Source organism: Ptiloglossa arizonensis, chromosome 12 (assembly GCF_051014685.1).
Source record: "Ptiloglossa arizonensis isolate GNS036 chromosome 12, iyPtiAriz1_principal, whole genome shotgun sequence".
NCBI classification, from domain to species: Eukaryota; Metazoa; Arthropoda; class Insecta; order Hymenoptera; family Colletidae; genus Ptiloglossa; species Ptiloglossa arizonensis.
The window spans coordinates 9,735,053-9,879,231 of NC_135059.1; the positions used below are offsets into that span (position 1 = coordinate 9,735,053).

Below are 144,179 nucleotides of genomic sequence, written 5' to 3' on the forward strand. Positions count from 1 at the left end.
ATGTTTCAGGTTTTGATCATCGCGATTGTTTCAAACCTTTTTCATGTTCAGACATATTTTGTGCAATGTGGATCTTTTTTTCAACACAATTTTTTCTTAATCTTTTTAATTGAAAACGTGATTTAAAAATCAGCCTTAATAGTGTACGTAATTTTGAGTAAAAACAGTCTCGGCATGTATCCACAGAATTTGAGCCAATTCATAAATTGAGAGCTTCCGTTAATTACAAAACACCATTAATTGGAGGAACTCATCGGGCGCACTGCAAACTCGTATGTTTCGTTCATTATTTGCACATAAAGCGCGTTAAAATCACTCATTAGCGAATGAGACGCAATTTTCCAAATAGTGGAATTCGTGCATCCATTGTTATGTAACGTTATTGAAAAAAAAAAATTAGTTAAAATAATTTGGAAATATATTAGAAAGCAAACCTACCGCGTCTGCAAAAGTAGCTGTAGCTTTCTCATTTTTAAAATTGTCTTACTTTCTATTGATCGACAAAACATTCTAGCAAGAACAATTGTAGCTTATTTATCGTTATAAAAAACTTTTTCTCCTTTTTTTCCCTCGATCTTACATTGAATAAATTAGAAACTAAAAATATCTCTTTCACTTTATCGCGAGTTTCTATACCAAAACAAACAATTTATAACTTAACTGTCTCTATCGTTATAATTATTCATGCAATTTCGCAAATTCTTCTCAATATTAATTTCTTCGGAAAATTTAAAGACTTATTCAATATTCGAACGAATTTCCATTCATTTATTCTCCGACCTTTCACCGTAAATTCACATTGATTCGTTCGTTTTCAATACGGCAATTATTTCCTCTTATCGGTGTCTCACTTGCTTTCTCCAATGGTAAATCGATTAACGCCATTTATCCCAAAACCGTAGTCAAAACGTTTACACGTTATTATCGTGCGTAAATAATACACTAGTACCGGTATCAATTATTAAAAAATTTTATCTGTCGATGCTAGGAGCGAGCACGATTCCACCTTTACCCGACAAAATAGTAATTCAATACTCGGCATTGAATATTTCAAACGCGATCGAAGAGACGATTCGAAGAACCTCCTCGATGAATATTTCCGCAGTTCCACTAATGGAACGCAAGTGTCCCGGTTAACTGCAAATAAACCTGGCATTTCTGGATTAACCGGTGTGAATTGGACGATTCTGTCTTCGAAGGCGTCAATTTCAATGTCCGCGTCTCCTGGTGTCTCTGAATGCGCCGTAAATTCGGTTCAATCCGTTCTATTCGATCAACTAGGCCAAAGTGTGAACCAATTAAACTGTAAATTGGGCACGGAGCTGCCGGACTAAATTAAAAACTGGCGTATTCAGGGTAGAATGTACCTCGCAGTGGTTGGTAAAAAAGTGAAAATTTCTTGAGCCGTGGTAGGATGTTGCGGACGCATGGACCGACAACATATTGCCGTGCCATGAATACAGGTTTGATTGGACGTCCTATGTCCAATAACGTTGTTGACGTTTGCGCACCGTTGTCAGATTGTGTTGGTGCCGCTGTAGAATGATGTTCATTCAGTGATACCAGGACATACGACCGCCAATAGGAGTCCATCCTCCAGGTGAAGGGAAATCAATTTGTCCGATCAACGGCTTGCGGTGCGCGAATTTAGACGCGGATATCCGGATTAAGGGGTCCGGATCGAATTTAACTTTGGCCTTATAAATATACTCTAATACCGGGGACATAAATATTCCAATATGGTCGTTACGATAGGGTCCGCCCGAGACCCGAGGCCAGTTCAACGTCTACGTTCCTTTTCGTAGGTAGAACCGTCATTGTTTCCGGGCGAGATGACTTACTTGTCTCCCTGACGAGTTCCGATCGGTTGGAAATAATATCCAGAAATGAATGTATCCAATGAATAATATCCAAATGGAATCAAGGAGATTCCATGGCTTAGAATAAGGCAGAAATATGGAGTAACAGAATTTGTGCATCGTTTTTGAGAAAAATGCATTCGGATCCACTGCAGATGCACCTGACTGTGTACGTATACATCGTGGAGCAAAATACGTGGCACAGATGTGAACAGGGGGATTCTACGGTTCGAAATAAGAGTGTGAAATAACAAAACTGCATCCGGAGGCTTCAATTTTGCCATAAATGCGTTCAAAGATCAATCTGGTACGCGGGCACTTAACGGATCACCGTCTTTGAGGGTTTCACTGCTGTGAATTGTGCGGTTCAGACGATCATGAAGGGACCAAGCGTGGGTCTGAACTGACCCGTAACTTCACCTCGCTCGCACAAGTATTTCGAACGAACGTTCGACTACTTTACCATACCTTTATGAATTTCTACGGAAAGTCGACGGTACAATTGAGCAAAAGTCTAACTGGGTCCGAAAAGACCCACGCGCTGCACAACGAGGATTAAGGCTAGCGGCGACGAAACGTGCTAAACGATATTAGGTTGTTCGGAGAGTCATTTCGTTTTGTTTTTTTTTTTGGTGAAAACGAAACACGATTTTTTTAGAGCGTATAAAAATTTTATTAAATTATATATTCTCCATTTTGGAGAAATGACTATCCAAACAAGCCAATAGAAATGGATCAAAGTGCACCAGGCACACCCGAGAAACTGTGTTTCTTTCGCGTGGAACGTCAAGAGGATTAACCTAAGGACTCGGCGTGGCTTCTCTTTTTATTTTCTAACCTGACCACTCGTCCCGCGACTATCCAAACCGGCGATATGTAAACGCGGCTTTAACGTGGAATGGAAATAACCTACTCGACGTTCGTACATTTTCGCTGAGGCGTACTGTTTTCGACCGATCATGGACTGTTTTCTCCGACAACAAATTGCTCCGCCATTTTACGCCGCGTTCGATACCACCGAGACCTCATCACTGGAAGGGACACGATAAAACGTTTAAAGTACTTCCGTGTTGAAACACTATAAAAGCGTACAATTCCATCCGACCGTTTGCTGTTTCTGCGAATGCTACTCCATCGAAGTAAAGAAAGAACCCGATGAAAAGATTCTCGACAAAGAACCGAAAGCTGGCGAACTCCTCGAATTGATAGACCACGCACAATTTGACTGGCTCGAGATAAGCGCGAGTTCTTGTACTTTTCAAGTTCTCTCGAACAGTCTCGAGGACCCCCACTACAATGATCTGTCACGAAACTCTTTCGAAAGAGTTTTCGAAGTGAGGATTTTTTAAAAGCTCCACTGAATCTTCTCTGAGAAACATTGACGTTCAAGTCAAAGTCTCGAGGATTTTTGAAAAGCTCCACTGAAGCTTCTCTGAGAAACATTGACGTTCAAGTCAAAGTCTCGAGGATTTTTTAAAAGCTCCAGTGAAGCTTCTCTGAGAAACATTGACGTTCAATTCAAAGTCTCAAAGATTTTTGAAAAGCTCCACTGAAGCTTCTCTGAAAAACATTGACGTTCAAGTCAAAGTCTCGAGGATTTTTTAAAAGTTCCACTGAAGCTTCTCTGAGAAACATTGACGTTCAAGTCAAAGTCTCAAAGATTTTTTAAAAGCTCCAATAAAGCTTCTCTGAAGAACATTGACGTTCAAGTCAAAGTCTCAAAGATTTTTGAAAAGCTCCACCACTCTGAAAAACATTAACGTTCTTGAAAAAATCACGATCCCATCTTACCAATACAAAGACTATCGAAATCTCTCTGCTACGTGAGACCAAGGATCCCAAAGTAACCTTTGGTCGAGAAAAGGCCCTTTGAAAGTCGTCGAGTGTCCCGAAAGAACGAAGAACGTTCGAAAAGTGACATGTCGACTTTAAAGTGAACGTTTCACGCACGGTTGGAGTTCCGAGCAGGAGTGAAAAGGTTCCAAAAGGTTCGATTCTTCTCTGGACCTTCCGGCATTACGGTTGCGTGCACATTTTTGCATTTTATCCTTCTCTCCACTTTGCTCTTTCCGGAAACAATTAGAGTGCAGCGATCGACCATCCACGTTAAACGGTGACTCGAACGACATTCTCAAAGTTTAATTAAAAAATTATCTAAAACTCATTCGGGACTACTCAGTTAAATCGAAACCGATAATCGTCGAATTCAACGCGTTCTTTTTAATTATCGATCGAAACGACGTAAAACGGGTTCTGTTCCAAGCTTACAGAAACCTGCCGTATCATCGACTCGTACAGATCCGATGACTCATTCGTGAAACGAACTTATCGGTCCGTTCAACGAATAGTTCTCAGTCCGTTGCAATTATACCGACAGCCAGTAACTGGCACTCGGTACGAATGATTTAAATCCACGATTACGATGCGCTTGTCGGATGACAACCTGCCTCACTGTTCTGTTCCAAATTGTTACCCTGCCTCTCGAAAGATTACTTCGACTTGAGCAGGTATTTTCAACGATCATTTTCGTAACGGTTTTTGGGAATTAAACGGAAAGAAAGTATCGCAACAAACCACGAAGGTTCAATGGAAACGTTTACACGCGTTTCAATGGTAGAAATGGTCAATTGTCTTCGATATTCCGCGAGATAGAGACCGCCACGTACATCGTGTTTCGAAATATCGGTTCGAGGAAGATACGGTGGTAATCCCTAATTTTCTCACAGTTCTTTTAATTAATATTTCCCTATCGCGTGTACTTATTACCGTATCGATAATTAATGGCGATTAACAACTACTTCCAGCCCTACTGGAGCTAATTCAGCAGTTTAATACTTTCAAGAAGTTAAACGACCCTCTATTCTTCGCACTTCCTGTTCATGCGCGAACAATTATCCTTCTTTAGAAAATTCCACGTTCAACGACCCCATCATCCTCTCCCACTTTCACGCGTGCATTATTTCCCCAATTTGTTTCGTTCGTTGCGCGATTCCATCGTAAATGAGACAAGGATGCGACAAGGTAATTAGTATTATTCGAGTAAGGGGTGCAAAATTCTTTTATCGCTGTATTTATACATGAAAAATAATTACCTCTCTATATAACGCCAGATCCAAAATTCAACCATTTTCGCTAGTATATTCGAAACAATCGCGAATATCAAAATAAAAAATATTAAATACATATATAAAAGAAACAAATGTTTGTTAATTCTTCCATAAATCGGAGCACCTGTCCTCTCGTCTTGTTTGATTGCGTTACTGTAAAGAAACATTCGTTAGCGGAAATAACGGTGCAAAACCTTCGGAAACATTGATCGGGAAATCGTTATCAGAATATATTTCGCTTAATTGTTTCATGAATTTTTTCAATGGCAGCTGCCGGTCCGCGACAATTCACGGTATACAATGCGTTCAATTATTCGTAAACACGCACCGTACACATATCGTCGCTGTACACGAAAAATCCTACTCGATACGCAGGACACCAGCCGATTTCTTCGACTATTTAGGACTCCTCGTCGATACCACACTTAACATCGTTCGTTTCGCGAATCGTCGAAACGCGATCGCTTTACTTTCACGATCGAACGTCCATCGAAATTTTCGGATTCGAATTTCAACGGATCGAACGATTCGAATCGCTCCCGTTCGGTTGCGTCAAGTTAATTTATCTATTTATCTATCTCTTTTTTTTGTGTTTTCTTTTCCATTTTATGTAAAACCAGCGTTCGTTTGCTCGGTAAGGCACAACAAATTGCGTCCAGGGATCGAAAGCAATTACGATATCGGTTTCGATTTACGAAACTGTTACGAGAATTGAACAGATTTTATTTTCTGTCTCGTTTCGATCTCGTTAACGAGTTTTCAGAATTGATATCAGATCGGTTCCGTAACTGTTTTGCAACGTTTGTACAAATTTAACGAAAAGTGAGATTTTTCATGAATTTTGATTGAAGAATGTGTTAGTAGTGTGTGTAATTGAACTATTCGACGATACAAAATTGAAAAGTAATAGTTGTGCAATATTTGTACATATTTAATAGAAAGTGAGAATTGTAATTAATTGAATAGAAGAATGTACTAATATTTACTGAGAACGTAGTATTGTTTAGAATTGATGTGTTATCGATACAGAATTGAAAAGTAACAGTTATCGAACCGATATTACACTGGTTCTGTAACTGTTCTGTAACATTCACATAAATTCGATAAAAAGTGAAAATTATATTATGATAGATTTATTTAGGATTCCTATTTATATTAAAATAGAAGAATGTACTAATATCATGTAAGATTGAACTGTTATCGATACGGAACTGAAAGATAACAATTATGGAACCGATATAATATCGATAATCGAAATCGATACAAGTTGAAACCGATATTTCCGTAACAGTTACATTCTTTTGGTTTTCATGACTGTCTCGATTAGAACCTTGATACAACAGTTTGAAACAATTATTTTCGAAATTGTTCAAGCCCTGGTTACACCACATGGATCGATCGATTTTGCTCGATGTGATTTTTTCCCATTAAATGTTCAAATCCTCAATGGTGTGCTCGGAGTAGAAATCTGGTTCGGGCCATTTCCATTTTGTGCGTTTTGGTTTCGATTTCTCTTGAGCAAATTGTCGTTCGTTGCGAACAGTTCCCTAAACGCTACGTAAAAAGTTTCGTGATTCGAGATCCCTAGGATCATAATCATCGAACGATCGCGAACAATCGTTCGAATTGAAGCGAACCGTTTTGGTTCGCTCGTGTGCGGTAATTCCTGCCATTTAGTTACACGAACCTAAAAGTATACAATTACGTTTATTTGTATAAATTTCTTACAAAAAAAAAGAAAAAAAAACAATAGACAAATCGAGTGACGCATTCAATGGTAAATGGAACGCATCGTGTATACAGCTCGAGGTACAAATGTAACAAATGTGCGCAGCTGTTCAGAAGTCTTAGGACACTTGCTATATTTCGCGAGAAAAATTATGCAACCGTTGAATAATTTAGCGGAATATTAATCTCGTTTAACATTCGCTAGGATAAAGGAACTGCATGATACGTTTGTATATTTTAGACGGTTCGTAAAAAAATAAAACCTATATCTTTCTTTCTTTATCAATTTTAGTACACTTGCCAAAGATATACTTTTTTATTGTTGTAATATCGTCTCGTTTCCTTTGGTACACAATTTACCAAATTTCCGTAATTCTTAACGAATTGAAACAATTTGGAATATATTGTTAACCAATTACGGTAATCGAACGATTAAATTCGATCGTCACCTTGTCAAATAAGTAACATTAAACGTGTACTTATAATTAGATGAGAGTTGCTCTAAGTGAATTTTAAAATTCTAGTCTGAAATTAGGCTTGGTCCATATTTTTTTAGTTATTTGGTAAAATTATTGTTAGACAGTATTAACCTGTTTTGATTCGTAATACTAGCGATTCCCTCATTTCAATATGGCTGCTCTGGTTGTGGTCGATTTGTTTTCAATACCTAACCTTTCGTGCCTGACACGTGCGCAATTTACTACGATAAATATTGTATATTGGATCTCATTGTGTCGTCCATAAAAATATCCTGATACCCACTAAATATAATGATTGTCTAGTTCGGACGAAAACCTGTTACCTGCAGATGAACGATCGAACATAATTCGAATATTTGATGCACTAATCAAGTATCTGGATATTCGTAATATTCGAATAATGTGATGTGGACTAGAAATCAAATTCTTCAAATTCGTCGTTCTTTTTTCAACTTTATTTCCATTTCAGATATTCGAATAATCAAATATTCGAAGTACATTTGAGATATTCGAATATTCGAAGTTCGTTTAAGATATTCGAATACTCGATATTCGAAGTTCGTTTAAGATATTCGAATACTCGATATTCGAAGTTCGTTTAAGATATTCGAATACTCGATATTCGAAGTTCGTTTAAGGTATTCGAATACTCGATATTCGAAGATCGTTTCAGATATTCGAATACTCAAACATTCGAAGTACATTTTAGATATTCGAATATTCGAATTTTCGAAATTGGTTTAAAATATTCGAATACTCGATATTCGAAGTTCGTTTAAGATATTCGAATACTCGATATTCGAAGATCGTTTCAGATATTCGAATAGTCAAACATTCGAAGTACATTTTAGATATTCGAATATTCGAAGTTGGTTTAAAACATTCGAATACTCAAATATTTGAAGGTCGTTTGAGATATTCGAATACTCGAATATTCGAAGATCGTTTCAGATATTCGAATAGTCAAACATTCGAAGTACATTTTAGATATTCGAATATTCGAATTTTCGAAGTTGGTTTAAAATATTCGAATACTCGATATTCGAAGTTCGTTTAAGGTATTCGAATACTCGAATATTCGAAGTTTATTCGTAAAAATTCGAGTACCTGTAAAGTATTCGAACATTACATTATTCGAATAGTTTCAATTCGAGTTCAATTTCGGAAACTTCCTTCTATAGCAGGTAATAAATGAAAATTAAATTCTCAATCTAATCCAAATACCCGAGTTTCGTTAAAAATAGCAGGTGTCTTAAGACTTTTGATCGGCGGTGTACACGGGTATGTTATCGCTAATTGCATCGTTTGTAAAAACATCACTCTGTGTTCTCACTCATCGTCCCTTATTAAACCAGTTCTCCACGTCTTTTCACAAATTACTGAAGTCTCTTTCCATAAATTACATAAATATCAGTAAGAGCGACGATCACTCGCAGAGAAGACTTCAAAGATAAATGAAAAACATATTAAAAGTGGATGAGGAATGGAATGAGTCTTAAAGCGAACTAACAAAGAGAGGAAAAGGATGAAAGGATTAGTAACTAGCGAGAAAGAACTACGTTCTAACAAGGAACATCGCCCAAGGAATATCCGACTTTTACGAAACTTGCCACACAGTGTTGAAAAATATTACATCCGCTTTCTTTTTATATTAATTGATAAATCTACGTGTCCAAGGAATGAAATCTTTTCCCTAAAAATTGTAATTACAAAAGAACGGTCTGTGATCGGCAATCGTGTCTGAATAAAATTCTAGTAAGTCGTAGATGGCGCCACTGATCGGATTACCATTTCGTAAATATCCGACTGGCTACAGTGGCGCCACCTACGTTTTTTCCTCTACTGTTATTAATTTCTCAAGTAATTTAACTAACAATAATTGAAAAGATTTCTTGCTCGAATTCACGACCAGAAGTTTTCCTCGAGTTTCCAAGTACACAAACAGATCGAAAAACAGCAGCTACGATTTTCAAACATGACAAAGGTGACAACTTTGAGATTTCACGAGTCGCGAGAAGGAATCTGCAACGTGGAGATGTCACTAATTCCAAAAGCAATGCACAACTTTGAGATTTCGTGAGTGACTGTCTCGCGCAACTACGAAACAGTTGTCACCCTCTCGAACAGTCGAGTATCGTCCACTTGCAAAAAGAAATACGGGTTCGTAATTTCTCCAGGTGCCAAGTGTCCTGGAAATCGGTGATCACCGATCGGACGATCGTTCCTCGCAAGTCGTACGCTCACGTTTCGTGAAAAGAACAGCGGAAAACCGATTTGGGGTCGGCCAATTTCGCGGCTGTGTCGAAGAACACACACTCACGGTGTGCACGCCACGAGCGCGCGAGGCTCGTGCTCGTCGAGCACATATCCTAAACATTCTACGTTCGTCGCGTGCTAGAAAAAAAAACAATCTCGTCCCAGGAAACGCATCTCGCGCGCACTTGGTTAAAAATATGAGAAAAAACATGTCCCACCCCCCGATCGACCGACGTTCTCACTGGTCGTTTTGTGTTCCTTCATCGGCGACCGAGGTTCGTTTCACTGTCCTCGGACGGGGATTCGCCTACGCGCGAGTGATCTCCGCGGCTTGGGATCCGCTTACGAAGTTTCGATGGCCGCGGTGACACCGCGCGGAACTTGGTACCGGAGATTCGGCGTTCTCCACGGTGTACTCGTGGTCGTCGTCGGTGTCCTGACACGTATACACCGATCCCTCACCAATAGCGGCGTTCCACGGATCCGTATGCGAGTCAAATCCAACGAAAGTTTCCGTTCTCGGTCAGCGGTACCGTGGTATACCGGGTAGCGTCGAACTCGGATCCCAATCTCGAACCAAGAGAGAAGAAAACGATCAGGAAACTTGATACCTTTCTCTCTGCACCGTGGAGGTCTGCAGGCTGCATCCGTGTACCGCGCGCAGTCGAACGTCATCCTTAGGGATACCGAGGATCGGTCAGGTACCTCGACGAGTGATGGAGGTTGTGATACAACTTACTTCTCCTGTGGTCTCTGTGGAGCTGATTGGCCGACTGGTAAGCGGGATACGGGCCGACGTAAGGCCCATTGGTGTAGTCCGGCGGCGGTGGCAATGGTTGCGCGGCCGTTTGGAACTGCGAGACGCCGTAAAGCACACCGATGAACCGTCTCCATACGTCGTGACGCCTGTGATTCTCCTGCTCGAGCTGGCCCTCGCGTCGCCTGCTCTGCGAGGAGCCACTCTCCGTCGAGTTGCTGTCCTCGCTGGTCCCCAGACCGGGATCTCTCTCCTCGAACGCGGCCAAACTGGTCGCCGGACTACCCTGGAGACTCTTCGCGGTCCCTGTGGGATGGTAATACGAGAGACTCGGATGAGGGATCACGTAGGGCTGCTGGAGCTTGCCGGCCAGGTCGTTATCCGGCATCGTTTGTTTCCCCTGTTGCGTCTTCTCCGTGTCGTCTTCCTCGGTGTAGGCAGGTCCGAACAGCGACAACAGAACAGGGAGCAGGAGCATACCGTGCATGGCTCCGATGAAGATCACCAGGAAGACCATTTTGAAGAACACCATGAATATGTAAGTGCCGGCGAGCACCAGAGCGATCAGACCAAGAATCGTCGACGTGGCACCTTGGACTATCGGTAGTCCCAGACTGTAGAGGCATTCCTTTACCCTATCGTCCGGTGTTTTCTGTTTGGAGCTCATATAGGCGTAACAGATGTGGGCAGTGAAGTCCACGCTGAACCCTATGCACATTATCAGATTGATCATGGATATGCTGTCCAGGTTGACGTCCCAAAGTGCCATGTATCCAGCGACCCCTAGCTCGATGGAGATGATACAGAACGCCACCCAGAGGCAACAGAGCACGTTTGGTATGAAGATGAAGCTGATCAGCATCATGATCAACGCCCCGAACACCATGCACTGGATACTGGTCGGTTTCACCAGCTCGAACTGATCGAAGAAGACGAAATAGGGATGAAAGACGCTGGCGTTCAACGGTGAATCGGTGCAGATGCGGCGCAGCTCCTTCACCATGTCCTTCTCCTGATTGGTGCCGCTCACGTTCACCGCCTGGATCACGAATCTGCTCGCCACGATGTGTTCTTCCGTTTCGTCGAACCTCACGTCCAACGAGAAGCTACTCTCCGGCGACAGCCAGGTCTTCAATGCTGTCACGAAACTCTTCTCGTCGGTGATGTTCGACTCCAGTTGGTAGTAGTTCATGTAGTTGAGGAAATTTCGTAGCCAGCTCTCCGTGAAGATCGAGTGGCTACTGATGTAGCTGCTCGACTCAAGGGACTTCGTTAGGTTCTCCATTTGTTGCTGGATAACCGGGTCGCTGTAGTTGTACTCGCCGCTTACCACCACCTGGAACACACCACGAAAGAGAAACGTGAGGCAGATGTCCTACGAACGTTACTGTCTATCCCTTGCCACGTGCGTGACAACTATCCAAAGAAAGCATTCCCTCGGGACGTAACGTGCAACTACGCCTTCTTGTTTCCGGTCTGTCCGTCGTGTTTTCCGCGTACGAATTTCAACAGACCGGAGTCGTCTCTTTTGGAAACTATGGCAACCGATTCCCTGCGCGAATTAATAATTCCTTCGACGAGAAGAAACAGTTTGGTCGAAACGTGCTTTCCCTGACGCGAGGGAAGGTCAAGATCGGGACAAGGTCTTTTTAAACGATATCGAGATTGATGTACAGAACGAGTACAAAATAAATGCTACAAGATTAATCGATGAACACACGAGTGCAAATAAACGCTACAAGATTAATCGATGACCGGACGAGTTACAAATAAATATTACAAGATTAGTCGATTTTGCAAAAAGCAACGTTGAATGTTACAATTTGGAAATCGACTTCGTTTTTTTTCTAAATTGTCGAGCTCGAAGAAAAGGAAGCTGTTCTTGTTCTGGATTCGATAGTTTACCCACGGAATTTTGATATTAAATTCATCGTTTTGTTTCGAATTTTATTTTTATTTAAAATATTCTACTAACGATATTTTATAGACTGTTTCCATTTTGATTAAAAAAAAAAGCAGGCACTGGGTTTCAGATTATAGGAAAGTTTCAGCGGAAGAAAGTGTAACAGGAATACGTTTGTGAACCAATTTGTTAATTTTGTCACGGAAGGATAGAATTCGTTCTCGTTTAATTTCCATCGTTTCGAAGAATTCTCAGTGCGTTAAAATGGTAATATTCGAGTAACGATGAAATTTAAAGTTCGTTCGAAGTATTTGAATACTTGTAGAATATTTTAATATCGAATTACACTCGTAGAAGTTCGAGTTAACTTCGTTGTTACGCTTCTGAGCACTATATGCGACTCTGAGCTTCCTCTCGAGATAAAAATCGCTACGTACCGCATTTTCGAGCGAAGTGGCAGTTCTGATTTTGTTGCTCGAAAGCTGGAATTACTGTAAATACACGTCGTTGAGGCAAGGATCTTGTAAACAAGGTAGAGACGAAGAACGCATCTGTTCCACATGTTCAGCCAAGCGGGATGTTGAAACGGAGAAGTTATATGATCTAATTTACGAGAACCGTAGAGAAAACGGAGACACGAACTTTGGATGCGTTGAATAAGAGGCGATATCCGAGAAGAAAGACGGGAACTATAAACCGCATCGCAATAATCGTTGAGTGAGTTGAGAAAACAGGACGAGAGGAAAACGCGAGCGTGAAAATATACATTACGATCGAAATACCGAGATGGATCGAACGTTGCAGCAATATTCTTAGGGAAGATTTTTAGGAAAAAAGTGCACTGTGAGAAAAATCGAATCGAGTGAGAATTTGAAATAATCTTCTTTAATTTATCTAAGCTACGTGGGAGAAAATCTTTTATGTAGAAAAGAACCTTTCTTTAATTTATTTAAGTTACGTAGGAGAGAGAGAGAGGGTCCAAGACTCTAAGTTTGAATGTTTGAATGTTTGAAAGTTTGAGTCTTTGAATGTTTGAAAGTTTGTTAATTAAATTGGTTAAAAATTCCAAAAAGCTTATTTAGAAAACAGTGACCAGATCGATTGATACTCCACAGGATATAATAATCGAATGGTATATCTAATAACCTACGAAGTGAGTACAACCTTAAACCCAGAATTAAAAACAAACAAAAATTCCTAAATTCGAAACTAATTGGTAACTATAGACAACACGAGTGTTATATTTTCGACGCGTTGAAATTGGTTTCACGAACCGACACGTGTCATTATGTAATGGAAAATCACGCAATACTCGGGAAGGTCGATAGGAAGTACGATCGAAATACGGTAAAAGTTGAATAACTGCAAGAAACGACCTACCGCATAACTGCCTGTTGTTCATCCCCACCACTCAGGGGCAAGCTCGCGAAGCTCGACGACCGGCCGATCTAACTCGAACTTTAATATACATGAAACAACACTAATGTAACGATGAAATTTTTTCTAGTTAAAATGAAATTAAATACGATAGAATCTGAATTGTATTTACTTATTTAATAAATGATACGAGAAAGTTTCGTACGAAAAGAACCAAAAATAAGAAAGTTTCATCATTGCATATTCATAATTTATATCATCGATATCTTTTTCTTCCTTGTCTCAGTTCTCGGACTTCTTTCTTTCGTTTATCTTTTTCCACGTCCGACACAAACAAAGGCGAATTTCAAAGGACGGTTCGACATAAACTGAATCTTATGTGTAAAAAGTGGGGGGCAGGCAGAATGGGCAGAGTGAGAAAAGTAACGGGTGTACGTATCGTATCGGTATACCAGATATAAGGTATAACGGTATACCTAACTACAATATAATAGAAACTGAATCCTCCGTGTAAGGAGTGGGAGAAAGCAGTATATTATTATAACGGTATACCAATACCTATTATAACTTATACCTAGTATGTCAGTGTAGCAATAGGTACACCCGATAATTCCCCCACTCCACCCACACTGCCTTTCCTTACTCCCTACACATGGTATTCGACTTACTTTTCTGGAGTTTAAAAATCAATATCTCTGATGGACAAGTGCCCAAACCGTGTCCTTATTTTTACGCAGTTATCTAACTTTGACTGTAATTCGATTTGAAGATGGAAAACGGCCACCGCTTTGAATAGATCGTTGGACACCTAGAACACTGTCTATAGAACACTCCTCTAGCTCATCCGGATGTCGATCAAGTCCATCTAACAGAACCCCGTTAAAGCGTAGAATGCGGTACTCGCAACGGTACCCGGACGTCCGAGCGAACGATCTTCTCCGATCGTGGCGCAAAAATCGCGAAAGTACCGTCTGATGCAACAAGACCCGTCACTTTTCCTCAATTCTGAGCCAGCTGTAGCCGCAGCGCCCGGAGAAAGTTGTTTGCGCGGATGTATCGAGCGGGGCAACGTGACATAATTGCGAGTGTCGGATCATGCGTCACGGCGCGCCGTAACGCGTTCTCCGGAGATTGGTCTCGGTTCCTGGTCGAACACCTCGCGAGACGAAAGGCTTTCCCTATTCTACAGGGTGATTCTCACGCCAATGGACTCAGAAACAGTGCTTGACCACCCCGATGATAATTGTAAGTTTTCAGTTCACAGACGTTAGTAACACAACTGACTTCGGTGCAGCAGTCGTCGTCGATCAGTTGCTAATCGGACCTACTTTATCTCTATACTGTGTGGTAGTCCATCTAAATTACTTGAAAACTGTTTGTTATGCGAAGAAATATTCCAAATAAACGGTGCTTGAGCACCCCGGCGATGATTGTAAGTTTTCAGTTCACAGACTTAGTAACACAACTGACTTTGGTGCAGCAGTCGTCGTCGATCAGTTGCTAATCGGAGCATCGGCTAGTTTATCGCTATACCGTGTGGTGGTCAATATAAATTACTTGAAAACCGTTTGTTATGCAAAAAAATATTCCAAATAAATAGTGCTTGACCACCCCGATGATAATTGTAAGTTTTCAGTTCACAGACGTTATTAAATAATTATCCTCAATAATTGTTTAAGATGGTATTTTAAGCATAAAGGTAACAAGTAACAACGTCACTTGTAACACAATTATCCTCGATAATTGTATCAGATCGTATTTTAAACGGAACTGTAACAAATAACGTGACTGACCTGTATCCGGTACGGGTATTCCCGGAAATAGTAATCCTGACGATCGTAGAAGATGATCGAATAGGAATCGTTCTTCGAGAGTTTACGACGATCCAAGCCTTCCTCGAGAGTCGTCAATCCGTACAGTGCACCGGCTAAGTAACAAGCAAATATTAAAATGATGATGATCTTGATCGGTCGACAGTTGAGCGCAGCAGCTAAGTAATCGCGGAACCAGCTCATGCATCCGTGTTCAGGATTATCGATCGGATTGTACGGATCATTGGGATCCATTCCTCCAGTGCAGAGCGCTCTGTACAGCCAAGATCGTTCCGCTGAAAAGTGAAAAATGTCCACGATTATTCGTTAATTACTTCGTCACTGTGGAGAGTCTGCGTCAAACGTTGAATTTGTCACAGAAATGTTCGTCATTGTTCGACCGGAAACAGCGTCCATGGACACTCCATAACGAGTCAAAACCAAAACTATTCCGAGAAGAAACAAAATCGATGAAATCATCTTTCACCGAGAATAAAGGTATTAACGCGCGATTGTTCGTACAATGTCACGCGCCAGACGACAATGTTAATTGCATTGCAACTCGCGTCACGTATTGCTACTGACTGAGTCGAAGGGGCGATCGTGCTCGAGGAGTTTCCAAGATGACCGTACCTTTGAACCTGATCGAAGACTTAAAGGAGTATGCTGGTCTGGAGAGACGAGATTATCGTTTCTCTTATTATTTTATTTTCTTCGCTCGAATTACCTCGAAAATGTGCCCTGGAAATACAATGGCGTAGAAATTTGCCGAGTTTTCGGAGATATTGAAATTTTTCGAGATTTTGCAGTTGTACGATTGTATACAGAGGTTTATTTTTAATCTTGTTATGTTTTCTATGATTCTGTTTTATTATATAATATTTCTTTATGTTATATTTTGCAATAAGATGTTAATATAAACAAGGTAAACCCAACACTTAACGTGTTAACTATATTTTGCTGCTTTTTATTCGCTCTGATCATTACACACTCTTTTGCACCGAGTCGCATTTATCGAGGGAGAATAATGACGATAAAATTTTGCCTACCGGTTCTCCGAAATGATAGAAACTCGGACCTAGTGCCAGTTCGAGGAACACTACTGTACTACGTAAGACGTTAAAATTTATTTTTCGTTTCACTCGTAAGTCTACAATTTCGTCGCTTCTTTCAACCGCGACGAAGTCGAAGACGTTGCGTAAATCGTTCCTCGGATTCTAACGACGACGTTGCTCGCAGCAACGTCGACGTATCGTTGACAAATGCTCGAAGCTCGGAGAAAGCGTCCCCGTTGCGCAATACGTTATGATCTAACGAATTAACAACAGTCGAACGTAACCAGGCTTTTCTGACGTAACGTCGACCAACTATAGAGAGATCTCGAAACTTGCTTTTTCGTTCGATCGAATCGCAACGATTGAAAACATGTCTCGAGTGATATCACGAGTCGGAGAAAATTACTTCGACCATTCAAAATGATCCAGATCGTACGATTTTTTCTACCAATACGTTGTTCATCGACAATCAACGTCTAAGGATCTTCCATTCGATCGAGAATTACGCTACTGTTTCTATTCGTCGTGTATCTGAACTTACACTCATGTTTAAATACCCCAAAATCTACCAACGGCCCCATCAGTTTGACCTATACGCATTTTTACATCGTATTACGATATATTCTCGATAAATGTGAAAGCCTTGGGATCGAAATTCACACTTATAATGTACCGTGTTTAAAACTTTACAGTTGATACGGAATATTCTCGATAAATGTGAAAGCCTTGAGATCGAAATTCACATTTATAAAGTACCGTGTTTAAAACTTTACAGCTGATACGGAATATTCTCGATAAATGTGAAAGCCTTGGGATCGAGATTCACACTTATAAAGTACCGTGTTTAAACTTTACAGCTCATACGGCATATGATCTCGATAAATGTGAAAGCCTTGGGAACGAAATTCACACTTGATCGTTTAGAATATTAATACAATCACACTTTTTTAATTTTTGTTTCTTTTTTCGCGAAATCTTTATCAACATATTTGTTTATACATTTATAAAACTCAAATAATATCAAATACTTTTTGATTGTTTCAGAATATTGTACCAATAATATTATCTCTATATTATTCTCTGTTACGCAAACAATTTTCACTCCAATTCAAACTTTTCGTCTCTAATAACTTTCACGAAGCAAATTTCTCGAATCGATTAATTAATTTTATATCCGTCGTATCTATTTTGCAATATTCAATGTTAAATTTAACGTCTGAGCTACTCTTGACTTCGCGCAAACATTTTTGCTCTGCGATGGTTGTGTCCCGTGACTAAACAAACAAATAAATAATCGATCGACGAAGAGACACTATATTGCGTTTCAAGCGTGTAACGAACATTTTTTATACCAACGTTGACGTCAGAAACGAAGCGAAAAACGTACCGGAATAAAAACTACTTCGTTAAATCAATTCTTAACGTATTTTCGTTTGCTAGATACCCCCGGCACGCGTCACGGTAACAATAGGAAATAAAGCCGAAAATAAGTCGCAAGGAATTGACGCGCGAAACGCGTGACACGATTCGATAAACAGCGGATGTCGACCGCGATGATAAATTTCCTGATGTAACAAGACATGAAATTACGATCTATAAATCGTCCAGGATTGCTCAATGGCAACGACCCGCCAACTTTGCCCGGATCTTCCGGTGTTTCTCCATTGAAACACGTAACAAGCTTAAAAGTCGAATTCTCTGAACATTCTCCCCGACGTGAGTTCCCTTTCACGAAATACGAACGATTCGAAGAGCCAAAGGACACAGATCGATTCGTTTCGCATTCGATAATATTCACTTCTCGATTTAACCATTTTGGTAAACGACAGCAGGCCTTTGTCATTAGACAACGATTTCTATCAATGAATTCTTCGATGAATGCGGAGAGAATTTTTTACGAATTTCCGTGGTGATAAAATGTACAAATATCGTGTAGAATTTTAATTCTGATCTGAAATTTTAATAAAAGTGAAATTAATATGTGAGAGTGCAATAGTCTCGGTAAAACTTTTTCATAATTAAGAATTTGGAAGAATATATTTATATATAATAATATATTATTATATATAATATAATATAATAATAATATGTATATATTTATAATTCACATCGAACATCTACTATAACAAGAACACTTCCTTAACAACTCAATTCCTGTTTATATTTAATCTATCGCAAAGAAACTCACTTACGATGTGGAATGTTCATAAATAAGAAAAATTAATTTTACGTCAAGAGAATTGATCGTAGGACCTACGTTGTTTGAATATTTATTGTACATCTCGAGGAGTACTTAGAAGCCTTCGAAATCTTCAACTCTTTTCTCTTATCACCCTTTATATAAATGAAAAAGTAATTTTGTCCGCGACTAAGTGATTTCGACTTAAACGTATACTTTATAGAATATCTGGACCGAACGTATCCGTGGGATAACCCAATTTCACGAGAGCAAAATTTCTGGGGACCTCGTGAAAATAGCTGTATACCTTGCACGAAATTGCTTTTGTAACAAAAAGGTATATAACTAAAGTTGTTGTAAATCAAGTTTGGGAACACTTATATACTATACAAATTTCCGATGAAATTGTTCATAAACGAAATATCAGTCCTCATTCTTCCTACTTTTAATACAGTCCTATAAAGAGTTCAAATATACTTTAAATTTATTCACCTAAATTCGATATAATTACCAATTTAAATCTACAAACTAGACCGAAAAATCATTGTACATCGATTATTAAAATTTCACGTTCGTGTACAATTAATGATATAGAATAATATTGGTATAAACGATGTTAAAATGTCACGTTTGTGTACAATTAATAATATAGAATAATGTTGGTATAAACAGTATTAAAATTTCACGTTCGCGTACAATTAATAATATAGAATAATATTGGTATAAACGATATTAAAATTTCACGTTCGTGTACAATTAATAATATAAAATAATGTCGGATGTAAACAATATTAAAATTTCACGTTCGTGTACAATTAATAATATAAAATAATGTCGAATATAAACGATATTAAAATTTCACGTTTGTGTACAATTAATAATATAGAATAATGTTGATATAAACGATATTAAAATTTCACGTTCGTGTACAATTAATAATATAGAATAATGTTGGTATAAACGATATTAAAATTTCAAGTTTGTGTACAATTAATAATATAAAATAATATTGATACAAACGATATTAAAATTTCACGTTCGTGTACAATTAATAATATAAAATAATATTGGTACAAAAATGTTTCTTCTCCGAGTATAAAAAATGGACATTTTCGAACGTTGTCCACAACGAGAAAAAGAAAACGGAAACAAGGAAACGCTTCGACCTGATGATAGTACGACCACTGAAGACTTCGAGGCCTAGTCGTTTAATGTAGAAAGTATCGTGGCACGGAAAATAAATGAAAGTTCAAATAAAAACGCCAGCGAATGATACGTTCGAGGCAGTGGAGCCCGTGAAAGTATTCCGGGTAACGTCTTCCTCGGCCCGTTTATAATACTCACGGTTCTTGCCTGCCTGTGTGAACGTCGTTATGCGTACGTATACACGTAAATACGATGATTACATCGGATGCAGTAATCCACCGAAATGACTCGCTCGATTGCCAGACTCTTACTTTTACCGGCTGTGAAAATTCCTGGATTGTTACGCAATGAAGAAATGCGTACGTAACAACTTCCAGGCTAATTTTCAATTTGGTTCTTAATCGCTATTGTCTATTACGAACGTAATTCTGGCAAAATTTACAGATGCGTTGAAGATGTAAACGAACGAGAAATTACGTACTATATGTACGATAATTATCTGTAGAGAAAAACCTTCGAAAATAAAAAATATTTCACGAGTAACGGTAGTACCGTTAATTTAGTAAATAAATATCACGAGCAAGAAAATTCACGAATTGTTCTCAGTGAATTTTGTTTCGCCAGTAACTGGTAATTATATAGGATAAATTGTATAAATTTTGTAAAGTCGAATCAGCGTTATCGTAACCATTTAATTAGATTTAATAAAATTATTTACTTATATATATAGGCAATGACAAGAATTTATCGCTTGCATTAATCGTCTAATCCTTCTATGCACGTATTTTTTGCAACTGGCACAGAACTGGTTTCACGCCCGATAAATTACATTTTATTCTTTTATATACTGTTACACGTTTGTCAGACAAGTTCAAGCTTCTGTCGTCGATTGTCTCGATAATTAATTCATTACCTACCTTTGGTAACGAAATTCGATTAATAGAACAAACATACTTTATCAATATTTAACCTATCCACCGTATGTATTTATAATTTCGTAGTAATATTTATAATTGATTATAAATATATCGAAACTTTGCTAGGATTTTATATGACTCAAAATAAAACGAAAATGTTATACGTTTCGTTAAACATTCGTCGAACTCTTATCTTCAAATGGCAATTAAACCTTCATTTAAACGAAAATGTTAAACTCGAGATCTTTTTATTTATGTTTGAAACGAAAAATATCAAACAGCAAATACTTTGAATAAAAAAATATTTAATTTATTTCCGAATAACCCGAATGAAACTAACCGATTGAAATATTGTGTCAAACAGTTGTATCTAATTCTTTAAAGAAAATCGACGTAAACAATACTTACTGGACTTGGAGAGGGGTTGGACCTTGCAGCACACAATACTGTGAAGATTCTTCTGCTCGCAGTAACCACTGATGGCCAGACATCCGGTGAAGAACGTCAAATGGAAAACGAAAGTGAAAACCACCGCGAATCCTGAACAAACAGAGCAAAACTTGTCGATTATTGTGATTGAAATCGATGCAAAAATTGCCTTTGATTTTCCAATTCTACACGCTGTCGCTCTCGACTTTCACTTGAAATCGGAACACACCGTTGAATTTTTCGCGAAAAATACACGTTTCGCGTAAATCATCGATCTTATCGTCGATAACGTTGTTGAGCGAATAATTTTTCACACAAGTTCGCTTTTCAACACTCCGCCCCGTGATTACCAGAAACTTACCCGAATAGATGCAAAAGATCTGGACCGATGGGAAAGGTGAGAGGATCCCAATGAAAAACGATATCATATCGGTCAATGAGGTGATCGTAATCGAGACAGCAGCCTCGCTGAGTGTCATAGCCATTCTTTCAGGTACTGGTTTCGTAATACTAGTCCGTCTCCAAGCTGCCAACATCACGAACGTGTCATCGATTCCAATTCCTACCAACAAACATTCATCTCGATTAGACACGAAACTATTGGAATACTTTATAGGTTACTCGAATACTACGAATAAACTTCGAATGTTTGACTATTCGAATGTCACGAATACATTTCGAATATTTGAGTATTCGAATACCACGAATAGATTTCGAATATTGGAGCATTCGAATGCAACGAACAAAATTCGAATACTTGAGTATTCGAATACAACGAATACACTTCGAATATTTGAGCATTCGAGTACCACGAATAGATTTCGAATATTTGAGTATTCGAATACAACAAATACACTTCGAATATTTAAGCATTCGAGTACCACGAATAGATTTCGAATATTTAAGCATTCGAATGTCACGAATACATTTCGAATATTTGAGCATTCGAATACCACGAATAGATTTTGAATATTTGACCATTCGAATGTCACGAATACATTTGGAATATTTGAGCATTCGAATACCACGAATACATTTCGAATATTTATATATTCGAATATTAGGAATAAATCTCTAATCTTTAAGTATTCGAATGCTACGAGCAAAAGTCGAATATTTGAATATTCGAATACCATTATTTGAATGCTACAACTTCGACGATCGAACACAGCACGAATCCCACAAAACAATAGAAATAAAATAAGGTTAAGAAGTTTTCTTTCGTTGTAAAATTATCGAAATGTTTTTTAAACAATCCTATTATTTCTTCTCTCGACTCTTCAGTCGATTCTGTAATACCGAAAATACAAAGAGTGCACGAAGAAAGTTCGTACGACCGAAAAATGTAAAACGCATTAGTTTTTCTTGATCGAAATCAAAAGATCACGGAATATAATTTATAAAATATTTTAAACCAAGACCAAGTTTAAACGAGAACTCGATCGTAAGTAAATTTGTGTACTTGAATGGTACTCGAATTAGATTCATCAAATATTTGAATCATCGACGCGTTCCGGTACTCGAATAGAGAAAAATTCAACGAATAGTCCCTACCCTCATCTATATTCAATTCTCGGTTCTTTCGTGTAAACGTTTAATTTGATCAGTATTTAGTTTAAATTAGGACCCATTTCTGTATTACAAATTCTCCAAGGCAGTGTTCTCCAATTTTTCTGACCACGGTCCACTCGGACAAAACACTTAACTCAGTAGGTCCACAAGTCCCTCCCACAAATTCCGCCCCGAAGTGTAAAATTGTCGACTAATGGGCTTTGCAGTTATTGACAGCCCTGAACTAATTCCACCTAAAAATGATGTCTGCAGAGAAAATTGACTCCAATCGCGAGTCCAATGTTATCGTTTATCCGGCGTCCCTTGAATCATGTCCAGACAGAAACAACCATAGAACACAGTGAAAATTTTCTTGAAAATTAACCCATCGTTCAAGAAAAACAATTCTTCACCAATGTCGTCACTGATGAAAATTACAAACCTCATTTTCTTTCATTTCTATCGATTTTTAGGTAACCCTTGTGCCGATCCAGAGTGGTTCCACACAATTGACCATAACTTTTGCAGAAAGTAAAATTCTTGAATAAAATCCATCGAATTGGCAGTTCAATGCTTGTACGTGTAGAAAACGGTGCAAATATTTAATAAAATTAACCACGCGTCTTCCAAAAAAATGTCAAAGTGATACACAAGTACCTTGTACTAACCCCTTGACGAGAAGCACTCGTAAAATGTGAATTCGACATTGAACGATTTACTGGAAAATTGGGAAATGGAACTAGTGGAAAAACATCGACTCTTTTCTGATATTTTTTCAAAGAAACCTTAAGACTTTTCGATACGGGATTTCCACGCTTGTGTTTGTCATGTTTACGCTAGGTTCGTGGTTTTTTATGGATGAAAATAATGAAGATTACAAGAGACGTAGAATTTTGTTTGAAAATGAAAATTGTGCATTTGGCGGGATTATTGGTAAATAAGAGCTCTCGTTCGAGAAAAAATAAGCAATCGTGTTGGGTGTCGAACGATTTGTCACCGCTCGTCCCTTATTAGAAAAACGACAGCCGTGCCATTATCGCGATAACGAGGCGGCAGTTAGCGCACGTAGAGTGAATCAGAATGGCTGGTTTATTCGTGATTCACCCTGTCGACCGTCCGTCTACATTTCGACGGCGATTTATAGCTACTAATAAACCCAGGGCGTCGTTTATTCAATGTCCAACAAGGACGAACGCGATCTTCGCGATGGAAACCTTTCTCGCGTCGCGGTCGGACTGAATCGAATTTATTAAAAAAATTACGGAACCAGATACGAGGAACTAGGTGTCAACAACGTGTATCATATACAGGGACGATCCACGCAATTGGAGCGAGCTGTATCTTCGAAACATTCGGGGATAGAAGAAAATACCGCGAAGCGAATTTGCAAACTGAAATTAATTCTAATCTGATCACTTTCGTCGTTTCTGATCCAATCGACACGATGGTTGATTTATTATTTTTCATTTAAAATTGACCACTTAATAATTTGTCTACTTTTGACAATGGGAAAAAATGCATCGGGTAGATCTTGTTTGATTTAATAGGAGACGAAATCTGATATGGATGAAAGTTTCTTTTTAAGTGGAACAATCTGTTTTCTTTTTTTTATTATTTACCTTTTAGTAAATTGTTTCAAGAGGATATTTATTCTAGAGAAACATCGACTCTTTTCTGATATTTTTCCAAAGAAACATAAGACTTTTCGATATGGGATTTCTCCGCTTGTGTTCGTCCATGTTTACGCTAGGTTCGTGATTTTTTATGGATGAAAATAATGAAGATTACAAGAGACGTACAATTTTGTACGAGACCTATTTTCCGAAATGAAAGAACCAAACAGCATTTTAATCAGTGTAAAAGTGACTATGGGACGAATCACGGGGAAAAGCAATCTCGAAAATTAAAAAATAGGAGCTTTTCGAGTTGCATTTTTTCGTGTCTTTAGCGTGGTAGAAAAAAATTTAAAAAAAAACCTCAAATTTCGCAATTCGTAACTCGTGGTTGCCATGATTTCAGCTGTTCTATTCGTTTAAAACAAAAAAAAAACGAAAAATATTCTTAATTAGGATACAATATTGCCTCAATCAATACATAGGATACTTTGTATTGCCTCAATCAAAACCATACTTACACCTAATCCACCAACCCAGAATTATTACCTTCGTTAAAGATACTGACAATCAAATATGTTGAACCCTCAATCCAGATACTAACAACCAAATATGTTGTTCGACAATGAATGTTGAACTCTCAGACACATTTGTAATGATCAATCTTCCCATGATAAATTCTCGTAAATTGTTTTCATAATTTTTGTAACTTTATCACTAAGAGGCCCTTATTTGCTTTCTTCACGTTTCGAAATCTAATGCCTATTCATTTTTCCACACGACCTACGATGCTCATATTTTTCAACAGTAATTTCTTCACCATATGGATACCCAAAATACCTTTGCACGTTTTACTATCCCCATTTCCAATACATGTAGTGTATTCAACACGAGACAGTTTCTCTGATCTGACGAACATCCTCTTCACGAGATCAATCTCCATTTTGACTGCATACCGGTATGGTGTATAGTCCAGATAGTCCTTTCCATATCAGCTGTCGTACTCGTCAACTGCTTCATCTTTCTTTCCTTTCCACATACCGCACGTTTGACACAAGCTAAATTCCACTCCACTATCGATTACTATTTCGCTGTACCCTCTACTCAATGTTCTAACACCGAACAACGAACCGAATAGCTCGAAATAATTCGTGAAACTTTGTTAATTTCATCTTTCAAGTATCTTCATCATCTTTACATCTTTCAAGAAAATGTCAAAAAAAAGAAGTCAAGTGTTTCAGCTTACAGAAGAAAACCCCCTTGTGGAGAACGAAATCTAATACCAATATATTTCGAGAAGAATGGAGGTCTATAAGAACAATCGACTTTTTCATACACGTTTTCTCCGAATGAAACTTTTCAAGTTGCGTAAAATCAGGTTACAGTGGAAAGACGTTCGATAATACGTGAAACTTTGTTAATTTTACGAGTTTGGTAACACACTTTGCGCACATATATTTCCAAGACTACATCTTTCGAGAAAATGTCAAAAGAAAAGAAGTCAAATGTTTTAACTTACAGAAGAAAACCCCCTTGTGGAGAACGAAATCTAATACCAATATATTTCGAGAAGAATGGAGATCTATAAGAACAATCGACTTTTTCATACACGTTTTCTCCGAATGAAACTTTTCAAGTTGCGCAAAATCAGGTTACAGTGGAAAGACAATTGAAGGTCGTCGTAGGTCGCGAGAGAAATTAATTTACTCGGAGGTGCCGATCGAGCACGCTTCCAGTCCGGAAGGCGTCGTTTCAACTTAACTTTGTTAGGTTAATTCGGTAAGTAGCACGGTAACGGAACCAATTACGTTTTCCAAACTCTCCGCGAGTCGGTACGATGTGACGGTAATACCTTCCGTTCTGCATCAAATTGCTCCTTTTATCGACATTGAACGAGGATCGCGAGTGTCGGTGAAATCGGCCACGCAACGCTCGTTTACGAAATCCTTGCGCCATTGTTTTCCAAACACTTGATCGCGACTCGATCGAACGACCACCGAACGGATCATCGAACGAACGTCGCTGTGATACGTACACACGAGAAGGCTGGTAATTTGCGTGAAAAGCGGAAGTCCCCTTGCGCGGATTTTCCCTTTCGTCGTCACGCCGGTCTGCGTCCAACAATGATCAAAGTCGCTTGATTACCAACGATTATTGCACTGGTAGACGTTCGACCGGATCGTTACGAAATCGTTCCCTCGGTTCTTTCTCCACGGGCTGACGCTTTCGATTGGAATTGTATCGCGCACTACGCGAAGACACCGACACCGGAGATTACCAACCGGTCGAGGCGACTGATCGTAACCGCTTTTATGGAGAAATTTGTTTTCAATTTCATGGCGTGTGTTTTCGAAAGACGTGAATGAAAACTTTTACTATTCAACGCGTTCGATCAATTTCGTATGTTTCTCTGTTTCTTCGATCATCGATTTTCCTGAGATACATGTGTAGAAATTTACATGTAGAACTTTACATGTGGAAGTTTACATGTGGAAGTTTACATATGGAACTCTACATGTGGAACTTTACATGTGGAACTTTACATGTGGAAGTTTACATGTGGAACTTTACATGTAGAACTTTACATGTGGAACTTTACATATAGAACTTTACATGTGGAACTTTACACGTAGAACTTTACATGTGGAACTTTACATATAGAACTTTACACGTAGAACTTTACACGTAGAACTTTACATGTAGAACTTTACATGTGGAACTTTACATGTGGAACTTTACATATAGAACTTTACATGTGGAACTTTACACGTAGAACTTTACATGTGGAACTTTACATATAGAACTTTACACGTAGAACTTTACACGTAGAACTTTACACGTAGAACTTTACATGTAGAACTTTACATGTGGAACTTTACATGTGGAACTTTACACGTGAAACTTTACACGTGGAACTTTACACGTGGAACTTTACACGTGGAACTTTACACGTGGAACTTTACACGTGGAACTTTACACGTGGAACTTCACACGTGGAACTTTACACGTGGAACTTTACACGTGGAACTTTACATGTAGAACCTTGCATTTAGAACTTTACATGTAGAACCTTATACGTATCCTTACATGTAGAACCTTATATGTATCCTTACATGTACATATGTAGAAACCTTAATATACCAGAATCTATAGGTTGTTTTAACGTTAAGTAGACTGTGAAGACTGAATGTATTCGTAAAATAAGTGTATACATTATCAAACATGCACTTTCGCGAGTATTTACCGTGATAAAATACTTTTGTAAATGCAATCGAATCGAAAAGAATAAAAGTGATAGACGAAAAGCGAGAATCGATACGAACGATTCGTACTCGTTTCTTTCGTAATGAAAATTTTTCAAAATACGAAATACATTGCAAATAAAAATCAAAATTTGTCAAATTCGTATACAATTGAAAAATTGAATCGAATTCGATTCGAAAGGAGACAATTCAAGGCGCTTGTGTCGTATCGTCGAAAATTACGTTACCTTGATCACGAGTGACCTTGAAATACCCTTAAAATACCCTTAAAATACCCTTGAAATACCCTTGAAATACTCGAGACCAGCACCAAACGACCTGGATCCCACGGAAATTTTGTTTAACTCTCGTAAAACGATAGAGCCAATTCCAGACTGAAGAACTCAAAAGACGAACCAGAGGAGAAGAGAACTGGTTAACGAAACCACGAATATTCACGTTGTGTGTCCATGAATAATGGCGCCCGTGGAAACATGCGAGACACATTCGGTTGTGGTTTTGTCCAGGTTTTACCCTGCTCGGTTTTCACGGAATTCATGTAACAGTATTTCATTATTCATCTCGCGGAAGGAAAGAAACTCACGTATCCACCTCTCAGATTATTGGAAAAGATGCAAATTCTGACCAACAACGAGGTGTATTTTCCAACACCTGACTATCTGAAAAGCATCTCTTCCGACTCAGACGCGACGATATTTATGCATGCAGGATGCGTACAAAACAAATGTTAACACTTGCACGGTAGAAACTGTCTTGGAGAAATAGAACCGATAACACGACACATAGCATTAAAAAATGTTTGACGTGCACGTCGGGGTAACTTAATTTTTTTAATTCTCGACAACTTCAATTTTATTTCTTCAACTTGAACGCGTTGATTTCATTCGTACGAACGATATTCGTTAAAGTTCTTACGATTTCGTGCGAGCGATAGTGCAAATAATCATTACAAACTGTTAAATGCAAATATTATGTACATAATCCTTGAAGTCATAAACTCTTTTCGTTACCATCCTGTATATATACCTTAATAATAAATTTAAGCAAATATCGTTCAATGGCTTTATTGGCTATATTTAATGATTATTAAATGCAAACTAATAAATGCAAACATTATGTTCATAATCCTTGAAGTCATACACCCTTTTCGTTGCCACCCTGTATATATACCTTAATAATACATTTAAGCAAATATTGTTTAATGGCTTTATTGGCTATATTTAATGACTAATAGTATATATATGTAATGAATCTATTAATGTATTTACAGAGTGTTCAGCAACAAGTGTTCGAAACTTGAAATGAAGGAGTGATTCCACGAACGACAAAACTTATTAAACAACCTAGTAAGTCCTTCACTTTAGGTACTTTTTACCTTCACTGATTATCAATTCGAATACGAATTATTTCGTCATTTTTAATTTTTGTTTTATTTTGTCACGTGGAATACTACAATACTACATTGAACATTAGTGTTCAATAAGTTTCATCGAACGACAAAACTTGTTAAACAACCTAGTAAGTCCTTCACTTCAAAAACTCTTTACCTTCACTAATTACCAATTCGAACACGAAGCTTCAAACGCAATTTCGTCGTTCTTGATTTTTGTTTTATTCTGTTACGTGGAATACTACAATACTACGTTGAACATTAGTGTTCAGTAAGTTTCATCGAACAATCTACTATACTACTGTCAGTTTGTGGACGTCAGCTGTTTGAAGGCAGTGACCAGCAGGGTCGTAGCCATTTAAAAGGACCCACTTACCCCGTACGTGACGCAATAATTTACAGCATCACGCGATGCTACGATGCGTTTCCTTTTCTTATTAGCTTCGTTGAATGATACCGCTACACAGAATGAACGTTTTAAGAACAACAGAGAAAACACGACCGAACTCCAATTGCTATTGCGCGCAGGATATTGTGTCAAACAAGGTCGAACGCGGAACGATTGTATAAATAAATAACATTGTCCGAACGAAAGTATTCCCGTACCGTTCCATGTTGAAATGTATAATGTCACTCAGCCTTTAAATCCGATTCTCACTTAAGATTCTAACACGTAAGGGGTTATGTACGACAAGACAGCAAAAGAATGTCTACGTCTCCACTCTGATTTACTGTCTACCTAACTACAGTCCACTACTCTCTACATAGTTCATGTAGCTACAGTCCATTACTCTCTATATAGTCCAAAACGAGTATCTACGTCTCCACTCTAATTTACCATCTACCTAACTACAACCCACTACTCTCTACATAGTCTACCTAGCTACAGTCCATTACTCCCTGCATAGTCTATCTAGCCTACAGTCCACTGCCTTCTATATAGTCTTCCTGGTTACAATAGCGAACTGGTAGGACGTGAACCAGAGTAAACACTCGTTAGCCTTCTTCTCGCGGACTGATAATACATTCCGTTTAATCCAAGTGACATTTTTCTAGCTCCCCATAGTACACTGGATGGCGCAAAACTTGTCACAAGACTGAACACTGCGTCATGAGATACGAGGGTAATTATCGATTCTAACGAAATTCTCTCAGTCCCTTCCAAAGACTCGAAATAAATCTCTCTAATATCTGACCACTGGATTATTTTGCGTTGTTGTTGCACAGAGAACAAAATTATCCAATAAGTTATTATTATCGTATCAGCATCCATACTGCAGAAAATATTTTATGGAAATAGACTATTAATTAGACGCAGCTACTCTAGTGTCCCTAGCCCTGTCATAAATTCTGTTACAAGTATCAAGTATTATAAAAATATTAGAAACATAATTTTCGATTCGTTAAAATTTACTTCCACCCCTTATACGATAATACAAAAGATACAGCGTTCAAAAAATAACCACTTACAGCTATTTTTCTGTCGTCGTCATCCGTACAACGATATTCTAGTTAATTAAAAATGACGTGCTTCTTCTTTGTTTCATAGAGACTCAAAATACTGGTAGTAGAAGTTACCGAGACTAGATAGTAGGTCTAGGTAAGACTAGATAGAGCACTCGTGTCTACAACAATCTCGCAATTTTTTCCATCGAGCGTCCAACAATGTTAAATATTTTTTTGCACAACCTCGATGCAGCTCCTGATTCTCTCCTTTTTTTTTCAATCGTTTTTTCTCCGACATCCGATCCTCGTCCATACTCCCCAGGTATTACGCAAACCGGCGCGTCACAGAATCCGTTTAACCTGCATCGAATGCATCGCTCAATGGAAGAAAGGGATCGCATGCAATGACATCCGACAGACAGCCAGAGGTGGGATATTCTTCGTGTGAAGTTCGTTTGAAATGAGACTCGTGCAATGCACCGCTATTAAAAGTCTTTAAGAGACACTTGTAAGCGAATTTACGCTCAAAGAATACTGATGGAATCGCTCTAGGTCGTGTGAGAATTGAAGAGTCACGGTACGGACCGGTACCTGGCGATGAAAGAAAAATCATTCGCAATGGAATATTGCACTGGGGAAAACTGAATGCACTTCGAACACGTATTAAGATAAAGGGCGAGTTTTTACGCTCAATTTTCATCTACCTTACGACATCGCGATGTTACAAAACAATACTATTACTGTTGTATAGTGTTCTATATAAAAAATACTATTACTATTATATAGTGTACTATATAAAAAATACTATTACTATTGTATAGTGCACTATATAAACAATTAAATAGTGTAATTTATTAATAGTATACTATATAAACTATTATATAGTGTACTATACAAACAATAAAAAATAAAGTTAAAGATTTCACGTCTAACGCAAATGTAAACAGCGCTATCGGTGTGTATCGTTGATCGTTGACTCCACTGAGTCTAAAATGACCCATTGGATCAGGAGGGTTAAGCAATAACCGAGAAATCGATAAAGTACGATTTACATAACGTATTAGGCGCCTATCTACCCACTTATCCCTTCGAATACTGAATACTCTCGACAGAAGCAATCCGCGTGGACGTCGAGCGATTAGCGGTCGTAATTGCTGGGGATGGAATATTTTATTGCTAGTGTGAACTCTGTCGATTGAATGTTCGAGGTACGACTAATTGTATATTACACTTAACTCTGATTCTTTTACACGAGATTACATAATACGAAAAAATTGTTTTCGACGTATACGCGTCTGTAATTCGACTGATAGCTTTCTCAAACAAATTCGTTGTTTTATTTTTCGAAAGATGGTACCACTGTTTGATGAACATCAATCGACTCATTTGTATATGTACAGTTGTTCAAAGTTGAAGTGTCATAGTATTCTTTTACAATATTTATTGAACAATCTAGTGTTATTTCAACAACTAGGTTATTTCAAGTTATTCAACAATCTACTGTTATTTCAAAAACTAAGTTATTTCAGCTTATTCAACAACCTACTGTTGTTTCAACTTATTCAACAACCTACTCTTGTTTCAACAACTAGGTTGTTTCAACTTATTCAACAACCTACTCTTGTTTCAACAACTAGGGTGTTTCAACTTATTCAACAACCTACTCTTGTTTCAACAACTAGGGTGTTTCAACTTATTCAACAACCTACTATTATTTTAAAAACTAAGTTATTTCAGCTTATTCAACAACCTACTGTTGTTTCAACTTATTCAACAACCTACTGTTGTTTCAACTTATTCAACAACCTACTGTTGTTTCAACAACTAGGTTGTTTCAACTTATTCAACAACCTACTGTTGTTTTAACAACTAGGGTGTTTCAACTTATTCAACAACCTACTCTTTTTAAACAACTAGGGTGTTTCAACTTATTCAACAACCTACTATTATTTCAAAAACTAAGTTATTTCAGCTTATTCAACAACCTACTGTTGTTTCAACTTACTCAACAACCTAGCACGCGTCCATAACACTAAAAGGATTTATTCGTATATGTTTAGCACTCGACTCACCGATCATGAGAAACGGAGCAGCCAAATTGAGCCCGATGAAGTCGACACCTAGGTAAATGCATAGACCAAATGCAGCGACCGTGGCCATCGCAGCTGAAACATTGCCGAACAGTCCCAACCAAGGTTTGCTCCGCACCCAATCGGTCATCATGCAAGTCACCACGGAAAAGACAGCCATGAGGATGAACGTGCTCGAGAAATAGGGCACGATGGTCTTTGTGTTCTCCTCCAGCTCCAGCTCGAGGGTCCTGGAGGCGAACCTCGCGGTAGCGATGTGCTTGAAGACACCCTCTTCCTCGACTTTCCTAACAGCCTCGAGGAACGCTTCTTCCCACGCTGCTCCACTGTTTCGAGAGCAAAAGAAATCCAGTTGGACGTAAAACCTACAACGCCTTCGAACTCGTTCGGCGATGAAGGTGTTTGAAATTTACTATATACAGCTACACGAAGTGTCGCTTGATAACTTAAAAACAAACAAGAGTACCCTGGTCCATCTCCCGAAGAACCTCCGCGAAACAATTAACACTGATTTTTATGAAATTTTTCAAACTTTTCAAATAGCGAATAACAGAAGATTGGTAAATCCTTTTACGATAAAACTAATCTATAAATGTTCAACTATCGAATATACTCGTGCAAGTAAATTCTTGGGAAAATTCTAACCTAATTTCTGTCCAAAAATAACGAAATGTACGTTATCGATAAAAGAATCGGTAAGAAAGTCGTAAAATCGCTATTATCGTATTTGTTCTCAATAATTTTCAAAAGACGAGACAGTGATCTCCTGAACTGTGAACACAGTGACAATTAAAAATCCAAGAACATTGATGAACATTCTAAGATAATATCAACGCTTTCTTTTATTATTTCTTTTTAATTTTTCTTTCCACCTGTGCGAAAAATGTTTAAAGCAAAATGGCTGATAAAGTTTCAGTATTAGAACGTGCAAGAGTTCGATTCGGAGTCTCGTAGCTACCCGTAGCAAAAATTTCAAGAAAGTGTACAAAGATTCCTTCAGAATTCAAGACTGCCCTTTGCACGCTACTGTAGTTATGCGACTCGACGCACCTGACCTCATCGTTCACCCTAAACCTACTCCCTCGAGGATCTTTTCCAAGTTGTCGAGCGATACCGCGAAAAAAAAGAAACGAACAACGATGGTAGGTTGAAAATGGTGAAAAATTGGTATGGAATTTTGTTTGTTTGTCATTCGATCGACTCACATCGCATCTTGTCGCGGGCTGTCAGCGGAGAGGAAGTACGCCAGTTGCACAGAGGGCACGGACTCGACTATTCGGTCCTCGTTGATCACACTTCTACCGAAATAGACCCACAGGAAATGGAACTCCCAAGAAAACGGATGCAACATCACCGGGAACGTCAGATTGAGCTCCCTGTTCTCCACATCCCTGAAAAATGCTACCGACTACTTACACCCGAAGATATGCAAACGTAACAACATCGTAAACGCGTCTTTCTCAAGTTGATCTCGCGAGGGAAATGTACCAAAATGTGGATCTCCCTTCTCGACGAATTCTATGCTCAACTGCCACGAGTACGATGTGAAAGTATACCAATACTCACTCTATGATGTCGGTAAATTTTAAAATGTCGTTGGTGAAACACTTGTCCAACCATTTGGCGCATATCTGCTCGTAGGTGAACACCTCGCCCTCGTACGTCGCTTTCGCTGTTCGGATCACTTTGTCCAATTGCACCAACTCGTCGAATACAACTGTCCTCAGCAAATTGTCGTTCCCATCCTTCGACGTTACAATCACGTGACCGAACCGACCTGAAACAATCCGGTGAATCACCGAAAAATCGTTAAGAGATCTTTTGAGCAGTGTTGATCTTTGACGAAAGAACAAGACCGTATCGACAAGACGTTTCTAGTAGATGATCAATTAAGAATGATACAATAAGTTCTATCGTGTTTTGGTAGAAAGTATCTCTTGGTATCTTTGGTAAAAGATACTCTTTCAATTTGCGTGGTCAGATGTTGGGAATAACGGTTGATAAAATCAAAGGGAATCAGGCCTTCGTTTCTCGATAAAATAGTGAAATAGCAAAAATCAAACATCGTATGCTTCTCTCGATGGAGAAGAATTTTGATTTCAAACATGTTTTCTGCGACCACTTGCGAATAAATTGGAGATCGAACCGAGGTTGAATTATCGAGAGGATAATCGTTAAGGGATCTCTTACGTAATTTAAAAAGATCAACGAAAGTGGACTCTATCAATTGTTTTCGTTCGAGGGTCAATTAGCAATGACCCAATGAAACGAGAAAGTTTGCTCGGTCGCGTATCGTTAATAACAAGGTTAATTTGTAGGAGCTTGGAACCGTAAAAAATTACACCGCAGACAATGCAAACAAGGAAGCGAACGACTAAGGCCGTTGCCAGGGAACTCTGTGCACTTTCTCCTTGAACTTTAACAACGTGACTCGGTCGAGTTTACATAAAGCCCAATCTTTCAACTGAACGATCTTGATAACATTCCGTCGTGCTACCGCCACCGATACACGTTAAATCCCCTACCACGTAACTGGAACACAACGTCACGACGGAACACGAAAGCTTTCGGTAAATTCCCATTAGGGATCGGAAGTGTGTAACCATTTATCGTACAATAAATTACACAACCACCGACACGAATATCTGTACGAAAATAAAAATACGTGTAGAAAATTCCAAATTTCGAAATTATACACTTTCAATTTCCATGGTCGAATGTTGTCCATTACGATTTAAAAAAATTGAAACGACCTTTGTGTATCTTCAGACAGAAGTAAACCAGTGAAAAATTAATTGATTGAAGTAACAAAGATATTGAAAGTGAGTGTAGAAACTTCGAGTTTCGACCATCTCTAAAATCATACTCTTTCAATTTCCATGGTCAACTGTTGTCCATTACGAATTAAAAAAATTGAAACGACTATTCGAACGAAATTAAAAATACGTGTAGAAAATTTCAAATTTCGAAATTATACACTTTCAATTTCCATGGTCGAATGTTGTCCATTACGAATTAAAAAAATTAAAACGACTATTCGAATGAAATTAAAAATACGTGTAGAAAATTTCAAATTTCAAAATTATACACTTTCAATTTCCATGGTCACATGTTGCAGATTATGGTTGAAAAAAAATTAAGACGACCTTCGTACATCTTGATACAGAAGCAAACCAGTGAAAAATTAATTGATTGAAGTAACGAAAATATTGAAAGAGAGTGTACAAACTTCAAATTTCGACCATCTCCAAAATCATACTCTTTCAATTTTGAACAACTTTGACATCAAACACCGTTTTACAAATCCATAAATTACGAGTAAATTCCGGTAATACGTTGAAAAAAATTCATCCTGCATAATGTTTCATTCCCTCGTTTAACAAGAGACTGTCACTGAAATATATTCAAATGTTACGTTATAGTGCAGTACACTTTCCACTTATCCTAGATTCCAGCAGTCGTTTGAGACTGTGGGAAAAACGATGCACGAAAGATGACACTGTTCGAAACTTGCGGGCGTAAGTGCGTCATCTGACTCCTTGTTGGGATGCTGGTGAAACATTGGAGTAGCTTCCCCAGAAGATGCAGCTTCTACACGGAAGCGTCGAACGGTATCATTTGTAAGAACACGGAACCGAGAGAGTCTAAAAAATCGGAAGATGTACACTCGGTTCGAACAGTTCCATCAGTGCTGTCAGAAATCGAACGGAAGCCGTAAAACTTCCGACCGATGAAATTAAATTGATGACGCACATGGTATCAATCGGTAGTAGGAACGCGTTTCGCGCCTTACGTGCAACCAGGGCCTCTCGAAGATTAAGAGAGAGAAACCTAAGCTACTTACCGTTTCGAGGTCTTCGTAAGAATGTTTTTTAGAGATCCTCGGCATGTTAAAAACCTTTTCTGTGTAATAAGTGGTAAGAGCAATATTGTTTGGTAGCAAGAATAGTATTACTCGTGGCAAGGTACATGGTTAACAGATCCTACTTTAGAAATGACATTTCAAACAAATTGTGTATTAGTAAAATATCTATTAGATGGATACTGTTGTAACAATTGATAACGTTAAGTTTAATACAGAATTTTCTATACTAGATAGATAAAATTTAATACTTTTGGTGTTTGTGCAACAGTAGTAACAGATCCTACTTTAGAAATGACATTTCAAACAAATTGTGTATTAGTAAAATATCCATTAGATGAGTACTCTTGTAACAATTGATAACGTTAAGTTTAATACAGAATTTTCTATACTAGATAGATAAAATTTAATACTTTTGGTGTTTGTGCAACAGTAGTAACAGATTCTACTTTAGAAGTGACATTTCGAACAAATTGTGTATTAGTAAAATATCCATTAGATGGATACTGTTGTAACAATTGATAACGTTAAGTTTAATACAGAATTTTCTATACTAGATAAATTAAACGTAAATACCTTTGGTGTTTGTGCAATAGTGCTAACAGATCCTACTATAAAAGTGACATTTCAAACTAATTATATTTTGATAAAGTATCCATTAGGTGGATACTGTTGTAACAATTGATGACGTTAAGTTTAATAAAGAATTTTCTATACGAGATAAATTAAATGTAAATATCTTTGGTGTTTGTGCAATAGTGCTAACAGATCCTACTATAAAAGTGACATTTCAAATTAATTATGTATTGATAAAGTATCCATTAGATGAATATCGTTATAACAATCAATGACGTTACGTTCACTGCGGAATCTTCTATACGAGATAAATAAAACGTAAATATCATTGGTGTTTGTGCAACAGAGGAAGAAGATAAACTTTATCGATAAATCGAACAGATCCGGGATCAAACGCAACGATATTGCCCTTTGTACCAAAAACATTACTGTTTGTTACAAAATTATGAACCGATTATAGGAGCATAAACATTTCTTAATCGCACGTGTTGTGTAAATTCGTGGCCTCTGTGAGCATTAGGCCTGAATGAAACCGCTGGAATCGAGTCTACGATTATTATTGTACTTTGTCGTGTTCACTCGGCTCATAATAAATTATTATAACTGTGGCTCTCTATTACAGTTAATCCTAATAAGTTCTTCGATAAAACGTATCTCCAATGTATGAAACTTGCATTTTTAACCTTACTGTACAGTGAAACGAGTCAGAAAAAAAAAGATTAAATTGCACATATGCAGTGATCACATTATTCAGAATACTTTGAAACTACTACCTACTTAATTGAAATTTGATCAAGAATGAAACTAAAAATACACATAACTCGTAGCAACCGTCTTACAACTATTTTAAAGCTTTCGTAATAAAAAAAAATATATATATCTATACTTGATCACTCCATACTACTATAATTTCCCAAACACTTCTCTGTACACTTATGATTATTTTTCTGACAGTGTTCCGAACAACCGATCGAAATGACTTTTCTGTCTCGTTTTCTAAATTTCGAAAAAACAACAACGACAAAAATGATTTCCACAGAATTATATCAACACGAGCTTACGTCTATTAATTTCATTCCGATTCAATTATTCGTTGGTAAAACGACAAAGAATCCTCGATTCTCGATCCAAAATACCAAACCGTCCCCTAGCAAGTTGCTCTTGCTAGAGCTCTCCTATTCAAGGCAAAACCCACCTGGCCTAGTAATGCGACCGAGGTTGAAATGGTGGCTGTAATTGACCTTGAAGTACTGCTCGACGATCGCCCTGTCCGTTTTGCTCGGACCATTGGTCGGCGAGAAGAGGTACTCCGGGTCGATCTCGTAATGGATCCTCTGGTAGCCGGTGAAGCAGATGCAGGCCAACAGAACCGGAATTACCACGAAGTAGCCGGGATGACGACCCACCACGAGGCCCAATTTGTAAAAGGCACGGTTCAAGAAATTGTCCACGCAGGTTAGATTGCTCCACACCTGAAAACAACAAGGGCGAAACGTTTTCCAGTGTCTGTGGATTTGAAGTTCCGCGGTTGTCGACGAACGAAACCAGTTCTCGAGACCGGAACGAATAGAAAAAAAATGTAGCAACATTGTGTCGAAAGTCATGCCGGGCTGCCGTGATCTTAACGAGGCGCTGATGTGAAAAGCAGATTTGCGAGAAAAAAGAAGTGAACCGACCGCTCGAGCGCGATGCATTTTCATAGGATTAGAAATTGAATCCTGAGCAACGCTCGGTATTCAACGCAACGTGGAACCGAGAAATTGAAATCCACACGAGCGAAATACGTGGGATCGTTCTCTAATATTTTCCGTTTCGGCTCGCCGACTACCGCGAACGTCTCGTTTACGAGCAATAAATTAGAGTTACGAGCAATGACTGACACGATTCGTCGCTGGTTCGTTTAAAACGGAGACAAAATCGTTCGGAGAGACGGTTTCCATGGATCGGTCGCCGGATTTCCAATCAATATCTGGTTTGTAAATAGATACGTAACACGAGTACCGGTATTCGGGGTATTCGAATCGATCGAACGGTGTACTAAGTGTTCAAATACTTCTCGAATTTGTAGTGTTCGTGTATTCGAATCGATCGAACGGTGTACAAAGTGTTCGAATACCTCTCGAATTTGTAGTGTTCGTGTATTCGAATCGATCGAACGGTGAACAAAGTGTTCGAATACTTTTCGAATTTGTAGTGTTCGTGTATTCGAATCGATCGAACGGTGTACAAAGTGTTCGAATACCTCTCGAATTTGTAGTGTTTGTGTATTCGAATCGATCGAACGGTGTACAGAGTGTTCGAATACTTTTCGAATTTGTAGTGTTCGTGTATTCGAATCGATCGAACGGTGTACAAAGTGTTCGAATACCTCTCGAATTTGTAGTGTTTGTGTATTCGAATCGATCGAACGGTGTACAGAGTGTTCGAATACTTCTCGAATTTGTAGCGTTTGTGTATTCGAATAGTTTACGAATTCTTTCACCGAATATTCGGATCATCGAGTATTCGAATACAGAAAAATTCGACTGAATGATCTTGCACTGATTTAGATTCGTTTTCTGTAGATTGATATTCTAGACAGAAAGAGAGAAAGTCAAAGAGAGAGGAAGAGGGAGAGAGAGAGAGAGAATCCAGGCGTGGAAAGCCTCGCACGCGACTACGACTTAAGGCCAATTACCGTTTCATTTTGCAAAACGACCACAGCGCTGGTAAATCGAGAACACTTCCTTGTTGCGATAGAATCGAGAACAGAACTGATTGAAACGCGGACGACGAAACTCTGAACCATTGGGTTGCGGCTCCAACTTGCAACTTTCAATACCACCCAAATTCATCGGTTTTTGTTCTCGAAGATTTACATAATTTCCTCACCTTCGTTTCGAAATGCGTTACGTGTATTTCGCGAACCATTGATACACATACGTATATTAGTTTAACCGAAGAGAATCGGTTACTTTCTATTCAATTGCGACGTAAACGTATGAAATACATCGCACAGTTCGTTTGGCGCGTAACGAAAAATCGTTGAATTTATCGCATTTTCTTGGCTACTTATGTAAAACAACGTTCCACCGTAGAACGTGCAAAACCTAACATGCGATCGAGCATATTCTAATTGCATTGTCGAAAGTATGAAAACGAAAGACAAGGAACAATTTTCGGATCAGAAATCAACCGTAAAGAAATTATTAATTACATCGAATAATGGTTTCGTAAAAAAGGTAAAAAGGGACACACAGATATCGAGTTTTTAACACAAATTAGAAGGAAGGAAGAAAACAATTGTATAAATTATTTAAATACTGGAATATTTGGAGTTCACTCGTAACATTCGAATACTCGAAGATTCGAAATTTACTCGTAGCATTCGAATACTCAAGTATTTGAAGTTTACTCGTGAAATTAGAATACTCAACTATTCGAAATTTACTCGCAGAATTTAATTACTCAAATATTCGAAATTTACTCGTAGCATTCGAATACTCGAATATTCGAAGTTTACTCGTAGCATTCGAATACTCAACTATTCTAAATTTACTCGCAGCATTCAATTACTCAAATATTCTAAATTTACTCGAAGCATTCGAATACTCAACTATTCTAAATTTACTCGCAGCATTCAATTACTCAAATATTCTAAATTTACTCAAAGCATTCGAATACTCAACGATTCAAAATTTACTCGCAGCATTCAATTACTCAAATATTCTAAATTTACTCGAAGCATTCGAATACTCAACTATTCGAAATTTACTCGCGGCGTTCGAGTACCTACAAAGTATTCTAATATAGTATCGTACGAATAGTCCCAGACCCGGAACCTCGTCGTCTCGACCAAAAATGGCAAGGATTCGTAACGATTGCGAAACACGAAACGGGAAACCAGTGAACGTAACGAACGCACACGTGTCCACGAAAAAAAAAAAAAAAAAAAAAGAATTCGTATACCGGCAGCGGTTACGAGGACACCATTGTATCTGGCCTAAATGGTACAACTCACGCACTTTACTCATGGAAAAGCACACTTAGTTTAATAACCCAGACATCCGTCCCTCTTCTTAAGTAACGAGTGTACCGTCTCGACAGAAAACCGCGTTCAATTTTAACGATGGGAATCGCAGACATCCGTCCCATTGAGCCCGGCTCACCGTAATCCTTCCTTCTAAGGAGAATGAACGGTCCTCGTGAAACTCGAGAGAAGAATACGAAGTTTCGGTGCTCGCTGTGAAACTCTACCTCCATCTTGTACCCGAATTTCAACGTAAAGACCAAGCTTTCGGGACTCGATCGACGTTCGAACGGGGCGCAAGTGGGTTAAGCGAACTCGAAGACGAAATAATTCGGATGAACGTCATTGAAGAACGCTTGTAAAAGCGAGGCTCGGACTTGACCCGAATCGCGCGCAACAATACGCGTTTAGCATACCGAAATCACGACGAGATCATCGTTGACTATTAATTCGGGCCTCGGATTCGAGCCGGGATTGCGAGAACACCTCGCTTATCGGCCACCGTGAGAAACAAGTGTCTCGAAATAAATAAACAAAACGAGGAAAACAAAGGATAAATATCTTTAAAAGTCGGCAAACGTCTGCAACTACTTCTACGATGGATTGATACGATTAAAAATTGTCAAACGTTTACACCGTTTTCTCGAAGGATTAAAAACATTGTTAAATGTCTGTACCATGTTTTTCGATGAATTAAAAAATTGATGGTAAATTTCCAATGGGGACAAAAAAATGAAAGAAACTTGTAGCTACTCTGTGAACTGAGTAGAAGTAAATTTCGTGAATTTGTGAAGCAAAAGAGACCGAAACAATCGCAACGAGATTGTGGTTGACTGTTCGAGTTCGGCGTTAGATTTCGAGAACTCGAGGACTAACGGGAGCAATAAATATTGCGATTCGTTGAGTGATAGGAAACGTGTCGACTAGCGTTTCACTGGAAATTGCAAACATTCGATAAAAGGAGGAGCGACGACCTGCGAGGGAAACTGGAACGAAGCAAAGGGTGAACGTTTTGTCAAAGAACAAAGAAGGATCGAATAACTGAAAGAACCACGGGGTAGTTCTCGATTAAAGACCGTGGCTCTCCTGTTTCATTTTTCGGATCGATACCCGTGGCATTGTCTCGTCACAAAGGAGCTCTTCCTTTCGAGATCATAACGCCCGCATCCAGGATCGCCTAACCACCCGGCTGCGCTGAATCAATCCTTGACTGTACTCTTTCCTTTTTTTTTTCTTTCAGGATCTCATCCGCACGGTACTCCGTAAACTGGATCTCAAAGAGAAGATTTCACAAAATATCTACCGTTGGTTGTTATTCGTCGGGCTGCCATAATCCTAGGTGTGTCATTGGTCCTTGGACGCGTTTCTAAAAGCTATAATGACAGTGCGAGTGATTTCACGCGGACTGGAATCGAAACTACGCGAATAATTTAATATAATATTCGAATATCATTGTTCGAATACCATTGTTCGTATACCATTGTTCGAATACCATTATTCGAATACCATTGTTCGAATACCGTTGTTCGAATACCATTATTCGAATACCATTATTCGAATACCATTATTCGAATACCATTATTCGAATATCATTATTCGAATACCATTGTTTGAATACCATTATTCGAATATCATTATTCGAATACCATTATTCGAATATTATTATCAGAAATAAGAAAATATTCGTACAGTTGCGCTGTTTGAGCGATGCAAAATACAACGATGGTACTATTGAATACAATGTGGACCTCCTAGAAGAATGGAAATTAATTAAGAAATTTTCATCAGCGACAAAATTAACAAAAATACGTTTGAAATATTCTAGCCACTTTATTTCTCATTGACAGAGTATTTTTTTCGGCTGATAAATACATCTGAAATATTGTATGTATTAACAACGCTTCGAACACCGAGCAGTTTCTAATCTCAGTCTAAAAAAAAAACCAGAGGAAGCGTCGATCTCCATTTCACCCCCATAAAAAACATGTTCGTTTAATCGGTGAGACTTCGATATTTATCTTTTACTACACAAATTAAGAAACAAAAGCGTATCGCAAAATCGATCGAAAAACAATGCCTAGCACATGATACTCTACTCTACTCTACATCACCATACACTACACCAACCAACCAATACTTTCGCATACCCCCTAATACAAATCACTGGCTGTCGTCGAGATCGTTCCCGCTGTAACCTCAACCTAACACTGAAAATCGTTCCAGGTGCCTCGGAAAGGTGAAGGTGACCATTCGATTTTCGTCGTCCTCACGGAGCATCGGTAAAAGGAACAGGGTCGCAGGATTCGATCGAACATCTCGAGCCACGGTGGTCTCCGTGGCACGAACGGAAGGACATTGGCTCCGGACACGGATTCGAGCGTGAACGACTTTCTAAAACCACTTGCACTCGATTCCAGCTGGTTTTTCCACACCTGGCCGAGGTTGATCGTAACCGACCCGGTAGAAGGATGACGTCGGATCATTTCGCGAAGTTCAGAGGCCAATCGACGCGGCAAACGTGTTCGACGATCTTTCTCCATCGCAGGGAAAGTAACCAGCCGCGTTGGGTAACGGTCGCCATGCTCTTGCGCGCTCCTTTATTGGATCTCCGCGATTGAATAACGTTCGCGTAACGATCGACTCTTTTGTTCCACGACGACGAAATACCAACTTGAGTAATCTATTCTAACGATCCTCGTTAGCGAACGGGCAACGACCATTGCGCACACACGTGAAAACGAAGGAAGAAAGAACAACTGAATCGTTAGAGATCATCCTCGATATCGGCAAGTGCTCGGTATCGAACACGTACACGAACTTGGAAAAGATGTCTTGAAGTAGTGTTAACGATTCGAAACATCGTTGGAATTTTACTTCACGATTTTGCAACGATTGATTCGCTATATTTCGATATATGTACTTTGTACTTTCTTTAAATTTTTATTAAATGAACATCGCTGCTCTGTATCGGTAACCTAACGAGCTATATGGGAATACCTTCAAAAGGTGTCTAAACTATCTCGGAACTTTCTTAATCTCTGAGCCGCCTTCCGGTCGAACAAATCGAATTTAACACTAAATTTACCAACCAGTCGAAATAACTCTTCCAACTGCTTTCATGATAAAATTTACTTCAAATTCTATGGCATGTTTTCTGAAGACGATTTTTCTATTCTACTCTTCTCTTCTATAAATTCTTATTTCTTCTCATCGATTGATTTTCTTTTAGATGTACACAAGGTATACCTTAATATTACGAAATCTATCGGTTAAGATTCCGTGTTAATTCTAACGTCAGCCGATTCGAACGTTAAAGAGCCATTAATTGGCAGTTTGGTGATCGATTCGGCCACGGTTCGAACTCGGTGTACCTTCGCGTTGCGTAATCGTTTTTCGCCAAAGTGTTCCCGTTTAGAAACATTGTTAGACATCTGCTGGACGATTTACGACCGCTATAAACACGCAGCAATCGCACAATCGGTAAGTGAGTCCCGGTTGAGCAACCGGATCGAATGAATATTCCTTATCAGGCTGGTGAGATTGAATAATAAGCGGTGGCTTCGACCTTGTTGGACTAAATCGCAATGTCGACACCAGGGAAAAGGTACTTGACACGATTGAATTTCACGCGACTTTCCAGACGTTTCTGTCACTTCGTACGGGGAAAACTTGGCGAAAGCGTTCGCACGATTCCGTGCTGCGGAGCATCGATCGAAATAGATTACACATAGAAATTGATGTTTCGTTCGAGTTCTGTAAACTCGTTCTTGAGGGTTCACTCGATGTACCTTGCTTCGAACGCGACCAGAATCTCTACAGGTGATATTCGATCGAACGTGGCCGGTTCCAAAAGTCAATTCTTAACACCACCGTTTGCAATATCGAGGCTCGTAGGGAAATCGAACCGAACGTAACGACCACGAGTCTTGTACGAATATATTTTCTTAAAAATGTTAGAGAGAAACCTTTGTATAGTGTAACCTTTAAAAAGAAAATTGATACTTGTGTACTATGTTACCCTTTAGAAACTCAGTGTTCACAAGGACAGTAAGAGTTCTGACGGACCTTGTTGATTATGACGAACGAAACTTACTTTGTGTAGAAGAGAAGAATTGAGAGTTGACGAGGAATATGAAAATTTGTGAAAAAAGAGAGAAATCGAGTGTCGAAAAGTGCAAACTCGACGAAATATCTCCAACGATCCTATCGTTCGATTCTCCGAAACGATCGAATCATTCTACTGACCCCGAGATCTGATTCTTGAGGGAGCAGTTCGATTTGGACGAGGAGTGTCGAAATTTTTGGAAAGAAAAAATCTGAAAGTTGACGAGGTGTATGAAAATTTGTGAGAAAATAGAGAAACTAAGAGTTGATAATCGCAAACTCGACGAGAAGTCTCCAACGATCGATCCTGATCTCTTGGTTCGAACCATCAGCCTACTGACCCCAGGATGACCAATCAACGACAGTATTTACGTGCACTTCGATCCTTGATTGTAACGATGCAATTAGAACAGTTCAACGAGAGCGACACTTGAGATAAATATTCGCTAAATGGCCCCCTCCACTCGCTCATTTTATTTATATTAATATTTTCTCTTTCTCTCTAACGATAGTAACTCAAATTTAAAAAATGCAACTCTGATATAACCACCTCTTGGTGTTATCTTAAATACAATTCGAGATACCAGAATTATCATAGTTTCGTAAACAAATTCTCCATATTGACAATTAAGAATGTAAAATGTTCAATTATAGAAATCTTTATCAAACGATAACGACAGTCAATACGTAAAGCTACATAAGTAATTCGTAAGTGATTTCTGTACACTTTTATCAATTTTTCTGCAATTTCTTATTTTCCACAATAAAGTCCCTTGAAGACAATTTATGTCTTACATATAATCCTTTCGAAGACAACATTGAAAGGCTGAGTCTTCAAGGATTGGTCACACTCTTTAAACCTGTATTAACATTGACGAACAAAAATTTATACACGTAGATTATTATTAACCTCTGTGCAAGCTTACAAAGTTTTTTTATATTTCTAATTGACACTGACTAATTATAGAAATCTTTATCGAACGTTAACGACAGTCAACACGTAAAGTTACATAAATAATTCATAAGTGATTTCTGTACACTTTTATCAATTTTTCTGCAATTTCTTATTTTCCACAATAAAGTCCCTTGAAGACAATTTATGTCTTACATATAATCCTTTCGAAGACAACATTGAAAGGCTGAGTCTTCAAGGATTGGTCACACTCTTTAAACCTGTATTAACATTGACGAACAAAAATTTATACACGTAGATTATTATTAACCTCTGTGCAAGCTTACAAAGTTTTTTCTTATTTCTAATTGACACTGACTAATTATAGAAATCTTTATCGAACGTTAACGACAGTCAACACGTAAAGTTACATAAATAATTCATAAGTGATTTCTGTACACTTTTATCAATTTTTCTGCAATTTCTTATTTTCCACAATAAAGTCCCTTGAAGACAATTTATGTCTTACATATAATCCTTTCGAAGACAACATTGAAAAGCTGAGTCTTCAAGGATTGGTCACACTCTTTAAATCTGTATTAACATTGACGAACAAAAATTTATACGCGATTATTTTTAGCCTCTGTACAAGCTTACAAAGTTTTTTTATATTTCTAATTGACACTGACTAATTATAAAAATCTTTATCGAACGTTAACGACAGTCAACACGTAAAGTTACATAAATAATTCATAAGTGATTTCTGTACACTTTTATCAATTTTTCTGCAATTTCTTATTTTCTGCAATAAAGTCCCTTGAAGACAATTTATGTCTTACATATAATCCTTTCGAAGACAACATTGAAAGGCTGAGTCTTCAAGGATTGGTCACACTCTTTAAACCTGTATTAACATTGACGAACAAAAATTTATACGCGATTATTTTTAGCCTCTGTACAAGCTTACAAAGTTTTATCAAAGTCGGAGGGGCGGGACAATTTGCGGATGTTCCTTGTTAGAAGCACGGTAAGCTTCTCTAGCCTTAACTTAGCCTCTAATTCGTCGATCGACGATAGAACGATCAGAAACTCTGGTCACGAGTTCGTGCATCCACCGGTAAGAATATCAACTGTTTAATTTCACTCGAGGATATCCCTGTTCCGTAATTCGTCGCACCCGAAGTCCCTTAGGTGGTGCAGACTGCCCTTCTTTGTCGAAACTTGGTTCCAACGCAAAGTCCCTAGATACAACGCGGACTTTCCAACCGATTCCCACATAGAAACGAAATGCGTCAAATGAACCGTGACAGTAGTCAGAGTGGAGAATAATTCGCGAGCTACAACCACTTTATATCTCATTTGCAAATGTAAAACGGAGTTTGGAAGCGACCTGCTCGTTCGAGCGACTTTTTCTTACATTTTCGCGAAGATTCGAGCGTTGAACGCGTTATACGAGATCGAGGAGAAATTTTTCAAATGTGTAACGTTACAGGCAGAACCGTGACGAGGAAAGATCAGTAGGGACACGTGAAAAGTAACACGATTGAATCGACTATTATTATTCATGTCTACTCTGATCTTTTACCAACAATTCGAGATTACTCAAATATTCGTTTATCGTTCAAATTAAAATTCTACCAAAGCTAGACACTTACTTTTCCACTTGTAGAAACTCTAAAACAATAAAATTTTTCCCCTTTGTGGAAACCATAAAGTTTCCAAGTTTTTTTATTTATTTTGATTTAATGGATAGCTACATTTGTGCAGAGTAGTGAATGTTTTCGAGTTTTGAGTTTAAAATTACCAGAATGAGAATTATCGTGTGGATAAATGGACAATAATTTAATATTAAATATATATATATTTTTTAAAATCATTTTTATTCTAATAATACAGTTATATTCTAATCATATAGTTAAAACCTTTATAAATTACGTACAAATGGAAAAGTTTAAAATCCACTGAAGCCTCGAAGCTAGTTATATTGATAATATAACTCGAACCAAAATGATCGATAATTTGTCAGAACTGATCGTCAAATAATTCCACAGTCTCAATTATTTTTTCGATGCATTAAAAAAAAAAATTGTTAAGTGTCTGTAACGTTTCTTCAATGGATTGAAAAATTGTTCAGAGTTTGTACTGTTTCTTCCGTGTATTAAAAAATTCTCGGATCACTGTGCAAAATCCCATAAAAAACTCAACGTTACGCTCGAGAACCTTCTGTGAAAACAGAATAACCGCGGGTTCCTTTCTAAGACAAAAAATAAATAAACAAAAAAAATACCATCACGCTTCGTGTGAGATAAATGGAAATAAATTTCGTGAATTTTTCCAACGAACGAAACCGAAGGAAAATGTTTCGCGACAGTGATCTGTCCGGAGGAGAATTAAAATATTCTTGTTACGACAACAATAACGTATAAACTCAATCAAGTTATCATCGTGTCCGGCATGACAGTCGCAATGAGAAAATTGCGACGCACGCCCAAGCTCCTCGTTTCTCATCAAAGCAAATATCGGAATAATTGCATTTCTCGATGACATTGTTTACAATTTCACTTCGTTTCGTGTGCAAAACGCCACGCAAGAGACGTTACAAACGAATCCTGAATTTGTACACGCAAGTTTCGAATTCGTAATCAATTTTCCAATGTATTTCGAACAGCAACGAAAGGAGGGTATTAACAAAATGATCAATTTTGACATCGCCTTGAAATGAAAAATTCATACGAGGGAAGAACAACTCCTGAGAAATAAAAAAATTTTAATTTCTCAAAAAACAATGGGAAAGTTGTTAAAAATGAGAGCAAAATATAAATGTAACAATGATTGAATCGAAATTAATGCTAATTTTCTCTCGAGGGGAAGAAAAAGTGTCTGTATCATTTTTTCAAAAAATAATGAGAGAGTTTTTAAAAATGAGACCAAAATATAAATATGATAACGATCTGACCCGAATTAGTGGTAATTTTCTCTCGAGAGAAACAAGAAGTGTCTTTATCATTTTTTAAGTTGTTAAAAATAAGTCCAAGATATAAATATGATAGTGGTCGAACCCAAAGCATCATTTTTTCATTATCTCATTTTTCAGATATTGAACCGTCTTTAGAATAATTAACGGGAAAACCAACAGGGAAATAAACCGAAGATTGCAATCGAACAAATCTGAAGTACCTGAACTAATCGTTGTTACATGGAAACAACAACCAACAATATATTTACTGCTTTGAAAACTGTGACGAATACGTTTACTCGGTGTACGTTTGATAACTCGATACCATTTTCTCCAAAAATAGTTGAAACAATATAAAATACGTACAAAATAACGAGAAATTGTCAAAAATCAAAGTAAAGAGATATTCAATACAATCTAACACCATTTTACTGAAAACGAAACACCATTCACGATATTCGAACAGTTCAAAATACTCGTACGCATTAACGAATAAGAAACACACATATGAATTAATCGACGAAAGTAAAACTTCATTAGAAGCCACATTTGCACACTCGTGTGACTGCAAAGTTGAAAAACGCGTTGTTGTTACCATTCAGTAATTATTGTATACGCTACTTCGAATTTGTTCGATATAAACCTCGATTCGATTTTGATTTTCTCGTCGATTATTTCATCGATATTCGAAAAAAACGACGAAACGTAAAATAATTCCCACCACGTGAAAATTATTCATATATTCGATTCATTTTCGACAATTTCTCCCTCGTTTCTCAGGAAAATAAACACACTTTTGATCCCTTGGGGAACACTCTGATGGATCTTGATACGTAAATGTTTCATTTCGAAAAATGGGCAATTCTCCCTCGACGAGAGAAAAAAAGAAAATTTTCTTCGTCAAACGTAACTTTAATGTCGAACTGGATGGTTTCGAAAAGGCAGAAGCGCCGCTACGAGCCAGGTGCTTGGCACGCGTCCAAGAAGAACGAAAGCAACGCTTATAAATAATAAAATGGAAAATTCTCTGTGCTCGGTCACGGGTATGCTTTCACGTCGACACGGTGCAGTTGCTTGCGCTTAAAGTAAATCAACTGCTTGCGCGTGAACTACGTAGTGCCAGCCGTTCCAAATTACAAAGCTGATCCGTACACGGTTGTATCATAACACGTAGGCGTGACTTCTGGGGATGAATTCCGCGGGCAGGAATAATGAAACAACGATTAAAGTAATTGCTCGCTTGTAGAAAGTTATGAAAACTCATTACGGTTTATCTCACTCGGCCGGCGATACTTCGCGAAACAAAACGTTTTCGATCGCGATTCTTCCTCGCTGAATTAATAATCAACGTATAAATTTCCTCCCCTTTGCACACCAGAACTGAAACGTAATTTGAACAAATTCACAGATTTACGAGCCAAATTCTTTGTCTTTCCCATTTGGTTAACAGTCTCGAAATTTGTCGTAGATTGAAGATTTTTGTAAACGTCAGCCCCGATTTATTCGTTTCCCGTTTTATTTATTCGTAACCCGATATAAAATTGCATATTCACGGTATATTTATGCATACACTGTATTTTTCAAATCTTGAGATTTTCAACATAAATTGAGAATCTGTTTTTGCAGATATTCCAGAACTTTCGACGAATTGTTACGATTGCAATGAAAAATAATTTCTGCGTTTGATAATATTTTTTCGTCAATTATAAAATATAATTGAATATATAGGGTTTCTAGAAAACTACTAAGAATTATGCAATAGAATTCTTTTCACGAGAAATAATTATTCTTTATCGAAGTTCAAAGTTACGATAGTATTCCTCAATCGACAAAAACGATTGTAAATGGGATGAAATTGATTCTTAACGAAATTTCGTGTACTCGATTTCCGAAATGTCATTTCGTTCCTTTCGTCGTATTTTTATATTTTTATCGTTTTCCTCGATTCGAGAGGGAAATAAGAGTTAACGATCGGTGTAAATGACAATTGGTGAACCTTCGTTAAGGAAAACGAAGCACGAAGTTTTGCCTCGGACGAGGAACGAGGAAAATAATGCGGGTTTTTAAATGTCAACGAGGATCGCGCGGAAAAAGCGGCTCGTTTCCTCGTGGAACGTTGTTTACCGCGTTTCAAGATTTTTTTCCTGCGAGAGACGCAAAGAAAAGCAACAACACCGTACGACCCTTGCGAAATCACCGTGCACAACGTCGTCGTTGTCGTTTTTTAACCCCTCGCGGTCAAACGAGCCTCGACTGGCCATAAACAATCTCCCGGGAACGTCAATTTTTAACATAACCGCGGTCGTTTCCATGATTGACTTCGCGGTGGCCGCGTCAACGGTCTAACCCTGTGTCAGAGATAAATAAAATTTGATTGGAATGAAAGTAACGAACAAAATCCACGTACATCGATTTATGTATATTTATTCGCGACGTTCGCTAAATTGAAACGAATCCACTTCGTTAGATTGGAGCGTTGAATTTTTATTCGCTGCTTGTACTATACTAGATTTCATTGTATAATAAAAATTCTAATTTTCAATCAACGAGTTACCAACAAGATGTTACTACCTCGTTACAGTGGAGAGTTAAATTTTGGAAAATTTCTTTGAAATGTAGAATATTTTATTGTGCGATTAAAATTTGTATTCAACGAGTAACGAACAAAATGTTATATATCTTTCGTTCGTTATTCGGATTTTTTACAATACAAATTTATATTTCATTTTTATCTAGAAACGTGAGTCACTTATGAACCGCGAGTCATTCAACACACTGTCTATTATTGTACGATCTGCAACGTGAGAATAATTTTTAAATAAGTTTCATAGCAGAATCGTGCATTGCTATTTTAGCCTTTATAGATTAATAATGATAAAAGTGAGATGAATTTAATATTGAGATGAATTTCATCAAATCAATTTTACCATTCAACACTATTCATTTAAATGAGAAAACATTCTCAGGTATCGAGTAGACGAAATTTCGTTAAGAATCAATTTTATCCAATTTACAATCAATTTTGTCGATTGAGGAACACTAATTTTGAACTTCGATGAAGAATAATTATTTCTCGTGAAAAGAATTCTATTGCACAATTCTTAGTAATTTTCTAGAAACCCTATATTCAATTATATTTGATGATTAACGAAAAAATTGTATTAATTCAATCTCCATCTTTAAGTACATTGATAATTTCCTCGATATTGTTTTCACTCTTCGTAATACGCTCATTTTGCGGAAATTTCGCACAACACCGAAACAACTTAGGATCGTTCAATTACTGTAACAAAATAGGCCTTTCGTTACACAAGAAGTATTATCAAACACACCTAAAATATTTCCAAATGCATCCTTCCCTTAAACCGATGCATCGGTTAATTGATTTTACCAACGCAACTGCAATCCGATTTCAATTCTTCTACGAGATGTTCAACGACAATACACATTCATCGTAATTGGTGTACGTGCAAGAAATGCGGAAAAACGCAAAGGAGTAAAATTACTCCTTCAGTGTGTTTTCAAATACGCGCGAGTTGTACAACGTGCCAAAATTAAAACGCCACGAGAGAAAGGGTCGAATCCGTGAAAAAGTCGCGCAATTCTTCGAGCGTCTACGCATACCAACGACTCGTGCCTTGTTCGAACACCTGAAGAGCTAATTTCCATGAATTTCCCCGAGATTGCTCGCCATCGGGTAATTGGTGGCTAGACGTGCTCGTGGAAGTCTCCGTTTGAACACCACTGAACGACGACGAAAGCAATTGGCCAGAATTACTTAATCGTCCGTGTGTACGGTTTTACGGGAGTCGATAAAAACGTAGCTTGCTTCGATTTTACCATACACTGCTATTAACTGTCGCCCGTTTTCATAGCCAAATAATCGCCCGCCAACCGCCGTTTCATGGCGCCAGGATCGTTGAGGCGCGTAGAATCGGCATTGGAAAACACACCGGTCGATTCTTCGTGAAAAAACGCACGAGAAACGCGTAATGAAGTTTTTTCGCACGAGTGCTCGTTCTCGCGGAAATCGACTTCGAATATTATTGAGCGCGCGTCGTCGAAGTGTCGCACACATGTGCGACAAATGTGCAAGACGAAATTTATAACCTCCAAATTTGTCGATTTTAGATTCGATACTCCCTGATACTTTTTCGATGAAAATACAAATTTGTATCTGTTCGTAAAATACATATTGTTTCGATAAAAAAGTTGATTATCCGTTGAAAGATTGTCCATTAAAAAAATTGATTACCCGATGGAAAGTTGTTTTACTCTATCGAGGGAATTGTACGTTCGAAGATTCGCGACAGTTCCAAGGAAACGGAGAACACGAGTCTAGAAACGACTTCACCGGCGTAACATTTGCGTCACGTATCCAGTTTTCACAGGGATGAATGCGGACTCGGTCGTTAATTGACCGCAAGAGTATTAACACAATTTCAGGTGAATTTCACGCGGTGTGCATAGATGAACGTTACGTGGTGAAACCAAAGTAAATGGTAGCTAGTTGCTCAATGATTTCTACGCGCACAAGACGCAATTTCGTCGAAGAAACGAATGACGAAACATCATCGACACGCACCTACCCTGCTCGTTCGTTTCGAACGAAAAAAAAAAAAAAGAAACAGAAAAACAGCTTTCCACCGTGACGCAGACGTTATTGAGTAAGTTATTTTTATGTTTATATTATTCAATGTACTTACAGGAGGATATGTGCTTATAAAAACGAGGAAAAGAGAATGTACCCAAGTGCGTGAGACACGAGGTGCAGATTGAACACCGCTGTTGCAACCCAATCTCGCGAGTAGCACCGCCCAATGGACGATGTACGATTCGAACGAAACTTGGCACACGTTGAAAATTATTCGAAACGTTTAATATTCGAGGGATGGAAAATGAGGGTGCATTGAGGGCAATGTTGTGCGTTGAATACTCATTTGATTAAACGTCTGTGTAAAATATCTATTTAATTAAACGATTCAAAAGTTAATAGAAACGAGGGAAAATATCGAACGTGGAGAAAATTTGTTCTCGAGGAGCAATCACAAGGATCGGGATATAAATTTTGCCGAGTTGTACGTGACGCTAGTCCAGCCAATCGGATCAATTTTATGGTTACATACGCCACTATACAGCAACGCCACTTACAAGACATAAAATTTAATTCGATCTTTACGATGACACCGACCGAACGTTCCGATCATTGGATTGAAATGTAATATTTACGTAAAGAAAAATGATGTTCGAGGAATTTGTTTATCCTATCGAATACCTCGAACGTAAAACGTACATCGAACTCTCCAGCTGTGAACACCCAGATGATCGTGTTCTCGTCAAGAATGTCCCGTGTACACTCTTCGTACGATTCAGGGACAGTAAACCTAATAGCAGCCAACATTTTGATTTATTAATGAAAGCTGCGCCACGAAACGCTCTCACACACCTAATTCAGAAGCCGGTTCGCGTTAAACAAAAAGATTCGTGAAAGGTGCAGCTTCGTTTTCTCGTGTTTTCACCGGTCGTCGAAAAAACTTTGTAACCCCTTTGGTCGCTCTTGTCTTCGCGTAGAGTAATTATCTGTTGCCTCTGTACGAAAAAAAGAAAGATGAAAATTTCGTGTCCCACCATTTTGTTCCTGAATGTATCGTCGGGAGGCGTTGCACGTGTGCCGAGGAAAATGTAAATGAAGACGTAGACCCGAACAGGGTCCAGGAAGATGGATGTTTCGCTACGAAATGTGAAACGTTTCCCCGGGTACGATGGCCGGGCAATTTTCGTGAAAACGATTGACCTGGACTCAGGTAGAATCCCCTTTTGGATTCTGGGAGGAATCTTGCTACTCGTAAACAAGTCGAACGTCAACGTGGCACCTTCTCGACCATCGAATAAATAAATTCCCGCATATTTCAATACCATGAATCTCCATATTTATTAATACCGTGAATTTCCATTCGTTACACGAACCGTGACTTTCAATACCGTTTCTGAACAAATAAAATATTCTCACGGCAAATTTAACGTTCTCCGCCGCATCGTTATTGCATTTTACTTTGAAATGGTAACATTTATTGTACCTCACTTTGAAATGGTAAAATTTATCATACTTTACTTCAAAATGGTAAAATTTATCATACTTTACTTTAAAATGGCGAAATTTATTATATTTTACTTTAAAATAATCAAAATTCATAGGTGTGTCTTCTACCCTAAGGAATAAAACACAATACAAGTGAAATGATAAAAACGAAGCAACTATAGGACACAGAGATTATACTACGTGCTACTGAGGTTAAATAAATGAAGAAAGACTCGACGAATCACGGATTTATCTCAAGAAAGTGTAGAGTTTAGAATAAAATGTGTTTCTAATAAATTTGCTTTTTAAAAACATAAAAATAATATATAAACGAACTCGTATCGAAATTCTCATTATTAAGGGACTTACAGCTCGTTAGCGCAAGCGGTGCACTCGGTTGGTTATTGCATTATGAAACTGTAAACGTGTTTAACCTGAAACACCGTTTATTAAAACAATGTACAGGGTAACCGCGAAACGACTTTGTTGATCATCATCAAACTCGGTAGGAACATTGTTTAAAACATTTCTAAAGCTCCAAAGTTCGTTTCAGCTCTTATATTCGCGATCAAGATTTTGTTACACGTCCAACGTGTTGAAACAATTTTAAATCAACGACTCAAACTCACGTTCTTTCACTGTTAAATTCTGAACATTGTTAAAAAATACAATAATCTTGTATTTTTTTTTTTTTTATTTAACGACTCAAACTCACACTGTTCTCTTACTATTACAATCTGAACGCGTTGTTCATCGATACCAAAATTATTTATGATCTTTCCAACACTAATTTCAGCTCTAATCTTGTATTTTGTTTTTTTTATTTAACGACTCAAACTCACACTATTCTCTTACTGTTACAATCTGAACGCGTTGTTCGTCGATACCAAAATTATTCATGACCTTTCCAACACTAATTTCAGCTCTAATCTTGTATTTTTCTTTTTTATTTAACAACTCACCGGCCATCAAAGGAGCCGATCGTTCTTCGACTCGGTCGATCGGAAATCCGATGTTCGCGGTGAAAGACCAGAGCAAATCGTCGCCTCGCTTTTACGAACGAAAGTGTCCCGAAAGAAACAACAATTATTCATCGTTACGCAAACCTAATATCCCGTGGTAGCCGAATCGACGTCAATTTCCTTATCGACTTCTTGCAAAATTCATTCCGAGAACCTTTCTCCGCGAGGATTCAACAAAAAACAGACTTGGTTCGATAAATAAACCGAAGTAAATCGATAAGAACCTCGGTAGCCAGGATTTACGTAAGCTTTCCTTTACTTTTCTAGTCGTGGCGAAGTGAAGGTGTACGGTAAGAAAACTACTGTCTTTCCCTCCGTGATTACATTGAAACGAGTGCGTTCGCGATGCGTTACTTTGCATTTCTAACCAGTGATTGCCGCTTTAGAGTTATTTGAAAGCCTACAATCTCTCGAAAGTCACTGGAATGCCTTTGACAGCCTACTGAAATTCTCGATAAAGCAACGACATTTCGCTTTGTATCAGTGTGAACGATATTTTGTCGTTGTTTCTTTTTTCTTTTTTTTTTTGAAATTAAACGCTCGCGGCGATCAACGATTAAATTACTCGTTCGTTCGAGACCAATACCAATTAAATGTATGATTCGTCGATTTACTTTTCACACATAGGTAGTATTCGTGGTTTTAAATTTTGTACCAATCGATATGTACCAGTGATCGCTCGTCTTTTTGTTCGATATTTCGCAACGAAAGTCCTTTAGGCTTGTCAACATATTTTCCTCGAAAATATTGAGTATTTATCAACGAATAAGTATAAATTAAAAATAAAATAAGAAAAGAAAATTACTGATAAAAGTTTCTAATCGTTCGACGATTCTTATTAAAATCGTATGTTTCGATCAATTTTCTACTCGTTCAATATTGTGTGTCAAGGACAATTATACCTTTAGAGCCAATGAACATTCAATATTAAATTCAACGATACGATATTAAATTCCAATTGATTGTTATCGAGAAAAAATGTACAACTATTCTAAGATGGCAAGGAAGAATTTCTTTACGAATAAAAATAGCAGAAAATGTAGAATTACTTACCAGTTTCCTAACAAATGAAACTATTTCAATCCCTTTGAACGTGTTTATTTATTCTTAAAAAGACTTTTAGACCATAGTCTGTATATTTCGTAAGCGCTACAATACAACCTTCAAAATTATCATTTTGAAATACAATTTTGCCAAGCAGTGTTCTCCAACACTAGCACGAAAGTGTTTTACAATCTCCATCGTTTCTTCGAGTTTTCACAAAGACATTTTTCAATGTTTTCGAATTCAACGTTAATTTAATTAACACTGATCGCATCCGACCAACGATTAATCTGATCGTTCATCGTTACTTTCATGAAAATTTGCCCAACACTGGTTACGCATCGCGATGCATCTAGATGCATGCAGATTACCCCAGATTCGACGCAGAAGCGTTTGTAATTAACGCTTTCGTTTTAATTAACCGCGAGAAACATCGTGAGCCAAGTTACCCAGTTCTAAGTTTCGCGATCGTAATCGTGTCTAATCAGGCATTATGTTGGATAAAGCGATCCGATTGTTAATATTTCGTTGAGGCCCTGTTCTCTTAAACGAGTCCCACCGTCTATTAATTTAACAAAGAGAACAATATGAAGTGTAGCTTGATGGAGTATTGCATGGTCGTTTCGAGAACACCGTAACCGATCCGAAAGATTTCCGAAGCGGAGAAACCGAGCGGAATGAGGCGACTGACGAAACATTTTGAAAGAAAAATGGCGACCACCGCTCGCACGAGGCAACAAAAATGTTCCAAACTGTTCAACGTTTCGGTCACGAGCTTTAACAAGCGCATTTCACGTCTCGTGTACATACGTTGGCGTTCGCGTATCACATATTCCTTGTACATTCAATCGCGAGCTATAAAACGTGACGAGAAGCGCGAATCCGAACGACCACACTGGTTAACAATATTTTCGATGTTATCGACACCGAAGTGACCGACGATGGATGTATTTCTACTTCAACAGGACTTCGTACGTATTTTCGAAAGTATCGTAGATTAAAAAAAGACGAATTAATGTACGAATGTAATTCGTTTTTTATATCATTGTCATCGAACGTTACGAGCAACAGTGTCGTTAATAATGCGTCCGTAATTCACACCGATAGCTTTCTTTAGACGCATATATGCGTCCATAATCCATACTGGTAGTTTTCTTTAAACGTACACATGCGTTCATAGTTCAAACCGATAGTTTTCTTTAGACGCATATATGCGTCCATAATCCACACCGATAGCTTTCTTTAAACGCATATATGCGTTCCATAGTCCACACCGACAATCTTCTTTAAACAGATATATGTGTTCACAGTCTACACCAACAGTTTTCTTTAAACGCATATATGCGTCCATAATCCACACCGATAGCTTTCTTTAAACACATATATACGTCCATAATCCACGCCGATTTGAACACATATATGTGTCCATAATCCACGCCGATTTAAACGCATATATGCGTCCATAATCCACACCGATAGCTTTCTTTAAACGCATATATGCGTTCCATAGTCCACACCGACAATCTTCTTTAAACAGATATATGCGTTCAAAGTTCACACCGACAGTTTTCTTTAAACGCATATATGCGTCCATGATCCACACCGATAACTTTCTTTAAACACATATATGTGTCCATAATCCGATTGAAACGCATATATGCGTTCATGGCACTCGAAGAAGTGATGAAATTACGCGATGTTCGATCGAGTATCGGTGCTTTTAACAAATTTAACGTCGAATCAACCGAGGATGAACGACCATTATCGACACTCTCGCTTGTTAATCACCCGAAACTGTCAGTGGGGAACCATTACACCGGGTGATTATTACACGGGTCACGTTGCACGATTTGTCATGACGTCAAACCAGACTCAAACTGCGATCTATATGCGATTACGATCGAACACAAAAAGGACGTGTCGCGGACCGAAGCTTGTCGGTTCGTTACTTTTGTTCATTCAAACGTAATGGCGTTAAGCAACGACGGGCACAAAATGGTACCGGATATAATCGAAGAGAAAAAACAATATTAACGTCGACTTTCTTATCCTTAGATTTCTACCACTTGTAGTTGTTAAAGAATGTAACATGAATTAATATTCATAGTTATATCAGTCTCTGCCAGCCCTTACTATAACTTTGTTGGAATACTTTCGAACTTAATTTCAATTTTCTTCTGTAAATTGTATAATAATCTGTAACGTAATCCTACACAAATTGTAAAAATACTAGGAAACGTGATATACCTTTTCGATTCACAGATTGAAGATTAGATTATAAAATAATAGAACTTACGTATCGATTGTAAAATAGTAGAAGTTACGTAACGATTATAAAATGGTAGAACTTACGTGTCGTGATATATCTATTTCTATAAACGCATATATGTGTTCGTAGTCCACACAGACAACTTTCTTCAAACGCATATATACGTCCATTGTTCACACCGACAGCTCTATTTACAAATCATCGAATAAAATATCTTTCTTTAGTTGATCATGGACTAAATTATAGTTCAAGAAAATATGCATCTACGAGTCATAATAAAATAAAAACTCTTTCAATCCATCCATCAAATAGATTAAATTGTTGAATTCAAATGACAAACAAAATATATATCTATGTATAAATTACGAAATAAAATAAAACCTTTTTCTGATCAGTCGTGAAACAGATTAAATTATAATCGAACTTGTCGGTTAAGATCTCTACCTACGAATTACAAAATAAAATGAAAACTTTTCTTGCTCGGTCGTGCAATAAATTACAGTCGAATCACTTGGTCGCTTGTGCGAAGAACGAAATATCAACGTACAGATTACAAAGCAAAGTGAAATCCATTTTTTGTTCGGGCGTGAAATAAAATTAGAGCATATCTAATACGGACATCCTCCGAGTGGTGTAACAGTACACGTAAGAGGACTCTCTCAACGAGGAAGAAGTATTTCTCACTAGCATGCGTAAATTCCGGCGATCTTGTTACATTAACTAGCGGCCGAGTGTCTCCATCATAAATACGGCAAATTCTTACGGCTCCGGTCGCGTTCGCTAACAAGAAAAACCAGTCCGTGTACATCGAATAGGTCTCCTTAAAATACTACAGCCTATTTACGAGACGAAACGAGCCACTTTCTGTTCTTACCTCGTAGACGATTTTCCTCCAAACAAATCGATCGACCGTTTATGTAAGATCTGCACCACCGCGTGGATAAACTTTGACAAATGGAGTCGAAAATCGAACGAATGACATCGATGTTTCGCAACCACCGATATTAAATGAACCACTGAACGCAAACTTTGAGAAATGGAGTCGAAAATCGATTGGAGAACAAGGATATCTTTCACCACTGACATTCAATTCTAAATAAATGGTACTTTACGAGGAAATTGATACGATTTGCAAGAGAAGAGACTAAAGATTACTACGTTAACGTTAAAAAGATCACAGTGTGACCATGGTGACAATGCCAATGAAATTAAACAAAATAAAGAAACGATTCGGTGACGTTGAATTCGACAGATGGTGTAACATCGTTTCCACAATACTGGATATCGTTCAATCAAAATATTTCGAGCACGTAATGTAGATTACGTAATCTTGTTTTTCGTATTCGTCAGATACATCGTCAGAAAGACCGAATTTATAATACAATTCATGAATTCGTTCCGTTTACTGACCTATTGACATTATTCCCGACCACAACCCTACCGCAAACGATCATCTCAGTTTTTTATTATTTTACATCGGTACTAAAGTAAATCCTTGACCCGTTTCACTCGAGAATTGTCAAGTTATTTCGGCTCGATGGGAACAAGATAAACCTGGATATATTCACGTGGATTAGATTAAATATTAGACAGAGTATTCGGTAATACTTGCCCTTTCACTTTGTTTCTCTCAAATGCAATGTTTCTGGTACTTTCTTCTTTAATACGGTGAACAATGTCGTTGAATAAAAATAAAATTAAGTATTAATAAAAGTTAGAAGACCTGTAATTGCACTCGTGAGCTATAAAAGTGTTAAGAAGACGATCCGCCCTGTCGTATGGAAAAATAAATTCTTTCGCATTGGGAATGCTAAAAAATCGCAACACCATTGCGTCGACTGAAGAATTTTTCTATTGTTCGCACAATAATTTGAATTGCATCAATCAGGGAATCTTTTCATTTTTTACGTTATAACTCGAGTTGCATTAACTAGGAAAACTTTCTATTTTCCATATCGTAATTTAATCTGCATTAACCGGGGGAATCTTTCTATTTTTCACATCATAAATTGGAGTTGCATTGCCTAGCAAATATTTCTATTCCTCGAATTGCAAATTGAGTTGCATTGCCCAGGGAATCTTTCCATTTTTCGCATCACGATTCGAGCTGCATCGATTAACGAATCTTTCTATTTCTCGTTAGACGATTTGAGTTGCATCGACTGGCGAATCTTTCTATTTTTCGCATCGCGATTTAAGCTGCATCGATTAACGAATCTTTCTATTCTACGCACAGTAGTTCGGACCAATATTGAAGACAATCGACAAGCATTCTCGAACACGGAAACTCGGGGAGTTAGTTTACAACGTGGGGAGTTAAACAACGCGTTAGTCCTTCGAATGTCACCGAGCAAGAGATAACAATAACGTCACGAATCCCTGGCTCAACAGGCCGTACTATCATCCACCGATCGCGATCAAATCGGAAAGCTGCGCGCAACATGGCGGGGAAAAAAAATCCCATTCGGTACGACCTCGAGTGCACGCCAGATACAAGATACATTTACGCCGATCACAAGCTGCAAAATTATGCAGTCCCGTGCCTTTTTTTTTTTTTTCCCCCTCCCCTGTATGTCCTCTAGTGACGCGTTGCAAAATCGTACAGATCAGGTGTGGACAAAAACGGGGCAAGGCTGCAATGGCAATTTCTGAAAATAACATGCGTGAATTCAACTCGTCCATTGCACGCCAGTGGCATTTCTCGAGCGTGCATTTCGACAGAAATTATTGCTCATTAATTGTACGATTCGTTCCTTTCTACCGCGGCTTATCGTAGCCGCGACAACTTTGAGTTGGACGCTCTTGCTCAACGAGGAAGAAAAACTCGGAGAACGGCAGGTCTGGGTTAAAGACAACGAGTCATCGACTTTGAAGTTGTTCATTGGATACTACAAGCCTAGCTTGAGTATCAGTGTACTGTAATAGTAGGAGTACTATACAGAATTATAATACTATTATAGGACTTTAAAGTTGTTTAGTAGATACTACAAGCTAAGCTTGAGTATCAGTGTACTGTAATAGTAGGAGTACTATACAGAATTATAATACTATTATAGGACTTTAAAGTTGTTTATTGGATACTACAAGCCAAGCTTGAGTATCAGTGAACTATAATACTAGGAGTACTATACAGAACTGTAATACTATTATAGGACTTTAAAGTTGTTTATTCGATACTACAGTCAAGCTTGAGTAACAGTACACTATAGTATTAGAAGTACTATACAGAATTATAATACTATTATAGGACTTTAAAGTTGTTTATTGGATACTAGAAACTAAGCTTGAGTATCAGTGTACTGTAATACTAGGAGTACTATACAGAACTGTAATACTATTATACGACTTTAAAGTTGTTTATTGGATACTATAAGCCAAACTTGAGTATCAGTTACTATAATACTAGGAGTACTATACAGAACTATAATATTATTCTATAATACAGTACTGTACTATAATACAGAATACTACAATACTGTAATACTAGAGCATGAGTATACTGTAATACTAGAAATCGGTATAAAATTCTTTAAATCGAACACTTTTACTCGATAAGGAACAAAAATCAAAAGATGGCAGACAAGGATCGAAATCAACGATTTTTTGGGTATTTTATTATATACTAGAAGAAAAGTTTGATAAAATACACGAAACAATACAAAATTCTATGAGTCAGATACTTTTACTCAATAAGGAAGAAAAGTCAGAAAATTGCAGATGAGGGTTAAAGACAATGTTTTTAGAGTTTTTTTTATTAGATACTACAAAACGAGCTTGATAATATAGACGAATCGGTATAAAATTCTTTGAGAATTTAATTTTGAGAAAATTAATTCAACCACCCCAATTGTTGCAACAAATTCCACAAACGGAGCAACGACGATTTACGACACTTTTTTACGTTCGTGTTGCATCTACATCCGGAGACATTGCATATCGTTTGGATTATATTGCGTAATCTCCATCGCGGAAGCTTGTCGCGCGATTTCGTTTCGCGCGTTCAAATCACCAGATCGCACGATGAACGACGTTGAAAATCAACTCGAGCGAGAGACATCGCTCCTGGAACATTCGTACGTTTTCAACGACACGTTTACACGATACGATCGACGATCTGTAGGCGTGAACGTTGACGAGAATTGTGGAAATTTCATCTCGTGAATCAATATTTCGCCAATCGAGTAAGTTTCCCAGAAATTTAGTCGAATGGCCTTTCGGCCTAGGTTTTCAGAATTATCTCATATGTTGGAAACCGGTTTCAATGCGATCGTTTTCACAATCTGTGATTAATATTCTACGTACAAGTTATAAATTACAATGTTTTTAAACGAGAAGCATGTAAATGTACTCCCATGGCCTGGAAATAATTATGACACGAACCTCGCTGATAACTCGTGGACGATTGTTCGGACTAAACTGGCATAAATTACTATCTGAACGAAGATGGAACGTATCGAAAATTTCGTTGAAAATATTATAAATTTAATATGAACGTCGTAAATAATTTAATTACATTAAATTAATCGGATAATTATTTTAGCGAAGGATAAAATGTGATTTTCTCTTTTCATGCGATCGTTTTAATTTGGTCTGTGTCTTTACTCTGCAACAAAGTATCATGAATGTAACATAGGTATTTTTTTCTTTTTTTGTTCAGTTACGCTAAACTCATGCTTTCTTCGGTTCGAAACGCTTCTGGAAGCAAAGCGTATTCCCGGATATCCGGGTAGCTCAACGTTCGATTACTATTACACTTTCAACATAACGCGATTATGCAAACTTGACGTACGAGCAATGTTTACGTAAATCGATTCTATCGAATTAAACGACATTAAACGTATTCGCTTTCGCGTTTACGGCTTTTCCATTTTTTCGTCAGTTTATATCAAACTACAGCGAACATTTCACTATCACCAAACGAGAGATAATTCTACATGCGAGAGTAAATCGAAATATTTGAAATAAAATTTGAACGAAAATACAAGAAACGTATTTATACAATTTTCTTGAACTAAAATATATACACGGAGGAATTTATTAAATTATATAACTGATATGTACAAGGTGTTACCCAATTAGTGGGACAAGCTAAAAGGGGGTGATTCTACATGAAAAAAACAAGTCGAAAATGTAGAGTGAAATTTTTTTCGTACCCAGTTAGCTTTGTGATGTTTCAGCAACAAGTGAAAAGTAATTTTATTTCAATGTTTATCCCTTAATATCTAAAATAAAAAATCAGAAGAGCAATTCAAATAGTACAGTAATATCCTTCGTATATAAACACGAGTGAAATCATGCTCCATAAATATTTAACATTGATTTACTCAAAAATGAAGCTCTGCACGAAAAAATGTCACTCTATATATTTGACTTATTTTTTCATCGCTAAATATTTTTTTTATCATCCATTTTTGATTGTCACGTAAGTACTCGTAATCAAATTTCTCAATAATGTAACACGACACGAGTAGATATTTCAGTTATCCATATTTTCTATGGTAATATTTATGGTAATATATTCTATGGTAAATATTTTTTGTGATATCTCTTTTTTGTTGCAATACAACCCCCTCTCCCCCTCTCCCTGGAAAGCTTCGAGTCAAGTCTCGAAATCGTCTCGATTGCATTTGTGGATTAACGAAGCCTCTGCAATCTTCGAGATCGAATTGAAATCGCGATATAATTTTTGCGTTTCACGATAGCTTCGACAGAGGCTTTTGTTAACGAGCAACAAAGGATTTATTTGTCGACGAGTAACAATTAAACACGAAACCTTGTCGGTGGAAACCACATGCGAATTGCATTCGAAAAAATCGTGACCGAGTTTTCGCGGTTCTTTCATAACGTCCAGAGAATCTCACTCGTATGTGGAAATCGAATTTATTCGCAGGAAAATGTATTCTCGTTACATGGAACTTCGTTCAAATTATAATACTTGGTATTTCGATTATCCCGATGACGTTTAACCGTATGATTATCCGAACACGTAGAAACCGATAAGAAACATTCCACGTACACTTTGTTTAATATTCTCGTTCATTTTACAGACGTTCGTCTTGTTGAATTTTTCGTTTCATCAAAGTGTTACACAATCTCATTGTAGTTTTAAATAAACTTGAATTCAATTGAAAAGTCTTAAGGTCCTCTTAGGTAAATTAATAATCTATCAAACACAAATGTAAAGAATTCTAAGAGAAATGTACAAGCCATAGAAATTGTAAAATGAAGAATTTACAAATGAAACATTCTAGACAGTATACTAGTGTGTATTGCACTCCTATCGAATAAAATACAAAATTTATTCGGTCAATATTAACATAAATTACGTTTGTCCAAAAGAGAGAAATAATTATCGAATTCATAAACGATAATTATGGATTATGAAAAATAAATAAATATACAACAGTCTCGATCAAATTCAAGCTTGTCGAAGACAACAATGAGTTTCTATAATATTTCTACAAGGTATCATTCTAATGATAATTTTCAAAAACTTATACCTTCGGATTAATTTCTACCATGGAACTTTGTCGATATTCACACTAGCCTGCATAGAACCTTGTAATTAATTAATATCAAAAAATAAACACCGTCTAATGCGAATTTACCTTCGATTCGATTACAATTGAATAATATCGACCATTGCGCTCGAATTTCATTCGACGAGCATCGAAATGGAAAGAAGTTCGAATGGAAAGAAGAAATGGACGACTCGAATCGACGCGATACGTTTATTTTTCCAGCGTGATCGCATACGATTATTATGTTTGTTTCGAATTGGAACCTCACACCGTAAAATACGCGGCTTGTGGAACGACCTCGTGCGATCAATCCCGAAGAACTATCTAGTACGAGCGTCCAGTTCAGAAATGGCCGCGTAACGTCGCGCGCACCAGGTGTTACACGCATCGATGGTTGTTACGCAACCATTAACGGGCATCGTATTCAAATTAGGGAAACGTAGAGGAAGAAAGTCCGTGTTCCTCTCTACGCGCCATCTCCTTTTCTCTCTTGCTTGGTTTCCAGCATCGTGGCCCCGTCTTCCATAACCGATAAATTAAACTCGAGTATCTCTTCCGGTTCGAAAGCACGGTACCTCGCGCGCTGTCTTTTCAACGCTCCCAGGGAAAGGTGACGTTTACTTTTACAACGTTCGCGATTCGCTACAATAAAACTGGTTTCGTATTTTCTCTGTTTGCTTTTCCCAACGGCGTCGTACACAGATTTTCGTACCACTTCTTGCGTTGTCAATCTCATCTCTATCAATTCTTAGATTTCCATTTTATTTTATCAATGCGCTAACTCGCATCCCAGTTGTTCGAAGTTTTCTATTTTACACTTGTGAAACGAGTTCAGGCCAAATTTTCCTACCATTTCCTCTCGTTATTGCAACTGTGCCAAAACTTGCGTTTATAAAAGAAAAAATTGAATAGCCGAGATTAGTAGTTATTAAAATTTCATTTCAATATACGTAATTTTTCCTCTCGTTATTGCAACTCTGCCAAAACTTGCGTTTATAAAAGAAAGAATTCAACAGCCGATATTAGTACTTATTAAAATTTCGTTTCAATGTACGTGATTTATAGAATAAAAATGATTAAAATTAGTGAAATTTTATGGACATTGTTACATGATATATATGGAAAACAATCTGTATTTTTATTTATAATTTAAAGTCTACTAATGAATGATCTTTTAATCGAAGACTTGCACGAAAGAGTTAAGGTAATATAAATTCAAATATACCACCAAATTTTTTATTCACCAAAGTTTTGTTTAATTTTATTCTTCTTAGATTTCTATCTTATTTTATCTATCTCCTTTCATTGTCTTGTTTGCCTTATTTTTAATTATTTGTGATTGAGCAATAACTTCGAGATTAAATTTAAAAGCAGCCTTTGCTTTATTTCTTATATGACAATACCTGTGTGGACACTCAAAAGGATTATCAATAATTAAATAAAAAATTATTTCATTTGCAAATGCCAAATCAAAGTATTGTTTATCCATTGTTCAATTTTCTAATCTTCTTGAAAATAAATAATGAGAATGTTTCAACAACAGTAGTCAAGTTTCAGAAGATTGATTCAGATTTATGTAAAATATTCTACGCTTCGAATACTCTGTTAGTCAATTTAATAAATTCAAACACAAGGTTTAGCTATCTACATCCTTGCAATAAACAATTCTGCATTCTGTAATGCTATAATTTCACCACAAATTTAATTGTGATTAATGATAATCAATTCTACAAAAGTCCAGAAGTTTCACCAAGATGAAACATCTAACATCTAAAGAATGTGCAAATGATGGCAAATGAAAACAAAGTTCTCAAGAACTTACAATTTACCAACCTTTCGAAGAAATTTCTTTCCAAGAAATTGCGCGAAGCCTTGTAAAAATAAATTTAATACTTCTTTAATTCTTTTTCCTTTTCAACATTAATGAAAGACTCTCAATGATACATATATCTCAGAAATCTACAAAATTTCAATTCGGCGATAAAAAAAAACGTATAATATTTCGTTTCTTCGACGAATGTTCGTCGTTCACGATGTGCACACCAATGATTCAAAATGTTTGAAATATTCAGGAACCGATTTCCAATAATATTCGAAACTTTCTACGGATCTCGAAGGGATTTACGAGCCTGGATGAAATTTACGCGCCATTAAGCAAGAGTGTGTAATGCTTCGAGTACTTTTACGATGTCTTTAACAAACGACGATAAAGTAACGATTACCTATACGTCGTTGCAAAAGCGATTCGCTAACCCTGCATAACTACATATTTAGAACGATCGAAAGATATTTTTTTCTCGTCTTATAATTGTCTCCAGACGCGTTTCTCGATATAAAAATAATTTCACAAGTTTCGTTCCCCGTGAACGCGCCTTTCGGCTGGATAATGTTCACCCGGTCTCAAAAATGTCCGACAAGTATTCAACGTGATCCCCACTTTGGAGAAACGAGCTGAACGGCCTGATAGTCGTTGCAAATCTCTTCTACACGGTAATGCGTTCGCTACGAATCGACGACGATAAGAACAGAATTATTCATACTTCATTGCACGCCGCTAAACGTTCCGGGACAATGAACTTTCTTTCGAATGCATAAACGAGGGAAATGCAACCGAACAACACTGTGACTCCGAGCGCGCTGAGAATCTGTGAACAGTGATCGAGAAATCGAGTAAAATCGAAAGGATTTCAATACTATTTGAATACTATTTGACAACAAGGATTTGTCGATGATTCAAATCTTAGGAAAATGTACCGTGAGCGAAATTACGGTTCGCTGAAAACGAGAGGAGATTCGTTTCAACGAAGGGTGGCACCTGTAGATGTATATCAAGCGCAATGTTTTACACGACGGAAGTACTCGTTTAGAACGAAGAGGAGCTCGCTCGTCGGAAAAACAGAAATCGGGACGTAACCGTGTATTTTCACTCGGGAATTATAATGAAGTATTTTCCACGTGGGGAGGTTCATTTCGTGTCGACGTACCACGATTTTTGTTTCGTTGAAGCGACCGATAAACTCGCGAAAATCCTAAAAGCTAACGTATCGTGACAATATCGTCGCGAGTGAACTTTGCGAAGCGGTAGACTAGGTAAAAATCAATTCGATAGGAAAGTGTTCGAGAACACTCCTACTTCCAAGGTATTTACACTTCCGGATAAGGACATCGACGCGTGGAAAATTTATGAAGAGTAATGCTAGGAATTATTTCGAAATTATTTAGGAATTATTTGGAAATTATTTGGAAATTATTTGGAAATTATTTGGAAATTATTTGGAAATTATTTGGAAATTATTTGGAAATTATTTGGAAATTATTTAGGAATATTTAGGAATTATTTAGGAATTATTTGGAAATTATTTCGAAATTATTTTGGAATTATTTGGAAATTATTTGGAAATTATTTGGAAATTATTTCGAAATTATTTAGGAATTATTTGGAAATTATTTGGAAATTATTTGGAAATTATTTGGAAATTATATAAAAATTATTTAGAAATTATTTAGATATTGTTTCTCTTCTTTCATACTTTTCTAGGTCAACTTGAATTCTTTATGGAAGGATAAAAATATTACAATACAGGCATATGTATTTGAAAACAGTAAACACTGTTGATACAATGTTTTAAGGCTCCTATAAAAATTGTATTTTTTAGAAAATGTTCTGTTCAACAGAAAACAAGATCAATTATCTATGCTTCAAGATCGTTCAAGATCAAATTTTCTACTTCCAGGTATACTTGAATATTTTTCATTTACAAAATTTATTATACCATCAAATTTCACTAGAAGCTTTCATTTAAAGAAATGAAGTTATCCTTGGAAAGTTCAGAAAATATATACTTACAAAAATACATGCTATAATCAGGCCCCTCTAAACCGAAATATCGAGAATTTGAATCAGTATCCCTTTCCGCGTGACATTAAAAATAATCAATTAACCTATTAGATACATTTCACTCTTAGTTAAAAGCGTAGGCAAATTTTCGCAATTTATCAATTTATCAGCTTCCTGTTTCAATTTTCTACATCGATAGGACCCGATTAACTTCTATTCGTCGCGAATCGTGTTTGCATACTTCTTGATCCCAAACGCACAGTTTCCGACTCTCGAGCGACCCTTAGTTTAGATAACAATTGCTACGCGACGTTCGTGTTGAAAATCGTTAAAAATAGAGTCACGCAGCCGAGTCCCCTCGGCGTTAATTCGCCGATAACGAGTAACTCGTAATTCCTCTACGCACCGAGGTCAACAGTTTGTTACGGGGACGATGATGTGCAAAGGGGTATAAACACCGGCGGTTGACTGACCGATCGCGATGCACCTTGCACGGCTTATTTTCGCTACGTAACAAGAACGATCGAGTGCATCAAAGGGGAAACTTCGTTGCAACGGATTCGAAAAATCGAATCTTTTTTTCTTACGCGCGAATCAACGGTATAATTTCGGCAGGTGCGCTGCCAAGATATCGGGGTCGAAATAACACGATTGCAGCTAAATAATAAATTGCGTCAGAGTTCGCAACCGACCACAGAACCCCTGTCATGCGCGTCGCATTGATTGCAATAAATCGCTGATTTTAATCACGATAGAAACGAAACGTACATATTGCTAACAAGGATTCTTTATCAGATGCTACAAGACTATCTCGATAGTATTTAAGAATTGTACTTTTACTCTAATTCGTTATTATTGTAATTGTGTATAATATTATTTGTTATTATTCTAATTTTATGTAATATTACTTATCACTCTTGTGATTTTATACAAATTGGTATAAAATCTTATAATATTATTTGTTATTATTCTAATTTTATGTAATATTATTTACTACTCTTGTGATTTTATACAAATTGGTATAAAACCTTATAATATTATTTGTTGTTATTCTAATTTTATGTAATATTACTTATCACTCTTGTGATTTTGTACAAATTGGTATAAAACCTTATAATATTATTTGTTATTATTCTAATTTTATGTAATATTACTTATTACTCTTGTGATTTTATACAAATTGGTATAAAACCTTATCTGGTTTGCGAATATCGACCCTAGATATCGATTGAACTTTCGTACTTGGTATCTTTTTTTTTTTTACGAAAAAAATATTTAACCAAAAATATTTTAGAAAATATTTAAGCGTAACAAAAATGAGAAAATTCTATGGATTGGCGATAAGATACCCGAGTGTTCATCTTTACTATCACTTGTGTTCGACCAATGAAAATCTATGACATCAATATCGTTGGATAACAATGCAAAATATTAAGCGAAACAACTATCGACAATAGAGCATCGTAGCTTAGAAACAACCAAAGATACTCGTACGACTTTTACATTAAAATGTAAAAAAAGAGGAATCAGGAGCTTGTCAAGGAAGAGGAAGATCTACTTTGTGATTCCGAAATAGCAGATTAAATATTCAGATTGATTTCTCAGCTGAGAGTATCTCGAATCTTCGTCAAACACTTTAAACCCGTTTTAAACCAACATTAACATGCAACACTTTTATCGATAATAAAAAATCGATCTACTTATCGAAACAATCCATTTTTCTTCCAAACGTTATAATTTCTTCAATGTTTCGTATTTTTTCTTTTACAAATTGGTACAATCCCAACGTGGACTGTTATCTTTAAGAAGATTCTCTGCTTTTGATTATGAAATAACCGTGACAGCTACTACACTACACCAACAACCAGTGAACAAATGAAAAAATTTATTTTGCATTTCGAGAACGCTTCTGTATATATCTTTAAAAAGTTTTTTCGAATATCATCGATAGGTACCTAAAAATAATTCATGAAAATCGCCTATTTTTAGAGCTGTTATAAGGGAGTCCCCCCCTTAAAAGTAATGGCAACGATGATACTTTGAACGTATTAACTGGCTGCTGTTTTCAATCGTTCTCGTCCAACGAACACCGAAGTACAAAGGGGAACCGATTACCAAGCAACGAGTTCAAACAGCACAGAATGAGCGAAAATATTGTCGGCATCCGGACAAATAATTGAGAAGTCCGGTGTAAGAACCGAGGCCAATCATTATAATTGCATCATTTTAAATGTATCGATCATCTAATTTAATAAATAAAATTCAAATTCTTCAATTTCTATAGAGAACGAAATAAAACAAATATACTCCTTGAAACTTTGCAACTTTTTCTTTCGCGTTGTATGATTTTCAATATAGAAGAAAACACCATGGATGTGTCCAACCTGCCAGTGATTATTCTGTGGCCAGTGTCCCCATCGAGATGTGATGCTTTCATTTCCGTGAAAGAGGCGTTAAAATCGTGTCCAGGGTTTAACAAAAAAAAAAAACTCACTGAAAGAAGTAAAATTCTACGAGTCATTCATCTCTCCCAAAAGCAAAGGTGGTTTTTCCAACAGCGTGCAAAGTAAACACATCTCGAGAGTAGCTACGAAGTAATGCTCAGAGTTCATTTCGGTCGAAGATCGACCCTTTGATAGCTCAGTTTGAACCTGTTTGACCACAAACAGTGTCAAAGTTGGAGTGTATGACCTGGAAAGGACTCCTTATCAGAATGTAGATAGTTTATGAAATATCCTGATAAAAGTTAGCTTCTGAAATAACCTCGAAGACCATACGTGTCTCGATAGCTAATCGGGCGCATCATTCACAAACCTGCATCACTGCGAATGATGCTCATTTTGAATAATACCAACCTTTTTGTTATTAATTGTCTAAAAGTGTTTCGATTGATTAAAAATGATAATATTTCTTATTTTTTCTTTTACAGGTATCTCGATACACCAGTAACGAAGCTTACGGCTGAACAAAGTGTATCCTTCGAAAATAAACTGTTAATCAATGCTTGTTAACGTTATCTTCGATTTATTTTAAACGTAAAGGAATATATCTATCCAATGGATTGATAATGCGTTACATCTTATTCGTTTCAGGTTTACACGAATTTAGTTAGAAAATTAACAAAATGGTACTTCTCATTGCCCTTATTGTTAATAGCTATGTTACAATCTCCATTATACGAACTTCCGTTATCTGAATGTTCAGTCATTCGAACGCTGCACCATTGAAACGTTCTGTTACCCGAATAGAGAGTATCTTTACATAACAGAAGTGACCATAACGCGACACAAATAATTTTTTCCCTAAAGTATACAATATTTCACTGCAAATGAAACATTAGTGTCATACGTATGCTTCGTGCTCGTTAGTAAGAAGATCGTTCGAGCATCGAATCTATCCAGGCAACGTGTGCCAACTAAGAATCTCAAGGTTCGAAGGACCACCTTCCCCAATGGTAAGAACTAATTGAACTAAATGGGATAACAGAATGATAACAATCTTCGATAATCAAACTGTTACAAAAACCAAGTCCACGATTACTTATGTCTAAGCGAGTGGCAAAACGATCAGGTCGTCAAATCGAATCAAGGTGTCACCTAATTGACCCAACTCGAACGACAGTGCCAATTAATCTTACTCGAATCCTATCGAATGTACAATTCATCCAACTCGAATTGTCCTGATGACCAACTAGACGACCGTGAGCTATCGGTGACGTCATCTCGATCCTCCCCACCCTTCCAAATCAAGGGTGGGAGACACCGAGTAGACGAATCACAGCGCTGCCAGAATATCACCAGGGTTAACTAAGGAATCCACCACGATTGGGCCTACGAGGAGGTGTCGAAACGTTGATAAGATGCCCAAAGTGCCTGGTCTTGAAATTCCCAACACCTGGGAACCTCCATAGCGATGCCACGCGAACATCTACCATGTGCTTTGGTCTGGAAACAATTACTTTTCCTAATTACCGTGCACAGGCCCACACCGTAACTGTTCAAACATCTCTGACAGACCTAGAGCACGTGCACACACCATAAAAGTGGCAGTACAAGCCTCTACAATCCACGATCCTTGTTCCAGAGTTCTCTTGATTTCTCTCTTACTAGAAGAATCATCAATTTGACTGCTCCAATAGTTAATCACTACTCCAGCAGTCCATGAGCAATATATTGTTTTTTTTTTTTTTTAATATAAACAAAACAATCGTGGAAGTCATCGTCCGATACACGAATACAGGAAATAAAAAGATTTAAAAGTTAAATAGGTGCCCACTTTGAGAGATTAATTTTCATGATGGACGAACAATAATAAATGCAATCTGTATTTAAATCTTTTTATTCATGCATATAAATCTTGCATTCACGGTCACGCCTGGTTAAGGGGGTCCAAGACGGTCGATAAGGTGTTCAATCGTTGAAACAGAATTTTTATCTGTTCAAATATGCAATGCAGCTCTTCGTGAATCGCATTTCGTGAATACAACTCCCAATGCTTCTCACCTTGGCCACCCCTGTTATAGAGTATCGTTTTTCTTCTCTCGAAACATTCTTCCATAACGGTGAAAAATAATTGTTACAAGAATTTAGGAGGATCGGTGAATAATCGTGTCGAAGTAATATTATTCTCGTTTATTTTAAAATTGTTCTTGATCTTTTATTCGTGGAACGACAACACGGTTTGGAAAATTTCACGTTACATAACCGGGAAACGTAATAAAAGTTTGACACGTTCCCATAGCATTAAAGGGCTTCCTGTTTACATACGATATCGGTGTGCTTGTTCAATTACCAACCAGAGAGTGAAAAAGAAAGAAAAAAAAAGGAGGAAGAGGCAAATAGGCACAAAGTCGTTAAACCGTCAATTGCGGTTTATTTTCTACGAAAGGTCCTTGATTCTCTTAACGAAACTGGTGACTGAAATTGCGCACACGTTCCCCATAATGGGACTAACGCGATAAGCGATCTATGGGAAATCGAAAGTTAATAAAGCGGGCAACCTGTGCAAACAAACTGGAGAACGGAAGTAAGTACGACAACACGAATTAAAATCGAATTAAAACGATTACGTTGACGACCTACATGAAACTCCATCGGAGTAGAAATTAACTATTTAAATTAACAAGAAGAAAAATCTCCCGATACTTCCCGATAAAAAAAAAAATGGTTCAACTGTACGATGAACGAGATTCGATTTAATTTCTTTTTTTTTCTTACAGAAAATAAAGAAAAATTTTCATTAAATTCTTTACGTCGAATTTACTTCTCTTTAAGATTGATTTGCAATATTTTTTTAAACTTTTGCAAATAATGAATGTATATCGGAAAAATCGAACACCTGAAAGATGGGATCGCTATTGAAGGGATTGATTTCATTCAAAATGGGATCAATTCTTGGGATGAGAATGTGAAATTGAAATATAGAATTTCGTTAAAATTCGCTCAATCTTTACTTGCAATCGTGTCAACGGATATATACACGTACGTATTTGTCTGTGTATGTGTGTGTACGCGCGCGCGCAGTATGTACATACTGATATTCGAACGAAAGATTTTCTTTGATACCTAAAAAGTGATCAAGACAAGAAAATCTTGAAACGTATTCTTCCACTATATTTTTGTCATAGTTTTTCTCGATTTCAATGTATTTCCATCTTATAGGTTAGAAAGTAAAAATGGAGGACCGCTTTTCGAATAACGCGAACTCGTAGAAATCAAGTTCCAATTTTCTAAAATTTTCAGCGCGTGAAACATTGTAGCACGTCTATCTCGAAATCGATGAACCTCTTCGTTAGTTATTCTTCTTATTTTTAGATTCGAAATGGTTGGATCGAAAACACGAAAGTGGTCGAGATACTGCCCCAATAAACGTACCAATAAGATCGATGAGGAACTTTCCTCCCGTTAGGCTAAACTTACCACCACCAATGTTCGTTTAAAGCAATTAGGAGTTCGTGTTCCTGGACAAGTCGGAAAGATAACCCAAACGTCAAGGTTGCAAGAAATATTGCACTGTTGCTACTCACTCGAGTCACTCGAACGAACGATACTCGAATTCAGCGTTTCCCAAACTTTTTTCATTATCCCGGAACACTTTTCGTCCCGCGAAATATTTACGTAGCACTTGACATTTTGCCTACTCGTTAAACTTCTAAAATAAAAAAAAAAAGAAAGAAAAAACATACAATCGGTGCTGAAACGCGTCTCAGTCTTAAAAGCAAAGTCGCGTGAAAATATTCGTACACAAACAATAGAATCGATTCAAAATGAAAACTGTATTCCGCGCGAAGAAAGTCAAACGAGGTAAAGCGAATTATAATTTTCAAACGAAGTAAATCAATTATTCTATATCGCTGTTTCTTCGTAGATACTACAACACGTTGCTACGTTTTCGTAAGTATCGCGACAACGTACAGACTCTGTACATAGCCCGCCAAAAGTGTTCTGCGATTTCTTTTCATTCCGTTTCTATCAACTATCCGTGATTATTGATCCGTACGATCGTATCAACGAAAGGGTGAAAAGTAACGATACGAAAGCGCTGTGTACGCTGCGTATATGAAAGATTGATTAATACTCTTTTGATCTCTTTGATTCTCTTTCGTTTATCACGATTTTCTCACGGGACACACGGTTTAAGAAACGCTGCTCGAATGATTTCGACTCGTCTATCACGAGAAAACCGTCACTGACCATGATGTATTGCGGTAGGATCCTCCGGCCCGAAATCGATGAGAAAAACTGTCCCGACGCGTGTCGTTGGCTGCCACCTCTCAAAGGCCACTAATTCGTCGCTGAACACCGGACGATCTTCGCGCGTTATCGTCGAGTGGTTTCACTTGCACGTTTCCGGGTACCGGCGTGTCATTGTCGGCGATGTGAAGTTTCTAGTACGAGAAAGAGAATGCTCGGTCGAACGGTTCGTCGAGAAATGCTGGATTCGAACTGGTTGCCGCGCGGTTCGAGACTCCCGCTACCAACGGTGAGCACGCGCCGATCGGTGGCTTTCGAGCGTTCTCGGCGTTTCTCGGCAATACTCGGCTCGCGTCGACACCTCTTCAACCGCGACTCTCGATCTTTCTTCCGTTCCCCTCGATCGCGAATTTCATTTTTCGCACGTTTTTCCGTGGTTTGACCGCATCTCGTTTCGTTCGTCGGTACACTCGAAAAAGTGCAACACCGTTTCGTTAAATTTCTCGATTATTCGGAGGTAATTAAGGAAAGATACAGATAGGATAAATGCACCTACTGCCCGCTGAAAATCAAATCGTTCTCAATTGAAGGATCTGTTGCGCGATAGTCGACGAGACATTTTTAAGTTGGATTCGTTCTCGAAGAACGAATTAATGTTTTCGAAATCGTTGGAACTATAAATGATGAAATTGGATGGTTCGTGGATGTGTGTTTGGTCACGCCAATGACCGTCGAAGTGGATCCCTTAGTTGTGGGATAGACAATTTATGTTTGTCGAAATGTGTCGAATACTGAAAGTTGTATATTAAGTGTGACGATCAAGGAATGATTGAACACGGTATAACGATCATGGAACGATGTTGACCGAATAAATAACGCTCACGGAATAAATGTTGACTGAATATTTCATACGAAATAAATGTTGACTAAATGTTTGATACGAAGTGAAGAATTATCACAGAATGATGTTGTTGGTGTATGCTCGCTAATTACATGGGTTTGGTGTGCGCTCCTATTGGTAAATCGGTGTGTCGAAGAAACGGTTGTGTGTGATTGAGTTGAGTTTGCGTCGAAAAACGGGGAAGCAATATTAATAAAAATTGAAAGTTAGAAAAGGTCCTCGATTGTCTTACATATGCCTTGCAACTATCCAAAAACTCCAGATTATAATCACCGTCGACCGTAATGACTAATTTGGCAAATTGAAAATATTGAAAAACAATTGAAAAAATTTTGCGTGAAGATATTCATGAATCTAATTAGCCTCAGATTAAAGAGAAATTATTTATGTGTCTACGGTAAAGTATGAAGTGTACAATAATTTTTAATAACGATTGGCAAAACCTTAGACGTGTGAAAATTAAACTAATTAATTTTGAAAGAATGCACACAATATCGCCTACCTGAGATATAATAGATTCAATAAGTTTCGTCGTTGGATAACTTATTGAACAACCTAGTATCGATTAATTCGTATTTGTGTGTTTTTAAAGTTATGTACATATATTTGTACGCGCAGTTATTATTTTTAAACACAGGAATATTTTTGTGGCTACCATTCTTTTCGTCGGTATTACGTTTTAAAATATCGTAATAATAAGAAATAGAATTTTTAATTATTTTATCTTCGCAGACGATATCTAGATCGGTGTACTTTGTTTATTTGTTGGATCGTTTCCCAGGTAATATCGGGAAGACCACTGACACGCGGTATTGAGGGCACGCTAGCCAAGAAAAAAGAATCCGTTTCCGTTAAGAAAATTATTAGAATCAATTAGAATACCCGAGCATGTTATTAACCAGTCACTCCCAGTACGTATTCATACATCCGTAGAATTTTTAAACTTTCTTCTTCTCGATAAAATTGTTTCGATTCGGTACATTTACACAGTAAACGAAATAGTTTTCCCACGTATGCTTAATTACTAATTCAGTTCGTTATCAACGAATGTTACTACTTTGTACACGAGAATTTGCAACTGACGATATTACGTGCTGGACGATGTTAGCTGTAATTACCATAAACATAGAATAAGCTTTTAACTGACGTACAGAAGAATTTGCAAATTTTTCAATGATAATTTTCTTTCTCTTAATATATTAATACTACTACGTTCCTAAGAGTCTAAATACTTCAACGAACCTACTTTTGCTATTAACTCGACTACTTTGCGATAATATATTAAAAATTGATCTCAAGAATAGATTCTTTCTTCTCATATACCATTTTTCCATTTTACTAAAAATTGATCTCAAGAATAGATTCTTTCTTTTCATATACCATTTTTCCATTGTACGGTAAATGTGACAATCATTTTCGTTAAAAAAAAATTAACATAAAGGTACACACAAACTTTACGCGTCAATGGGTTAAAGCAGCTCCGTACAATGCTCGTCATTCGGTAAATACCTATCAGAAGGCAAGATTGATGGCTAATGTTCGGTATTCATTATTTCAATTATGTTCAGCTCGTTCACACAATTCTGTATTTGCATAGCGCGTTATTCAAAAATAGCGATAAGACCTGGGTTCGAGAACACGTGGCTGAGTTTACGCCACGTTCGAGAGAAACAGTGTCGTTTTCAAGATAGTCACTCACATTGTTCGGTTCCCGAGCAATGAAATGTCAGTTACCTTTGTCACCGGTTAAGCGATACCGTCCACCATCTTCTTTAATAGGCCCTCTCCTTTTTCTCTCTCGACATGTGTACACTACACGTAACTATAAATGGAGCCGTATCAGTTTATGGGTCGCAATTATCATCCACTTCGGCGACCACGTTTGCATTAACATTCATCGTGCCCGCGAACTAAATTCTTCGCACCTGGATTAAATATCGTGCTCGTCGTTTCGCGAACAATTCGATAAATAACATTTCAAAGAGGCTCGAATACTCGTCCGTGGAATACCGAATCTGGTGTGTATTCGTAACGATTAATGGAGCAGTTGAGTGCAACGAGACGTGATCGAAATCGACAAAGATCGCAACGTCGTTTATAAAATGAAATATCAATTGGTGATCGACTACGTCAAAGCAGATCGGAGAGTCTCGATATTAAGAACAATTCTACCTTATTATTAGGCTTCTTTGTATTTTTACTTTTAAGAAAGTTAGAAGAGAACTTCCATTTGTACACAATTGAAACGTTGAACGAAATGGTCGTTGTTCTGAACGCAGAAAATTGTTGTTGTAACGGATCGAATCGTTCCATTCGACACTTGAGTGATCCGAAACATTTCTTCGAACACTTGTCTATCGATTTTGGCGCGCGAAAATCTATTGCTCTCTTTGGACGAGACTTTGTTCAGTTTCTTACGAGAGGAGAAACGTGGACGTGAGATTAACCTCGATGATCAGACTGCTATTGGAAAAGATACACGTTTACCAAGAATCTCTCCCTTACTCATCGCACAGAGGTACGATTACATTACAAAGGGACCAATTCACGAATCTCCCAGCGGACGGACGAATATAACGCGCAGTGTCCACGCTAGACGGAAGTAATGAACATTGCTGCGCTTATCTAGTTTGATACTTCCTTCCCAGCTTGCACTCGTTTCTACGTGTAAGAGCGCAACAGAAACGATCGATCCGTTCGAATGATAACATATTTTCCCCAAAACAATTGAAAACAATACGAACGTAGTTGAAATACGCCTCTGTCGAGTTGTCACGAAGAGAGTGTAACTTTCGAACGAGATTGCGACCAGAGATTTTTATTTTACCGAGTTACAAGCGCGTTAACGTATCAGTAATTTAATTCGTACAGATCTTCAGGTGAACGCAATTAATGACAAATATATCTGCAATCACGACACACGTGTTTCGTTTATTAATTTCCATAGGTTCGTTTCGTCGAAAAGTTAGTTTTCTATCTTCTTCTCTGTCTATAAAATGAATCCCAAGTAGATCCTAAATACAATACTTTTCAGTCACGTTTCAATGAGTTTAGTTTCAAATAATGGAACACTGCACCGGTAAGTTTGCTTCGTTTCGAATTGATTCCTCGACTGCGATCGAAGAGTGCATTTTCGGTTACGATTAATCGTTAAGTAAGTGCGAATTAACGTCGACTGGACTAAGACCGTTAGCTGCTCGAATGTGTCTCGCTCGCGATGAATAAACGTGAACGGTGGCGGGGATGATTCCGTTACTTGAATCCGGTGTAAAAACTTTCGCTTGAAAGCGAGAATTACTGTTCACACGTGTCGCGTGTATACATACGAGACTTCAATAGCGTAGAAAACCGTGGTCTGTAATTCTGACTCAACGATGCATAAAATACATTGGCTCGAATCCTGACGATAACCGGAGTCGTGTTTACGTAAACAAAAGCTTCGATTTGCGCGTTGTGTGAGGCGACTGTACACGTTTTACAAGAAATTGAATTGTCCGCTGACCTTTGTGTCGGCCAGCCACGATAAGGCTTCCGAATGTGCCTCGCTTCCATTATCGAATGCACCACTTCTTGGCAGTATTTCCGTGTGACGTCACGTCACAGTTGACCTGTAATCGGTTCTGCTCGTGCCGATAAGAAGCTTCCTTATCGCGCGTGCACGACCGATTTCAGCTGAAAATGCTCCTGACAAACTTCCTCGTGTATCGAATCGCCTTGGCAACCGGAATCTCTGACCACGAATGCTACACCGAACAGGAACTCCAAGGGACTTGGGAATCTATCGACACGATACAAATCACCGAGCTGAAGTTTGGCCAACGAATTTACATTTTGTCGGTCAGTGCTCAACGAAGGCGGAACGGAATTCATCTTTCGATTAAACTCGACCAACAGAACCGTTCGATCTTGTTTCCGTTCACAAACACTCGCGAAAGTATTTCAGCAAACGTTAGGAACACAAAAGAAAGTGCTTTTTATCTGGGTCGCTGTTCGTCATTTTATACAGACCCGAGAATCGGTTTCTTTTCATTGATGGCGTCCCTATTAACTAGAAAGTTGTCGAACTCGTGTAATTATACACATAGATTGAAGAGATTCACTCCCCCTAAACTGAACTCGGGTAATTATTAGTATAGAATAAAAGGATTCGTTCCCCTGACCATCTGATACGTCGATTCTCCTAATAATTTAAACTACACCATTGTATTTCTGATCGTTCAAACTTCGTCTAGATACTGTAAGTAATTAATTAATGTAACGATTTACATATTTACTTTTCGTGCTCAAGTACAAGTGAAATCGATGAAAAGGAAATTTATATTGTCGAGGATTCGAGTAGTCACGAATATAATTCGAATACTCGGAGATTTGAGTATTTACCGAATATAATTCAAACACTTGACTATTTGAATACTCAGAGATTTGAGTATTTACCAAATATAATTCGAACACTTGACTATTCGACTTACCGAATATAGTTTGAACAGTCGACTATTCGAATACTCGAGGATTCAAATATTTTGTACAATGATCGATGTTATTCGAAAATTCACAAATATCAGGATCTACGTACGGTATATGCTTCAAGCAAAAATTGAAATTTAAAGTGTCGGTCACCGGTGACAAACGTGGCGCGAACAGAAAATTTAAAGTCTCTAGATAATATCTAGTAGATATACATCTAGCGACTATAGTGAACGTCTATCGATGAATGTCGGTGTCCCTCACGGTACAGATCGTTTAATTTTCAATAAATATCTGGTTTGTGGTATTCCTTATATATCTCATAACCGATCATACACCATCGTTGTTTTCAAAATATCCATCGCACTGTAAACGATAAGATTGATTTATGCATGCGATACGGTATACACACTATAGTATACAATCTATACCAGGGGTGGCCAACCTACAATCTTCAAAGGTGTTCAGCCTTTTCGTATATTTTGTCACTTACGTATTATCTTCGTTCGTACAGTAAACAATAAGTTCTCGAAAGGTTTATTTCTATTAATCGAAATTAAAAAATCCTTATTTTTAAAACACAGTGTTAAAAACACTCCTCTCGATCTATCATTCATCCATGGTCGTACACCGGGGCTTCTAACCCGGTATAGTACTAGTAGTAATTAAGTGTATTCTAATCCCTCGCCAAAGGGGACTATGTTTGTAGAATTTCGTGCAGACTCTGATGTTCTATAAACGACGAATAGTCTTTTTTCTCGTTTGGTTCATGAAAAAAAAAAAAAAACACCAAGAAACATTATTCCCCCTAAAAAGATATTAATTTGTATTTAACTAACGATAAGTGTTTCATTGTAGATCGATACACCGAGAAAAACTCGAAACCAGAATTTAAATGTTTCTACCATTATTACATGATTATAATAATTACACACTTGTACTATTTCGATTATTATTTTATTCGAGTACGAGTATAGTACGTCGTTCATTCTATTGAAATTGAATAAACGTCTGTCTATAAATGTCGCCAACGTAAGGTGTGCGTCTAAAACGACCAAGCAACAATTGTCAGGGTTTAAGAGCAAAACATAACCGGAGCACACGTATTCGAACACCGTTTTCGATAAGACAGAGCACGCGTGACAACCGAAGCGGCTAATACGTTGTAATTTACGTAACTGGGCGTACACTAGCGGAGAAATTGCTGGTAAATGACACGTTACGCGCGACAAACGCACGCGGCCTGCACGCTGCGACGAGTTTCATTAACGCTCATTAAGTTCGTTTCACTCGCAGGTTCTAGAGCTTTCATTGCGGGGACAGAGATGAGATTGATATCACCGCGATACCGCGATTAGGTACCGCATTATTACCGACAAAAGTGTCGCTAATAGCGGACAATGAACAGTTAGTGCAAATTTCAACGGAGTCACGTCGGATGTTGCGTATAATTGACGCGGAGAAATGTACACCAGATACCTACTCGTTCACACGTAGTGTGAAATAACCGAACGAAAGTTAAAAGAGTGCGATAATTCGTGCTTGCAAGTGACGAACTCGATAACGTTCTGCCCGGTCACTTGCAAGGCTACTCGTTGAATTTCTCTGTATTCGAGGATTCGATCTCTTCGATGATCACTATTCGAACATTTCGAGTATTTCGAGAGTTCCAATCCTCCTATTTTCACAACCTCGCCCCAAAATGTGTATTTTTTAAATAGTTTTGGAAAAATGATAGCACCCAAGGTAACAAACCGTGAGAAAGACTTTTAAAACAATATTTTGGACAGTTAGAGTTATTTGAATCGAATCTATCATTTCAGGTCTGTAAAGTAATCCCTTTCTTCTTTCGAATGAGGATAATTCCAATAACGAAATAAGAAAGGTCCTTTAACTTAACCCCTTGGAATTCAAACTGACATTGATGCACGATGTCTATTAATCTTGCAAAGAGAGAATCATAGTATTCTGTCGTTGAAAATTTCAATTACCTACGAATAATCATTCACAGCTGTAGTAGTTGTCTTAAAATAACTTAACAAGTATACGTACACCCGTAGAGTGGGTATAAGAAGTATTTGTACAGTGACTAACTTGAAACGAACATTTATGCAATTGCGTTTGTTTTCCAACAAGAAAAATTCAAAGATAAACACCGAATAAATTGCTGTCGAATTTAAAAAGGACCTTGACATAAGCATGTGTACTACCTACAATGCAAAATTTTTACACAATAGCAAATATCAACAGTATGGCTCGTAAAAAATGTTTCTCACCGGAAGGAAAGGTTGGGAATTTGCATAGAAACGGTGCAAAAATACTGTGAAGCGAAATTTTAAAAATTAAGAAAATGACAAACTAATTGAAAACTTAGGAAGTCAAAAAAGTCGTAATTTCGATTTTATATAATACTGAATGTGTACTATTTCCAAGTTTAACATTGAGAAAAATTAAATCGTTCAACTGTGTATCATAATTTATCTTCTAAATTATGAGACTTCGGTTTCAAGCAGTTGATCACTATATCTATTTATTCATAATGCGTTGATACAATAGGGAACTTTTATTTTGTCGTAATATAGAGTCAATACGAAGGTCGCGTCTGAAATCGTGACAACAATCATGACGGCATAAACAACAGCCCATTCGGGACAATAACGCGACCTTCCATATAACAATAATCGCATGTTCAACAGCGTAAAGATAACACTCTTTCTCGCGAGTCTTTTCATTATCTGCTTCCGTGTAATCACGGATAGAGATGGTAAAAGAATAAATAAACATCGATGTCTAAAAATCGTTAGATAAGTCTAAAAATTTCAATTAAATGTTCGTTTATTAGTTTGATTAATCGTTCTTCGTTAAATCCAATATTTATCGGGCAAACTGTAGAAAAATATTAATTTGCGTAGCGTCGTTCCAAATAAACGATCTTTTCGTTGACTTAGCGTTAATCCAATTTTGAAAAATTATCTTTCCGCCGATACGGATGAAATAAATTAGAATAGAGAGTTTCCATTTCTTCAAAAATTTCAAACGAATTTCGTCGAAAGATCACTCGATTATTATTCACACGATAATTAACACAGTCAGCATATATACCTTTGACCTATAAGGTATATTATACATAGTTAACATACTGATGTTTTTCAATTGGTTCGAAATTCAGTTTTTCGTAATTAGGTTTTTGTAAAATAAATGGACGATTGATACAATCAGAATACTTTATACAAAGGTAATATTATCTAATATGCCGTAATTATAATTTATGAAGATCCACAATGCACATATATAAGTAATATTATCTAACACACCCTAATAATATCGAAGATCCATGAATTTCACAGAGACTTATTCACGAAAAACTGATCTTCAAATCCATCGAATCACGTCCATAACTTGGATAATATTATCTAACACACCCTAATAATATCGAAGATCCATTAATTTCACAGAGACTTATTCACGAAAAACTGATCTTCAAATCCATCGAATCACGTTCATAACTTGGATAATATTATCTAACACACCCTAATAATATTGAAGATCCATGAATTTCACAGAGACTTATTCACGAAAAACTGAACTCCAAATCCATCGAATCACGTCCATAACTTGGATACATCGAATTGCAAACATCGATGGTAAAAACATCGATGTGTCGACGTAAACTTGGCATCCCCAGTCAGAGGCCCTAAATGCAGAACTTCCTGGAAACGTCGCGAACTCGGAATCTCTATCGAACGACCGTATTTCTACCAGCGGAGTTAAAATCACGCTCGCTAGAATTCAAGGGAACGGAATTCGAAACGATCGATCCCATTTAGGGCGTACAGACTCCACAACTACAAAGCAAATTCAGTGAAAAAGGATCCCCCGATTGCCGTGACGGAGCTCCTCCACCGCAACAATGGACGAATTCCACGAAGCTAGCAGGTGCTGACGATCATATCAAGGATTAGGTTGTTCGGGTGTCCTCTACCTGAGCAGGTATCCGCTTTGATTCTCGGAAGGAATATCTACCTCGGAGATTTCGTGAAAAACGGACGACCGCGGCTCTGATTTTCACGAGTTCGATGAATAGATACAGAAGGAGCTACACAAGAGGAGAAACGCAGCCTCCGTGTTGCTCGAGTCGAGTCGAGGGATCTCGAGACTTCTTATCTAGATACAAATTTCGTACAACGAACGAAAGATAAATGACACGTGACACGTTATCTTCTCGATCGAAATTACCATTTGTATTGTAAAATGAAATTACACTTCGCGTGGAACGAATCGAAACTTATCTCGATCTAATGGGATAAGTGGTGAGAACGAATCGTTGTTCACAGTGCTCGGATTACTTTGCCCGAAATACGTAAAGAATTCAACGTTTTCATGTTGCCGTAGAGACTTAAACATTTTATAATATAATATTCTTCTGGTTGTCTATCGATCGTAGAAGTTTTACTCTTCTAGAGATTGAAGTACAAGTATAAATTCGTTCATGGATTGTTCTTGACAGTACGAAGGACTATCAAAGTACGAAATGATTTCGATTCGAAGGGGCAAATTGTTAATATTGGAACATTTTTTCGTCAGTGTCATGTTTTTCCAAAATTTTAAAGTTTCTTTGATTACTGAGATATGAGATGAAATTCTTCTAGCATCGTGAAATCGGATCTAACATCAACGTGATGAGTTTCCAGCTTGTAATGTACTTAGAGCTTGTAAAAGGTTCTAGCAATAAATGGTGATCCACTTATTATATCTGTGAAGGTTTGAATCAAAAGTTTGAATTCAATGTTGGATTGAACGTATTGCAAATACTCGATGGTTCGCTTGTACACCTGATCTAGCCACTGGACTTTTGTCTGTGGGAAGCTGTGAAAGTGCTCGTTTATAACAATATTCCTATAACGTTGTAAAAACCGAAAGAACGTATTAAAACGTGCTAATAGTAAAGAAATAAGTCTAAGAAATATTTATCGTCTATAGAAATGCATCTATGTTAACGGATACTATTTTGAAAACTTTCCAAACTAAATTTTCACCATTAATTTTTCTCTTGTGATTATTTTTCATAAATCTCTGAATTTTTCACTCAAAGTCATTTGAAGGTTGCGTTGTCGTATATCATTGTACTCGTCTTAGCATTAACTTGAACGCCATGTAAATGAAAATATAAAATATGTAAGCACCATGAGAAAAACAAGATCGATGACCTTGAAATCTCGAAAAAAATAACCTCGAAGAAAACTTTTTCCAGTTGTAACACTTGCCCCTTCAAGTTATACATTCTCCTCCGACAATCCTTCGTATTATTGAAAACAATGGAAATGTTTAAAGTCTGTCTCTATAAAGCTACTTAATTTCTCATCTCCTAACATTACGATCAATATTAATTCTCCACATTTTACTGTATCGTCACATCGAACACTTCATGACCCGACAATTCAATGTTTTTCATTTTAAATCGTATTGTTTCGTTACACTCGAATTAATTGATATTCGTTATTCATCAAGTACCTTCTTTTTCGTATCTGTTTATGTATTTCAGTTCTTGTACAGACAAATTATTTCTCTATTTCCAGCTATTGAAACGTTCATTTGAAATAAACTATACCTCTATGAACTATAATTGTTACAATATTGTCACAATATTATTATTAATATTCTAGTTTCTATTTCTGATATTTGAAATCTTTTCCTCTACACTCGGATTGAAAGTTTTCAATCAATTTATGCCTGTCCTCGTAAGTTGCTTCGAAAACAAGACAAATTTTCCTCGTTTCCTGTTATTTTCGATCAAACTTTACCAAATCCTGCAAAAGTGCAACTCGGGCGAACTGAAACCCGGCCACGGAGTTGGTTTAACAATTCGAACGATAACTTTTCACCGCCTATTAAAATGAAAAATAACGAATCGCGTGGAAGTCCATCGAGTAAACTGTTGCGAAATTAATTAGAAATCCAAGTGTCAACTGCACCCGAGTCTGTCATGGACATCAGAGACATCGAAACCGCAACTTTCTCTCGGATGCAATGATTTTCTTCCATACGACACGTCGCTTTTCGAAATCACACGAATTCCTAACAATCGGTAACTTTCTCGATAAATTACAAATCACAAAACGCTGATGTAATTTTTTCCCCGATAAACGGAGAAAAAATTGACCAACGCAAATACAAATGTAACAAATGTATTCCTAAATGATTGCACACATGGGTCCATTAAGGGAGTTTACTCCATTATGGAGGCTGAAGATAAAAGCGAAGTTTGTGATTTTCTTACGGAAGAAAGTATGCGTCATAATTAAATTATTAAGTACCCGTATTAATAGTATACACGTTCTATATTGTATAAAAAATCTTGGTCTAATCAGAGCATAGAGAATTTTGATACAGAACACTTAAAAACTATGTGTTAAAGTATTTATAACACGTACTCCCACAACAGTTAACTATTTAGAAGTCTGCTGTTTAACGAATGTTTTTTTATGCTACGAAATAAATTTCTCATACTTCTATATTGAATTTAAATTTACGACTGCATATTTTACGATTTTTACGAGAATAAATAAGGTAAGTTATACTGTGATAATTTCAGTTTCGAAAATTAAATTAGGATTTAAGCAACATTATAATGCATGATGTGTGAAAATGGTGTATGAGTATCGTATCATTTAAAAAAGTGAAATGGTTAATTGATTACAATATGAGACATAGCAATGTAAGACAATCTCATATTTCCATCGCATTTTCAAATGTATTAATAAAAATAAAATTGCATTCATTGCAGATGCAAAGAGCGAAATAAAAAATAGAAAAGAAAGGCCACTAGAGAGTGAACTGTGGACCAATGCTTCTTATGCCAGATGAGGACACACAGTGATTATGCTAGTCTAGAGAGCAACGCGCGTATAAGCGATTATTGTAAAGTTACGTAAACTTTATTACAAAACATTTTCCTTAATGCCTTTACGATGTTTCGTGAATTATTTGTAAAGTGATACTCTCACCTGGTACCATTCAATTTTGATTTTCTTTAAAAAAAGAATTAAAAACTAAAAATTCTACAGGGCTTATTTATATTAATGCAGCACGTATCGTCTAAAATTTTCCATAGTTTTCGTCCTATTCTCCTTTCCATGACCATTTTGTGATTCTCTGAGTACGAAAATAAGTTTATTTTCCTATCTGTGACTATTCTGTGACTTTCTAGGCTCAAAAAATGGATTTATTTTCCTATCATGATCATTTCATAACTTCATGAGTACAAATATAAAATGGATTTATTTTTCTATTTGTGACCACTTTGTGACTTCCTGAATACGAACACAAAATGGGTATACTTTCCTATTTGTGACTATTTTGTAACTCCCTGGTTACAAACACAAAACGGATTTATTTTTCTATTTATGACCACTTTGTGACTGTCCGAATACGAACACAAAATGGATATATTTTCCACTCAGTGACCATTCTGTGACTCCCTGATTACAAACACAAAATGGATTTATTCTTCTATTTATGACCACTTTGTGACTTCCTGAATACGAACGCAAAATGGGTATACTTTCCTATTTGTGACCATTCTATAACTCCCTGGTTACAAACACAAAATGGATTTATTTTTCTATTTATGACCACTTTGTGACTTCCTGAATACGAACACAAAATGGGTATACTTTCCTATTTGTGACCATTCTGTAACTCCCTGAGTACAAATACAAAATGGATTTATTTTTCTATTTATGACCACTTTGTGACTGCCCGAATACGAACACAAAATGGATATAAATTTTCCTCACAGTGACCATTCCGTGACTCCCTGACTACAAATACAAAATGAGTGTCTCATATTCCTATCTTCCCCCTACGATATTTCGATAGACGATTTAAAAATAACAGCCGGCAAAGTGACTAAAATTGCGCAATATTTTCTGGGACACTCTAATAGAAATTTGTCTAGAATGAGAAGGGGATATGTTCTACGTACCATATTTCCCCTCAAACGGCAAGAATTAACCGACCCCTGTGCGCATCGACCAACGCGTTACTCGGAAGAGTGACGAAACGACCGAAAATGTTATTCCCGTTGCCGCGTGCTGATACAATAATCCTTGACCGACCGTTTTACAAATTATATAAACCCTCTCCGGTGACATATTCGCATAAGTAGAGCGCTATTAAATATAATTAAATACGGTGCAGTATTCTGTAACAGAGGCGCGGTGTAATCTCCGATCGCTTCGAAGCATCGCAACGACAATCGTAACGATGGCAATGATCTTGCCAAGGCTGCAAGATCAAGCACGACGATACGCGATCATCACCGCTGACGATGATAATGAGATAGACGACAGTCACGTAGTCGTAAAAGAAGATTTTTCCCCTGTGAACGACGCGACAGTGTACTGCAACACCGGTCAAAGTTCCTGTGGATCAAAGAACCTTATTGCCACTATTTAACAATAAATTTACCAATCGATCAAAATGACTGGTTTCAACTGCTTTTATAATCGAATTTACTTTAAACTCCATGGCATGTTTCCTGAAGACGTTACGATTTTTCAATTTTACAAATTCTTCTTTTTCCTCATCGATTGATTTTCTTTTAGATATATATATAAGGTATACATTATTATTACGAAATCTGTCGGTAGTTCTAGTGTTAAAAGCGTGTAGCAGAAATAGATCTTTCGATTTCAAACTTTGACATAAAAATCTCGAAGAATATATAATTTGATAAAATGTTTATATACTCTAAAAAAATTGTGTTTCATTTTCACCAAAGAAAAACGAAATCACTTTCCAAACGACTAGATAATTTAATGAAACCTTTCAATATTTAAAATACTAACGCTACGAACTTTCATCGTTGATATCTATTATTTATTTCGTCGATACACTCAGATCGTACCATTGTAAGTATCGGATAGAGAAAATCTGTATACATCTCCTTGTTACTCGTACGTGTTTCAGAATTTTAGATTTCTATGAAAATTGTACGAATTTATATCGTATTTTCAAGAGCGTAACCCTGAGCAATTTTTGATCAACAACTTTTAAACTTCGACTTTTGTAAACCGAAGTAAGACGAACGAAAATGCTAAGAATATTATTACAAGGAAAGATGTGCATAAATGTCGTATTGGATGTACGATATAAAATCTAACACAAAGATGAGAGAAATTGAATGGACGATGACACAACGATCGAAGAGGAAAACTCGACGACACTGCTGGCCGACCGAAATCACACATACGTGACTAAGGAGTCATCGAAGGCATTTGTCGTATCTCGAAAGGAACAGAAAGTATTCTAGATGCTCTAAAGTATCCTCTTAGAGGATATTTTGCCAATACCTTGCAAATGTGTAGTATTTTCAAGAGCACTTTCTCGTACGAAGTAGTACGCAATTGGTACAAACATCATAGAACTTCTCTGTTTGAAAGCAGTAGATTACTAACATGGTGTACGATAATTGTTCATTTTCTTCTTACCTACAATTCTGAAAATGTTATGCTTGCTTCCACGAAAAGTCGAGTATTATATTTTGATACTCGTTTAGGTGACACTGCAAAGGTCAACCTGATTGTAAATAATTCGAATCACCGTGTATTCTAATTTATATAGACGTCGTAATAGACATGGCGAATTGTAGGTCATCGAGCTTGACAAGTGTTGTACATTTTCCAAAATATAATTCCAGAATATTTTCCAATCTTTAAAATCACGCGTACGTGACAACGGACGTCAGTGTCAAGGTACAACACAGACAGAAGTTGCACTCTTGAAAATTTTATCATAGAATTTCGTCACGACTCCATTCCATTAGGCATTAAAGGATCCAGACAGCACACTGATCCTTGGAAATGCAGTTCGGAAACTTTGTCCCCCCGATCGGGAACTCTTCTTGCGCAATCACAATTTCCGGTGTCCTTACGTCCGTTTAGATTTCAATCGAGACACCAGAATCTTTATTGTTTCGTAAGCCCTCGAACGGTGACTCGCTTTGAACACTCAGAGGTGAAGGTATTCGCGAACAGAACATTAGAAAATGGAGGCTACAGCTTTCTATTGTAGCTCTATTACTTTTTTTCAATCACTCTCGTGCGTAATGTGTTTTTTTTTTTTTTTTTTTTTTCTTCATACATTATCCTAGACCTCGATAAACCTACAATGAACATAGGCAGCTGGTTTCTGTACAGCTCATTTGCATACGCCTTTCGATTTAATGATCTGTCTCTTATCGATCGCGATGTCCAATTTGATTTATTTAATCTAGAGACGTCGAAAGTTCAATCGTGTCGAGTTTATTCGGTTTGCAAAATAATGTTGAAAACCAATTCGAAAATCTCTACGAAAAGATAAGAGTGTACTTAATGTTGCAATTGTGATCCCATCAATACGTTAACATTTTAGAAAAATACGACAATTCAAACATTTTTGATAATGCTTTTTTTTTTTTTTTGGTTTTCATAGGTATATTCGGCACTGCTTATAACTGCAAACAAAGTTTTTCTATTAAAAACATAAATGGAAACAAATCTGGCTCGGTTAAATGATGAAAACATAAACACTGTTCTGCAACTTACTACAACTTCATTTAGGCCAAATGTGAAACATCCTAAATCGAACCTACCAAATGCTACCTATGTGAATTGCTATTTTTTAAATATACTACTTACACGACAAATATAAAAAAGAAACGATACTCGTTCGTATTTAAAAAGCAAAAAAACAAATTAAAAGTTTGACAAACCCCCACGAAGTCAAATACAAATATAAACTCGTCAACTCAAGGGTTAAGACCCAAAGTTAGTCTTGACATACTTCTTCAACCTTAAAGAGCAGACAGAAGAAAGAGTACCTTAATAAACCTTTACGTTCTTTCCCAAAATAAATTTTCTCCAGTCCTTAACGAAACTCGACCCTTGGAAAATGTTCTTTTATTTTACTTGGCCCTCCCATTTAACCTTATTTCACATGCCTTACGACTCTAAAGGAAACAAAGTGTTTCCAACGTTGGAGTGTCTCCCGGGTTAACCCGACTGGCCTATAAACCCACGTAACCGCTCACGCTAAATAGTTCCGTCCAACCGAAAGACTTCTTCCGTGACACCTAGTCAATTAACAAAACTCTTCCAAGGCGTACCACCGAGCAATTTCGTCGAGACGCGGCGAGGGAACGGATGCTAACGTCACTTGCTCGTTCCACCAAGAGCGTAAGTATGTATATATACGTATCTAACCGTAAATATATTCCATTTAAGGCTGATGGCTAGATTGTCCGTAGTTGACTACGGTTAATCTCGAGCTCTCATATCAGACCAGTTAGCTCGAGTTACTCGCCAAGTAGCTCGACTCGTGGAATTGTAATCGGGCCCGTTTACGTTGTCTGCCGACTGATTACCAATTCAACGCCCCCACGACGCTATTCGCCCCCTCTGTAGGGGGAAACAAAAACTACAAACAAAAAACAGTGGCTCCGTCATCTCGACGTGTCGGAGAAACGCTCGAAAGTAACTATACCATTAGGTTGTTCGGAAAGCCATTTCGTTTTTTTTTTTTTTTTTGGTGAAAAAATGAAACACGATTTATTTAGAGTGCACAAACATTTTACGAAATTATATATCCTCCATTTTGGAAAACGAAATCACTTTCCGAACAACCCAATAGTTGAAGAACGGGTTAAGGGACTTGTTATTCTTTTTCTGCTTCTTTGAACGCCGCTATTCTCGTCTCCCGAATACTATACGGAGATAGGGAACTATAATTTCAGGATATATTGAGCGTTTTAGCCTTAACTTCACTGAACGTCTATATCGGCCGCTAAAACGAAGGTACTTCGTGAAACGAGTCCAAATGATTGAACGATCACGTTTCCAAATATGAAATAAAAGCTTCGGACCGATATTACAAATGTCTCGTTAATTTTACTGACATGTTTCTATTGCGTATTTAACCGAATTGAATCTTCGTAAGGTGCAAAGTAAATTTTGTTGGTATCTAATTTACCTAATTTTTGATAATACTTTTCGGAATTGACGAACTAATCTTTGTAAAAATATCTACACATTGAGCCTTTTACATCTTGAGATACTCAAAACATAACTTTCCTTTTACGCGGCTCAAACTTTGCGATGCTCGTGTTTCTAGTTGGATACAGAATACATACTCAAAATATGAAGATATACCTAATACTGTCACGAGTCCATTTTATCGTTAGATAAAATGGTCGTTTAAACCTAACGCGATAAATTTATTTAGGGTTTCACAATTATCGATGGGATCGGAACTTATCAAGAATGGGCAAGACAAGATTCATAAGCATGCCCGAAATCGGAAATAGATACGGTGGCGCCTGCGCTTCTAAGTCACCTACTTTTACCCCTTTAATGATAGGCCTGCATTTGACTAACATTTACCCAGAGAATACGATGCGGACGTTAATATTTTGTCTTAAAGTTTGCTCCTTTCTCATCGAGACTGTACTCTGCAAAGAAAAAGAAATACTATGTAAAATAAGCATACAGATACTGGCAATAATACTAATAACCTCAAAAAAACGCAACCATTTATCGCTTGTGTAAATTTTAATCGTTACAAATATTACCGGCCATCTTGAAAATGTTCTGATTACCCAATGATGTCTGAAACAATGTCTAACATTAATATTATGGATTATCATACCTATCATCGCATAAAGTAATTACAAGAAAATGTAAGCACGAAAAATAAAAGAAAAACGTATAGATTGGAGGACAGAAATTTGGAATGGTGACACGAAATGAGAAGTTGGAGAATTTCTACAAACAAATTTCATCTTCCATTTCCAAGAATCAAATTTCCGGCCGAAATAATCATACTTCGCTCGTCGTTTTCAGTCAATCAATGATTATTTTGGCAACTCGTTGAATATCGTGTATTTCCATAGGTGAAATTAACTTCTCTGCACCTCTCTTAACCGCGGATCGAAATGGATTTAAAACCGAGAATAGACCAATGAGAACGGTTGTGATTTGCGCATGCGGGTTTCGATAACCTACTCCTATCGCAAGGAGCGCGACTTACCTGTCAGTCGGAGAAAAATGTTCCATTAAGGTTCTGGTTCCACTCGGTTTTTTTTTCGGTCGCGAGTGAAATTTCGAAGTTGCAATATTAGGGGTTGTATCGCCAAGGTGCAGAAAGTGAGGGTGTTTTAGGCAAGATGACGAAAAACTACTGCATTGACCACCGTCATCCGTCACATATTAATGCGATCATATTGTTGTCGTTATAAAAATGTAAATTTGGGAACATGGAAGTCTGATAACAGTAACAAAACAAATAAATTAAACATTTCGGAAAAGTGAAAGACTTGTTTTTAATTATTTTCGCAATAAAGATGTAATCTAAAGAGCCCTTGTAAACTTTCTCTTTGTAAACGCATCGTCCATAAACTAAAAACAACGAACGACTCGAAAAGTAATACTTAAAATGTAAAAAAAAAAGCTTTGGAGAAAAAACTGATTTCTTGTGAAAAATTTCCATTCTTTTTTTTCTATCTAACCAGAATCGCAACTTAATTATATAAATATAAAACTTCTACAACCTAAATCAAAGTAGCGAAGAATATCGGTAATGTTTTCACAACCGAAGATCAATCATTGATATAAAAGTTCAACTCGGACAGTCGTCAATGACGAACCTGGAAAATAAACAAAAAGATAATCGGTGATAATTTACATTTAGGAAAGTTGAAAGAAATGTCAGAGGATAGACAAGAGGCAGCGCCCATCGACGTCCTCTGGTTCAAACCGATGTCCAGGAGTCGACGAGACTTGGACAATTCCCTTCTCGATATCACCCCCACAATTCTTCTCGATTCTTCGAAGGACTCGGCAAAAAAACTATGTGATAGAATTGCTGAAGAAAAAGGATGCAGCCTGGAGCAGAGTCGTTGAACCGGGTTCATTCTGGTTATTTGATTCAGTGTCATCGTTGTCAGTCACGTCGTCGTCATCGAGATCGTGATATCCGAATTGGAAGAATCTGGCTTCGGCCAGGACCATTTGCAAAATGTTGGCCGAAATGGTTCGACTATCTTACCAGCACCGAGCTTTTTATTGCTACGTGATCCTCAGCGTTTGGATCTTCCTTCTCGTTGCTGGTAATCCAGAAACAGAAACTTAACATTCTCTTTCGTTGTTGTTGTCCATCTCCCTTTTTTCACCCCGTTTCATCGCATGGTGTATCTATCTTAATCTGAAAAATTAGTTTAGAAACGGTGTTAGAAATTTATCTATCGTTTACATATTAATTAAAACCGCGTACATTACAATTTGAAGAAAATCATTAAAATCGAGTACTATGTTTATTTTTCTTCTATTTTAGATACAATAACATTGCATTAACTAAATATGTAATGTATTCTATAGAGATATCGGAACGTTGTTTGATTGTAACGTAAGCGCTCAATGGTAAACACACGCGACAATGCGATTAACGTGTGCATACACGATTTCATGTTATCGACTTCGTTGACGAGCTAAAAAAATGATTAAATAACCTCTCGACGTCTAATATTTTTCTATTCTTTCTTTTTCTAAACAATGCAGATCCATCTATTATTTACATAACGGATAGTGCACGTAAATGAATTTTCAATGTGCAATACCATCTTCCTTTTTTTTCATATGTGATAAAAAATAAAATTATACCTTTTAAACTCTATAGGTATGTACAAATACATTGGTATAGATGAAAGGAGTTCTATGCAAACAAGAGTTTTGGAAAATGATATTTCTATAAGGGAATTTCCTAGAAATTTAAGGGCTGATATAAAAACAAAAAAAATATTTCAATTTTGTAACCCACCTAATGAAATTATTGCAGAAACTGAAGGTACTATAAATATTACACATGTAATAATATTAACCATTTGTTGCTCGATAAAGCAGTACAATAATAGTCCTTTTTCTACATACAGGAAAATTGGATGGAAATCTAACATTGAGTGGTATTTTAGTATTTATAAGACACGGGGACAGAGGGCCATTAGCTCACATTCGAAACATAAGCATAGTAAATTGTGGCGGAGATTTTGGTTCTACACCTGAATTAGAAAACCTGTACCAGAGCTATGTAAACTTCCTGCAAAATGTCTCCAGCTATTCCAGAACATCTTGGGCACAATTCTTGGGGCCATTTCATGGTTTTCCTATGTTGCCCACCAACTCCAAAGATTGTAGAATTGGCCAGTTGACGACTCTTGGCATTGGACAACTTTTAAAAACTGGAATCATACTTAGAAATGCTTACTACCATAAACTCAATCTGGGAAATGGCACTATATCCAGCAAAGACATTATTGTCTATAGCACTAGATATCGAAGAACGGTCCAAAGTGCTGTTGCCCTATTATATACTCTCCTAGAGACAGATGGTTTTCAAAATCTCGCTAAAGTCACCATGCAGGAAAGTCAAAGCTATGCATTTTGTAGTACAGATTGTGCATGTCCAGCTGCTGAAAAATTATTCAAACAACATATAAAAGTAAGTAGATTAAAACAAACATTTCTAAAGTCTTTTCATAAATCTTCATTCTAACCCCTTTATGCAACAAATGCTTTTGCAGGAAATGTCTGATCATCTCAAATCCCATCCAGCAGTGGCAGAGCTAATAAAACAGGCTTCCAATGCAGTTTTTGAAATCCCAGATCAAGCCCAAACAGTGGATCCTAATACCTTAAAAGATGCATTACTAACATATATCTGCCATGGTGCTTCCCTGCCTTGCATAGATTTTGAGAATCAACGAGTCTGCGTAAAAACAGAACACGTAACGGGTTTGTTCTCGTACACTGAATGGGAGTCCAAACAAGTGGTGAAAAGCAGCAACCGTCAAAAATATGGATTATTAAGAGCATATGGGCTTCTTCGAAGCATAGTTTCATACATGTTACGTATAATATCCGAAGCCAAACCGAAGATAGTTCTCTATTCGGGACATGACAAGACTCTGGAATACTTGGCAACCGCTCTTGGAATCTTCTCCGATAAATTAACCATGCCCCATTACGCTTCCCGTTTTGTGATCGAAGTTTACCGTATAAATCCGAGGAATGAGAACCACGTAGCTAGTGACTTTTACTTCCGTGTCGTCGTGAATGGAAAGGACTTGACGCAAAAGATACCTTTTTGCAGAAATGCAAATTTCTACAGCGCAAGTTACATCGAACGACCAGACATTGAAAGAACGCGAAGAGATTCAAAATTATGCCCGATAGAAACGATTATTCGACAACTTCACGACGATTATTTTGGACCGTTCAATGCAACGAACTTCAAAGATGCATGCACCAATCATAAACGTGGATAGTTTGAGCGCGAAAAATGGTTCAATTGCAAAGATGTATGCATCAACCAATCCACGAATAGATTATTACGTTTGACCATTCTTCGCGAGAACATAAAAGCGCGCGACCAATCAGAAATGCAGAAAGTACATACATATAGTTAACTTTTCTTTATACAACAAATTTCATGGATAGATGCACCAACCTCAAACACGAAACAAACGTGTATTTAACTTCTCTTCGTGTATATCAATTACAAACGCGGTTAGTTTGAATACAAAATATTCAACTAGACTCGATTAAATATTTGTAATTTTGTGTAAAATCTATATTTCGACTATTTTCAAATAATTTACTTAACGATCCCTTACTCGTGGAAAGAAAGAACACGAACTAAAATTATTTCTCAAATTCTTCTGAATTTCGACTTGAGAATTCGAATCTTTGAGTTCGAACGGAGCAAGTAGAAAGCCCTAATATTATACGATATTTTACAAAGAAAGTATTACAAATTTCTATAAGATTTATTACAGCGAAATACGGTTCGTAAGATGTAGTTTCTAATTAACACGGAATCGGTAATTTGCTACTGAAACACCAAAATATGAAGTAAAAAAAAAATGACAGTAGAATTAATACCTAAACTACATACGATTTGCACTGTTTAAACTATAATTGTAAACAAATAACAAAAAAGAGCCTTACATTCTTAGATTACGTTTAAAAAATCGAACGTAGTTTTAGATATATCAAGAATATACAGAATACCTCAAAATACGTAATACAACCCGAAAAAGAATTACCTCTTTTTGGGCTCTATTACGTATTTTAAGATAACTTGTATAAAGCTAGATGATTGCCATATATTTTATCACACATTTGATTGTAAATATGTAAATAACGTCTAACTTCTATAAACGACGATTGCGTTGTCTTTTCAGACACCATTTAATAACAACAAAAATCGTAATTAGTTACTGTTGCAAAGAATGTACAAGAAATAATAGAACTCTGTAACTTGCTACCTTCGTAACCATTGATTAGTTTTATTTCCCAATTAGTAAAATATTGAGATCAGGGACTTCCTTTGGGATGTAAAATTTATTCTCGTTGTACATACAATGGACCAGAATCCTCTTAACATGATGATCACACTAAAGTGCTGTTAAACACATTCATCGGTAAAAGATTGCACATTTCAACTAGTATTGCAACTGGTACAAACTACGATTGTATTTATTGAAAAATACATAAGGCAACGAGTATTGAATGTGTTGTTAAATTGTAATGATAGGTACCTTTTGTTAAAATATATAAATATACCAATAATATATCAATATGCTATATCAATTCCTTTCTTACTAGTTCCATAAAAAGTCATTCCATATTTTATTCATGATATAAAAACGTACATATTATCAATAAATAAATACTAGACACTTATTACAATTTACAAGGCACAGATTTGCTTTCTTAAAAGGACTAATTGTACGCTTAAAAGTATAGTTTATCGTAACTTTGGTAAAACGTGATAAACGAACACGTATATATAGCACTATCATGTTCATTCTTCTCTAGATTATTTAAAATAATGGTACTGATGTAAATAGCACACGATAAATTATGGTAAAGTAAACAGTGCAAAGACTTAACATGTGTCAATAATTGCAGTTTCGGCTACAATTCTATTTACACTCTGTAAGAAAAATACACAAAAGAAAGAATAACATTTCAACAACATTTCTGACTAAAATGCCCATTTACAATTGTTTCTATTTGACATTACAAATGGAAACAGCAATCCCATGCAAGCCACTCACTAATGACTGCATCTAAAAACATGTTATTTCAATCACAGTTTTAGAGTATATTTCACACTCGTGTCTTAACGCTTATAGGACTTAGACGTTCGTAATACTAATCTGTTAAATCGTAAATAAAATCGGGCTCTGACATTGCTAAACCCAATGTCTCTTGAACAATTTGTAATCGTCGATGAAACTGCCCAAGTGCAAATCCATCAAAACCACCATCACCACTGGAAGAATAATCAAGTTTCTTAACACTGAAGTATTCATTTTAATGTTAATACACGCCTAATATACTCACTTTGTGGTCGACTTTTCTTGAACAGGAGGCGAATGATTCATAGTAGTTTTTTGCACTGGTACGAACACTTGATCAACATTCCACAATAACGGTTTGACTCCTACTCGTTTGCCAGTAGACCACCTCAGAATCAACCACTTCATTCTGTGTATACTGATAAGAACTAGCACTGCACTTTTGAAACGTACTTTTGGTGATTTTTTATTGCGACCCATACCCATGGTAATGTAAAAGCGTTGTTCGTTAGTTAACTGAGAAAGAACGGTTAATGTGTTCTCCTCTGAATGCTGATAGCTACCCACTATAATCAATAAATAACGTTTCTGATACATTAAGGCTTTGCGCCTACTGTCTGCTCGTAGATATTTTCCATAGAAGTGCTGTAACTGTAAAACACAAATATTATTGTAGGCAAATACAAAAAGCAGCAGAAAATATCTATTGTATCATGAAGTAAAGAATTACCTTCTGCACATAATCTAGACTTGGCGTGTTTGCATCTTGTTGGCTTTTGCTTCGCTTCACTTGAGCTTCAAGTAATTTTACTTGTTGACTAAGATCCTATTAAACAGAGTGTTGGTTAACAAATACATATCTTTGAAGTATAGTTCAAAATATTATATTACTAAATACCTTAATTTTTTGTATGAACTTGGCAGGTGTATTCTTTTCGCCCGTAAATCTGCTTTTGAACTCTTTTGTTAGTTCCAATTCCCTTTTAGAGGTCGTTTTTAAATCCTGTTGCAACTCGGTAATCGTATCAGTTAACTTCTTTTCATCATCTTTAACAGCAGACAATTTCTTAAGTAGATTGGTTTCCCTTTCTTTGAAAGCATCCACAGTTTCAGCAAGTTTTATTTCACGTTCAACAGATTCTGTCAATTCTATTTTCAATTGTTTCATATCAGTCTCTAAATCCATCTATCCAACAAGAAATTACAATTAAAAAACTTTAAATTACATTAGAAATTAAACATTATAAAACTAAAATATGTAAACTAACCATAACTTCTCTTGTATTATTAATTTCTCTTCTCAATCCCTTAAGTTCATTATGTTCAGTAGTGCTTTGTTCTTGTCTTCTATTTTCTGCATCAGACATAGTTTTTATCCTTTGTTGTAGCCACTCACATTCCTCTTTTCGTGCTTTGAGTTCTTCTTTGGTACGTCTGATATCGGATTGCAGATGGTCTTTGATCCCTTCAATTAAAGCCAGACTGCTTATCAATTTCTCCTTTTCTTCAACTTCCATTTCCAACTGTTTCTTTAAACGACTCTTTTCCATTTGTAGTTTCTTCATAGTATCCTTTAATTCCGCATTATTTCGTTCTGCTTTTTCAAAGTTTTCCATGAGCGATAAATACTTCTTCCGCTCGGTTTCCAAAAGGTCTGTAAGTTTTGGTAAGTCGTCCGCTTTCTGTGATTGAACATGATCCTTCATCAAACTCAGCTGTATTTCTAGACTTTTATGTTCTTCTCTTAATATAGAGAGGTCATTGCGAAGTTTCGCCTCATTATCTAGGGATGTCTTCAACTTATTCTGAAGGAATTCAATCAACTCTGCATCCTGAATGTGTCCAGACTGCATCACTCTATGCTCCTTTTCAATTTGAATCTTCAAAGTTCGAAGTAAGTTTTTCTCAGACGATAGCTCATCATCGAGTTTTGCAACTTTCTTAGTCTCCTCTGCCAAATCTGATTTGAGTTGGAAGATCCGCCCTTCGTATTCCGCAATTTGGCATTTAAGCATTCCTCTTTCAATCTCTAAGTCATCTTTCAGTTTCTTCAGTTCTTCATTGATTTTATTGGCTTGACTTAATTGCAATTTCAATTCCATACTTCTTTGAATACCTTCCTGATAGTCTCGATGATGAGCTTGTCTTTCTACTCTGCATACATTATCATCCGCATCGCTTTCAATGGCATTCATAATTTGCCTATCAAGGTGTGCTGATAAATTAAGTTCTCTTTGGACCATGTCCTCAATATCAGTATCATCCTGTAATCGTTGTGCAGATGACTTCAAATCAGACAATTCTTTGTTCAACTTTTCCATCATGTCTCGCAATTCGGCATTCAATTTCTGTTCGTCGATCAACTTCTTCCTTAGCTCCACTACATTTCCAGATTTCTTCATTTTGTTCTGTATCGTTTCCAAAGCTCTATGCAAGCTTTTACTATCATCGCTCATCTGACGTATGACTTTGTCCTTCTCCTTCAAATATTCTTGTAAATGATGTATCTCCTGATCCTTTTCATTAGAAGGTGAAGATGTTTCTGAGAAACTAGAACGTCTAGCCATCTCTTCCAATCGTCTAATCATTTGGTCCCTGTTATTCAAACCTTCTGTCAGTCTGTGAATTTCGATCTGACACTCCATGACTTCTTGTTTCGACAATTGATACTTGGTCTTAAACTCGTACAACTGTTTGTTCTCGTTCTCTATCTCGATGTTGCGTGTCTGAATCGTTTCGATAGTGATGTCTTTTTCAAGGATTGCATCCCTTAAATTTTGCAATTCTTTTATCCTCTCCTGTAATAAAACAGTATACTTTCTTGCTTGTTCCTGTTCTTTTTCTTCTGTAACCTTCTTCAATCTTGTATTCTCCAAATCTAACTCCGTTATAATTTTCTCATTTGCTTGAATTTTATTTTTGTACTCCTCAATCTCTTCGGTTCTCAATTTCAAAACATTCTCCACCTCCTGCAAGTCTTTCTTTATTTTATTTTCAGATACTCGTGACAATTCATATTGCTTCTGATAGAACCACTTATCCCTTGTATGTGTTTCCACCACCTCCTTGAATTCCAATTGTTGTTCATCGTACAGTTGTTGCAAAGCTACCAACTCTGCCTCACGTTTTTCTAAAATCGTTGATTTCATTTGTAACTCCTCCCGCACAATTTGCAACTGGTTCTCCAAGTTCTCTATTTCCTTAATTGTCTCATTAATGGAAGTCTGCGTATGCTTTATCGAAGTAACATGCAATTTGTTGTCATTTCTTTTATTCTTATTATCAGATTCCCTTTCTGGAGATTCTTGCATTTTGGTATTCTCTTGTCTTGATCGTGAGATACGATCTGTCTCGTCCATCGACACATTATTCCCTGAAGTTCTTGATTCGAATCCACTGTGTAACAATTCCATAACTATAGACTGTTGATTGGGCGTGATTGACGAACTCTGAGAGTGAGATCCTAGATCCAAAGGCGGCACTTGCAAGCTCATATTGGTTGTGTCAATTAAAGGCACGACCGACTCGTCCGCGTTTTTAGACGCAGCCAGGGGAGTAGGGACTTTGAAAATAGACATATTGGGAAGTACTTGAGTCACATTTGCCCCTCGAATAGCTTCTGTTGTTTCCTCACACTCCGAGTGAATAGACAAAATATCGCTTAATGTACGAGCGCTGTTTTTTGGGTCTGTTTGTCGTATCAACTCTCGTAATTGCGTTTCGTCTAAATTTAAGGAGGAATACAAATCGAGTTGTTTCTCTTTCTTGGACAATTGTTCTTTTAGGTGATCTATTTCTTCATTTTTGTCAGCCAACATACTATCAATCAACCGAGGCAGCTCCAACTGAGTATGTTCTTGGACACCAACCTTTGCCTGTAGAATTCCCTTTTCTTCTTCGACAACTTCCAAATGTTCTTTCAATTTTTGGATTGTAGCATTTTCTACTTGCACAACGTTTGCAATTTCTGCTTCTTTTTCTTGCAATAGCTGATTAACTCTATCGAGTTGATTCTGCAAATCCTTTAACTCCAAATCTTTGTTAGCAATAGTTCGCTCTAATGAGTGAAATTTTGTGTTAGCTTCATGAAGTTGCAATTCTAAACGCGACGTAGCCTGTCTTTGAGCAAATGGAGCACTTTGTTTATGCTGTTCTAAGCGGCCTCGCATCGCTCCTATTTGGAACAATTGTTCAGAAGCAGTTTGTTGCAAAATTTCTTGTTCTGCTTGCAGTTCCTCATTCTGATTTTTAAGAGCTGACACTTGCATTTCTAAGTCTTTGATTCTCTTGAACGCAACTTCTTCGGCTCTAGCATGTTTTATCATTTTCTCTTTGAGTTTAAGTAGTTGATTGAGAGGCAACATTGGTGGTAAAGTAGGATCATCTGGAGTAGGGCATCGCGATGCATCTATTTGTTCTCTAATGGAAACATCTTCGCTTGGTTGACTCAAACTCAAATTAGAACTGCACATGTGCGCAGATTCTAAATCTTTGATCCTCTTATCTAAATGAATTTGCATATCGCGAAGTTCCATTTTCATTTGCTTCAACGTAGCGGAATTAACGTTGAACTGTTCCGAACTTAATTTGTGCTTTCTTAATTCCTCCTATAAAATCATATTTATAAAAAAAACATTCTAAAAGAGCTTTTAAAATTCAAAGAAACTTACCTGTAAGTGATTGATATGTTCATTGAGCTGTTTACATTCACTGCCCATTTTAATTGAATCTAATTCCTGTACTAGTTCATGCTGATTTTTAGTTTGAGCAGCAATGACAGTTTCTAGTTGATTTATTTGAATCTGCAATGATTCTTCTTTTTCAGTCTTTATTTGCAGTTGCTGCTCCAAGTCAGTAATGATTTCTCTTAATACCCAGATTTTATCAACAGCTGCTTTTAGTTCACTTTCAGTTTCTGTCTTTCTAGCTTCTGTGTCCGACATAAGAGAGGACATCTCTTTCATTTGAATCTCAAGTGCCTCCACCTAAATATTATTCAACTTTTTAATAAAAATTCTTAACTATTACCTCAATCTACTTGACCACAACCATAACTAGTTAGAAAAAAGCACCACCAACATGTAAAGCATACGTATTTTGTAAACCTGAACATTATGTTCAAACTTAAGCTTTCAAACCAATATAATTGCATGCATACAAAATTATTTTGATTTTTATTAAAATAAAATATATCTTTTGTACTGTCTACCTAATACGTCCTGTATATCTGAAATACTGTCAAATATAATAAATAGAATACAACTCACAGCTGCATTGATGTCAGATGCTTGAAACACAGGGACGTCTGACGTTGATTCAGGTGATAGTGTAGTCTGCTTTGTGCGACAAACAGAAAACCAAAACCAGAGTGCAGGAAAACTCGTGTTAATACAATTAGTGACAATGCGTGTTATAAGCTGCCTAATTTACAGATAATGATGATCATAAAAACGAAATAAATTTGCATAAAATCTCTCATGATTATCCATTAGTTGAATCGTTTTTAAGTATTTATAGAGTCAGTAAAGATTATGAAAAAACCCAATCCGAAACAAATGAAAATCATTAGATTAAAGATTCAACTCTTATACCTGAATTATGTAACATATTAATTAGATTGGATCAAAAATGCAAGGATTCCAAATTTTTAAATTTGTAGAAAAAGCAGGCATCTTGAGTATGTGTAAATACTTCAGTTTGAATTATAGGCTATTACAATTTGAAGTATACCTTTAATTTTAAATAATTCATACGCGCTTGAAAATTGCGATCACCTTTGAGTGCCCCTTTCTTCGTATGTGACGAATATAAAATATTTGTAAATTTACCTCGGACGTGATGCGTAGGTCTCGTTCCTTTTCGCGTTCACGTTCTTTAAGCTGTTCTTGCAAAGTATGTATTTGCTTTGCAGCTTCATCTCGTTCAGTTTCTCTCTCACTTGCCTGTTCATCTAAGAATCTGCGGATTGCTTTTAACTGTTTGTCTGCTGCTTCAATCTAAACATTTTTTTTTATTAAAATTGATGCCCACTTAGGAACAAATTAAACAGAAGTATAATTCATACACTGAATTTCAAACTGTTAATAAGTATCTGTTATAAAACACATTAAATAGATGCATCATAAAATCTGAATACATTACCAAAGATATTAGTTTACATCTGACAATGAATGAAACATAATTGCAGTGAATACTATAAATAACTGCATGCCTGTATAATTTAAAAATAAAGTATAATTATACGAAAATATCAAAGCAATCAAAACAATATTCTGAAAAATTTAGTTCTACTTTGTGAAAAACTTTGACCAACTTTTTCGAGTCACAACTTAAGACTGCATTTTACTAGTACCTCTATCAAAAAAAGACTGTGTGTAATTAACATAAATTGCAAAAATATAAGAGTTACTTTACAGTATTAATGATGAACATGCAATACAAAAATAAAAAACGATACACCATAGTTATACATGCCATGGTTAATTGTTGGGAAGTTATTGTTATTCTTTTATGATTTATGATTATATTATGAAATCAGAATGGTATGACAATTAGTAATTTTCCAGACGCAGCATTTCATCAGAACAAGATAGAATCATAGCATTTTCAATTCACCGTTAAAAATTGCGCTATGCGGTTAAAATTACGATTAACTTACGGAGCAGCTTTTATAATAGTATTAGTATTTCTATAATTTACCTTTCGGCGGCAAACCCTGTGAATGTATGGGGGAGGAGTAGGTTCTAAAGGCACCTGCTGGCAAGATAATAGAACGCCAATCAATTCTTTAAAAACTGCATCATAGAGCCATATAATTTTACCCGCCGTATTTCTTCATTACCATATACGTACGTCTATTAATATTATTCGTAACAAATCTTTTTTTATTATTTTTAAGTAAATGGAGAAAATTGCATCTTTTATCTGAAATACTTCTCTTTAAATAATAAGCTATAAGTATTTAATTGAGGATTAATCAAATCAAATAATCCCTGGAAAATTTTAATTTTTAATTAGAACAAAAAGTTCTGTGAAAACATAGATTTACGAATAATGAAACTGAGTATAGAGTAGATCATGATTTCACTACTTGTTATGAACGATAATATTTTGTGCAATATATGAATACTAAGCTCATAGATACAGGTAAGAACATTAAAATAATAAACTACCAAATACATAACTCGTTTTCAATATGCAATACACCACAACTTTTTCGTATATAGCATACCAATTCTATGTAATAAAAATGCATGCAATCAGTGCACTTGTCAGAAGAGAAATATCAAGTTTACCTGTTGTTGCAAGTCTTCTTTCTCTTTTCTTGCATCTTCCATTAATTTGTCACTTTGTCTGCATAATTCCTCTATCAATTGCAACAGATCTGTACAGTCTCCTCCTCCATTTGATAACACATGCCTCGCTAAAAAATGAATAACAATTATAAATAATATTTATCCTGGAAACAAGTTTATAATTTTTACCTTTCTCTTGTAATTGTGAAAAATCTTGCAGCGTAACATCACTGCCAACTTCGTTGTTCTCTCCGTAACCTTCTGTTATAATTTCTTTCTTATTTTCCATATTGATCAGCTTTCTTTGGAGATCAATGATGGTAACTTTTAGTTGCTCCGTTTCTTCTTCATAGTCCATGATCACAGATTCTGCATGGCGTAACTTTAAATTGAGTTCCTCATTCACTTTATTCATCCATGTGATTTCCTTTGAAAGTGTGCTACGTCGATCATTGCCGGTGTACAATGTGGTACCGAGAATTTCAGCACTTTCAGACTTCAAACGACGCACACAATTCTTCAATTCTTGTTTTAGTTTCTCAGTGATACCATCATTTTCCTCAATTATAGTTTGTAAAGTTTCATTGTCACTGTTTATTATAGATATTATTTCAGTAGTTTGCGGAGCAAAATGAACTTTCTGAATCCTCTTCTCAGAAGGATTTAATACAGAGCTAGATTCTTGACTCTCTAATTTTTCAATTTCCTCAACCTGGACTGTTTTCTCCCTACTGACACTATCGCATAATTGTCTCTTAAGAACTTCAGTAATAAGAGTATTATTCACTTCTTCTTCACATATAACGAAATATTTTATTAACTCTTCGATCAATATTTTAAGGGTGATACATGTTTTACTTAAACTGTTTCTATTTAATAAAAAGTAGGAAATGTATTTAATAAGTATACAATAGAGCTCATAAAAATATATCATCCAATTAAAATGTACATACCTTTCATCTACAATGCTGCAATCCACAGGCATCATTTTATTAGAATCTTGTTTTCCATGATAGGTAGGAACACCACCTGTCCTAAATTTATTCAGTTCCACTTGATGACGCTCAATCATTCTAGTTACCTTGCGAGAATGTTCTTCCTTCAGACGGTGCACTTCAATAGCATGTTCGTCTTTCAGCAGCTGCATTTCATGTTTTGCATTGTTGGTAAGTTTATCACGCAATTCTAGTAATTCCGATGACCAATTATCTTCTACATCTGATTCGACCATTAAGAGAGCCTATTTAATAAATGACACAGATATAAAAATAGTAAATTATTTCATTATAAACACGTTTTTTCTTTATTGATATAAACTTAATTAAGTCCTTTTTCATTCCAAGTAAAGGAAGTACTTCTTTTCATTTCTGCAAAATAATTTGCCACAAATTCGTGTGGTTAAATCTAAAGCTACCTGAATTTGTTCTTGAAGCGCATTGACAATATCCAATTTAGCTAGCGCGATCTGTTCCTCCAACTGGTGGTTGTAGGCCGCTCGGAGTTGCGTTAATTCACCGTTTTCCAACGCACCCGCATCCCACTCTGTTTGACAATGCTGCATGCACACATATGTGGTCACACAATAGCATGTTAGTTACAAGAGAAACTATACATCACGATTCTAATTAGTTCAAAAGAATTTCTTGAATTCCAAGTTTGAAATTTACACCCAACTATATATTTCACTAATTGAGAGCTACTCTAAAGTTTTTCTGTGGAACTACAATTCTTTAAAGCAGTAGGAACTATTTGCAATCTAGATGATTTGAACTTTTTAAACAATGACGTTTACAAACACAAATGAAGAAAAAAACTTTTAAATTAAAGAAACATACATATAGATTCCATTCATGATAAATTGAAATATCGTGCATTCTTTCACAAAACTTTTTGAGATGGTTTTATTCTACTTCAACAAGCAAACATTGATCCCTTCTACTGAAATAATACATACCAATTTCAAAATGTAACATAATATAGAAAAATAGCAAAAGAGCGAACAAAAAAATGTATATCTTTATTAGCATGTAATACATATTTCTATAAAGAAAAAAGCAGCTTTATCACACGAAGAAAAATATTCAACATTAACACAAAAAATAATACAAACAAAGTTTGTTAATTACACGAATAAAAAATGCATAACTCATTAGGTATTGTACTTACCTGATTCACCATATTTCGTAAAAATCCATGCCTGTCTACTCCTCTGCTATCATACAAATTTCTTTCATATTTATTCTTCTGGTCTTCCAAAGCTTTTTCATAGTGCAATTTCATATCTTGCACTTCAATTATTCTATTCTGCAATTCCTGTTGCAAAGCTTTGATGGTTGTTTCATATTCAAGCTCAGATTTATTGAAACTATTAAAATTGTTACTATTAAGTTTTAATGGTTCATCCCCTAATGGAGATGCAACTCTTGAACTACGTTCAGAAATATTTGAAACATTTAAACAGTCTCCAGCACCTCCAAAATATAAACCTTCTGTTAAATCTGCAACTTCACTATCATTGTCAGACATTTTCTTAGATTGTTGACTAAATATTTCCTCAGAATATTGTTTTTCCATTAACAAACATTTCTGCTCAAAGTATGTTCGTAGTTCTTCCATTTCTTTTGCATGTCGCATCTCCAATTCGGTTTTCAGATCATGCAGTTCTGTAGTACCTCCTTTCACATCTAACGCTATTGATTGCACTTTCTTAATTTCTGATACGGTTTCAGCTTTTATCACGCTTATTTGTTCGTTATGAACGCCGATCAGTGTCTTAATTTCCTTACACAACGATTCTTTTTCTGCTCTTAATTCAGTCACAGATTCCTGCAACAAACGCATGTTCTCCAGTTCCTTCTTCAAAACTTTATTCTCTTCCACTATATGATCTTTTTCAGTAGATAAATTCTCTGAGAGTATTGAATAATGATTCAATTTGCTTTTAACTTCCTCATAATCAGCCTGTATTTCCATTAAATGTTCTAATTCCTTCAATAATTTTTCATTTTCTTCTGTTGCTGATGCAAATTTCGCTTGCAGCAATGCTGTTCTCGTGATGTCAAACTCTTCATTGTCCTCACAAAAAATTTTATTGGTGTCTGCACTTTGATCATGCAATGTGTTGATAGAATCATTCACAGCTCTACTTACTTTAAACTGCTTCATTAAAGTACTGCTATAACTAGATGTTGGTATAGAAACATCAAGTTTGCTGTCATTCAATGCTAATGTTTGATTCAACTTCTCTTCCACCTCTGCACACTGGGCCCATGCAGCGGTCAAGCCATTTTTCAGTTGTTGACATTCTTCCTCTGACCTCTTAAACTTTTCTGTCAAATCGTAGATTTTCTTTGCAGATTCTAAAAGTTCTGCTTCCTTCTGTTCAATTGATATTTTAAGTTTGTGGATTTCCTCTTGGTTATCCTCAGTTTTATGCAACAACTCACTGACATCCCTTTTGCTATGGCTGGACAATCTATTTTGATCATTAACTTGCAAAGAATTTTGACCATCCAACTCATCCTTTTTCAACAAGCTAAGCTCAGATTTGTATTTATCACACATATTCTTCATGTCCTTCAGCTGTTTTTCATATGATTTTTTAGTAAGATTTGCTTGATCTAACTCCTCCTTCACTTTACTAACATCAGTTTCGAGTCCCTGAATTTTATCAATCAAAAGTTTTTCCATCTCTGCTTTCTCTTCAAGCTTCTGCTTTGTTAACTGGTACTGAATCTCCATTTCATTGAAAGTTTGATAACTGGTTTCATTTAATTCACTCAGTGTGCTTATGTTTATGCCACTCATTCTTGACAAGGACTTTTCTAGGTCATAGATTCTGTTGCTCAAAGTTCTTTCATGAATTTGACTATTTTCAATCAAAGACTGAGCCGCAGAGTATCTTGATGACAAATCATCTAATTTGAACTTTAAACTTTCATTCTCGTCTTTCAATGTTGCAGCACTTGTTAAGGCTTGTTCTAACGAACGCTCTATGCTCTCTTTTGACTCTAAAACTGCCGTTGCAGCAACATACTTTGAAGTCATTTCTTCTAATTGCAACTTATGTAATTTAATTTGTTCGCCTAACATTTCTTTTGCCTTTAGATGATCCAAATCTTGTATGTGTCTTGATTTTTCAAATTGCACTTTTAGCTCACTTAGTTTCAATTTATACTGATTTAGTTCAGCCTGAGCAGTTTGCTGAGACTCAGAACGGTTTACTAATTCTAATTTTAAAGCCTCAACAGTTTTTTTATAGTGACTCATTTGAACTTGGAATATTGAAAGTTCTTTGGCATGTCTAGTCTCTAAATCGGGCAATTCTTTGTTTAAACGATCAGCCAACGTTTTATTTTCCTCTTTTAATTGTTTTAAGCGATCTTCGTACTCTTTCTGAACGTTCATTATTTCCATATCGTGTTTTGCAGCTAATTCCTAAAAAGTAATATGTAAAAAATTATCATTTGTATTGCATAATAATTCTGATTGTGGATTTTTGTAAAATATTAACTTATAATAAAATGGTTACAGTTTAAAGTTAATAATTTCATTTTTAATATTAAATTTTTCAAGTTTTTTTAACATCAAATGAAAACAAATGAAAAAATGAGAAACAATCACGATCGAACAATAAACAATATATCTAAAAATACATTGTAAAAATTTGAAATCAATACATGTTCATTAAATTATTAATGAATTATTAATGAATAGTAAAATTTTAAAAAAATATTAAACAAATTTTCGATGTTTGCGATCCGGTATCATAGTTGTTTCCTTTACACTTGCTAGCCGGTACGTTCGAATCACCTAATATACTTGCAAAAATACTCTATAACTTGTTTATTTTTTTGCATTAAAAAAAAATCTAGGAATATATATTTAAATAGTTAAACTCCTCAAAATTGTAAATAAAAATATTTTTCGATATTTTAATTCTGCATCGTGGGTATCTTCTTTAATAAAAAAAAATTAATTTCATGTAATTTCTAAAGCATACTTTTAACTCATGTTGGTGACGCGTAGTGTTTGTATTTGTTTCGGCTGTAAATTTTTCTAAAATATGTTGCATGTCCTGTTTTATCTTGTCAACGCGTGCTTCATATTGTTTTTGCTGCTCCAAAGTCTCAGCTATATTTAAATTTTTGTCAGTCGCGCTGAGACGAATTTGTTCATTCAAATTATTTATTTGCAATTTATAGTCACTAATTTCGGCATTTCGCGTTTCTTTCTCCATCTCCAGTGTTTGTACGTGTTCTTGAATTTGTGTCAATTGACCAGTTAATTTTTGTATTATTGATCTTTGGTCACTTAAAGCTTTTTCTAAAATATTGTTCTAAAAAGAAATCAATTTTTGCATGAAAATTAAAGTGTTCCAAGTCATTTTTCTTTAATCCAAAGAATAATGCTTACCTTTTCTTGTAAGTTCATATTATTGACTGCACTGGCATTATCTTTACTAGGTATTTGAATGGCATTTAAGGAATTCAATTGTGTAACAAGATTATCCCTAGCAGCTAATGCTTGTTGTAAAGACCATGTCAATTCTTCTATCAGGTTGTCACGTTTATTTATTGCTTTCTCAAATTCTTGCAACTGTTTAACAAAACACAATGCATGATGATTAAACACAATGTATTATATCATATACCATGTACAAAAAGAATACCTTCCAATATTTGTTTATATATTTATTGAACATATAATGTACCTTTGTATGATACAAAGATATAATATCTCTGCCATGTATACTACTGCTTTGACTTTGTGAAGAATTTGGAGATGAAGCCTCTGCTCTTAAGTGATCTATCTCAGCATGTAAAGCCTCAACTATGGCCTCTTTTCCCTGTAGTAACTCTTCTAATTGAGCTACCCTTCCTGCAAGTCCTTCTAAATCACCATCTGCTTCTCCTTCGCTCATACTAACACTACTTTGTGATATATCCCTTGATGAAACACCTTCATGCGCCTATATTTTGTCAAAATAATATTTCTATAACTCCTTACAGGTTTTATATATATCAGTACTTTATATAAAATGCATATAAAATACAAGTAAATTTGTGATCATTTCTTGAAATCTATTCTTACATAAGACTCTCTGTGTCCAATAGATTTATCATTATGGAATGATTCTTCATCAGATGCCTCATCCATCTGACTATGACCTGTGCCTTTAACTTTATTAGCCCTTCCCATCTTGTACTTCTCCAGCTAGAACCAATCAAAATTTGATTCAGAACCAACAGGCTTCTAACACATATATTGTGCAAAATTGAACAAATGTACATAGAAGAATATGTTTACAAAAGTAATGTGTACATATTCCAAGGTACTTTTTTTAATATGGAATATAATAATTCCTAATTATTGTGTAACTCATATTATTATATTGCAAAATTTTTAATTTAGAAAAATGACATCTCATATACAACAGTCTGATAAAATCAAGTAAAGATTAACTTTAGAGACGACAAATAATTAATTCGAAACAAAGAAAGATTGTCTGACCTACCATCTCTCTGCCCGCCTCCAAAGAGCGTCTTCTACGTTCATCGTCGTCCGTTGCTTTACTCATTTCATTAATAAAATTAAATCGACGATTGTTTAATAATCGACTAACAGTAAACAATCGTATTAATTAGTTGGCGAACAATCAGTAGTCCGATCGTCATCCACTACATTTCAAACCATGTGTTTCAAACTGTCCACTGTAAAACGTTTGACCGTTGTCGATTTATAAAAATACAAATTGCTATAGCGTCCAGTACTGTGGCATAGATCTTTGATGAGATAGATTGTGATCCATCGTTGTATCGTAGCGCTATGAAAGTACTTCCATGTCCCAAGCATATTTTACATAGCCAGTTGTATTATTTCTTGTGAACCAGGCATAAGTATCTCTCTCTCTCTCTCAACAGTTTTGAAACACCTGCGTATCAGTTTCAAATCGTGGTTTAAATTCTTGTTAAATTCTTACAAAGTGTATATAAACAGTTTTATTCAGTTATCGGTACTAAATAGTGTTGGAACATTATTTCAAAGATTCTGTTGATTTAGAAGGTGTTCGAAATAAGAATAAGATGGAAGGGCCTGAAGTATTGCACGTTGAAATCTGTCAAAATGCCACTAGGTATTACCGGTTCTTTGTCAACGTGATCTACGTTTTTAAGTTTACACTGAATAATTTGGCTTTACACTTTATCGAAAGCATTTATTAAATTTTTTTTATGCAATTCTATAAAAGAATTTTAATTAATCCCTTTTTTGGTCCATTTAGAATTGTTAATTATTATTTGAATTGTTAATTATTATTGCTTACATAATGTTTTACTTTCAGTAAATTGTCTAAGGTGGAATTAGAGGATTTAGCATACGCAGAAGTAAATGCATTAAAGGATATTACATTAGAGACTGTTATGTATGGAGAAAATCTCTCAAATCATATTTTAAAGAATCATGTTGATTCAATAATATGTTCTTCGAGTCATGGAAAGGTAATTTAGTCAGATCAAATGAACTTTTATAAAAAAAATTATAGGAATCAATTTCGGTATTATAGAGGGATCATATGAAAGTACAAGGAGCTACTTTGAAATTTCATGCATATAGATTAACACAGGAGGGTGCAGCAACAGAAACAATGCAAAATGATAGTGAAGATTTACCAGTATCCTTTCATTGGATTTTGCCTGCAAAAGAATTTCATTATTTATGGGAAAATCTTTATTTTGATTGCAGCATAAAAGAAGACGTTAGTTAAAAGTATTTTATTTGTTTTCAATTACATTAATTTTTGTAATATATATGAATATGTAAGTTTTTTTTCTTCTTTCAGTTATTACATTTTGTAGAAACAACAATGATATTTTCAGACCACAATGTTAATTCTAATATCATAAGCTGGAATAAGGTAGTATTATTACATGGACCTCCAGGTACTGGTAAAACTAGCCTGTGCAAAGCTCTTGCACAAAAAATAGCCATTCGTTTAGGCGATCGATTCACTCATGGTGAATTCATTGAAATAAACAGTCATAGTCTGTTTTCAAAATGGTTCTCTGAGGTAATATTGTAGCTATATGCTAAATGAATTATTTTAAACTAAGATTAAACTTTTGCGTTTTCAGAGTGGAAAATTAGTTATGAAGTTATTTAATGAAATGAAAAGCCTTCTTGAAGATTCACATGTATTAATTTGCATCCTGATTGATGAAATAGAATCTTTAGCACATGCCCGTAAATCATGTAGTAATGGAGTAGAACCCACAGATTCCATAAGAGTAGTGAATGCTTTGCTAACACAACTAGATCAAATAAAACGATATCCAAATGTTTTAATCCTAACAACTAGTAATTTATCAGAGACTATTGATTTAGCATTTGTGGATAGAGCTGACATAAAACAATATATTGGAAATCCTACTTCTCAAGCCATATATAAAATTTATGCTTCATGTCTGAAAGAATTGATGAGGGTAAACGAATGTTTTTTTTTTTTTTTTATGTATTTTATCAATTACGTAACTTATATACATATATTTTAGGTATCACTCATAGAACCAGAAGAAATTTTTGATTTTTCATATTTAAAAAAATTAGGATACGAAGAGAACTCTCACACAAAGAACAGCCTTAAATTAATGGAACTTAGTCACGAAAGTCTTGGTCTCAGTGGACGAATTTTAAGGAAAATTCCATTTTTAGCTTATGCTTTTTATATGCGAACAAAACGGTGCACTTTGAGTCGATTTTTAAGAGCCATGCATTTGGCTGTTAAAAAACAAAAAGAAGAAGAGACCAATGAAGTTGTTCAAACTTTTCAAAATTTGGAATATTAAGTGATATTTTTATATTTGTAGCATAGAGTTTCTTTTTTAATCTTTTTTAACATTACATTGTATCAGTATTATATTGTAAGCATGACTTTTTTTTTAAACATAAAGTGTAATGTATTGTAGATTCCTTGTTGTATACTTTATTTATATCACACATATTTTGTTATGTTTTTGTACCATTGTTCCTTGTCTATGCATGCCAGTTTGCGGTATATGTGTGTATGACAGATAAGACGTGAATTGTAATAAATATAAACATTTTACTAAAAACTTTAGTGGAAACTTATCAGAACCTAGTCTAATTCAGTCAACTTACTAGGGAATAAACTACTATGCATAAATTCACTCTTTGACTGTACATACATGACACACATTTCCTATGGGCGCAATTAAAAGTAACATTCGAATTGACCAATCAGACTTCAAAACAGCCGTCATACGACCCATTCAAATAATAATTTTCAAATCATATTTAATTTCCCGCCGTTCGACTATTGAATGTTCTCTAACTTAGCGACATCTGCTTATCTAGATCGATGGTAGTTTATGGCGCATGGTGCGCCGTATACTCGAAGTGGTTGATGCGATCAGTTGTTTTCGACCTACGAGCGTGGAAGTGTTGTTCTTCTGTTTCGGCTGGTTGTTTTCGTTCGATCGCCTGGGCGAGAATCGAACAACATCGACAAACCACTGCGTGTAACACAGTTTTCGGTGTGATTCGTGCGTGTGAGCATTCAGTGTTTCTCGTTCCTTTCACTATCGCGAAGTACATGCTTCCGGAGTGAGAGTATCTTCTGCAAAATCGAAGAATGTTGGATCGCGATACTGCGATACATCTCGTCGCCGGAGGGTGGGTTTCGTTCTTTCCTTACCTTTACGTTTAATCTTACTTTCTAAACAAAATCAACCTTCAAAATTGTGACAATAATTCACGTCGGCTGCTCGAAAAAACACGTTGCCAGATACGCGTATTTTGCGCAGCGTAACGCACGCATGAAACAACTGAATTCATGTCTCAACGCAAATATATTTCACTTGGTTAGCCCTACTTTGTCGAAGTTATTTCTCTTTGTTCAGAGTACGAACAGATTATGTAACTTGGTCATAATGTTGAACCGAACGAATAATATTGGTAATAAAGAATTATTAAATTGTTAAAATTTTTCGAAGAAACTCCTATTTGTTTCAAAATAACAAAGTACGCATGAATTTATAAATCGCAGGTTAACAACGAGTATGATTTAATATATTTTAGTAACAAGTACGAAACTGTTAAGGGAAAATTCCATAGGAATGGATACTGCTGACATTGCCGGTTTGCTTTACGTCATCTTGCCGGTGCTCTTTCGTGCATGTAGACTAGGTTACAAAAATATTTAAACATTCGCGGTGAAAAATTGTAAAGAACGTGTGATTTGAAAGTTGCACCAGTTTTTGAAATACTGATAGGGCCACGGTAAGATAATTATCAGAACTACGTTGGAAAAATTTGAAGAAAATTACGCAACACCATAAACGTATTCGATCAGCAGTTATTGCATAGTTGGACCGCTTTTAACACTAATGAACTATTAGAATGGTCCAATACTATGTATATTCTAATCTTGTATAAGCATTCTTGCGATAATTAAAATTGTCGTACATGTTGCTACAGTTGTTCTAAGTTCACCAATATAATCCTGACAGTTGTACTACGCTGTAATCGTACCAATATTTTGAATTTTTCGGTTCACCATGCATACAAATTATTTGACGAAATTGTTGATTGCAAACGTTCGAATACTTTCCGGGGCCATTATATATGTTGTCTATGTACGTAATTGATCGTCCCAATTTAGAAACTCGCGTATTTTCAGGCGCCACGGCGTCGTAGTAAATTTTTCCGTCAGAAGTCGGAATATTTGTTCGAATCTCGATCGCCAAACGTGGGTAGAATTTATATAATGCTTTTTTACGAACATCACTGACGCCATACCGGTCGGTATTGTTGCCAAAACTTTTGTGCGAACATTGCTAAAAACGGTACCCGGTTTTGTTTACGCGTGCTACACGAATTGTCAATTTACTAGCGCATTTAGGCTTTGCTGATAAATATTACTGCATTTAGTTCATTGCCGTGCGTTCATTTAGTGTTTACAAACGAGGCATTCGGAATTTTTTATCCGAACAACTTGTGGTGTTTGTGTTGCATCTTATCGCAGACACGTTTACGTTTGGTGAATTTTATTTTCATACATGCGGATAATAATTATCATTGTTTCGCTATCTTCTCTCTGTTCCAGCCGAGTCTGTATAAATATAGATTCTACGGTTTGCGTAATTGTTATTAAACAGAAATTATCGGAGAAACCGCTCCCGAGACGGAAATCGCAGATATGGAACGAAACGAAAAACTCCAAGTTCGAATTTACCGCTAATTGTATTTCTTACGGTTTGCAGAGTGGCTGGTACAGCGGGCGCGATAGTCACTTGTCCCTTGGAAGTGATCAAAACGCGTTTGCAGTCCTCCTCTTCCGGTTTTTATCCGCCGCCAATCAACAAGGAGTTTACGTCTGGTCATGTTACGTGCAAGAGCTTCCCGAAACCGGAACAGAGGAGAAGATTGTGCACTGGAGGCTATACTAGGTAATTTTGTTTCGATAACACAGAGGGTTAACTTCGTGCATTGCTCGAAGCGATTAGGGAATCGGATTTCAGGATAATCGGGAAAATTGAACCGAATTTCGGATACTTGGGTGCACCATTGTGCACGACAACAAAAACGATCCTCTGATAATGTTGAGCAGTGCTTTATCCATTTCCGTATATTTCTATTGGTACAAAACAACTAATGCTGATTCTTTCAGAAGAACCGACCGAACTATACGTATTTAATAAAACTAGGTTTGCTCCCTACGAATCTATGAAATGATACCAAGACGAAGTCCGTGAGACCTTTTCAGTGGTACTTGAATCTTTAATATATAGAAGTTACCGCAGCAGAGATTCAATTGCGGGTGTAACATCTTTCCCAAAGAACTAACAGAATTGTGTGTTGCATCAGGGATGTGCTCGCCCCGTGAAATAGACTTGTTCCCATGGATCTACCGGAAGGTCTCGAGATTGTCTCAGATCTTTCGAACGTCTAACGTCTCTAGGTGGTCGCAAACACTTGAGAACGTTGTATCGTCGGTTAGCCATTGATTTAATAGAAAAAAAAAATTGTCCATAGTCTACCACAAATGGTAGGCGCGTCCTTTTTAAGTTTACATCGCTCTTATCGTTCTTTCAACAGCACGCTTCTTCGCTCCTCGGCGAGAATGCGCGTTACGTTTGAAAGATTGTTTACTTTGACACGGACACTCGAACCCCTGTCACCTTTCCGCGTAATTTTACGCTTCGGTTCGTGTACAAACGCGTCGTTAAAAAAAAAAAAAAATCACAGGTCAACCCGATACTTCGAGATAGATCCATGAACTGGAAAAGTCTTCATTTCCAGCGAAGAATTTCCCTTTTCGAATCGTTACTTTCCGTGAACGCTCTTCGATGCAACGTACGTCAATGTTAAGTGGCTCGACAAACAATGAACCGCCGTATTCGACCCGAAGAAGCGCACCAAGATGCTACGGCCCGTCTGCAGATGTATGGATGTGTCTGAAATGCTCGGCCGTTCGTGTTCGACTAATTCTCGCATTCGCAGGATTCTTTGGCTCGAAATAAACCTTCAGCGACGTTGTATCGTGCAGCAGGCCGTCGATTCTAGAAATCCACCGTGAAGGTTGTTGTCGCGAGACCTTTCGTTCACGAGAAACCATAAGATCTCTGTTGATACTCCCCTGCTGATATTTTCGAATCGATCGCATTGGAATTATCGAAAGGTTTTCTACAGCTCGTTCGTAACACGATCTCCATGCCGATGAAAATTGTACAAAATACAACGCGTAGGATCGAAGTGTTGGTTCTGGCCCGTCGAATAATCAACTCGTTTTGTTTGTTTCAGGCACAACCTGGTTGCTCTCTCGCACTTCGGTGTGTCGACACCTCCGGGTGGAGGCGCCCCGCATGCCCACTCGTCGCCAGGTATCTATCAATGCATAAGATATATCGTCGAAAACGAAGGGACACGGGCTCTGTTCAAAGGGCTTGGCCCGAATCTCGTGGGGGTCGCCCCGTCGAGAGCAATATACTTTTGCGCCTACTCAAAGAGCAAGATCGCCTTCAACGCGATCTTATCCCCGGACACGCCGATCGTACACGTCTGCTCCGCATTCTGCGCTGGTAAGTCGAGCCTGACGATCACAACGAAACGACTAATGCCGATCCTTTCAGACGTACCGATCGAACTGTACGTTTTTGTTTTTTGTTTTTTAATGGAACTAGCGGTGTTCGCTGGTCCGCGAGTCCGTGATACACGTATCCGGTGACACGTTTCCAGTTCGCTGGAAATCGAAAATTACGAAGAAAGTGCAACGGAAGATTTAAGATCGGTGAACTCGCGTCGTCGAATCGAACACGCCGCGTTAGAAGGTGGTCGGATCGTTCGGCACAGAAATAGATCGCATGCAGATCGTACCTAGTCGAGCCATTGCCCGTTCGCACAATGTGCTGCAATCTCTACCCCGCCGTTATCGCGTTTTTCTTCGTCGAGCAATCTCGCGGAGGCTTTAGATAGAAAGCTCAGTGGGGTCAACTCACGCGTCATTCCCTCTTATCTCCTGAATGGACTCGTCGTCATTTTACCACAAATAACTGGTTCGCGATTATGACGACGCAGAGATGCGCGTCCCTTCCCCCACCCCAGCTCCCTCTGTGCACCGATAAACTCAATGTAACGCGATTCGCGCGCTTTCTTCCGATTCCTCGCGACGGTGAAAGTGGGCGGCTTAGGATACCGGAGGACTTCCGGGGGAAACGTCGCCGACTTTCTGCTGGAAGTTTCAAATTCGAAACGGATCCTCGACCACGTGAAACAGATCGTGGTACTCCAGCGAAATATCGTCCGATGGGAATATTTTATAAAAAGAGTAGATCCGTCGTGTAAATCTCTGTGTGGATCGATCCTCCTGTGTTTCTACACAGGAATGTTACAGGAAATTAAACGATCGATTAAATGCAGGATTGATTAAACGTAGACCTTTGGTTTCGGAGTAGGTATGTATCAAAGGCACGGAGGATACGATCGATATTTTCGGTGTTTCGGAATTTCAATTCCGATACGTGTGCTTCAACCGCGAAAGAAAGCACGGTGTATGCACGTTTTATCCTTCTGCGCACCTCCACGAGTTCGTTTCCTGATAAGAGATATTCGACGATATCATCGAGTACATTTCAAGTCGAGGTAGTAGCAGCCTATGAGTACGTTTCAAGTTTCGAGCGCAATCTATTTTTCCACGATGCGGTAACTAGTCGAGAAAAAGTTGAATTTTATTCACGTAGGAGATTGCGCAACGACATTTTTGTTCGGTCTACGCGGTTCTCGTGTTTCGTTTCGCTTCTATTAATTGAAAGATATCTTATCCAGGGAAAGCTGAACTTCAACTCCTCGGGACAAGATCGTTGCAAAGAGAGCTCTCTGCGGGGGTGCCGCGATAGTGAGACACTTTACTAACGATAGAAACGTCGAAGATATATTCGCTGGGTATGGTTCTGTGTCGAATTAAAATTCTATTCCGTCTAAACGTCGCGAAGGGAGGTCTCTGTTTGGACCAACTCTTCTCAAGTGCTAATCTGATTTCGGGCCCGTGTACGAAATATACCACAGAATGCTGTTTAAGAAGTAATGAAAAGGCTCGTTCAACGGTGGTGGCCGACAGCTTTTCAGGCGTGAAAAAGGTCGCGTGGTCTGGTTTCACTGACCTGACCGATTATTGGCTCCCTTTTTGAGGGTCGTCCTTGCACCGTCTCTGAAAACGTGCGCCCGGTCACGTAGCCAACCAGCAGCTGATTTTTCATTTGGTGTCTTACCGTTAACACCGATACGCTTTCGACCTTATTTTCTTTTTTTAGTTCCGCGAGATCACGTAGACCGCTCAAATTGAAATAGAAGTCTCGTTACTCGCGCGTCGCGTAAATAATAATTTTGTGCACAATGTTGTTCCAAAACATAGAACCTTCCCGAAGTATCAGAGAATGTAAATGTTTCAATTATCCGTACAATTTTTTTCACAATTACTCCAAAATTTTGAGTGTATATATATATATATTTTTTTTTTATTGATAACTTTCGAGTATTCGATCACGGATGTTCCACGAAAACATAACTTGTTTTTTAAGATGCTTATCAAATTGGAATAAAATTATCGGTAATTTAAAAATATTTATTTATTCGTTATTTATATTTGCATTTTCGGATTTAAGATAATCAATATTGCCAGTATCGGCGAATATAAAGTATATATAAAAATCGAAATTAAACGCGCGTCCGTTTGTGTAAGTTTTGTATATTTATCGAAGGTGTAACCGAAGATGTATTTTTTGTTCGATTAAAATACGAAAAGTTTGATACGCGACGACGCGTTCGAAAGTTTGAAAACATTTTTTTTTTTAATAGTCCGTTGAAATTTAAAGAATAGAAGAAGAATTTTTCATTTTTACGAACAACGCGACTAATCACGATTCCTCGGTACACAATGTTTTGGCTACTATCCTTTAACGGTTACGAAATTGTTACGTTACACGTGTAACGCGCGAAACGCGAAAATTGCATACCCATAGCTACCGTCGTTTGCGGGAAAAGGTTAATCGGAATCACCAATGCCCCTTATCCCGTGGATTGTATCTTCGTTTACAATCAGACTTCAATGAAAATAAACAGAAAAGTTTCCTCTTTGTATTGTTTCTTTTGTAGGCATTATCTTGTTATTCAATAACACAACACAAACCATGTAACAGATGAAACAGATGACCAGCTTATCGTTTTTATTTCTTGCTTATCTGTCTGTATGCAATTGCATCCAATTGCTCGATGGCCTTGGAACATGCTTGTCGAGCAGTTACGTATTCGTTTGTACTTGCGTTGCGAGAGCAACGTCGAACGAAAACCGTCTTCCCGTTTCAGGAATCACGATCGTTAACGATATCTTCCTGAATTCTGTGTCAATAGACACGGGTCAGCCAACGGATGCAGTGCCTCTCAGGCATGTTGTGACGTACATGATCTGACAACCCTGACACGTAACAAACAATAGAAACCTTAACGTACATCGTACTTTATTAGTCTCAAATAGTTTATTACGCACGATTCTCCACTTAACACTTCCGAGGGACGATTTGGAAAATCATATTCGTTTGTTCGCACTACCGTGCTTCTCGATATTGAATACGTTTCTATGACTCGGTAAACTTTACTTTCACTGTTCACGCGTATGAATTAAAACGAATATCTTCGGTAATGTTACCAGAGACGATCGGATTTTCTATCGGGGTTTTGTTTCGAATTAAAATATTTTCAACAAAGCTCCGAGTATAAATAAACAACAGATACGATCGTCCGTTGCGGTCTGATCCGTTTATAACGAATAGGGGGCATTTTAAGTTTTCATAGGTCGCGTGAGAGTGATATCCTGTAGAAAAGATTTGAGAAACACTGCTACGGGCACTATGCACTTCTATTTTTAACCAAACGACCGTGTAATTCAACGCCCCGTCTCATGGTTATTTACAAGCAGCCGGACGAACGAATAGCCCATAACTCTCGATTTTTCTCAATGATCGACCCTTTTCGCATTTTCCAGCGAGTGGAAGGCAGTCGATACATCGGTATCGGTGAACACACTCGATTCCTAAATGCGTGTAAACGGTCATTGACGATGTGCCCGCGGGATGTGCGCGTAGTTATGTAACGACACCGAGAGAAAGATGTCGCACTCGCTCAACTTAGTTGGTTTTTCTCACGTGTCGACGAAAATATAGTTCGCAGCCTACGAGTGTAACCACGAGAATCGTATGATTCCAACGCGATTTGAATTGCAGATCATGCCGTGTTTGATGCACTTAAATTGCAAATAATACGACATTGGTAATGTCCAAAGAATAGTAGTTGACAAACGTGTCGTACATGATTTTATATCAATGATAAATAGTCGACGGTAATCCCGGATACTTTTTCGAATTTTAATCGCCTCTGTGTAACCACTCTTCGAGTACGTACCGCGGTTCCGTGAAACTTAAATAGGACAGTGCTCCGTAACACTTTGGTATTTTAAGATTCCAACGCGTCTATGTTTCGAATGCATAGAATTCAGTTCGTGTTTTAATATTTCGTACGTGTTCCACCCGGGTACACCTCTGTATTACTAAATTACATCCCAATCGTTCGGAATGGAAATGTCCATCGGATAAAGGAAAAAGCGTAAACAACCTGACGCGTTCAAGGTCAACGATATCCATGAAATCGGAATCGCATTCGTTGCCGCTCCAAGTGGAATATAAACGAGCCAATCGGGTCGTTAGCTACAAAGCGCAGTGTTCTCATCGCCGAAAATACGGGCTCGTTTCGCTGTGGCGGCGTTTACAATTAGACCCCTCTCGTAGCAACTTATGACGCCGCATCGCGTCGCCGGTAGTGAGTGCAATGTGATTCTTCGTAAACACGAGCCTGTTTATTTTTGTAGCGGCGTTACGAATCAAAACACGAGATTACTCAAGTCATCGGCGGCAAGCTTATGCGACAATATATACCACCTAAACTTCCGTAACTCGGAAATTTATCTTATCGTGACCGTTCGCAGACCCCGCTTCGATCTTTTTATCGCGCTCTCGAATTCTTCGAACGCATATGAATAAGAGTGGGAAGGGGTGAGAGGGGAAGAGAGAGAAATTTCTGCTGCGCAGTACTGCACACCGTGTGTGTGTCCTTACCTTCCATTTTTTTTACTGCGTATTTACCGCTTCAAGATACGCAATGTAAACAGTATCCACAATAGGTATATATATATATATATATATATGTATATATACTGCCCCCCCGCGTGCCTCTGCAAGTGTATCTCAGATTGGCTTTTACGGCCAAGAGTTCTCTGCGTTTATTACGTTTTATCGTATCGCAATGTTTACGCGAATGAATGAAATTGAAAGGGATAGTAGCTACGTTCTCGTATAATAAGTTTCAATCAACGCGTTTCCGGTTGATTTAATACCGGGTTTTTCACATTTTGTTCCACAATGTCCGTGCAACAGGAATAATTTCCATTCTTAGCATTCTTTTGCGTGTGAACGAAGCACCAGTTAGCGTATATGCGAAACGTAGAAAATTCTTGAGCTGTCCCCCCGCGAATGAAGGAGACAAATATTGACTCTTTCTGTTCGACCTATCTTACCCGAGACAGCAAAGGAAACACTGCAATCCACGTTATCGATCAGAATACACAGGATTCTTCGACGCAGTATAGTTTGCTTTGGATGCTGACCTCCATATTTTAATACTCTATTACGGTAAAAGTTGGATAACTCCAAGAAACAACTACGACGTAACGGCCTACTGTTTAATGTTGTGAAACAACATTGGTGTTATATAAGTAATATATATAAATGAAACATTAGTGTTTTATATGTATAAATTGAAATTTACAACGTACCTGCGAAGTTTTTCTGATTACAATGAGGCCAAACGTAATAGAATTTGAATTATATTTACTTATGTAATGAGCGAGACGAGATAGTTATTACTTATTATGTAAATATAATACCATTTGTAATCTGTTTGGTTTCATTTTAATCAGAAAATCCACACAAATACGGTGAAAGTATCAATTAAAAAAAAAATAAAAATAAAATAGTTTCGTCATTGCATTAATATGTCTCATTCATGTTTTGCTTTTTTTACCTCAATTCTCGGACCTCTTTCTCTTTTACTTGTCCTTTTCTACAATTGGCACGAATAAAGGTAAATTTTGAAGAATGATTCGAGCCGTATCAAATCTAAAAATCAACACCTACATACTTTGGATAAGTGCCTAATTTGCATTCCGAGTTTCACGCAGTTATCCAACTTTACTGTATTTCGATATTTCAGTGCATCGAGTCGAGTTCGTACACACGTAGTTATGCCCCCACTATGTCCTTGTATGTTCAAGCTCTTTTTATCTTTGTTTTTTTTCTTCTCGCGAAGAAGCACGCAAGCACATCTGCTTAATTTTTATTCATTTTTTAAAGTAAGATCGTATCAAGGGCGTCTGAAGCGTGATAATTGAATCTTTTCAAAAATTTGAGCATCTTTTAGTTGAATTTGCTCTTTTTTGTAGATAAAACTATCAAGAAAATTTCAAGGTCACCGAACTTTTTGCAAACGGAGCTGTATATTTTACAAAATTAGCAGATGCAATTAACACAATTACGAAAGGTCACTCAAGGTTGATACAGATAAGTAAACAGTCGCAGCTTTCTAATTGCATGTAAATTATCCTTCACGAAGTCTATTTCCTCGATTACAGTGTTATCGTTAATTGTCATTGCGTATTATTTTCTGTTATACGGTACTTCCTGACGGAAGAAAGTTATTATCTATCATTTTAATTAGAACTTAATTTGAAATAAAAATAGGCGACCTTGAAGTCATCGTGACCCTCGTGTACTGAAACACAAATTAATCCGTACAGTGGGTCTCTTAAAATACTTCAACTTTCTTTAATAACATTTTTTTTATATCACCGATATATTTTTAAAAATATTTTCTTGCGACCTTCTATCTGACTCACCCTGTAAATATATTTCAACTTACTTATTGCAATTTATTGTATACCAATATTTATACTAAATTGTTCCGTTATTCTAATACGGAATGCAAATACATTAGAGCTGGCTGGATGTGTTCTGTCTAGTTTGAATATTTCGCTAATGCCCATAACACGCTTTGACGAATTAAATTTTTTCCCTGTTGCTCGACATACATATTCGAACTGTTCGAAACATGTTCGAACGAACCCGAGAAAGTTTGAAGAATTCACGAGCGACTCGGGAAAACGGAGAAGCGATATTTCGCTTTGACCTTTAAAGCGGAGTCTATTAACGACTTTAGCTTCGTTATTTCATTAATAATTTATCGACTTGATTCGATTGAAACAGGCAATTTTAGGCGATCCTGTCTTTTCATCTTTTTAATTCGATGTTGAGGTTACATCCCACTATATATACATCTAGGTTACCTTGAATCGACTGAAATTAAATAACTTAAGCTTAGGGTCGGTTAAACACTCCACGTAGGGTTTCGCGTATTTAACACGTTGCATACTAGCTTAGAACATGAGCGTCTTATGCACCCAGCGAGGAAATAAATATTTATTTCAAATTGTATCGTTTTTATCATTTTGAATTTATTTATATAATTCTAGTATATCTCTATACAATGCGTTTACATAACTACACACAATCAACGTTAGCGAAACAATAATATTGTGTCAATAATATTGAAAACCGGTGGTTCATACAGCGGCTCAGTATTATCAAAACAATATTCGATGTAGTACAAACGTACGCAGTAGACAGGCGACATTGTGCAATGTTATCTACGCACGTCTCTATATATTTGCAAGTCGTTAACAATGTCGAACACTTTTCGATTATTAAAATATATTGCATTGATCCACAATTTCGTCTTTAAATTGTCGAAAATTATTAGCTGATATTTGATACTGTACAATATTGATCGTGTGTGAATATTTTCAATTCTTACTCGAGCACCATGTTCTTCTCTATTTTAATTTCCATTATCTAGTTTTGGTCTACTTTATACCTAATTTTGATTTTCTTTACTTTTATTTTTGATTTCCTTTAGTCTTATTTTTGGCTCACTTTATTTTTAATTTCGGTTTTATTTACTCTTACCTTTGATTCACGTTACACTCAATTTTGGTTTCCCTTATTCTTATTTCAGTTTTGTATTTTATCCTAAATCCACAGAACACAGGTATATCTCGGGGATAATAACGCGCGTCGTCCGGAAAAGGAAGGTAGAATATTTTCTTCCTAATCGAGCAAATAGTTTACGAGCACTAATTGTGCACGTGTTGTTAAGGGCTGGGGCCCTTAGTCTGTAACCAACAGACCGTTTTCTTACGTAAAAAAAAACCATTCGACGATTTGTACACGACAAGCGTATCGCTTATCGGACCACTCGAACTTGGCTTAAGAGTATAACGTTATATTTATTCCACCAACTATAACTTAATACGTCCGTGCCTCTATAATCCAGTGTACGAGTGGCCCGAGAATACTCGAAAGCATCACCTCTGTGTTTACAGTATACCGGGGCCACGTTGTTTTCGGTTTTTGGACGCGTTTCACGATTCGACGAACGAATTCAAAACGCTTGCGTAATCCGGATGCGTTGCAGCGGCGTACAACGGTAAACAGTGCGTTGGCCGCCACAGTCTCCCACGAAGTAGGTCAATAGGACAGAATACCTGTTTGCAAACTTCAAACGACTGGTAAACAGTCGCCGATTCAGCGATTTCGTTACGAACGATTACCATTATTGTTCAATATCTACGGATCGATTTGTTTATAATACAACGATGACGGTTATCTATCATCGGATTATTTAATCGCTTAACGGACAACGACGAGATCGTATCCATCAGATTGAACGCGGAATGCTTTTGCGTTTTCGATGACTCGTACTTACGAACAAAATTAACAACGTCGTGTTTATCGATCTAATTTTGTTCTGGTATTGTGAGACGATTTTGTTGTATATTTTCAAACAACGAACGTATTAAAAGAAACGTTCAATACACGTACATACACACGTTTGTGTTACTTAATGCTACACGAGTCTAAGAGAGGCTTTGCAGCCACAGAAACTGTAAGAAACATTAGCCAGCTAAGTGTTCGTTCAAAGTGTCATCAATGTTGAGACGTGTGAAACGCAAACGAAAAAATTTGTACTCGATCCGGTACTACGCATTGGACGACCGAAATTGATAATTGTCAAAGATAAGTTGACAGATAAAATGTCCGTACGTCGTCAAATAACAATTCGAGAGGAATTCGGAAAGAAATACATTGTTTTCTCGTTCCTCGTTTGTCAACGATAAGATTCTTTCACGTAACCCACATCCTCCGAGCATCGTTTATTCACACGACTGCAAAATCGTTTGAATTACAAAGCATTCCAAACTCTCGAAGTAATCGATAATGCACTTTACAAGTATGCTTCGATTCGAAGTCGATAAATTTGTAGAAATACGAACGTGACAATTAATGAAAGAACGTACGTTTACTTTATTTTTTTTTTTTTTAAATAAACCGCAAGAACTTTTCAAGCTACTGGATAATCGTTTCGAGGCAATTATTACTAGTTTTTTTTCCTGTTCGAGAGGAAAACAACCGGGACGATATACGAAGCGTTTATTTTCAGGACGAAGTATGAATCAGGTACATTAGGTTGGAATTCTTTCCGCTTGCAAACACGCGAGCTCTATAGTGGGTGAATCCACGAATAGTTCCTTAACGACGCCATTCACAGTTGCCATGGAATACCTCCGACTCCTGGTTCCTCCTAATTCTGGAATATCGATGTCCATTCCGATCGCCTTCGTGTACGATCCTGCGGGGTCTGCCAGCATTCTCACCTAAGTTTCGAGGTTCTCTTGGAACATTTTAAGGAAATGAAATCACCTATTCTAAAGTTTTCTGAAATGTCCGTACAAGTGCATTCTGTGCAACAGTTTTCCTAAACTGTAACCTTCTTAGCAGCATTAGAAAGGAATCGACCTTCTCGCGGCCGCTCAAAGAGGGAAACAACCTTTCCTCCTTGTCTCTCGTTGCGGGAGCAACAGTTTTCAATAAAAGACGATCTATATTTAGAACGATAGATCCTTTCCGGTACACACAACGGTTCGAATTAATGTTAACCCTTTGGACTCGAAACGAGATCCTCGATCGTCGTTTAATTCAGGCGCTATTTTCGACCCGGGAAAACTTCGCGGTTTGAAATTCAAATTGGAATTGAAATATTACGTTCTCGTAGAGTGCAAACCCGTGTATACGAAATGTATAAAAATCTTCCATTTCGGATCAATTTTACGACTTAAAGGATCTTCTCGAGGCGTCGGTTTCTGGTAGTAAAGAAACCTCGAATGCAAAGGGTTAAGATGTGCGTGTCTGTGTACGAGAGAAAGAGAGAGAAGGAGAGAGTCGAGTGTACAGTCATGGAGGTAGTTTTAAAAATGAAAAGTTACAAATTCGTAGCGTGGTTCGATCATCTTTAGCGTCCATTCGTCGACTTGTCGCATCGTGCAGAAGTGTACTTTGTTTTTGCAAAAGTTACATTTACTTTTTGCAAAACTTATTGAACGAGCTAGTATATTTCTTCGCGAACACTCGAAAAAGAACCTGAGAACCATTTTGTGGAGCTTTTTCGAGATTATTGAAAGCGATAAAGTCGACGATACCATCGCTGGGCGATCATGTAAATGCATCCCACTTTCGAGTGACAATTTTTATTCCTGATTCAAGAAATGGAATCGTCCCAATCACTATTTACGTATCCTCTGTGCGGGCGGTTAGCGGTTGCGCAAATGGCGCGCCGGATCGACTTTCGTTCTTTAATGAATATTAAAATTTGTATATTTTTCATTAAATGCTTGTACCTAAAAAAAAAAAAGAAAATAAGTCCCAACACGATCGTACTCGAATTAAGTTTAATTGGGCGTTACTTCTGATTATAAAGTAACTGGGTCTTTGAACGATTTTGCTCGTTTAAAGATACGAATGTTTTTGAATTTATTAATAAGAGAATTATTTCGATTATTTTTCAATCAATATTTAGGTCTTTCGAGTAGGTCCGCTTCAGTATCTAAAAATATATTAATAAATTGAAAAGTAAACAACGAACATATTGCGATTGTGTTCCACGATACCACTTATGAATATCCTCGTATTATTTAAATGTTTTTTAAAAACAATATTAACAGATAAATATTAATGTAGAATGTCAATTAGCTTGATCAGGGATCGAAAAATAAAAACAAAAATGTTCCAAACATTAATCTGTGTGTGTGTCTTCCATGAATATATGCATTCTTCGATAAGTATGTGTTTGGACTGATTTTCATCGATTCATAATAATTTTGTAGATACAATAACAAGTATAAAAAAATATTTGCAATCGGTTTGATGTTTTAACATCCGAGTGCGTGTAATACGATATTCGTTTACTGCTGTTTTATCTCTCACGCTCTAACTAGGAGACCACATAACGAGGCTTCGTAGACGATTTTAACGAGGTTTCGTAGACAGAACGAAGATCGACAAATATTTTATCCCCATTCTGCCGTTTGTTCGGATATTCAATGGGCTATTGAACAATGGAGGTCTTAATACGGTAATGCCCGCTTAAGTTTCAATAGAGTTGTCTCGATTAAGTTTTAATGACCCATCTCTATCATTCTTTCCCATTATTCAATGTCTCCAGTTGAGCGTAACTCGATTCTGTGAACAAACGAATTATTAGATACAGCAAGAGCGAGCGAGAGAGAAATAGCGTACCAAGCAGTGATAATCGAGCTGGAGCACTTCAAAGTAACGCCACAAGTATTGCGATGAATCATTCGATTACAGAAGTTTAATTTTTTACATGTTTCACTTTATCTTTACAATAATGTTATCGACAGATAGGCGAGGTTCTTCCGTTCAAAACGAGTCCAAACACGCTATGAATCGGAGACATTTTACCACTGTTTTATTATTTTCGTTATCTAGGATATTTAAATTAATTATGAATAAAATATACCCGATTTACGTCGTGTTTGAACTCATTTTGATCGGGAGGACCTCACCGATCCATCGTTACCATTATTACGAGGATAAAGTAAAAAAATGAAAAATTGTTATTCTTTTAATTGTACGATTTATCGTATCGAATGAATGCGGCGCTACTTTGAATTGCTCGAAGACGACTATCTCTACTTCGTGCACTATTTCTTCCTCACTTACTTCCGCTTTGTTTATTCTGTTTTCTTGTCAAGATCCTTGAAACTTAAGACTCGAGAGCTCGAGCTTGAGACAATTCCTAGAACAAAAATGCTACCCGCTTCGCGATCATTTCAACGCCAATCTCCGATTTACTTAAATGTAAACGAGCATTACCGTCCTTGTAATTATATAGAATAAATTCTACAAAACGATATCGTAGAAAATTGTGCCTCCGTTGTAACGTGTTTTTTAATCTAATCGGAACTTTACACGTCTTGCGCAACACATTTATCACGAATACATTCTTACATTCTCGTTTTTCGCAATTAATTCAGAATTTCTTCGCGTTCGACAAATTATACTTTATCCTCTCATCCGTTGCTTCGTTTTACGTTTACAGCAACATTTTCTACATGATTTTTTACCTTTCGCGAGTTTTATTTTTAACACTTTCCCTCCAATCTTTTCCATAGCATTTTCACACAATTTTGCAATGTACGTACGGTAAAGTACAAACTTTCCGTCATCGGTTTATCGAATTTTCATCAATTCGCTTGTTAACTCTTCTAAAAAGATTCCTCGTCTGTACATATTTAGAAATATTTCGTTATAAATAAAGACCACGCGTTCGAATTTTATATTTACTGATATTTAGAACATTGACATTGCACTTTCTCCTGCTTCTTTCTTTCTTAGCAGCATTCTCTCTGAATCAACGATTCTTAAACATCGATCTCAAAGACACAGCCGACGATAAGTAACGTTTTCAAAATATTTCACTATCTAGAAAAGAAGCGTGTTTTGAAAATGTTCCTATTGTCGGGACACGCTACTCTCCGTCTTTTTTTCTTTTTTTTTCTTTCTTTTTCTAGAATTAAAATCGTTACGTAAACCCGTGTGGTCTCCACGTATCCCATTTACTCTTCCCCTTGAAACCCCGCGCCGAATCGCTGAGCAAAAAGATCCCTACCTACCCCGCTTTCGAGTGAATCCCGATTTTGTCACGCGAAAGCCGGGATTTCTCAACGCGACAGAAATTAGACTTTCTCGACATTCGAGCGAAACTGTATCGTCTCCCCTTTGCGGATTTACCTTGCCGGTCGCGCCTTTGGCGTTCCCCCAAGCGGATAAAACGTAGGGATCGTTCACGGCCACGCAGATTATTTCCTGAAAACCTAGGAATTGCAGATCGACCCACCTAATCGGTTCAATAAAGCGGTGAACACGTTAAAAAATGATGTCGTAACAATTCCACGGGTAACGGTGGTTATCTCACAAAACTTGTGTACTTTTCGATGAATCCGTTCAAGTGAACCTTGGAGCAACCGGGCACGTAGGCACCGAGAACACCGAAAATGATCGCCTTTTTGTTCGCGACCAGGTCCGAGATATTTCGTTTTTCCTCGGGGAAAGCTTCGTACAGTGTCACAGCCGGCAGTTTGTCCCCTTTTCCGATTCGCGGCATCTTTGATACGGCTTCACAGACCTTGACCCTTATTCGCAAAGGTTAGAAGCCCGCGAGTTTCTTACGTCGTTTGTTTCCTACGTCGTGGTCGATCGGCGATTTTGAAAATCGAAGCGCCAGCTTCATCGGACCGTTGTCAACTACCACCCTCCCTCCCTTCTCGCGATTGCAAACCGGGTAAATTTAGATGTTGGCATGTTTGGCGGAATCGGTGGTTCGATCGGTGAATTTCTGCCAGCTGGTTTTCAATTCCCGTTGTTTCGAAGACTCTTCGTGAGTGTTGTTGCGACAAAGTTTCGTAACTTGAAATCTGAACAAACCCAATACCATTCGATCGCCATTGAATTATCGCGCGCGAAGGAATCGAGTCGTCGACAAGGGCCAGAGATCGCGCGAATTAAACGCCAGGCTAGATGTGTCCGCCATTTGTAGTTTATCGCGCAACTTCGTTTAATTATTTCGAGTCTATCAACCTAGAAATCGTCTTAAATTGAAACGTGAAATTGCTCTCGAGGTCTCTTTAATTCGTGAAAATTTGTTCATACGTCGAATACAATCGATCGAGAACGTACCTAGGTCCAATGTCCCTATTTCTGTCGTTCAAATGGAAACGATTTCTACGCATTCGCGATTCAGTTTTTGCAACAGACACAAGAGGAATAGTAAAATTATCGACTTTATCACAATTCGACAATTCCCATACTTTCTACTTATATCAGTTGGATTCTTTTACGCTTGAATGGCACATACTCCCTTTCTGATATTTATTTTCAAGCATTAAGGGTAAACAAATAGGCAATGTATACGTATCATTGCGTAAGAACGGAGTTCAAACTTACTATTAAAATTGTTTTATTACTCAACTCGTCATACTTTGGTCCGTTATTAAATGAAATAATTTAAACGATACGTTCCCCTTCTAATATTTATCTTCGAGCATTGAGTGTAAAGGAATACACAATGTTCGCAAACTGGCACGTAAAAACGAAGTATTAGTATTAAAATTGTTTTATTACTCAACTGGTTGAGTACGTTCCCCTTCTAATATTTATTTTCAAGTATCGAGTGTAAAGAAATACACAATGTTCGCAAACTGTCACGTAAAAACAAAGTATCAGTATTAAAATGGTTTTATTACTAAACTCGTCATACTTTGGTCCGTTATTATTAAATAAAATAATATAAACGTCAGTGATAGGGAAAATAAATGTTATTTATCCTAGTAGCGATTTTATAAAAAGCTTTCGATTGGATCACAGAAGATTCCGTGACGGAATCGCGGCGTCGATCGTCCTCGAGGAGTGTTAATAGAGTCTCGTTGATAATAAGCGCCTAAAGAAACCGATTTGCCTTTGCCAGCGAAAAGACTCTCGGGGGTTCAGCTCTCCGAATGCGACTCGTCCCCAAAGCACAGCCACTGATCGGATTAAAGACACGTGCATTCATTTTTCAGGTTTCGTGGCATGCACGTTGACAAATCCTATTTGGTTTGTGAAGACCAGACTACAGCTGGACCACCGAACGAACAGAATCACCGCGATGGAATGCGTGCACAGGATATATCGCCAATCGGTACGGAAATTAAAATGAAAAAATCGTCATCCAGTGTAGCTAGACAAGGCGCTGCGACCGTAACTTCGATGGACGACGTCCGTACCCCGGGTCGAGACGACCGGATTGGATCGAATCCGATCGACGAGCGGAGAAACCATTTTCATTATTTTTCGAGCGTAGCGAATCGTCGAAAAAAAAACGAACAAACAAACAAACAAACAAACAAAAAAAAAAAAGAAAACGTTTCATCGTGCACGATACCGCAAGAGTTTCCTAACCCTCGACACGTTTATAAGCCGTATCGACGCGTTTCCCGTCTGGTGCACAGTCTGTGGTCGACCACGTTGCATCTTGATTCATCGTCACAGATATACCCCTCACTGAGCCACGTTTATCGATCACGCGTACGTTCGCCACCCTGTTAAGAGTAACATTCCATTCTTTCGCCGATCGATACGAGACACGTCGGAATGCGGAGGAGGATTGTAATTATGTCACACTTTTAGGTAAACGTGACACGACGCGGGTCGAAGGTAAATGATAATTGCGCGGGAGATCTTAAAGGTAAAAGATACCAACGAGTGTCTCGTCGATTTCAACAACCTTGATGTACGCGAGAGAAAAAGTTCGTCTAAAGTAGTCTCGATCGAAAACAATAACGTTACTAAGTTTCGAGACACAGTTGCGATCGAACACGGTTACAACGAACACACGATACAGCGAGATCACAACTGTGTACGAGTAACGATTTTAATTTATAATTTAAACGTCTCTGAGATTTTTTTTTTTCATAAAAGCGACAAGAACGTTGAACTTGTGACATTTTAAGATCTCGTCACGAAAATCGTTTCCTGTATTTTTACTACAGGAAATCTCCTTGAGCAAAGATCGAGAATTGTTCTCAAATTTGATTCTGGATTATCAATGTGAATCCTGTGAACGTGTCACTAGCTCGAGGCCGGACTGTGACGATACGACAGGAATATATTTGAAAGTTACTACCATTCTTATTTCTTCGAAGCAATCGAGAAACGGGGATAGCTTACCAACATTGTATACCTTTTACCAAAATATTCGACGCGTGTATTTTTATCAATGTTGTTTAATTTATTATTTTGCTCTTGAATTTATTTCGTTAGATTTTTCCGTTTCAACGGCGAGAAAACGATTCGGTTTTTATCGTTCTGTCGGAAACATTATCAATTTCAAGCACCCGTTATATTGTTCGTGCGACTTGAGCTCGATCCGAGTACGATAATGTAACAAATATAAAAATTTTGCTTTTCCGCTCCGGTAGCTCATTAGTAACCCGAGTCACCATCGGTCGCGTGTCCGAGATAACGTCGTGGTTTGCTCCCTGGAAGACGATCCAGCAGTTGTAGGAAGTGGTGGGGGAAGTGTGACATTACGACAGAGAAAAGACGTAACATTTTCACGAGATTCGTTGTACAGTTAAACGCGAACGAGACCGTAGACACGAGTAACAGTAATTCTCGCCTTCAAGTGACAATGTATAGATTGAAGCGAAACGGTGGGATCATCTGCTCATTGTTTATGTTTCTTCGGCACGAGCAAACACACGATCGACTATTTCGAGCGCTATGATACACAGACGAGATCGAATTTCATTCTGAAAATAACAATTTGTATATTTGTTATGATATTTTCGTGAAAGTATCATCGATGTATTACACAGGTTTCCCGTTGAAAATGAGTCCAAACGTGATCTTCGAATTGTTTTTAATTATATTTGGAATCTCTTTTGCACGATCCGAGCATGACTCGAACGTTTTTCATAACTATTTTACAGTGGTAAAAATTAATTATTGTCAAAATCAAGAAAAATAATGGTATCATCCATCATTTTGGAAAAGCTACCATTACTGACATGAAAGATTTCCCTATTGGAAATTTTTCAAACGTTCATAGTACTGGAACCACAAAAGAAGTGCAATTTTTTCTGTTGTTTTGTTACTTAATCTATACTCCATTACATGGAAATTTCCTGAATCGAACAATCGTGTTTCCCTATTATGTCGGATATTACGTAATATCGTAGTTGCAAGTTTTTCTAAAATAATCCGAATTACGTATATTGAAAAACCAGTCCGAACAAAGTCGTGTTTGGGCTCGTTCTCGTCGGGAAGATCTCGTCGATTCATCGATAACGATCCTACAAAGATGCGATGAAAAACGTAGAAATGTTTATTCTGCATTAGCGTGTTTTGCGAACCGGTTATTGTTTTGTACCAGCTCGAGATAAAAATTGTTATCTACCTTGCTTTCGAGCGAACTGATGGTCCCGATTTGTAGCGTGAAAGCTGGAATTGCCCCGCACTGCAGCGAAGGTAAAAATGAATAGCGACAAGTAAAGAAAAGACTGAACCGCGATGAAAGATACTCTCGTAGAACCCTCATGAATGCTTAGAAGAGAGGAAAAAAACAGAATCGGAAAGATTAATTGCGTAGCCTCGAACTTTCGTCAGCCGAAAGTCAACAGTAGCAGCGGTGTCGCAACAAACGCAATATAAAATGAACAAGTTTCTCGTCTTAGCCAAAGATATTTTTACGACCGTGTATGCATAGAAACAGATCACGGAAATGTGGACGCAGAAACGATACCACCGATACGAGAAAATCGACCGTTTCTCAAATTAACAGGAAAAACCGTCGGTTTGTATTAACGATCCTCGAGGGAATCGTTGTTACTCTTAACCGTGTGATTGAACGTGCTCGTAGAAACGTCGCGAGTATCCTTACAGTTTTCTCCAATTGCGTCCTCGGGGCAACTCAGACGACGCATATGCATCGCAATTGCATTCGTGCAGGCGGACTCGAGCCAAGCTCTAATAATGGCTACCGCGACCTACGAATAGTAAAACGCGACCAAAATACCGAGAGCACAATACGTCGTGGCTACGCAAAAACAAAACGTCACTCTGTGTTGCAACGATTTATACATTGTCCTAGTTCTCGGTTGCTAAACTTACTTCCGTACCCGGTGTCTCGATCCAGTTACAAAAGAGTAGAATTTTTTCCTCTATCTATCTATCTATCTATCTCTCCGCACCACCTCTCTCTCGTGTGTACGTACGGAAACAGACTAAAAGCCTACGCGCAAGGACTTACGTAAACGGACTCGCGGAATCGATCTAAGGAAGGAACAGTCGACGAAGGTCGCGAAGAGGAAAGATAAATTTTGACGAGCGAATGAATAGTTGATTAGCTATCAAGGTACAGCTCGACAAGTTCAGTAAGACCCTCGATGTTGTAGCCTCGACCCGAAGAAACTAGTAAGCGATTAAATAATCGTCTAGTCTCCGGGTACTGGCTGGCGAGAGACGTCCGATTCAGTTTGAAGAATCGTGAAACTATCTCAGAACCGAGATTATCGGCGTTCGATCAACACGCACAGAGACTCTATTCAACTTCGTGAGCTATTGTGCGCGTAAATCTTGCGATCACCGCTCACCATCGACGAGAAACATTTAACAGAAATAAGAAACCCGAGCAACGGGAGACCCGGCACGAAGCTTGGAAACCCTACCGCGACTTCGAGCAACCGATTAAGCGCGCTCATAGTTCACTAGCTGGGACCTGAACACGCTTGATAATAGAGCTAACACCTTCCGTACCATGTGCAATATTTGCTCCGCCGGTCGGTAAGCAGTATTACATGATCGGTCAACATTTCGCTTTCCTCTCGGCACGTTCACTGCGATCACGTGACACGTGAATGCAATGATATCTCGCGATGATTAACTATCAAAATTGTACCGATAACGGGGTGGGTGCTACGTCTTCACGGTTTCACGATTCACGTCGTTGTAGAAACATTCCTCGCAATAATTCGCACCGCAAACTTTGTACTGCGAATAGCGGATCGACGCTTTGAAAGCTGTAGTATCAGAAACGAAACAACGCGCGAGCACAATTGTATCCTACAACGGTTGGTTCATTCTCCAGCCGTACGGTCGGGAGGTGGTCGTGTTGCAAAACAGATTACGGTTCGACTTGTTTTGAATCGCTGAGGGAACGCGTGCACGCGCGCGCGTGGCCAATATCGTCGCCAGTGTTAATATCGAGGCTCGAAAACTTCCATTATCGTTGAACATGTTTGCAAATCGGTAACAACGGACCGAGAAAGGCGATCCGTAATAGCAAAGGAAAGGGTACACCGTACCTGGGTCTTTATGCTCTCCTAAAACGTATCAGCTGATCAATCATCGTCGACGCATGATATGTATTTTATCGTTACGGGGGTCTAGATATCTCTCTTGTGTTCGCAAGATAACTTCCTTTGTCAGAGCGTGGTATATTCGGTGAGAAAATATGCCGCATCACGATATTGTAACGTATTATCTCGATAAATTGAACGAACGGATCCCTGGACGACGACGGAGGATGAACCAAGCCCTAGGCAGTGATACTTTTAAACGGCGTGTAAAAGTACCATCGCTCCGTAATGAATTTGTAGTCGGTAAAATGTACGATCCATGTATCGATGAAAGCTTCGAAAATGGAAGAAGGAGATTTCGCGCTATGATACCGCCACTTGTGTGCCCGATACGAATGATTGAATTAAGAGCTTCTGTTGTCTTTCTAGGGTATCCTGGGATTCTACAAAGGCATCGTGGCCTCCTATATAGGCATAAGCGAGACTGTGATACACTTTGTGATCTACGAGGCTGTGAAGACGTGGCTGGTGACGCACAGATCTAGAGAGTTCAGAACGGACGACAGGAAAACGTTGCGCGACTTCATCGAATTCATGGCAGCAGGCTCGTTCTCGAAAACGATCGCGTCCACCATCGCTTACCCCCATGGTAAGGTCGACCTGTGTTCATTGGTAAAAACACAACGACATTAAAGTTCATCGTTTCGCCGAAAACCCTTGTTCGCGCCCATTAAGATCGTAAAGGACAAGGGAAGAGAATCGGGAAATTCGAAAATTATTTGTTTTCGTAGCTCCCAACACTTTGTTGGCAAATAAATAGCAAAGATCTGTTCCACTCAAATTCCTGCAAATTTGTGTCTGCTAGCTCTTCCTACATCGACTGCAGATTCTATTTTCGAGATGTGCTAATGACTCAAGAATTGGCTTCGATTCAAGAGCAAGATGTGGGCACATGTTTATGCAAACTTCCTTGCAACATTATTCTCGCCAATATTCATTTTCGATGCAACCAGTCGGGGTGTCTCGGGCTATTGCAAAAATCTTTACCCATTGCGAAGATAAAGAGAACTCTTTTCGAACTAAATTTTTTCCAGCATGGGAATAACTCTCTCCACATCGGTAGGAATCGTTGCAACAAAATAAGTAACGGTCGGCAAAACCACTAGAAACGTCTTCCAGATCCTCCGAGTCTAAAGATAGCACGAGCTGTATATCTCGCGTGTCGGCTAGTCAACGTATAATCGCGTGACATACCGACTGCAGTGCTTTAATCGATCAAACACTGGGTCTGATGGTTCCTTCGGAACATGGAATACATTACTTTCTCAATTAGCAGAGTACGATTTGAACGACTGTTCTCTCAATGTCCTTTCTGCACGGGCATATCGGTTGCCTATCCTATCTTGAATCTTTGAATAGGACAGCCCTGGAAAACAGTTTAAACGAACCCGAGTGTACATATGCGTCTCTATATTTTCAGAGGTAGCAAGAACACGACTAAGGGAGGAAGGTACAAAGTATCAAAGGTTCTGGCAAACCCTGAGGACCATCGTCAGTGAAGAGGGTTCAAACGGTCTGTATCGCGGACTGGGCACTCATCTGATCAGGCAAATACCAAACACGGCGATCATAATGGCAACATACGAAGCAGTGGTGTACATCCTTAGTAGGCACTTCCACCAACATTCGTGCAGCATCACCAGCAGCAGTGGGTCACAGTTTTACGCAGAAACGAAGGCGAAAAGAGAGCTCGCCTAGGACTTGCTTTCGGCCCCTGAATAAAGGGCCAATGTCTCGTAGCGAGTCCTAAAACGAATACACCATCCGAGGCGTCCAGATGCCAGGAAGAGACATCTGTCGTACGCGTGTTTTCGTGCTTGCGGGAGGGTCACTGGGTGGCCAGATTTGTTACGATTGAAGGTAGCAAAAGGTATCACAGCGCATTGAACGCTGTGTGCTCTGTAAGTGTAGCAAAAAGTAGTCCTTCCTCCTTTCAGGTAGCGTACATTCACACGCGGAACAGCCTGTCTGTTGTACCTCGCCAAGACACGGGACACGAAGCAGGAACCGAAGCTGGAAAAGTTGAGTCGATTACTTCAGAATGCGCCGCACTTCACAGTAGAACAGCTTATATTACTGTTGACGGGATCGGGGTCACGTCTCCTGACAGTAATATAGATGGCAAAAAGTTTTAAGTACCTCTTGTCGTTCTGGGAGTTTTAAAACTATGGGAAGCCGGAATTTTATTTTCGAATTTGTAATCATTGGTTTAATTTCCTGCTGCTAGAGACGTAATAACACAATAGTCGCGTTCTGAAACGGTTTATTATTGCTAACGATGCCGATCGATAAAAATTGATGATTCCTCTAGATCGAAGCACCCAAAACAACGTGTCTATTAAACACAGCACTGTGACCCTTTTAGAGCAGCTTGTGTATAGACCAAAAATTGTTGAAAAACGTATAAGAAACACGCTGCCCTTAAAAGGATCCAGTTTCGTAACTGTTAATAAATTGTTGTCTTTCTCCAATTAGCGACCACTCATAGAACCACCAACACATTGTGATCATTGTCTTTTATTATTCCTTCTAATATTTTATGTAATTGATACGACGGGAAAAGCTACAAGAGTTACATATCGTTAATTTCAGTTATCATAGTTGCTCATAAATCAGAAAAGAATGATTGTTCTGTTTGCTTATATTCAGCGTTAGAATAGAGATGTATTATTATTATTATTATTATTACTATTACTACTACAACTACTACCATCACTACTCTATTACTACTTCTACTGCTACTGCTACTGCTACTGCTACTGCTACTGCTACTGCTACTGCTACTGTTACTGCTACTGCTACTGTTACTGCTACTGCTACTGCTACCGCTACCGCCACCACCACCACCACCACCACCACCACCACCACCACCACCACCACCACCACCACCACTACCACTACCACTACCACTAACACTAACACTAACACTAACACTACTACTACTACTACTACTACTACTACTACTACTACTACTACTACTTTACTATTACTACTACTACTAATACTTCTACTACTACTACTACTACTACTACTACTACTGCTACTGCTACTGCTACTGCTACTGCTGCTACTACTGCTACTGCAACTGCTACTGCTACTGCTACTACTACTATTACTTCTACTATTGTTATTATTACTATTATTATATCACGATCTAGATATGTTTTTTGTTTTGGAACCTTACTCGCGTATTAACGGAAAAATAATTAAGTAGGACTTCAGAGACTGTTGTTTATACGTGGATCATTGATTCAGAAAAATCATTAAAAAAAAAATATTCTGTTATAGACATAAAATAAAGTAAAGAGAAATGTAAATAAAAATTATTGATTTTCATTTTCTTGTATCTTGTAAATCATTCTTCAGGAATCTTCTGAGATGTTGGAATTTTACTACAATGTTAAACATGGTTGAACAAAAATCTACATTAATTTGAATTGCAACCGATGGTTCTATAATACGTAGTAATAGGTGTTGTGTACAGAAAATAAATCGCGATATATTTATCTGTAGATTTGCAGCCGTTTGTATTTTTTTGAGTGCGTGAAATGCACTTTGTCACCAAATAAAATGAGAGAAAAGATTTTGTATACAGAAAGGAGTATTAGTTGCCATCTTGTTTTCTGAACTATTCCAGCGTATACTTAGCTAGCAGAAATACATTGTTAAGAGTGATACGTTGAAGAAGAGATAAATGTTAAAGATAAGTTACATGTAAGAAGATTAATGATGTTTTGTTACCGAGATTCTATTGTTCACATCTAGCGTTTATAAGTTTGATTACATTGTCCGTTGCTAGGTACCGATTAATAACAATTTAAATAAGATGTAACACGGAAAGTTTTTAATTTTGATACTTGTCCCAATATTACTCGTGTACAGGATTATGTTTGTTTGCGTTCCTTGGCTCGCTGTTTATAATAGATTCGACGACTCGGGTTTCTTGTTAACTAGTCTATGAAACGCTATCTGATGAGAGTCCTATTTGTGTATCGCGACGAATCATTAATATAAGAACTCATTTACACCAAGGAATTGGCGAGCAATAAATTCAACTATATTCTGAGCGATCTGTTTCAATTTGATTTATAACAACACGTGAGAATGATCCGATGAAACTATGTAGCAGGGAAAGAAACTGTGATATAACAGTACTTTTTAACAGTTGTACATTAAAATAGAAGTTTCTGAATCTTGAAGTACAAAGTGGTAAATTCGATAGTGCGTACGTATGTGTATTTTCAGGAAAGTAAAGTCTTGTTAAGACTGAATAATTTTTATTGTACTTAGTATGCTCCGGAATTCAAAGTATAAACTCTAGTATACCTTTGGAGAAAGCCGATGTATGATGAATTGTTAAAAAAATGTATATACATATGTGTACGTGCGTATGTGTGTGTATATGTGTGTATGTATACATGTATATGTATATTTTATACACGCACACGCGCGCACACACACATCATTCAATAAAGTCAACGAATAATATTTTTGTATTTTTCGTCTACTTCAAAGATATATAATACTTATTTCAACCCATTGCTTACACACTCCAAAGTGCTCGTAGTAACTTTGTTCTTTGCTTTTAGTTCTTTAACCCTTAACTCCTCCTTTTCTTCCTGTATAGCTGGAATTACATGCTGAACATGAACAAGAAACTGGGACAACCACTTTCTTCTTTAGTACTTTGTAATCCTCGCACATCAGTTCAATGATGAGAGCTCTGTAGTCTGTTGGTTGACAACAATGGCAATCGACTATTTGATTCCAGTTGGCTACAAAAGAATGAATGATAAAATTAAAAATTTTATAATTAGGTTTTCTAAGCATCATTTTCACATTATTTCTCTATCAATACCTGTATCGAAGTACGTAGTAGAGTCACACTTTCCACGACATTCTGTAATGCCTTCAATGGGTTCAACATTTTTGCATAATCCATGTAGATTAGTTTTCGTACTAAACATGCCAATGGTATTTTGCGAATCAAGAACATCGACAAGACACAAATCAACTTGCTGATTAAGTGACGTTAAATTGCACATCCTGCAACAGTTTTGTGTGTAAATTGATGTGGCTGGGCAATTTGTTACGTCAGGACAAACCACTGAACTGCTACTAATAGCTAACTGATCCC

General features: G+C 37.2%; 6 protein-coding genes across 12 annotated transcripts in view; 3 read left to right on the top strand and 3 right to left on the bottom strand.

Annotated features, from left to right (window-relative positions):
• Positions 1–9,966: 9,966 nt before the first annotated feature.
• On the bottom strand, positions 9,967–76,466 carry Ptr (patched domain-containing protein). 2 transcript variants are annotated; one of them, XM_076324228.1, is made up of 10 exons: positions 76,221–76,466; positions 37,990–38,266; positions 33,923–34,133; positions 33,562–33,747; positions 32,339–32,682; positions 21,365–21,565; positions 20,983–21,114; positions 15,260–15,573; positions 10,169–11,522; positions 9,988–10,105 (listed from the first exon to the last, which is right to left on the bottom strand). In XM_076324228.1, exons 1-10 carry the CDS (start codon positions 76,221–76,223, stop codon positions 10,101–10,103), a joined length of 3,027 nt encoding a protein of 1,008 aa, XP_076180343.1. In that variant the 5' UTR covers positions 76,224–76,466; the 3' UTR covers positions 9,988–10,100. The 2 variants fall into 2 exon arrangements, with proteins under 2 accessions (XP_076180342.1, XP_076180343.1); XM_076324227.1 differs by having other exon boundaries at positions 9,967–11,522.
• An 18,152-nt stretch (positions 76,467–94,618) lies between these two features.
• Positions 94,619–99,247, top strand: LOC143153086 (2-phosphoxylose phosphatase 1). 3 transcript variants are annotated; one of them, XM_076323904.1, is made up of 5 exons: positions 94,619–94,862; positions 95,311–95,728; positions 96,295–96,462; positions 96,548–97,113; positions 97,196–99,247. In XM_076323904.1, exons 2-5 carry the CDS (start codon positions 95,638–95,640, stop codon positions 97,937–97,939), a joined length of 1,569 nt encoding a protein of 522 aa, XP_076180019.1. In that variant the 5' UTR covers positions 94,619–94,862; positions 95,311–95,637; the 3' UTR covers positions 97,940–99,247. The 3 variants fall into 3 exon arrangements, with proteins under 3 accessions (XP_076180019.1, XP_076180020.1, XP_076180018.1); XM_076323905.1 differs by having other exon boundaries at positions 94,619–94,781; XM_076323903.1 differs by having other exon boundaries at positions 94,619–95,728.
• On the bottom strand, positions 98,768–113,756 carry LOC143153085 (uncharacterized). Its single transcript, XM_076323902.1, has 19 exons — positions 113,573–113,756; positions 113,149–113,271; positions 112,769–113,026; positions 112,471–112,653; positions 112,058–112,393; positions 109,222–111,492; positions 108,470–108,610; positions 108,009–108,295; positions 107,245–107,924; positions 107,056–107,183; positions 106,460–106,516; positions 105,589–105,756; positions 105,028–105,096; positions 104,431–104,745; positions 101,029–104,367; positions 100,659–100,946; positions 100,491–100,586; positions 100,026–100,411; positions 98,768–99,954 (listed from the first exon to the last, which is right to left on the bottom strand). The coding sequence occupies exons 1-19, from the start codon at positions 113,633–113,635 to the stop codon at positions 99,834–99,836; spliced, it is 9,309 nt and encodes a 3,102-aa protein (XP_076180017.1). The 5' UTR covers positions 113,636–113,756; the 3' UTR covers positions 98,768–99,833.
• A 251-nt stretch (positions 113,757–114,007) lies between these two features.
• Pch2 (pachytene checkpoint 2 protein) lies at positions 114,008–116,356 on the top strand. Of its 2 annotated transcripts, XM_076324761.1 has the most exons (6): positions 114,008–114,190; positions 114,398–114,554; positions 114,620–114,811; positions 114,896–115,123; positions 115,188–115,535; positions 115,605–116,356. In XM_076324761.1, the coding sequence occupies exons 1-6, from the start codon at positions 114,141–114,143 to the stop codon at positions 115,896–115,898; spliced, it is 1,269 nt and encodes a 422-aa protein (XP_076180876.1). In that variant the 5' UTR covers positions 114,008–114,140; the 3' UTR covers positions 115,899–116,356. The 2 variants fall into 2 exon arrangements, with proteins under 2 accessions (XP_076180876.1, XP_076180877.1); XM_076324762.1 differs by lacking the exon at positions 114,008–114,190 and having other exon boundaries at positions 114,419–114,554; positions 114,599–114,811.
• A 145-nt stretch (positions 116,357–116,501) lies between these two features.
• Positions 116,502–143,109, top strand: Rim2 (replication in mitochondria 2). 3 transcript variants are annotated; one of them, XR_012993834.1, is made up of 7 exons: positions 116,502–116,745; positions 118,335–118,520; positions 119,875–120,152; positions 134,705–134,823; positions 139,412–139,631; positions 140,463–140,912; positions 140,980–143,109. XR_012993834.1 is itself a non-coding variant. In XM_076324763.1 (6 exons), exons 1-6 carry the CDS (start codon positions 116,705–116,707, stop codon positions 140,738–140,740), a joined length of 1,122 nt encoding a protein of 373 aa, XP_076180878.1. In that variant the 5' UTR covers positions 116,502–116,704; the 3' UTR covers positions 140,741–143,109. The 3 variants fall into 3 exon arrangements, 1 of the variants encoding a protein (XP_076180878.1); XR_012993833.1 differs by having other exon boundaries at positions 140,463–140,902; XM_076324763.1 differs by having other exon boundaries at positions 140,463–143,109.
• The window catches only part of Hml (hemolectin), a 15,392-nt gene continuing 14,077 nt past the window's right edge, over positions 142,865–144,179 (bottom strand). The window contains exons 34-35 of the mRNA XM_076324759.1: positions 143,901–144,179; positions 142,865–143,817 (exon numbers count right to left, since the gene is read on the bottom strand). The exon at positions 143,901–144,179 is cut by the window's right edge and continues 2,020 nt beyond it. Of these exons, the coding sequence (XP_076180874.1) occupies positions 143,636–143,817; positions 143,901–144,179 (461 nt within the window). The 3' untranslated portion in view covers positions 142,865–143,635. The remainder of the gene's footprint in view (positions 143,818–143,900) is intronic.

Coding starts and splice junctions, on each gene's coding strand:
- Ptr (XM_076324227.1), bottom strand. Junction 21,115..21,364: donor GATCTTTTGCATCTATTCGG/GTAAGTTTCTGG, acceptor CTGTTTGTTCAG/GATTCGCGGTGGTTTTCACT. Junction 15,574..20,982: donor CCAACCCCTCTCCAAGTCCA/GTAAGTATTGTT, acceptor TTCACTTTTCAG/CGGAACGATCTTGGCTGTAC.
- LOC143153086 (XM_076323903.1), top strand. CDS start 95,638: ATGTTGGCCGAAATGGTTCGACTATCTTACCAGCACCGAGCTTTTTAT. Junction 95,729..96,294: donor GATCTTCCTTCTCGTTGCTG/GTAATCCAGAAA, acceptor TAAACTCTATAG/GTATGTACAAATACATTGGT. Junction 96,463..96,547: donor AATTATTGCAGAAACTGAAG/GTACTATAAATA, acceptor TTCTACATACAG/GAAAATTGGATGGAAATCTA.
- LOC143153085 (XM_076323902.1), bottom strand. CDS start 113,635: ATGAGTAAAGCAACGGACGACGATGAACGTAGAAGACGCTCTTTGGAG. Junction 112,654..112,768: donor TATCTTTGTATCATACAAAG/GTACATTATATG, acceptor TTTGTTAAACAG/TTGCAAGAATTTGAGAAAGC. Junction 100,412..100,490: donor GTCTAGATTATGTGCAGAAG/GTAATTCTTTAC, acceptor TGTGTTTTACAG/TTACAGCACTTCTATGGAAA.
- Pch2 (XM_076324761.1), top strand. CDS start 114,141: ATGGAAGGGCCTGAAGTATTGCACGTTGAAATCTGTCAAAATGCCACT. Junction 114,191..114,397: donor ATCTGTCAAAATGCCACTAG/GTATTACCGGTT, acceptor TTTTACTTTCAG/TAAATTGTCTAAGGTGGAAT. Junction 114,555..114,619: donor GTTCTTCGAGTCATGGAAAG/GTAATTTAGTCA, acceptor TCGGTATTATAG/AGGGATCATATGAAAGTACA.
- Rim2 (XM_076324763.1), top strand. CDS start 116,705: ATGTTGGATCGCGATACTGCGATACATCTCGTCGCCGGAGG. Junction 134,824..139,411: donor ACAGGATATATCGCCAATCG/GTACGGAAATTA, acceptor TTGTCTTTCTAG/GGTATCCTGGGATTCTACAA. Junction 139,632..140,462: donor CACCATCGCTTACCCCCATG/GTAAGGTCGACC, acceptor CTATATTTTCAG/AGGTAGCAAGAACACGACTA.